At 33.9% G+C, this 134166-nt stretch overlaps 10 protein-coding genes, 5 long non-coding RNA genes and 1 pseudogene across 15 annotated transcripts; 4 read left to right on the top strand and 12 right to left on the bottom strand.

The window, feature by feature from the left end:
• Positions 1–11370: 11370 nt before the first annotated feature.
• Positions 11371–16082, bottom strand: LOC114934914 (uncharacterized). The gene is made up of 3 exons (XM_029307625.2): positions 15936–16082; positions 13061–13317; positions 11371–11988 (listed from the first exon to the last, which is right to left on the bottom strand). Exons 1-3 carry the CDS (start codon positions 15967–15969, stop codon positions 11620–11622), a joined length of 660 nt encoding a protein of 219 aa, XP_029163458.1. The 5' UTR covers positions 15970–16082; the 3' UTR covers positions 11371–11619.
• An 11452-nt stretch (positions 16083–27534) lies between these two features.
• Positions 27535–29095, bottom strand: LOC114941249 (uncharacterized). The gene is made up of 3 exons (XM_029316176.2): positions 29003–29095; positions 28274–28528; positions 27535–27734 (listed from the first exon to the last, which is right to left on the bottom strand). Exons 1-3 carry the CDS (start codon positions 29067–29069, stop codon positions 27535–27537), a joined length of 522 nt encoding a protein of 173 aa, XP_029172009.2. The 5' UTR covers positions 29070–29095.
• Positions 29096–29213: 118 nt separating this feature from the next.
• LOC146722939 (uncharacterized) lies at positions 29214–29870 on the bottom strand. The gene is made up of 2 exons (XR_014924853.1): positions 29658–29870; positions 29214–29477 (listed from the first exon to the last, which is right to left on the bottom strand). It is a non-coding gene; the product is annotated as an uncharacterized LOC146722939 (long non-coding RNA).
• Positions 29871–56303: 26433 nt separating this feature from the next.
• Positions 56304–66177, top strand: LOC114944872 (uncharacterized). The gene is given in 3 exon segments (XM_085483509.1): positions 56304–56647; positions 61771–64495; positions 64497–66177. Coding segments are annotated over 3 exon segments (4023 nt in total). The 5' UTR covers positions 56304–56570; the 3' UTR covers positions 65718–66177.
• A 6284-nt stretch (positions 66178–72461) lies between these two features.
• LOC114934913 (uncharacterized) lies at positions 72462–73103 on the bottom strand (the record flags this gene model as incomplete). The annotated part of the gene is made up of 2 exons (XR_014924855.1): positions 72961–73103; positions 72462–72538 (listed from the first exon to the last, which is right to left on the bottom strand). It is a non-coding gene; the product is annotated as an uncharacterized LOC114934913 (long non-coding RNA).
• A 1272-nt stretch (positions 73104–74375) lies between these two features.
• On the bottom strand, positions 74376–74760 carry LOC146722938 (uncharacterized). Its single transcript, XR_014924854.1, has 2 exons — positions 74634–74760; positions 74376–74480 (listed from the first exon to the last, which is right to left on the bottom strand). It is a non-coding gene; the product is annotated as an uncharacterized LOC146722938 (long non-coding RNA).
• A 4173-nt stretch (positions 74761–78933) lies between these two features.
• LOC114934916 (uncharacterized) lies at positions 78934–89089 on the bottom strand. The gene is made up of 4 exons (XM_085483508.1): positions 88239–89089; positions 87628–88102; positions 79822–80073; positions 78934–79297 (listed from the first exon to the last, which is right to left on the bottom strand). Exons 1-4 carry the CDS (start codon positions 88533–88535, stop codon positions 79080–79082), a joined length of 1242 nt encoding a protein of 413 aa, XP_085339634.1. The 5' UTR covers positions 88536–89089; the 3' UTR covers positions 78934–79079.
• Positions 89090–89173: 84 nt separating this feature from the next.
• LOC146722937 (uncharacterized) lies at positions 89174–89716 on the bottom strand. Its single transcript, XR_014924852.1, has 2 exons — positions 89655–89716; positions 89174–89291 (listed from the first exon to the last, which is right to left on the bottom strand). It is a non-coding gene; the product is annotated as an uncharacterized LOC146722937 (long non-coding RNA).
• A 219-nt stretch (positions 89717–89935) lies between these two features.
• LOC146722936 (uncharacterized) lies at positions 89936–91232 on the bottom strand. Its single transcript, XM_085483513.1, has 2 exons — positions 90166–91232; positions 89936–89944 (listed from the first exon to the last, which is right to left on the bottom strand). The coding sequence occupies exons 1-2, from the start codon at positions 91150–91152 to the stop codon at positions 89936–89938; spliced, it is 996 nt and encodes a 331-aa protein (XP_085339639.1). The 5' UTR covers positions 91153–91232.
• A 13-nt stretch (positions 91233–91245) lies between these two features.
• On the bottom strand, positions 91246–92187 carry LOC146722935 (uncharacterized; the record flags this gene model as incomplete). The annotated part of the gene is made up of 1 exon (XM_085483512.1): positions 91246–92187. A coding segment is annotated over one exon (942 nt), but the record flags the coding sequence as incomplete, so codon positions are not given.
• Positions 92188–92195: 8 nt separating this feature from the next.
• LOC146722934 (uncharacterized) lies at positions 92196–92846 on the bottom strand. Its single transcript, XR_014924851.1, has 3 exons — positions 92679–92846; positions 92322–92420; positions 92196–92237 (listed from the first exon to the last, which is right to left on the bottom strand). It is a non-coding gene; the product is annotated as an uncharacterized LOC146722934 (long non-coding RNA).
• A 951-nt stretch (positions 92847–93797) lies between these two features.
• On the top strand, positions 93798–94447 carry LOC114941300 (ABC transporter C family member 14-like). The gene is made up of 3 exons (XM_029316235.2): positions 93798–93886; positions 93968–94159; positions 94228–94447. Exons 1-3 carry the CDS (start codon positions 93813–93815, stop codon positions 94445–94447), a joined length of 486 nt encoding a protein of 161 aa, XP_029172068.1. The 5' UTR covers positions 93798–93812.
• Positions 94448–98369: 3922 nt separating this feature from the next.
• LOC146722933 (small subunit ribosomal RNA) lies at positions 98370–99548 on the top strand (annotated as a pseudogene).
• Positions 99549–105197: 5649 nt separating this feature from the next.
• Positions 105198–106511, top strand: LOC114941299 (uncharacterized). The gene has a single exon (XM_029316234.2). It carries the CDS (start codon positions 105198–105200, stop codon positions 106509–106511), a length of 1314 nt encoding a protein of 437 aa, XP_029172067.1.
• Positions 106512–113311: 6800 nt separating this feature from the next.
• Positions 113312–114202, bottom strand: LOC146722932 (uncharacterized). Its single transcript, XM_085483511.1, has one exon. The coding sequence runs from the start codon at positions 114200–114202 to the stop codon at positions 113312–113314; it is 891 nt and encodes a 296-aa protein (XP_085339637.1).
• A 165-nt stretch (positions 114203–114367) lies between these two features.
• LOC146722931 (uncharacterized) lies at positions 114368–115225 on the bottom strand. The gene has a single exon (XM_085483510.1). It carries the CDS (start codon positions 115223–115225, stop codon positions 114368–114370), a length of 858 nt encoding a protein of 285 aa, XP_085339636.1.
• Positions 115226–134166: the final 18941 nt, after the last annotated feature.

Genomic DNA, 134166 nt, shown 5'->3' with positions numbered 1-134166 from the left:
CACAAAATATTTATAACTTGATTCATTTTATGATTTAAACGGTACATTCACAAAAAAAATTGAAAAACAAATCATAAAATACAACTGCAAACATTTGAGCTATAATAAAAATTGATAAAATTTCATCTTCGATCAATTGTTTAGCATATAACTTTTAAAAATTGTATAATTACGAACGAAAGAAAAATCATTGCAAATAAAATTTTCAAAAATCAAGAGACCAAACAACCCCTTATGTAAAAACGAGGCACCGTGTATTTTTACGTGAACAATTGAGAGAATCTATATTATAGATTCGGTACTCAATAAACGGTTGAAGTGATCGAGTTTTTACTAGTTAAAGTTAAGATATGCCAGCGAATCTTTTTATCTCAAACTGAATAAATTTTTCTAAATGCTGTATTTTTTATGACTTGAGTTATAAACAAAATTGTTATTACAAATAATTATAAATAAAGAAAATTACGCACTAGACTAAAAGAACATATGAATAATATTAAATTTGATTCCTCCAAGCATTCTGTGGTCTCTGAACATATTATGGATAAAAAACATGCTTTTGATTGGGATAACGTTAAAATACTTGATATTGAATCTAATTATTATAAAAGACTTATCTCGGAAATGATACACATCAAGGAACAAAGGCATGGTATAAATAATAACACAGACACCGAATTGCTTAACAACGCGTATTTCGACATTCTCGAAGAAATATCGAATTTTTAGACTTATGTAAATGTTTATTTTGTGAGATCTGACACCTATTTATTCGACTTTTTAAAAGACTAGACAACAGTCAAGTACTAACAATAAGACCAACAACAATTAGAAGCATCGTCATCTCAAGTTATTCGGAACAATTTGTAAGCATAAAGGTTCAATATTTTAGTAGTTAGTTTAATTTATAATTTTTAATCTTTTTTTCACATACACATTAGTGGAATCCTATTTTACAATTGAATAAATTCTTTAAATTCAGTTAACAAATATCAAATAATTTGGAGAGGATGAACATAATCATTGCCAGATCGAGGGACTTTCGTCAAATAACGATAAGTGGTTCATTTGGAGTAATGTATAAGTGTCACTCCAAGTTTTTATTAATAATTCTAATATATTTTATGAATAACCGGACGAATCATTCTGCTTCTAATTGGGTTCTTACTTTGTTGAACTATTTTAATGGTCTCAATTCATTGTAAATATATTTTGCGTTTTAACTATGACTCAACTATATAACTTATATTGACTATGTATTGCGGATTTTTTATTAGAATTTTATGTATTTATTTATTATCGTTATTTATTATCACTATTTTTTTGCGCACTGAAGAGGAGCAAGTAGAGCTCGAAACGTTTGTATAATTATTATTTCAAATTAAGAATTTTCTTCTCAATAATAAAATAATATCGTATTGCTCGTTACACATGGCCTTAATTTAATAATTTATCATTGTTTTTATTGTCATACGAGCTTGAGCATTGGTATGTGATGTTTTGATTAGGTATTAATTTAGCATTGCTTTTTACGCTGGCCTGAAAATGCGTTATACTAATATTCCGTTTAGATTTCATCGTTTCAATTTTAAGTTCTTATATAATTCATTTGGGGGAGAAATAACATGGAGGTTAAAGCAATGGATTGATTTAAATTATCAAATAATCAAAGCTAGATCAAAGTTGAATTTTTTAAAACATTGTAAAAATTTTGATGTCTTACCTAACCACTTGACGTCGTATTGTAGGAATCAATTTTGTTTGCATCACTTTAGATCGAAAAAAAGGCTTGATAGCTTGCTGTACAGATTCAAAAAACAAATTTTAAATATTGAAATCAGAGATTTATATAGATTAATTAATTTATTACATGGTAAACTTTACAATATTTCAAGATATGTGGCTAACAAACTGCCAGTACACATATGGAACGAAATTTTAAGACATCATTTCATCTCATTTGACATGTTTCATAACAGACTACATAACTAACATAATAACAAATTTAATTGGCTAATTAAAAAGAAACAAGACAAATATCTGAGAAATATCAAACTGATTAAACTTAGTTATTCCATCAACAAAATAGACATTCCACAATCAACAATTTCAGTAAACAATAATATAAACAAAGACATTGTCATATATCCTAATAAATTCAGAGACAAACATATTAATCCTCTAACCAGTACTACGAAAAATGGTTTATTAATTTGACTGACACAATAATTCCTACCAATGTCACTAATCTATTACAATTTGGAAGTAAATTCGGCCTGCCGTTTAAGAATGACAAAAAGTTGGCCATACACGAGTTTATCAAAGATATAGAAGGGAATTCCACTAGTTCTAACATGAAAAATTTAAATACATTACGTAACAATCTGGTTCCACAACTTTCCTATTTTTTACACGGCAAAACTAAGTTTAATTCAACTCATGAAGATTTGATTAGTATGTATAAATATACAAGGAGGTTTTGCCATGATAATCCGGATATTCTTTTTACAAGGGCTGATAAGGGCAACGTAACAGTCGCGATGACAAAAGAATATTACACGAATAAGATGGAAGGTTTACTTGAAGACAATAGCACCTATTCTATCATAAAAAAGAACCCATCCTCCAAAATAGAAAAGGAACTAAACGATATTCTTAAGAAATGGCAAAAAAAAGGGTACATTTCTAATAAAGAATATTACTCACTACGTTCCAGCGACTCCCTTCTTCCAAAATGTTATGGTCTCCCAAAAATACACAAGGAGAATACTCCATTTAGAGTAATTGTGTCATCGATTAATACCACGCTTTACTCGATAGCCACATTTTTACATAAAATCATTTCAAATAGTATTCCTACGGGAAAAAGTAATGTAAATAATAGTTTTGAACTTTACAGCAAGCTAGCGGGTAAGAAAATTGGTGCGGAAGATATTCTAATATCATTAGACGTGGTTTCACTATTCACTAACATTCCGATAGATCTTGCAATAGAAAGTGTGAGTAATAGATGGAATTATATCAATACACATACATTAATTCCAAAAAATGAATTCATTTCCATGGTTAAATTTATATTGTCGTCAACATACTTCACATTCCATGACATTGTATACAAGCAAGTTTATGGCACACCTATGGGTTCCCCGTTATCGCCAATAATTGCTAATATTGTTATGCAAGATCTTGAAGAATCAATAATTAATGAATTGGACATCGGTATTGGAATATATTATAGATATGTAGACGACATTATTATGGTGGCACCAAAGAATAAAATTGATAGCGTATTGAATAAGTTTAATAGTTACAATCAACGACTACAATTTACGATTGAATACGAAATTAATAGAAGCATAAATTTTCTAGATTTAAACATTAAAATAATAGACAACATCATACACTTAGATTGGTTTCAAAAAAAGACATGTTCAGGTAGAGTACTATCTTTTTTATCGAGTCACCCTATGTGCCATAAAATAGGAGTAATTTATAATCTTATTAATAGGGCATTGTTATTATCTCATCCCATATATCATAAGAAAAATTTAGAATTGTGTATTAAAATATTATTGGACAACGGTTACCCTATTCATTTAATCTTTAAAGAAATAAATAAGAGAATAAGAGTTTTAAACAATGGTCAGTTTAACAACAATAGAAAAAAAAGAAATTGCAGAAGATAATAGCAAGAAAAAATTTTTCGTCATTCCATACATTAATAACATTTCTGAGACAATAGCATCGACAATAAAAAAATCAGATTTCAGAGTAGGATACCGTTGTCTAAATAATCTTAACAAATTAATTAAAGTCCACAAGGACAAAAACGTGCATAACAATAATAATAATGTTGTCTACAAAATTAATTGTAAGGATTGTGAAGCTTCGTATGTTGGGCAAACCAAAAGAAAATTACGCACTAGACTAAAAGAGCATATGAATAATATTAAATTTGATTCCTCCAAGCATTCTGTGGTCTCTGAACATATTATGGATAAAAAACATGCTTTTGATTGGGATAACGTTAAAATACTTGATATTGAATCTAATTATTATAAAAGACTTATCTCGGAAATGATACACATCAAGGAACAAAGGCATGGTATAAATAATAACACAGACACCGAATTGCTTAACAACGCGTATTTCGACATTCTCGAAGAAATATCGAATTTTTAGACTTATGTAAATGTTTATTTTGTGAGATCTGACACCTATTTATTCGACTTTTTAAAAGACTAGACAACAGTCAAGTACTAACAATAAGACCAACAACAATTAGAAGCATCGTCATCTCAAGTTATTCGGAACAATTTGTAAGCATAAAGGTTCAATATTTTAGTAGTTAGTTTAATTTATAATTTTTAATCTTTTTTTCACATACACATTAGTGGAATCCTATTTTACAATTGAATAAATTCTTTAAATTCAGTTAACAAATATCAAATAATTTGGAGAGGATGAACATAATCATTGCCAGATCGAGGGACTTTCGTCAAATAACGATAAGTGGTTCATTTGGAGTAATGTATAAGTGTCACTCCAAGTTTTTATTAATAATTCTAATATATTTTATGAATAACCGGACGAATCATTCTGCTTCTAATTGGGTTCTTACTTTGTTGAACTATTTTAATGGTCTCAATTCATTGTAAATATATTTTGCGTTTTAACTATGACTCAACTATATAACTTATATTGACTATGTATTGCGGATTTTTTATTAGAATTTTATGTATTTATTTATTATCGTTATTTATTATCACTATTTTTTTGCGCACTGAAGAGGAGCAAGTAGAGCTCGAAACGTTTGTACAATTATTATTTCAAATTAAGAATTTTCTTCTCAATAATAAAATAATATCGTATTGCTCGTTACACATGGCCTTAATTTAATAATTTATCATTGTTTTTATTGTCATACGAGCTTGAGCATTGGTATGTGATGTTTTGATTAGGTATTAATTTAGAATTATAAATAAACATTATATTTTTTAAATGTCGAATAGTAAATTTATAAAGGCATATCTTTGATTAACATTAATAGGCATTTCATCAATGTTGAATCCGTTTGTATTTTCAAATTAACGATAATAAAAACAAAGAATACAATAAATTTATAATATATGATTTTATAATCAGTATATAAAAAAATTTCTATACCTAAATGCTTTGTTCTTAAATAGAAAAAATAATCATTTACATTTCTATTTCACTATTTCTTTTTCCCTATTTTTTTGTTATATTTAGTGCCATTCTGAAAGAAATATTTACAACTGTAAAGCCCTACATACAATAGAGAAAATATTAAATATTAGGAATAGGAATTATATAAAAATAATAAAATCAAAAAATTCTGATATATAAATAATAACAAAAATTCAGATATAAAGAGTTCTTACTAGTTTATTAGGCCTTACTAGTCCTTTATACCCAATTTTTATATCAGAATTATCGATTGTATTTATTTCAAAATAATTATTATTCTTAAATGTTTAATATTTACTCCAAATACTTCCTTTATTATGCAAGGAATAAGAAGATAAAATTTCAACATATGTCCTTCTTAAATATATACAGGGTGCCTCCATACAATACTTGTACAAACGTGTTTTAAACGTAAAACAGACTTTTTAAAAATCTAATACAAAAATGAAGCAGCAATAATCTTTCAGCGATTGAAAGTAAGGGATTTTTCGCAAACTAAACCTTGTGGAAATGAAATATTAACAAAATCACATTCAGGATGCCCAGCAGACTCAATAAAAAAAATTTCCTAACTTTTTCAGATTTTCCAAGACCAGAAATTAATTTTTTCCCTGACTTTTTAGTATTATTTTTTCCAAATATATAATTTGCATATATCTTTATAATAAATCAATTAAATGTTAAATCATGAAATCCTTGTTATATTTTTTATATTTATTTAATAAAATTATAATTATATATAGTTTATATTTATTTAATAAAAAATTTCTTTTCCCCGCCAATTCCAGATTTATAAAATTCCTTGATAATGCCCGGTTTTCTAGATTTCCCTGACCACTTAGATACCCTGACATTCTTTTATCAATTTCATGTAGAGTTTACTTTAATAGAATTTTAATTTGAGGCTTAATTACAAGCTATAATTACATGATGACAAAAATTGGGCATGGACATGCAAGAAATGATGGCCTCTCGACATTTTCGCTGAGGAAAAATCATATCTAAATGATCCCAGGAATCTGCCATTAAAAGGTTTACTCTCTATTAATTTTGAGACACCCTATATATATATATATATATATATATATATATATATATATTGTTATTCTTTAGAAAGCAAGTCTTCTTCGAAACATAAATAAAATTCTTTAGAGAATATTCTCTTTAGATATATTAGAATAATTGTTCGACTAATAAGAATTATTCTTTCATAACAAAATTAATAATTATATATCTTATTGCTTAATTAATTATCTGCACTGAAAAAAAATTATTACATTAATAAATATTTGTTTTACTGTCGTAAAATAAATTTTTTATATGAGACAAATATTTATTTGTTTTGAAAAAGAATTTTGTTACATAAAATAAATATTTTTCAATTCAAATCAATATTATTAGTTTCAAATAAATGATTTATTCGGCAATATCGAAATAAATACTTATTCAAACTCAATAACTTATTTTTTCAGTGCAGCTTTTCGAAAGCCAAAATCTTCATAAAATATTGATAATTCAATGAGATATAAAATTTTTTAATTTAAAACAAAAAGCAACCTTTTTAGCTTTCCATTTGCAAAATTTCGATGAAATAAATTCTGTCTTCTTCCAAGATTCCTAAATTTTTCAATACATTAAATAATGCAGTTAATTAAATAACTAAATAGAATTGAAATGAATTTTACAATCTAAAATAAACGCTAGTTTTACGTGTTAGCTATACAAGAAATTTCATTTGTAATCCTTTTATTGTAATCAGAATGTATTTTGTCATGGAATATTTTTCTATTTTTTATCAATTATGGTTTTTATTCATATATCATAAAAAAATTTATTACAATAGTTTCGCGGTCAGCCAAAAAGAAATTATAGTTTTCCTATTTTAATTAAAATATCGAAAGTTGTTTATTTTGTAACTATGGAAATGATACGTTAATTCCTTCGCAAGAATAGTTGTATAAATAGATATAAAAATATATAAAAAAATACATTTGCATATTATTATTCGCAACGCGCGTCCTGTTTTTTTTACAACTGCAAAGAGGAAGAAGGGAGATGCTTGTAAAAAACATGGGGCCTCTTTAAGATCATATAGCTTAAGGGCCACAAAACTGTAGATCGACCCTGTATATATGTACCGTATATTGTAAAAAGATTGCAAAAAGAAGAAAGAAACGAATTCGAGAAAAGAATAAATTAGAGAAAAAAAGATCGATTTTAGACAGAAAATACGCACTGTTAACATCTTCTTAAGAAAAAAATATTGAATAGAAAATATTTCTATTTTTATTTTGTTCGACATAATACAATACTGTTTTTTAATCCCTAAAAAGAAAACGAAAAAAGAGGTAAATCAGTGTGGACAAGATGGATCGGTTTTCGCATCTTGTGATCTATCCTTTTCTTAATTAAGTCGTTTTTACAGGACCACGAAGTGTGTCGGCAAACATGCCAAAGAATTCACGCAGAGGGAAACTAATATATATTCAAGCAATTTGCTTCCCTGCCGAGGGAAAAATCATAGATGGGAAAAAAGTTTCACCGTCAAAGATGTGTCTTTATTCTTGTGTGCTTTGAAATCTGATTTTTATATTGCTCTTCTGAATTTGACATAACATGTTTGACATATAGATGTAATTACGAGATTTTCTAACTCTTCAAATATTGTACACTGAAAAAAAAATTATTAAACTAATAAATATTTTTATTTCAATACTGCCTAATAAATTTATTACCAATAAATATTTTTTTGCGTCAAATCAATATTATTAGTTTCAAATAAATGATTTATTTGGCAGTATTGCGAAATAAATACTTATTCGAATTCAATACATTTTTTTCAGAGTAAAATCAAATTACGAGATATAAATTATATATAAAATAATATAAAATAAAAAACTCAAAAAGAGGTATCGGGTGATCGTGCATCCTGCGTCGCCGAAATTCTGCTTACAATATAAAATATTTTTTGTATTACAATTGATGGGACTTCATAGAAAATATAATTAAATTCATATAATAAACGTGAAAAAATTGTTTGAATTTAATTGTCTTTATTGTCACTATTATATTTTAGCATATTACAATATAAGCGCGTTCTTATTTTGCAATTCCCTTCAGTGACCTAATAGAAATTATAATGAATATATTTAAAAACTTGAAAAAATTATTCTAATTTAATTTTCTTATTTGTCGTCTTGTATTAGGTATATGCAACGTAATAAATAAGAGATCGATGACTTAATTTCTAAAAAATATTTATTTATATGTAAAAATTGATACAAAAATATAAAACACTTATAATATATTAAATATATTAATTACATATAATAGTATTATTAATTCTTAATTGTATTAACCCTTAGACTGCTGGGAAAGTCACTTTTGTAACTCGATGCAAATCTTCGAAATTGTGTACAATGTGTATGTTACTTATATAGATAAATTTTGAGGAAAAAAAACCTCAATTTTAATGAAAAAATGCTGACAGTCTAAAAGGGTTAAGAATAATATATAATTTTATTGTTTATATATTTCAAAAGCAATTTTTTTTTTAATTTTTTAACTTGCAAAAATAACATTTTTAGTATGATTATATATGTTTGTGGAATCATTAGCAATGAGTTAAATGCCGCGATCATTAGATAGACCCAAAATGCCCCCCTCTAGTTAAATGGATGAATCTGGTTCGTCAAAATTCTCTGTAAATCAAAAAAAGTGTGGCTATTGTTAAAAACAAATCATACACTTATGGATGCAACTTTCACATCTTTCATGCTGCTGACAAAGTTTACTCTTTGTGTCAGGATCACTTTTGCAGAATTGCCTTTGTCACGGATAAATATAGAGATTATTTTCTTATCTGAGAATTCGATACAAGTTATATCGCAATCGAAAATACCAACAATGTTATTTTTTATACCACAAAAATATTTTTTGTATCACAATTGATGAGACTTCATAGAAAATATAATTAAATTCATATAAAAAACGTGAAAAAATTGTTTGAATTTAATTGTCTTTATTGTCACACTATATCTTAGCATATTACAATATAAGCGTGTTCTTATTTTGCAATTCCCCTCATTGACCTAATAGAAATTATAATGAATATATTTAAAAACTTGAAAAAATTAATCTAATTTAATTATCTTATTTGTCGTCTTGTATTAAATATATGCAACGTAATAAATAAGAGATCGATGACTTAATTTCTAAAAAAATATTTATTTATATGTAAAACTTGATACAAAAATATAAAACATTTATAATATATTAAATATATATTAAATAAATAAATTATATTATAATATAAAAATGTATTATGCAAGAATATATTAATTATATTATAATATATTATAAATATATTAAATATATTATTTACATATAGTTCAGGTTTATTCCGGACTCCCCTTAATTAAGGCTTGCCGGGGCGTTTTTAGAGGACCGCCAAACCCCTTACAACCACCTTCTCTCTTTTCCTATTTACATTATCACATATCATTGATATCAAACATTATCATACATATTGTTACATTGTAATGTACAATATATACAATATGATACGATAACAGAAAATCATAACTCCTCTCCTCCCTTCTCCTCTTCCCCTCTCACATTTCCCTTAAATACAATTCTGCTCCTCTTCTTCCTCACCTGGCCATTTTGCGACCTTACAATATAACTGGGTCCCTTCCCCCCTGTCCCTCTGCCCCTATCCTATCCTTTCCTACTGAATCCTTTTCTCCTCGACCCCCTTTGCCTCTACAATATAAAATATTTTTTGTATCACAATTGATGGGACTTCATAAAAAATATAATTAAATTTATATAATAAACGTGAAAAAATTGTTTGAATTTAATTGTCCCGATTCAGCCGACTTTCGGACCAATATTTTTCTCGCCTATTTCTTTACAGGGGATGTTAAGAGAAGGAACAGGGGGAATTTTTGAGATCCCAACCATAGGATTCAAATTCCTTTCCAAAATGTTCTTTCCTTCATAATTGTCGCAATAACATCGCGTTTGGCTCTATTGGTCGAGAGGAATCAAGTGGAGATTGTGGCTTTAATTGTCTTTATTGTCACTATTATATTTTAGCATATTACAATATAAGCGCGTTCTTATTTTGCAATTCCCTTCAGTGACCTAATAGAAATTATAATGAATATATTTAAAAACTTGAAAAAATTATTTTAATTTAATTTTCTTATTTGTCGTCTTGTATTGTATATATATTGTATTGTATATATATACCTATTGTATATATATATGGATTTTTTACTTTTTACTATATGAATAATATGTAAAATATTACCAATGAGTTATATATGAACTCAAAAATCAGCAATGGTACAGAAAGATTATTCTTACTTACTTTGCATCTGGCATAATATTATTTCTATAAATAATTAAATATAAATTTTCAATTTAAAAAAATTTATTGTGAATATATATAATGAATAGAAAAACTTGCTAATAATTTGTACTTATTAGATCAAGATACAGAAAATCGCGTATTGTTATTGCAAAGGTGTTTTTTGCTACAGAAATATTTTGCAGCATAGCAAACTAGATTATTTAACATTGAAGCCAACAATCTAAATTATTTATTATTGATATATAAGTAGTGATATATTATTATATAATTTCTTACCTTATTATAATACACTCCTGAGATAATTAACAAAATAAATATATTTAGACTAAAAATGAAAAATTCGACATTGTAATGGCTTATGTAAGTTAATATACGTGTCAATAGAAAGAAATAAATCGACCAAATTAACAATATGTACAGTAAAGAAAATCCTGCTTTCCGGCGGACTTGTCGGAAATTCGACCACTTTTATTTAGGACACATAAGTATTGTAATTATCAAAAGTGGTTTTAAAATTGTTTGAATATTATTGCTCATTACATGTCCTATTTCGTTTCCGGACTGAACAGTCGTGTCACACTAAATGATAGCACATATTTATAATGTCAGAATACATAAAATAATCGATCGATTGACGTTTACATACCGTAAAACATTTATATAATTCAGAATATAGATTTGATGTTTCTTTTATAATGAAAGTAGAAATGTTTTTTTTAAATATTCTTTATTATTTTTCCCCAAAGGTTTTGTAATACAATAACATATATTTAGTGATTTTATCAATTAATGAATATTAATATTAAATATTATAATATAATATTTTCTGAAGAATATAAAATAAATAAAAATTTCGTACAAATAAAAATTATATCGAGTCAAACGCATAAAACTAAACTATTGAAAAAATAATTTATAATGAATACATAGTGAGAAAATAATTAATTATGTATAATAAAATCATAATAAAGATTCAGAATTTAAAAAATTATTGTCGCCAAAAAGTTCAAGAGAGTGATTTATATATTCTAAAAACGCCCCGGCGGTGGATACACCGGTGCCAGTGCCGCGTACGCTGCTGGTGCCGGGTATGTGGTTGCTGCCGGATATGTTGTTGGTGGCGCGTACCCTGGTGTAGCGTACCCTGGTGTAGCGTACGCTGGTGGAGCGTACCCTGGTGTAGCGTACGCTGGTGGAGCGTACGCTGGTGGGGCGTACGCTGGTGGAGCGTATACTGGTGGAGCGTGTGCTGGTGGAGCATACACCGCGTACGTCGGTGTAGGTAATGCTGTCAGAGGATATGGTGGAGCCATTGCATACATGTATGCTGGTCGCGCGCGCGTGTTACGTTTTCTTCTTTCTCTATTTACTGCCCGCCGAACCGCTTCGTTTACTTTCTGTAAAAATAAAGATTATAAGCATACTGTGTGTGTGTGTGTGTGTGTGTGTGTGTGTGTGTACATACACGCACACAAATCAAATTTATTTATGTATGAGTGTGTACATATATGTACATACATATATACAGGTTATTGTAATTGTAACAGAGCAAAATAAAAAATGTGATAAGAAAAAAAAGATGTGGACAAAAATCAGTAAATTACAATGCAAATTCTACAGATCGAATAAAAACTGTATATGTGCATGTATATATATAAACACACTGAAATGATTTTATTACAGATGTTTTACTTATTATAAATAAAAAAATATCATTTGTAAAAAACATAAAAAAAGTTAAAAAAATTTTAATATTTGCAAAATCATTATTTCTCCAAAAAATGTAGTACACACCATTTTTCTAAAGAACAATGCAATGAATAAAAGAAAATGCAAATGTTTCAGTTTTATATGAAACAATATTTGTTTCATAAAAGCTGAAACATTTGCATTTTCAATTTTTGTTTCATAAAAAACGGAAACATTTGCATTTTTTTTATGCATTGCATTATTCTTTCAAAAAATGTGTACATTTTTTGGAGAAATAATGATTTTGCAAATATAAAATTCTTTTTCAATTTTATTTATGTATTTTACAAATAATATTTTTTAATTTATAATATTTTTAAAAACTCTGAAATAAAAATTATTTCAGTGTGTTTATATATACATGCACGTATACAGTATTTATTCGATTTGTACAATTTGCATTGTAATTATAATTTACTGATTTTTGTCCATATTTATTTCTTTGCTTATCACATATTTTTTATTGTGCACTGTTACAATAACAATAGCCTGTATATATGTATGTATATATGTGTACACACACATACATAAATAAATTTTATTGTAGACTTGTTATAAAATTAGCCCTTTATACAAAGCGTATATATTCATATATTTATCAACAAAAAATTTAATTTAAAATATATATTTTTTAAAAAGAATTAGAAAAAATTATTTCAATAATTTTATGCAATAAAAATAACTGCGCGGTCAATTTTACTACAAAAATTAATTACCAACCTTTTGCATTAGTCTATTCACCGCGTCGTTCCTCGGTGGGGCTGCGTCAATCCTCGGCGGGGCTGCGTGGGCTGCGTCGTTCCTCGGCGGGGCTGCGTCAATCCTCGGCGGGGCTGCGTTGTTCCTCGGCGGGGCCGCGTCTATTCTTGGCGGGGCCGTGTCTATTCTTGGCGGGGTCGCGTCTATTCTTGGCGGGGCCGCGTCTATTCTTGGCAGGGCCGCGTCGTTTCTCGGCGATGCATTATTAGTCGATCCTCCTGAAAATTTAAAATTATTTTGGTCTAATTTGTTTTCGACAAAATAAATACTAAGACTGCGATCGGGACGAACGATCGGAATATCGTTGTTCTATATTTCACAAGAATAAACATTGAATATTTCGAAGCATTCATAGCGTTTTTTCCGATCATAGCCTAATATATATGTATATATGTATATATGTACATATGTGTGTCTGTGTATGTATTTATATATTTTGTAATATTGTCATGAAACAGGAATAATGTGTGTGAGAGAAAAAGAGAAAGAAAAAAAATAGAGAGAAAGAGAGAGAAAAAGAAAGGAATAGAGAGAAAGAGGGAGAGAGAGAGAGAGAAAGAGAGAGTATATGTGTTACAAAACATGGACACATTCTTTACCCGCGCAAAAAGAAGTCCTTATTTTTCTCTCCTTGTCCTTCTATGCTGTTTGAGACATGTATGCTAATTTAAACTATATAGTTCCATGAGTCTAGTTATGTATATATATCTATGATAATACACTTATACATGTCTATATATCGCATACAATTTGTATAAAATATTGCCGTACACACACGCACTCTCTCTCTCTCTCTCTCTCTCTCTCTTTCCTTCTTCCTTTCTCTTTCTCTCTCACACACATTGCTATTTCGTGACAATATTACAAAATACATAAATATATACAGACACATACAGGCATACATATATATACATATACATATATTAGGCTATGGTCGGACAAGACGCAATAAATGCTTCGAAATATTATGTTTATTCTTGTGAAATAAAGGACAAAGATAAAATAATCCTAAAAAAATCATAAAAATGAAAAAGTCAGGCCATGTTCAAAAGAAGGTACTCAAAAATTTAAACGATCTAATAATAAATTATCACGAAAAGTAACTGATATGTTATTCAAGGTGCCAGTTCAAAGTGAACATACGTAAAGTGTATATTATCTAAATTTAGTAATAATATATTACCATGAAAAGTAACTGTGATATTTTATTCAAGGTGCAAGTTCACATTGAATATACATACATATAAGTAAAACTGATTACAATTTGATTCTAGAAAATAAGTGCGATATGTTATTCTTAGTGCACAAAATATAATAGTCGTTTATAGAGATTTGATTTGAAATTCATACTAGCCCGTACAATGAAAAATAATTGCTCGTAATTCCAGAGTACCAATTTGTTAATGACTCAGAAAAATAACATGGCGGCCTGCTCTCAAAAAACATAATGGTTAATTAAATAACCCTTTTTTCGTTTTTTTAAAAATAAACCCGATGCCAGTTTGACGACGAAAGAGGGTGAAAGAGGACGAAAGAGGGTGAGAGAGAACAAAAGAGGGTGAAAGAGGACGAAAGAGGGTAAGAGAGGACGAAAGAGTGTGAAAGAGGTCGAAAGAGGATGAGAGAGGGCGAAAGAGGGTGAGAAAGAATGAAAGAGGGTGAGAGAGGACGAAAGAGAGTGAAAGAAGGTGAAAGAGGACGAAAGAGGGTGAAAGAGGGTGAGAAAGAATGAAAGAAGGTGAGAGAGGACGAAAGAGAGTGAAAGAGGACGAAAGAGGGTGAAAGAGGACGAAAGAGGGTGAGAGGGAATGAAAGAGGGTGAAAGAAGACGAAACAGGGTGAAAGAAGGTGAGAGAGAATGAAAAAGGGTGAGGAGAGGACGAAAGAGGGTGAGAAAGAATGAAAGAGGGTGAAAGAGGACGAAAGAGGGTAAAAGAGGACGAAAGAGAGTGAAAGAGGACAAAAGAGGGTGAGAGGGAATGAAAGAGGGTGAAAGAGGACGAAAGAGGGTGAAAGAGGGTGAGAAAGGACGAAAGAGGGTGAGGTAGGACGAAAGAGGGTGAAAGAGGACAAAAGAGGGTGAGAGAACGAAAGAAGGTGAAAGAGGACGAAAGGGGGTGAGAGGGAATGAAAGAGGGTGAAAGAGGGTGAGAGAGAATGAAAGAGGGTGAGAGAGGACGAAAGAGGGTGAAAGAGGCGAAAGATGGTGAAAGAAGACAAAAGAGGGTGAAAGAGGGCGAAAGAGGACGAAAGAGGGTGAAAGAGGACAAAAGAGGGTGAAAGAGGACGAAAGAGGGTGAAAGAGGACGAAAGAGGGTGAAAGAGGCGAAAGAGGGGTGGGAGTGGGGGTGGAGTGGGGGTGGGGGTGGGGCGGGAGGCGGGATGTGGGAGGGAAAGGGGTGGGTGGAAGTTGAGGGAGGTGTGAGTGAAAGGTGAGAAGAGATTTATATATATATATAATCCTGATGACGTCAGCGGACAGAGAAGAAGACGACGTTACTTCATTTTTCATGAAAAACGTCACTTTTTGACCACTTGTATCTCCAGAACGGCTTGACCGATTTTATTTTTTCTTGGCTCAAATTACTCGTGGCGATGCCGCCTTTCAGGTTATATTACGTGCAATTCAAAATTTTTTATATTTTAGTAGTTCTACATCCCCAAAAAATGGACTTTGATGGTGCAGGATAAGGAGACTTGTAGTGTCTTTTAAGGTCTTTTAGGGTTTGAACATGGCCGGAGACACTACCGCGTCTCCTAATATTCCGATCGTTCGAAAATTCGAAACATTATTCTATATGCCTGATACGTAATAAAAAAATATATTTCTACTTACTACTTCTTCTTGTAGCGTGCGATGATCTCTGCATCTTTGCTGCACATCTGATCCGACTGATCGACACGAGACACGAGCACGACTCAACACGATTCGCACAAGACAACGACGCGACGCAACTGGACGACCAGGACGACTGCTACAAAAACGAAACTGGACGAAACGACGAAACAAATGAGCGGCGTAAACAGCACACAAGTGCGACTATGTATGTGTACATACGTATATACGTGTGTAGGTTTGCAAGCAGCGACACGAAAACAACAGCGTGCGCGCACGTGCTTCTGGCGTTCGACTTCGATACATTTATTGAAGTTTTGAAGAATACATTTTTTGAAATTTTAAAAATCAAGGGAGAAAGATCGTATCATAATTGGATAGTACCGCTCCTGAGCGGCCGCGCTCGTCCTAGCGGCTGCAGCGCGCGCGGCAAAGGGAGAAAAGGAGGCGTTGACATACGAGAATCGGCTGAAATGCTGAGATAATTCCGAGCACTGATGTATATATATAAATATGTTCTTGTCGAAGATGTGAACTATATTTTAGAAAACGTTTATAAAATAAATAAACGTCTTTTTAATAATATAAAGAAATAAAAATAGTAGGCAGAGTAAAAAATCATTCAATATAAAAGTTTCTGATTGATTCTGTAGAAATTATAATTATGTCAAACATAATAATAATTTGATGAATAATGTTGGGACAAAAATTTTTATTATGTCACGATATAATTTGCATCAATTTTGTTTTATGTCTCGAAGTCATTTTTCAAATGTTTTAGAAAATTATTTTTTCATATTTTTTTATATTGCATGAAATTTTTTTACTCGGCATGCAATTTTTATTCCTTTACTAGAACACAACCAGCGCGCGCTACGCGCGCGCCATTTAATTTATATTTATGTATATATATATTTATATACATATATATATACATAATAAATTATATAATATATATAATAATTTAAATTATAAAATTTTAATTACGCCAAGTAATGTTTTTGACATAATCCAAATTTATGACTCAACTGTGTAAGTTATACATTATTTTCATTTTTAAAAGTGCAAGTAATATTTTTTTTTATATTTTATATATTATATAAAAAAAATCTTTTAAAAAGAGAAAAAGAGAGAAGTATTTTTTAATTATATATTATCTTTTTTCCTCCATTTCTATATACATTAATAATAAACTATTTTTAAAAAATTTTATTTTAAAACAATATACTAATTAAATGCTCTTTAATTCAAATAAAGTATTACACATATAAAAAGCTAATAAAAGCAGAAGTAATATTATGGTTATAAAAACTAATTTGTTTTAAAAATAAAAATAATATTAAAATTTTTTATATATTATCGATATATACAAAACAAGGATGATAACTATATATGTATATGTATATTCATATGCCAAATATTTTTTTATCTACATTTTACAAAATGATATTTTATGTATAAATTTATAAATAATTTATGTCTGAGACATTTTGCTCTAAAATCAAAACTAAAAGAGTTATGTGGAGTGCACGTTTAAAATGACACATCCTGTATATATATATATATATATATATTAAATTTTTAACTTCTTGAATTTGGTAATTTAAACAAAAATTAACGAGATATCAAATGTTTAATGTTTTCAATCTTTGAAATTCTGAAATAAAACTATAAATTAAAATAAGTAAAAAATTATTATAAAACATAAAAATAAAATAATATTTAAAAAATGGGTTCCTCCAGCGAAGATTTGGAAACATTACAATAAGATGTTGAAAATTTATTAAGTGATGAAGATAAATCTAAAGTCGAATTAATTGACAATGAGTAAGTAAATTACGTATTTAAAGATTAAAAAATTTCATATGAAAATTATATATTTTTCTTAAATGTAGTTAAAGCAACAAAAATTGTGTATAATTTTATTATTTATTTAGCTAGAATGCATAAATGTATTCTTGATTCGTTTTAACTACTTGAATCAATGTGGTTACACGTTCTCATGAGTAATTTTTTTATAATTTTTGACATTACGTTTTTTGCGTTCTTTAACAATTATCGTCTAACATAATTCAATTATTTATCTACGATCATAATATTAAAAATTTTTATGTTTTTTTATTAATGATTTATTTCTCTATTCATCTCTGAATTATTATTCTTAATCGTTTCTAACTTTTATAATTTATAAATTATTTAATGTCATATAATATTAAATTTCTTTTAAATAATTTTTTCTATAATTTAATAAAAATAAAACAATAAATTTAATCATATTTTTACAATAATAATATCATTACAATTATAATATAACAAAACATTTATTATACGCTGTAGAATTCTTACGAAAAGTAATTATATGGAAATACAAAGGGAACCACAAAGTATACACGAGGAAATTGAACAATTGATAAGTTCAGTCGAATTATTTACGCCAAGTAATGTTTTTGACACAATTCAAATGTATGACTCAACTGTGTAAGTTATACATTATTTTCATTTTTAAAAGTGCTAGTAATATTTTTTTTTTATATTTTATATATTAAATAAAAGAAATCTTTTAAAAAGAGAAAAAGAGAGAAGTATTTTTTAATTATATATTATCTTTTTTCCTCCATTTCTATATACATTAATAGTTTCCTCATTAAATACTTCTCTATATAATATTGCTTCTTTCTTTCATAAAATTTTAAAAGATAGCCTTCCTAGAGCGGACAGTTTTGTAAATAACAGTTTTGATATATGCAACATTCTATCAGGGAAAACAATACAAGATACCGACATAATAGTTTCATTGGACGTTGTTTCATTATTTACTAATGTTTCCGTAGATCTTGCATTAAACGGTATCAATAATAGATGGCATTTTATAGAGTCACACACAAAGATTCCCAAAAATGAATTCATAGGTATGATAAAATTTATATTAACTTCTACATTTTTCACTTTTAATAACATAACTTACAAACAAATTTATGGGACTCCTATGGGTTCCCCACTTTCTCCGATCATTGCCGATATAGTCATGCAGGACTTGGAAACATTAGTAATTAGTAATTTAAATTGCGAAATGACTTTCTATTTCCGTTATGTAGACGACATTATTTTATGCACTTCCGCTGACAATATTACATATGTTTTGAACGAATTCAACAATTATAACGATAGACTACAATTTACATTGGAAAAAGAGGATAATCGTTGTATAAGCTTTTTAGACATAATGATCAAAGTAATAGATAATAAAATTTATTTAGATTGGTATCACAAAAAGACATTCTCAGGTAGATTACTTTCATTTTTTTCAAATCATCCGACTTGTCATAAAATAGGAACAATTTATAACTTGGTAGATAGAGCTTTATTACTATCACATCCGCAATTTCACAAAAAAAATATAGAGAAAGCTATTAACATTTTGCTATCCAACGGTTATCCTCTTGATCTAATTTTCACAGAAATAAAACGCAGATTAAAAAATCTCTCAACTAAGAAATTTAACAAGCCTAATAATAACAATATAACAGATACCAATAATACTAATACTAACATTAAATATTTTGTCATACCATATATAGAATCAATATCTGAGAAAGTTGCTTCAGCAATAAGAAGACCTGACGTAGTGGTAGGATATCGTTGCATTAAAAAATTGAATGACTTCATAAAAGTTCAAAAGGACAAAAATAATTGCCCCACGAATTCTAATGTTATTTATAAATTGAATTGCAACGATTGTGACGCCACATATGTCGGACAGACAAAAAGACAGTTAGGAACGAGACTTAAAGAACATAAAAATAATATTAAATTAGACTCTGCTAGACATTCGGTTGTCACAGAACACATTCTAAACGAACAACATACATTTGACTGGGACAATATTAAAATTATGGATCACGAAAAGAACTACCATAAAAGACTAATATCTGAAATGATCCACATTAAAGAACAGAAAAATGGAATTAATTTAAATACAGACACCGAATTGTTAGACAGTAGTTATTTTGACATACTTAAAAAATTTGCTGAATTATAATTTAGAAAAAACATTGGTAATAAATAAATACATCACGCTCTCTATTTTGACATTTGGTATTCAGACTTCGCAACACACACTTGAAATATCGGGGAAAAGGACTTGTTAAAACGATAATGTAAGTTGAAAGATTTTTTAATTTTCTCTGACATTGATTTAATTCGCGTATTATATCCGTAGCATGCTCAAATGTCGCATAACTTGGCATCTCAGACCAATCGCCTTGCATATCTATTGGTCAACAGCGAAGAATCGTTTCAATTTTATATTTTAATATTTAACTAACTTTGTATTTTTAACATTTAACTTTGTATTTTACTTTAACTTATCGTCTTATTATATATATTGGAATCCATTCTATCTCTTAAATTTCCTATTCGTTTCTCTACTTTTCTTTTTGTCTTCCTATTTCTTTTTATTCTGCCACTAAGGACGTATAATTTACTATTTTCTTTATTAATGACAGTTTGCAGTCCTCTGAGCACATTTTACCAGTACTTTTTATTCGATTAAGTAATATCACGAAAAATACATTAAAAATAAAATGTACGGTAAATTCTGGCTTTTTCTATAGAATCTTTATGCATAGATAATTAATTTATTTTGGGATCACAGCTCCATTTGGTTAACCAAACGACAGAACGTAGGACGACGAAGCAACGTAATACCACTGAAAGAAGGTCTAAAGAAATGACCACGGCACAGCGGCCAGCGACAAAAAAAGTGCCGGTGTAAAAGAAAACAAGAAGGGCTGGAGGGAATCGAGCCTGGCTCAAATTAAACGTGATCCAAACTATATATCTGGCAGAATTTAAAAGTCGTTCACTAAATTAAAAATATTTTTTTCCAGAAATATTTATTTAGCAAATCGGAAATATTTTAATTTTTAATTTCAAAAATAATATCGTAGATTACTTGTATTTAATGCAAATGCAAAAACTACAGTGAATAACCTACTTTTTATTAATCCTCTTCATTCAATTCAACACAAAACTTAAGTAAGTTTTTTTATATGTAGATTAGCATTCACTGTGCGTAGTTATTTATAGATAATTTTTATTGATAATATGTATTCCATTATACAGTGCACTTGTGAATTATTATATAACACGTTAAGCTTACAGAAGTTACGTTTACACATGTGCGGAGAATGTATAAAAAAGAAGCAAAAGCTACACAAGTTTTTTATTTTGAGTTCTTCATATATTGATATTATATGTATAGAAGCAATACTTGTAAAGTTATTTATTTTAATTCTTTTATTGATAATATGTATGCATGATTACAATGCAACATACTATTATACATATATGTATTAGGGTTTAGTGTTTTTATATATATAATCTACATGTATATGCTCATACGTTCATTGTTCAATTATATTTTAACTAAATAGTTTCAATTGCTTTAAACAAATATATAATAATACTTTTTTGAGACTAATAACATAGAAATATATTTTTACATTCCTACTATCTACATATTTAATGTTTTATAATCCTTCTACTTTTTACATAACATTTATATTCATTCAAATTGTAAAAGAAAAAATAAATCAGTAAAATTAATTTTGATACTAGATTATTTAAATAATTGTCCTAAAACGGACAAATAGGCGTTTTTTTGATTACTTTTAAAAACAATATTTTATACAATTACAACTTCTGTAACATTATTATGTTGCAATTGCATCTAATAATATTATAAAACTGAGTCTGTTGCATTGAAATTTTCGTAATTTTTCAAGATTAATTTCTTGGAATATTACAAAAAGAGGGCCCTCCCGTTTCCCTTAAGAGCTCCACAATATTTTTGTATCTCAAAATGTCTCAAATGTTTACTTATATTCCTGTCTTTTTAATTGAAAAAAATATTAAAATTAATTCTATATAGCAATGACAGATAGTTTGTAAGTAAAATATTAGTGATTTTAAATAATTTATATAATTTTTTTATAAAAGGATTACATATATTATACTTGACACTAGTAATATCTTGTGAATACACATTTCATAAATAACACAAGCGCAGAGAAGTAAATTGCATTAGATGTATCGTTTCAATCTAATAGCTCTTCTATCAGAAATCTTTATCTTAACTACGATTTTATTTAAATAGCATAATTAGATTTTCGCTCTCTCTCTCTCTCTCTCTCTCTTTCTTTCTTTTCAAGAGACGCGGTAGTGTCTCCGGCCATGTTCAAACCCTAAAAGACCTTAAAAAAGACACTACAAGTCTCTTATCCTGCACCATCAAAGTCCATCTTTTGGGGGTGTAGAACTACTAAAATATAAAAAATTTTAAATTGCACGTAATATAACCTAAAAGGCGGCATCGCCAAGAGTAATTTGAGCCAAGAAGAAATAAAATCGTCAAGCCGTTCTGGAGATACAAGCGGTCAAAAAGTGACGTTTTTTATGAAAAATGAAGTAACGTCGTCTTCTTCTTCTCTGTCCGCGTCCGCTGACGTCATCAGGATTATATATATATATAATATGTCTTTCACCCTCTTTCACCCTGTTTCGTCTTCTTTCACCCTCTTTCATTCTCTCTCACCCTCTTTCGTCCTCTTTCACTCTCTTTCGTCCTCTCTAACCCTCTTTCATTCTTTCTCACCCTCTTTCACTCTCTTTTGTCCTCTTTCACCCTCTTTCGTCCTCTTTCACCTTCTTAATGATGAATTCCTAATTGCTTACACAAATTGCTTACATTGTATGTATGTATGTACCATCTCACATAATGCATATCTTAAAATATGATGTTAAAATAATGTAGATTAAATATATTTTTTATAATATTGCATATCGATGTTTCTTGTATGCTGCCTGTAAACAATTAAGAATATATATAAACAATGTTGTACTGTACTATTTTGAAAATTAAATCTCACATATGTCAGAGCATTGTGAAATAAGTGAAATATTTGCTAGAAAGAATTGATGGTGTTTCTCTGCAATAGCAATTCTGCAATAACTATCGTGTAACTACCATATGAATAAATGTTTGCAAGCATTATTTCTTGACTGTTTATGAAACTGTTCAGAGAACCTGAATTATTATATCTTGATTGTTTGCATATTCGATGAATGATAATGGCTATTTAAAAGAAGAATTTCTTTATTTACTTTTGGAGTGTCATAATAATCGTTTTTTGAACATATGGTGTCGTCAAAATAGCTAGGGTATAAATGTACTATACTTAATTTTGTACTGTCGCTGTACTAACCGATCTACACTTAATTGCTTATACATATGTACCAGTGCATTTTACCACAAATCACAAGTAATGTATACATCAGAGTGTCAATGTACTCTTATGTATACAATAAAATTTTTATTCTTTTTTGCTGTCGTCAAAATAGTAGACTGACATATATATATATATATATATATATATAACTTGTATTTATCAGAATTGTTAATAGAAATTCTTTCTTGAAAATATATATTGTGATATTCACGATATATATACGCATCGATAACGAATTAATTTCATAATTTTGTTAACATGTCCTGAAAAGAAACCATTACACAAATATAAATTTTTGTACTTTTATATTAAATAAAAAATTAATTGTAAAAGCTTATAATTTACTACATCGTTACTAGAGATCCTTCTTGAAAATATATATTGTGATTCATGATATATATGCATCGATACAACATATTAATTTCGTAAATTTGTTAACATGTCCTGAAAAGAACCATTATACAAATTAATTTATGTATTTTTAAAGTATATTAAATAAGAAATAATATATAAGCTTAAATTTATTAGAATCTTTATTAGAAATCATTCTTTGAAATATATATATTGTATTTTATATATATATACATTAGTACATATTATTTTCTATATTTTCTTAATATGTCCTGAAAAGAACCAGTATACAAATTAATTTATGTATTTTTAAAATATATTAAATAGGAATTAATATATAAAGCTTATATTAACTAGAATCTTTATTAGAAATCATTCTTTGAAATATATATATTGTATTTTATATATATATTATTAGTACATATTAATTTCTATATTTTCTTAATATGTCCTGAAATGTATCATTATACAAATAAATTTATATATATAAACAATATATATTAAAAGGTACATGTGAGGACAGTTCCTTTATATATCCAAAGACAGTTTTCGGGACGCCCTGAAAACTGCCATTAGATACATAATTTTTTTCAGGACAGTCCTGAAAAGCAACAAAAGTCCTGGAAACTGCCATTGTGTCGCACACAATGTCCCGAAAACTACCTCTGCACATATATATATATATATATATATATATAACTTGTATTTATCAGAATTGTTAATAGAAATTCTTTCTTGAAAATATATATTGTGATATTCACGATATATATACGCATCGATAACGAATTAATGTCATAATTTTGTTAACATGTCCTGAAAAGAACCATTACACAAATATAAATTTTTGTACTTTTATATTAAATAAAAAATTAATTGTAAAGCTTATAAATTTATTACATCGTTACTAGAGATCCTTTCTTGAAAATATATATTGTGATTCATGATATATATGCATCGATACAACATATTAATTTCGTAAATTTGTTAACATGTCCTGAAAAGAACCATTATACAAATTAATTTATGTATTTTTAAAGTATATTAAATAAGAAATAATATATAAAGCTTAAATTTATTAGAATCTTTATTAGAAATCATTCTTTGAAATATATATATTGTATTTTATATATATATACATTAGTACATATTAATTTCTATATTTTCTTAATATGTCCTGAAAAGAACCAGTATACAAATTAATTTATGTATTTTTAAAGTATATTAAATAGGAATCAATATATAAAGCTTATATTAACTAGAATCTTTATTAGAAATCATTCTTTGAAATATATATATTGTATTTTATATATATATTCATTAGTACATATTAATTTCTATATTTTCTTAATATGTCCTGAAATGTACCATTATACAAATAAATTTATATATATAAACAATATATATTAAAAGGTACATTTGAGGACAGTTCCTTTATATGTCCAAAGACAGTTTTCGGGACGCCCTGAAAACTGCCATTAGATACATAATTTTTTTCAGGACAGTCCTGAAAAGCAACAAAAGTCCTGGAAACTGCCATTGTGTCGCACACAATGTCCCGAAAACTACCTCTGCACATATATATATATATATATATATATGTCAGTCTACTATTTTGACGACAGCAAAAAAGAATAAAAATTTTATTGTATACATAAGAGTACATTGACACTCTGATGTATACATTACTTGTGATTTGTGGTAAAATGCACTGGTACATATGTATAAGCAATTAAGTGTAGATCGGTTAGTACAGCGACAGTACAAAATTAAGTATAGTACATTTATACCCTAGCTATTTTGACGACACCATATGTTCAAAAAACGATTATTATGACACTCCAAAAGTAATTAAAGAAATTCTTCTTTTAAATAGCCATTATCATTCATCGAATATGCAAACAATCAAGATATAATAATTCAGGTTTCTCTGAACAGTTTCATAAACAGTCAAGAAATAATGCTTGCAAACATTTATTCATATGGTAGTTACACGATAGTTATTGCAGAATTGCTATTGCAGAGAAACACCATCAATTCTTTCTAGCAAATATTTCACTTATTTCACAATGCTCTGACATATGTGAGATTTAATTTTCAAAATAGTACAGTACAACATTGTTTATATATATTCTTAATTGTTTACAGGCAGCATACAAGAAACATCGATATGCAATATTATAAAAATATATTTTAATCTACATTATTTTAACATAATGTTTTAAGATATGCATTATGTGAGATGGTACATACATACATACAATGTAAGCAATTTGTGTAAGCAATTAGGAATTCATCATTAAGAAGGTGAAAGAGGACGAAAGAGGGTGAAAGAGGACAAAAGAGAGTGAAAGAGGGTGAGAAAGAATGAAAGAGGGTTAGAGAGGACGAAAGAGAGTGAAAGAGGATGAAAGAGGGTGAGAGAGAATGAAAGAGGGTGAAAGAAGACGAAACAGGGTGAAAGAGGGTGAAAGACATATTATATATATATATATAATCCTGATGACGTCAGCGGACGTGGACAGAGAAGAAGAAGACGACGTTACTTCATTTTTCATAAAAAACGTCACTTTTTGACCGCTTGTATCTCCAGAACGGCTTGACCGATTTTATTTCTTCTTGGCTCAAATTACTCTTGGCGATGCCGCCTTTCAGGTTATATTACGTGAAATTTAAAATTTTTTATATTTTAGTAGTTCTACACCCCCAAAAGATGGACTTTGATGGTGCAGGATAAGAGACTTGTAGTGTCTTTTTTAAGGTCTTTTAGGGTTTGAACATGGCCGGAGACACTACCGCGTCTCCTGAAAAGAAAGAAAGAGAGAGAGAGAGAGAGAGAGAGAAAATATAATTATGATATTTAAAATAAAATCGTAGTTAAGATAAAGATTTCTGATAGAAGAGATATTAGATGAAAACGATACATCTAATGCAATTTACTTCTCTGCGCTTGTGTTATTTATGAAATGTGTATTCACAAGATATTACTAGTTGTCAAGTATAATATATGTAATCCTTTTATAAAAAAATTATATAAATTATTTAAAATCACTATATTTTACTTACAAACTATCTGTCATTGCTATATAGAATTAATTTTAATATTTTTTTTCAATTAAAAAGACAGGAATATAAGTAAACATTTGAGACATTTTGAGATACAAAAATATTGTGGAGCTCTTAAGGAAACGGGAGGGCCCTCTTTTTGTAATATTCCAAGAAATTAATCTTGAAAAATTACGAAAATTTCAATGCAACAGACTCAGTTTTATATATATTATAATCATGAAAAAATTAATGTTACCCGAGTTGATTTGTTATTTTTTTGTTCCCCAGCCTATTGCCGTTTTGGCCCCCCCCTTTTTTTGTTCCCCTTTTTTCCCGTTTTTTTTCTCATTGTGTAATGTTATTAAAAAAAGAAGGAAAAACAAAATAGGGATAGGAAGGAAGGGGGGAAAATAATCAGGGGGGAGCCAAAAAAGGGGAACAAAAGGGGGGGGGGAAACAAGGGGGAAAAAAAGTAAAAAAAAGGGGAAAAAGGGAAAGGATGAGCAAACAGGGGGAAAAAAAAAAAAACAAACCAACAGAAGGGGGATAGGATTTGCCTTTATCATAATACATATTATAAAAGAATATAAATACTTACAATATGCTCAAAAATTAATGAAAAAATCCCAAAAACAAACTTGTGTACTTTTTTCTTTCTTTTTTAACATGCTCGCATGTAACAACGGGGGGAAAGGGGGGAGAAAAACACAAGGGGGACTGGGGGTCAGGGAAACAAAACAAAAAAAAAAAAAAAACAAAACGGACGGGGACTCTACAAAAAAAACTAAAAGGGGGAGGGGGGGGAAAAAAAAAAATAGGGACACGATTGGGGGGGGGGCTAAAAAGAACACGGAGGGGGGGGGAAAAAAAAAAATTCCGAATGGGCAAAAACAGGGGGGGGGGAAAAAAAAACATTAGGGACGCATGGGGCCCGATAAAAGGGGGCCACGTTTAATTTGATCAACGGATCGATAAATAAGACTTATTTTTATACAGGAAATTTTTTTGTTAGATGGCAGCTGTGAAGTGGTAATTTCTTTTTGAAATTCTTTCAATATTGTATTACGTTCTTCTTCCGTCCAACGTCTTCGTTTTGTTATACCAAATGGAGATGCTACAAAATAAATTAACTATCTATGAATCAGAATAAATATTTCTATATAAAAAGCAATAATTTACCTAAATTTTATTTAAATGTATTTTTATTTAAATTACTAGTAGAATAAAATTACTTTAAAATTCTCTTCAGAGTACTGACAAACTTTCATTAATAAGAAAATATTAAAATTATAACGTCATAATTATAAGAATAAAAAGAAATAGAAATGCAAAAATAAAATAATATAAATAATATAAAATAATATAAAATAATATAAAAAATACAAATAATATAAATAAATATATAACTAAATTAAGCTAATGTGTGTGGAACCTTTATCAGTTATCATTATTATTTTTTAATTAAATATTGTTATTATGTACATTAAAATTCTATCAAAAAATGCATTATAAATAAAAGCTTAATATATTAATATACTTTGACATAGTCACATGAAAATATAATACTAAATAATATTTAAAAGAAAATCCACTCTGACTTGATAAGTTTATAAAAACTGAATACAATATGTGAAAATGAGAAAATAAACTTACTACTGCCACGTTTCTTTATCTTTGGGGAATAAGTTTCGTCAGAATCATTGTCATTATTCACTATAGTATGGTTTTGATGCACGATTTTCTTTTTTACAGATTTTTGTTGTTCATCTGTTACGCTAAGAAATTTCGGTAATTTCCTTTCTGTTCGTAATAAAGAAGGCTTACGTGAACTTATCATACATGTTTCGGCATCGTTTTCCGATTCTGCACTCAAAGTATCTTTGTTTGTTTCTTGCATCTCTTCCTCTTCTGTTAATAATAACACAATATTATGATAATTATTATATATGTATATATATATGTAACCAATTCTTGAAACTAAGGGCTAATATATGCTACAACCGCGGACGTCGATGCATAAAAATTGAGTAAAGCAGAATGAACACAATAATGAAACGTATTCTCAATTTGAATCCATTTCAATGAATATATCATATTCATACTTTGATTTAATAGGTTCCAAACGTAACGTTTCATTGTTGCATTCATTATTACTACTTTTATTTCTACACAGACATCCATGATCGTGGCACACATTAGCCTTAATTTCATAAGTTTTGGTTTATACGGACTTTTGTCTGATTTTTTCTTCTAATTAAATAGATATATTAAGAATGCAGAAAAGTTTAAAAAAGGAATACAATAATTAATATATTTTATACAAAAATTAATATATAAAAAGTACTTGTGGCATATATATAATAAGATAAATAGTGTATATACCTGAATCACTATTATTAGATAGCTGTTGCTCATTTTCACCTAATGCTGCTTCAAGAAATTTCGTCATACGAACTATCTCTACAGCTGCTATTGACTGTCAATAATGGCGTTTATGAATTTTCTCGTGATGTCCCATAAAGTTCGCCAAATCATCCACTTCATTGTCAGATAAATTTAACGTAATGCATGTTGTAGCAATATGTTTACGTAATTCAGTACCTCTTAAAGAATGTGGTATTTGTGCATCACATTTTTTAGAAAAATATCGCATAAGGATACACGCTCTTAAATATTTGAAATGACGTTTGGTACTACTAGGTATGCCAAACACATACGGATTTTTCTCAGGAACATTTGCATCCTTTCGCTGGTTCAAAATTAGTTCAACACATTAAACTAATACCATGTCTAAAATCACAGGCACTGTACGTCCCAATTTTCCACGAATTAAGAATCTTACGTATTTATCAGCAACCTATATACAAAAGTTATATATGGATTATTATTTTGCATCATATACCATATTGTGTGTAATTTAATTATAATATTTGTAAACAAATAATATTTATACATAATATTTATAAATAAATTTATCATATTTAATACTTTGTGTAACATCATCTTTCCTCAAAACTGGGAATAAAAATTTTCTTACTGTCTCAATTGCACATTCATGAATTCTGCCCATCAAAGCACGTCCTAAAACTTGTACATTTCTGCCTTTCGATTTTCCTACACATTCTTTAAAATGATGCCTGATATTATTTTTAGTGAACCATCCTTTACACTTTGCGCAACTTATAAAATCTTGTACTGTTTTGCAACTATTTTTGGCAGGCCTTCGACAAACAATTAATTCTCCCGTATTTAAGAAAATAATAAAAGAGCTTTATTATTATATAATAAAGAGCGGTATGGATATAGAAGAGGAAACCAATTCGGCGTCTTCTTCGACGGATACCGCACCCTCGGATTATGAAGAGGAAGTGTCTCTCGTAGAACTTTCTATATGTCCAGATCTTCCAGAAAGATTAGTGAACTCGCAGATATATATACCTGCGAGTTCACTAATCTTTCAGGACGATCTGGACGTTATGCAGAATGTCGAGGTCGAAACAAGCGAAAAGCTTGACGAGCCAAGTAAGTCATTTTTATTAAATTTTTTTATTCGGCTCGACAATTTTTGATAAATCTTGTAGCGTAGACTTTGGATTGTTGGTATGATTTCTATCAATTTCTTGAATCCTTCCTCTCCGTTATAAATTTTTTATGAAAATATTGATAAATCGATCTGTAGTACTGTAGTTAGATATTTGTAAAACGAACGACAATTGATCTGACAAAAATTCTTATTATCGCATAATAATTATGTTTAATGAACGGAAATTTCTCATGTCTTATATGCATAATAATTTAATGGATTATTAAAATATATATTTTTTAAATAATATACCTTTATAGAATGAATAAATCTTTAAATAAATCCTTAAATATATAGTAAGTTATATAATATAAAGGAATACGAAGGATAATATCGTGAGAAATGCAAGATTTGAAATCCATGTATTATATTTTTATGCAGAAAAAAATGCTCTTTGTTTTCAAGAATTAATGTCATCGTATCGTCAAAAAATCCATGCTAAAATCTTCATAGACATTATTTTAACAGAAGAATTTTAATAAAATAATATCTTTGCCATATAACAAATTTTTTAATTATTTTGTTTTATTTTATTTTATTAATTATTATTTTTTATTTTATATTTTCGAGTTTGTCAATTAATTTTTTTACATTATATTTTTATTGGTAAGAGCAGTCGCCCGGAAAGTGAAAGACGCGCGTTCGATTCCTGCTTCAGCGACCTTTTCGGACCTATATTTTTCTCGCCTATTATTCTCCAAGTGCAAGTGTTATGCGAGTTCGAGATTAATTTATATATGGAACTTAGTAATTTTAAACCAAGAGATATAGTTCCGAGGAATTAATTTTTCGCGTTTGGGCTCTATTGGCCGATTTAAAAATTCATGTGTTATTATTATTAATAATATTGAGAGCCGATATATATTTCTTATTTATTTCTATACTCATTTGAAAGAATTAATAATGAGTTTCTTCAATTATATTATATTAAAATATAATAATATTGTTTTTTTGTATAAATTATAAATGTATTATTTTTAAATTAAAGTATTATTAATTTTTATGTTAATTTGTCATCAGTTGTAATTACCAAAAAATATATTTTTTTATATGAAAATCAAAATTTCTTTGTTTTTTGTTATTATATATATTAAAAGAATTAGCAAACAAAATTCTAATTTAACTGAGTTAATTTTTTGTTCATAAAACTTTTATAATTTTGTAAGCAACTAACTTTAACTTAACTTAGTTTAAAAAAATCATTAACTTACTCAACCCTGGTATTTTCTAATAAATCTGTTATTACCTAAAATATGATAATTCTATTTCGGACGGTTACGTGTTTTTTATAGCGAAAGGGAGGATCTTAATCACTTTCTCTTATTGGTATTATATACAACGGGACACGGTTGAAACGCGCAGGTTTTGCTCACTTTCGAAACTATCTATGTTATTTTTCGGTTAATTCTTCAATCAAGAGAAGCATGTTTCTGAAAAGCGGCACAATGCAGTTTCGCAGTAATAAAACATTTTATTCGCACGCTATAAACTATCTGGAAAATTATTCTCTTCTATATGCTGCAATAATGTACAAAATATCATGGATAATAATTTTATTTTATATATATATATATATATATAAATATTATAAATTATTGAATATGTTTTTTTAATAGCAGATTCTCTCTGGCTTTAAAGTCGATTTGTCAGCGAAAATTCGAAAAAGATCAGTTTCTACAAATTTTCACATTTTTTCATCATATAAGTATCTTTGGAACTAAACGTCAACTGAAAATCTTATTGAATTAAATTTCCGAAATTGATTGAAAAATATAATTTTGTTATTTTTTAACTTTATAAAGTTTAGTTAATAAAAAGCCCTTTTTGAATCTCAACTCGAAAAATATAGATATACTTTTACATTTTTGTTAAACAAAAATTTGCCCAAATTAACCAGAGAATTTTTTCATTAAAAAGAATATTCAGTAATTTGGAAATACCCTGCATAAATAAGAAATTGCAATTACAATTGCTAATTGGAAGGAATATCTTCCGTATTCTCTATTTATGCAAAACAGGGATATTTATATAGAACGAAATTTTAGAAAATATAGTACAATTTATATTGAAAATACAAATAAAATATTTTTTCGAAGCATTCGTCGAATTACAAAATTATGAAGTATTTTAAATATGTTCGCGAAAAAAAATTCTGCATTATTTTCGTATATCAGAAGTGCGTTTGTATTTAATACAAACACGTGAAATTGAAGAGAAACAGTCCCATTTTAGTGTCGAATTTTCCAAATAACGTGATAATTGCCCAAATGCTCAAACACACATCTTTGACTTACAATTAGATGAAAATAAAAATAGAAATCAAGGATTTTTACCAAGCGATAAAAGGATTTATTTAATTTTTATCGCTTTATTTTTAATTATTATTTTTAATTTATTATTAATTTTACATTTATATTTTTATTTTTCTAAATTTAATAACATTTTTTAATATATTCGCGAGTTTTGGTACGTTTAATGTTAAGATTGAGCAATTAAAAATAGATTCCGATTTATTTGGTTAAAAATATTGGTGGAATATCTCTGTAGCCGGTTTAAAAAGAGCTTTTATAAAAATCCGCGAGTGAGAAGCGCGGCATTGATTTACATATCTGCGTGGCACGTGTATGCTTGTTCATAAAAAGAGATCTTGGACATGAAAAATGCAGTATATGAAATGATTCGAGATTGAGCACGCGGTTGCAACGAACGATATATTCGCACGTGATTAAATAGCCTTATAAACAAGTTTTAATAAACAGACAAAGATGCTAAGAGTGTCTGCATGTCGGCATACTTGTATATAGCTTTGCATGCTCTTATTTTATAAATAATACACAGACAAGGAGCTACTTATTTCGAGATGAAACAACTAACTTTCATTTTAATATATCTATTTATTTTTATTATTTTTATACTTATATATATATATTTTTCGCGCTATGAATATTATTAATGACGTAGCTGATTAATTTTTAATCTAAAAGTGAAAGGATCTTGGCGAATTGAGCGTTAAAGTCCGAATTTAAAATTTAAAGAATTTATATTACAAAAGTAATATGTAAAATTACAATATACATATAAATAATGAAACATTCTATATATTTTCATTATTTATCTTGTAACTTTACATTTATTATTTATGTAATTATACGTGTTTTTATATAATATATTGCATATCCTTTTACGAGAAACGATGATAATTTTGAGAAGCTTCGCGCATCTTAAATATCATCTCCCTCTCTTTTACATGGTTCCTTTTTTATTTTTATCATCAAAAATCAATTATCATTTATGTAATTTTACATAATTTTGTGTAACATATTACATATTTTTTACAGTATACGCACGCTCGATGTATTCAATTGTGTAATGTTTATGAATCTTGTGTTTTCCTTGCAAAACTACATTATTCGCTTGACCAACGAAAATACTCTAATTATTGCATGAATAATTTTTAGTAACAATTATTCAATATTTTAAACTCTCAAGAATTTTCTATCATTAATATTAGGAATTTTTCAATATATGTTATATGCGATTTCCAACATTTTATATAATAAATTTCGTGAATATTACTACAATTTAATGTCCATTACGACAAAAATATTGCAATTTACAATGAAAGCCTTATTCGGCACAAATTTTCTCCGCAAATGTAACAATTTATTATTTTACGATTGTGTGGACAAATAATACGTATTTATTGTTGGTGTTTTCGATTGCGATATAACTTGTATCGAATTCTCAGATAAGAAAAGTCAGCAGCATGAAAGATGTAAAAGTTGCATCCATAAGTGATTTGTTTTTAATATAATAGCCACACTTTTTTTGATTTACAGAGAATTTCGACGGATCAGATCATCCATTGAACTAGAGGGGGCATTTTGGGTCTTTTTAATGATCGGCATTTAACTCGTCATGTAACTCATGGCTAATGATTTCACAAACATATATAATCATACTAAAAATGTTTTTTTTGCAAGTAAAAAAATTAAAAAAAAATTACTTTTGAAATATATAAACAATAAAATTATATATTATTCTTAACCCTTTTAGACTGCCAGCATTTTTTCATTAAAATTGAGGTTTTTTTTCCTCAAAATTTATCTATATAAGTAACATACACATTGTACACAATTTCGAAGATTTGTACCAAGCCACAAAAGTGACTTTGCCAACAGTTTAAGGGTTAATTAATACGATTAAGAATTAATAATACTATTAAATGTAATCAACAAGCGCGCGCAATATCATATAAGATAGGCGCGTAATTGAGCAAATGCTGGCAACGATAGAAAGATTAAACAGAGGAAGAGGCGAGGTAGATGAAGGAGAACGAAGGAGGAAATGTCGAAGAAAAGGTGGTGAAGAAAGAAGAGGAGGAAGAGATGAATATGGGACGAAAGAGGAGCAAAGAATAGAAAAAAAAAAGAGAGAATAGGAATAGGAAAAGGTTAGAAAAGGGATGTAGAGGCAAAGGGGGTCGAGGAGAAAAGGATTCAGTAGGAAAGGATAGGATAGTGGCAGAGGGACAGGGGGGAAGGGACCCAGTTATATTGTAAGGTCGCAAAATGGCCAGGTGAGGAAGAAGAGGAGCAGAATTGTATTTAAGGGAAAGGTGAGAGGGGAAGGGGAGAAGGGAGGAGAGGAGTTATGATTTTCTGTTATTGTATCATATTGTATATATTGTACATTACAATGTAACAATATGTATGATAATGTTTGATATCAATGATATGTGATAATGTAAATAGGAAAAGAGAGAAGGAGGTTGTAAGGGGTTTGGCGGTCCTCTAAAAACGCCCCGGCAAGCCTTAATTAAGGGGAGTCCGGAATAAACCTGAACTATATGTAAATAATATATTTAATATATTTATAATATATTATAATATAATTAATATATTCTTGCATAATACATTTTTATATTATAATATAATTTATTTATTTAATATATATTTAATATATTATAAATGTTTTATATTTTTGTATCAAGTTTTACATATAAATAAATATTTTTTTAGAAATTAAGTCATCGATCTCTTATTTATTACGTTGCATATATTTAATACAAGACGACAAATAAGATAATTAAATTAGATTAATTTTTTCAAGTTTTTAAATATATTCATTATAATTTCTATTAGGTCAATAAGGGGAATTGCAAAATAAGAACACGCTTATATTGTAATATGCTAAGATATAGTGTGACAATAAAGACAATTAAATTCAAACAATTTTTTCACGTTTTTTATATGAATTTAATTATATTTTCTATGATGTCTCATCAATTGTGATACAAAAAATATTTTTGTGGTATAAAAAGTAACATTGTTGGTATTTTCGATTGCGATATAACTTGTATCGAATTCTCAGATAAGAAAATAATCTCTATATTTATCCGTGACAAAGGCAATTCTGCAAAAGTGATCCTGACACAAAGAGTAAACTTTGTCAGCAGCATGAAAGATGTGAAAGTTGCATCCATAAGTGTATGATTTGTTTTTAACAATAGCCACACTTTTTTTGATTTACAGAGAATTTTGACGAACCAGATTCATCCATTTAACTAGAGGGGGGCATTTTGGGTCTATCTAATGATCGCGGCATTTAACTCATTGCTAATGATTCCACAAACATATATAATCATACTAAAAATGTTATTTTTGCAAGTTAAAAAATAAAAAAAAAAATTGCTTTTGAAATATATAAACAATAAAATTATATATTATTCTTAACCCTTTTAGACTGTCAGCATTTTTTCATCAAAATTGAGGTTTTTTTTCCTCAAAATTTATCTATATAAGTAACATACACATTGTACACAATTTCGAAGATTTGCATCGAGTTACAAAAGTGACTTTCCCAGCAGTCTAAGGGTTAATACAATTAAGAATTAATAATACTATTATATGTAATTAATATATTTAATATATTATAAGTGTTTTATATTTTTGTATCAATTTTTACATATAAATAAATATTTTTTAGAAATTAAGTCATCGATCTCTTATTTATTACGTTGCATATACCTAATACAAGACGACAAATAAGAAAATTAAATTAGAATAATTTTTTCAAGTTTTTAAATATATTCATTATAATTTCTATTAGGTCACTGAAGGGAATTGCAAAATAAAAACGCGCTTATATTGTAATATGCTAAAATATAATAGTGACAATAAAGACAATTAAATTCAAACAATTTTTTCACGTTTATTATATGAATTTAATTATATTTTCTATGAAGTCCCATCAATTGTAATACAAAAAATATTTTATATTGTAAGCAGAATTTCGGCGACGCAGGATGCACGATCACCCGATACCTCTTTTTGAGTTTCTTATTTTATATTATTTTATATATAATTTATATCTCGTAATTTGATTTTACTCTGAAAAAAATGTATTGAATTCGAATAAGTATTTATTTCGCAATACTGCCAAATAAATCATTTATTTGAAACTAATAATATTGATTTGACGCGAAAAAATATTTATTGGTAATAAATTTATTAGGCAGTATTGAAATAAAAATATTTATTAGTTTAATAATTTTTTTTTCAGTGTACAATATTTGAAGAGTTAGAAAATCTCGTAATTACATCTATATGTCGAACATGTTATGTCAAATTCAGAAGAGCAATATAAAAATCAGATTTCAAAGCACACAAGAATAAAGACACATCTTTGACGGTGAAACTTTTTTCCCATCTATGATTTTTCCCTCGGCAGGGAAGCAAATTGCTTGAATATATATTAGTTTCCCTCTGCGTGAATTCTTTGGCATGTTTGCCGACACACTTCGTGGTCCTGTAAAAACGACTTAATTAAGAAAAGGATAGATCACAAGATGCGAAAACCGATCCATCTTGTCCACACTGATTTACCTCTTTCTTCGTTTTCTTTTTAGGGATTAAAAAATAGTATTGTATTATGTCGAACAAAATAAAAATAGAAATATTTTCTATTCAATATTTTTTTCTTAAGAAGATGTTAACAGTGCGTATTTTCTGTCTAAAATCGATTTTTTTTCTCTAATTTATTCTTTTCTCGAATTCGTTTCTTTCTTCTTTTTGCAATCTTTTTACAATATACGGTACATATATACAGGGTCGATCTACAGTTTTGTGGCCCTTAAGCTATATGATCTTAAAGAGGCCCCATGTTTTTTACAAGCATCTCCCTTCTTCCTCTTTGCAGTTGTAAAAAAAACAGGACGCGCGTTGCGAATAATAATATGCAAATGTATTTTTTTATATATTTTTATATCTATTTATACAATTATTCTTGCGAAGGAATTAACGTATCATCTCCATAGTTACAAAATAAACAACTTTCGATATTTTAATTAAAATAGGAAAACTATAATTTCTTTTTGGCTGACCGCGAAACTATTGTAATAAATTTTTTTATGATATATGAATAAAAACCATAATTGATAAAAAATAGAAAAATATTCCATGACAAAATACATTCTGATTACAATAAAAGGATTACAAATGAAATTTCTTGTATAGCTAACACGTAAAACTAGCGTTTATTTTAGATTGTAAAATTCATTTCAATTCTATTTAGTTATTTAATTAACTGCATTATTTAATGTATTGAAAAATTTAGGAATCTTGGAAGAAGACAGAATTTATTTCATCGAAATTTTGCAAATGGAAAGCTAAAAAAGTTGCTTTTCGTTTTAAATTAAAAAATTTTATATCTCATTAAATTATCAATATTTTATGAAGATTTTGGCTTTCGAAAAGCTGCACTGAAAAAATAAGTTATTGAGTTTGAATAAGTATTTATTTCGATATTGCCGAATAAATCATTTATTTGAAACTAATAATATTGATTTGAATTGAAAAATATTTATTTTATGTAACAAAATTCTTTTCTCAAAACAAATAAATATTTGTCTCATATAAAAAATTTATTTTACGACAGTAAAACAAATATTTATTAATGTAATAATTTTTTTTCAGTGCAGATAATTAATTAAGCAATAAGATATATAATTATTAATTTTGTTAAGAAAGAATAATTCTTATTAGTCGAACAATTATTCTAATATATCTAAAGAGAATATTCTCTAAAGAATTTTATTTATGTTTCGAAGAAGACTTACTTTCTAAAGAATAACAATATATATATATATATATTTAGGGTGTCTCAAAATTAATAGAGAGTAAACCTTTTAATGGCAGATTCCTGGGATCATTTAGATATGATTTTTCCTCAGCGAAAATGTCGAGAGGCCATCATTTCTTGCATGTCCATGCCCAATTTTTGTCATCATGTAATTATAGCTTGTAATTAAGCCTCAAATTAAAATTCTATTAAAGTAAACTCTACATGAAATTGATAAAAGAATGTCAGGGTATCTAAGTGGTCAGGGAAATCTAGAAAACCGGGCATTATCAAGGAATTTTATAAATCTGGAATTGGCGGGGAAAAGAAATTTTTTATTAAATAAATATAAACTATATATAATTATAATTTTATTAAATAAATATAAAAAATATAACAAGGATTTCATGATTTAACATTTAATTGATTTATTATAAAGATATATGCAAATTATATATTTGGAAAAAATAATACTAAAAAGTCAGGGAAAAAATTAATTTCTGGTCTTGGAAAATCTGAAAAAGTTAGGAAATTTTTTTTATTGAGTCTGCTGGGCATCCTGAATGTGATTTTGTTAATATTTCATTTCCACAAGGTTTAGTTTGCGAAAAATCCCTTACTTTCAATCGCTGAAAGATTATTGCTGCTTCATTTTTGTATTAGATTTTTAAAAAGTCTGTTTTACGTTTAAAACACGTTTGTACAAGTATTGTATGGAGGCACCCTGTATATATTTAAGAAGGACATATGTTGAAATTTTATCTTCTTATTCCTTGCATAATAAAGGAAGTATTTGGAGTAAATATTAAACATTTAAGAATAATAATTATTTTGAAATAAATACAATCGATAATTCTGATATAAAAATTGGGTATAAAGGACTAGTAAGGCCTAATAAACTAGTAAGAACTCTTTATATCTGAATTTTTGTTATTATTTATATATCAGAATTTTTTGATTTTATTATTTTTATATAATTCCTATTCCTAATATTTAATATTTTCTCTATTGTATGTAGGGCTTTACAGTTGTAAATATTTCTTTCAGAATGGCACTAAATATAACAAAAAAATAGGGAAAAAGAAATAGTGAAATAGAAATGTAAATGATTATTTTTTCTATTTAAGAACAAAGCATTTAGGTATAGAAATTTTTTTATATACTGATTATAAAATCATATATTATAAATTTATTGTATTCTTTGTTTTTATTATCGTTATTTTGAAAATACAAACGGATTCAACATTGATAAAATGCCTATTAATGTTAATCAAAGATATGCCTTTATAAATTTACTATTCGACATTTAAAAAATATAATGTTTATTTATAATTATTTGTAATAACAATTTTGTTTATAACTCAAGTCATAAAAAATACAGCATTTAGAAAAATTTATTCAGTTTGAGATAAAAAGATTCGCTGGCATATCTTAACTTTAACTAGTAAAAACTCGATCACTTCAGCCGTTTATTGAGTACCGAATCTATAATATAGATTCTCTCAATTGTTCACGTAAAAATACACGGTGCCTCGTTTTTACATAAGGGGTTGTTTGGTCTCTTAATTTTTGAAAATTTTATTTGCTATGATTTTTCTTTCGTTCGTAATTATACAATTTTTAAAAGTTACTAGAACACAACCAGCGCGCGCTACGCGCGCGCCATTTAATTTATATTTATGTATATATATATATATATACATATATATATATATATAATACATTATATAATATATATAATAATTTAAATTATAAAATTTTAATTACGCCAAGTAATGTTTTTGACTTAATCCAAATTTATGACTCAACTGTGTAAGTTATACATTATTTTCATTTTTAAAAGTGCAAGTAATATTTTTTTTTATATTTTATATATTATATAAAAAAAATCTTTTAAAAAGAGAAAAAAAGAGAAGTATTTTTTAATTATATATTATCTTTTTTCCTCCATTTCTATATACATTAATAATAAACTATTTTTAAAAAATTTTATTTTAAAACAATATACTAATTAAATGCTCTTTAATTCAAATAAAGTATTACACAAATAAAAAGCTAATAAAAGCAGAAGTAATATTATGGTTATAAAAACTAATTTGTTTTAAAAATAAAAATAATATTAAAATTTTTTATTTATTATCGATATATACAAAACAAGGATGATAACTATATATGTATATGTATATTTATATGCCAAATATTTTTTCATCTACATTTTACAAAATGATATTTTATGTATAAATTTATAAATAATTTATATCTGAGACATTTTGCTCTAAAATCAAAACTAAAAGAGTTATGTGGAGTGCACGTTTAAAATGACACATCCTGTATATATATATATATATATATATATATATATTAAATTTTTAACTTCTTGAATTTGGTAATTTAAACAAAAATTAACGAGATATCAAATGTTTAATGTGTTCAATCTTTGAAATTCTGAAATAAAACTATAAATTAAAATAAGTAAAATATTATTATAAAAAATAAAAATAAAATAATATTTAAAAAATGGGTTCTTCCAGCGAAGATTTGGAAACATTACAATAAGATGTTGAAAATTTATTAAGTGATGAAGATAAATCTAAAGTCGAATCAACGTTGAGTTAACGAATTCTAATGTTATTTATAAATTGAATTGCAACGATTGTGACGCCACATATGTCGGACAGACAAAAAGACAGTTAGGAACGAGACTTAAAGAACATAAAAATAATATTAAATTAGACTCTGCTAGACATTCGGTTGTCACAGAACACATTCTAAACGAACAACATACATTTGACTGGGACAATATTAAAATTATGGATCACGAAAAGAACTACCATAAAAGACTAATATCTGAAATGATCCACATTAAAGAACAGAAAAATGGAATTAATTTAAATACAGACACCGAATTGTTAGACAGTAGTTATTTTGACATACTTAAAAAATTTGCTGAATCATAATTTAGAAAAAACATTGGTAATAAATAAATACATCACGCTCTCTATTTTGACATTTGGTATTCAGACTTCGCAACACACACTTGAAATATCGGGGAAAAGGACTTGTTAAAACGATAATGTAAGTTGAAAGATTTTTTAATTTTCTCTGACATTGATTTAATTCGCGTATTATATCCGTAGCATGCTCAAATGTCGCATAACTTGGCATCTCAGACCAATCGCCTTGCATATCTATTGGTCAACAGCGAAGAATCGTTTCAATTTTATATTTTAATATTTAACTAACTTTGTATTTTTAACATTTAACTTTGTATTTTAATATTTAACTTTTATGTATTGATAAAGACTGTAGTGCAGTCGAAACGTTTACAATTTATATCGATTCTGTAACGGAATGTTAATTTAATTATTTAACTATTAATAAAAATTTTTACACCTTATTTATTTGCTCGTTCAGTTGGCCTACTATATATGATTTGTTTAATTTTGTTAAATTATACGAGCCTTTCATTAATTAATTTTAAAAAAATTTTGTTTTAAAACAATATACTAATTAAATGCTTTTTAATTCAAATAAAGTATTACACACATATAAAAAGCTAATAAGAGTAGAAATAATATTACGGTTATAAAACTAATTTGTTTTAAATAATTTTTTTGTATGAACAGAGTTAATTTATAAAGATTTTATATAAAAAATAAATATATATATGTAATATATAATTAAATTTTAATATATATTAAATTTTAAATATATTTATTAAACATTTAATAAACATTTTTGTATAAAATATAATTACATAAAAAAATTATTTTTTATATTTAAAATAAATAAACGTAGGAAACTAAAAAAAATAAAAACAAATAAAATAATAAATAATAAAATCTGATATTTATTGAATCACTTATTTATTTGGATGGTGTTCAGGCTAGGACCACAAACGTAGCCAGTTTAATTTAATTTTGTAATTAAATTGTTGACAATAATAAAAAAGCAAGTAAATTTTTTATTATTTGATTTCTTTTATTTCTTTTTTATTTTTTTAATCTTTTGGTATATTTTTTAAGTGTATTTTATTTTTTCATAATAATATGTAATTAAGTTTAATATTTAAATATAATATTATATTAATATAATTTTTATTACAGAATACCGCAAAAAAAGACTTACAATTTAAAATAATGAGTTCTCGTTCAAGTACAAAATTCTTTATTCTTTCTTGTCTGAAGTAATCTCAATTTACCGTGCCCGGATGATGATGGATGTATCATGCGACTTGTTAGCTTAATTATCACATGAAAAATGAATAAATTTAATTAAATAGGAATTATTATATTATATAATATTATAATATAATATAATATTATACAATATAATATAATATTATATAATGTAATATATAATATAATTAAATATAAATATATAATATTCTTTACGTTCCATTAATATTTTATTTAATTAATATTACTTACATTATATTTTATTTAATTAATTGAAAAAATATAAAATTATATTATGTTCAAAATTTAGAATTTTTTCTTAATAAAATTTAAATTAGAAAAATAATTAATTATCTTTCCTTTTTTTCACACACTTTTGATATTATAGAATATATTTAATTATTTTATAATCAGTTTAAAAATTACAAATTAAATTACAAATTAAATTACTATAATCATTTTAACACATAAATTATTTTTATTATATATATATATATATATTAAAAAACAATAAAGCTAGTCATATATTTCTTTATATACATAATTTTTAACGTATCTATTATCTCGTTGATTCCCAATGTAAACTTTTAATGCTTGCCAAGAACGAACTCGTGAAAAGGCAACATAAAGTTGTCCATGATTAAATACATCTTTACGAAGATCTAATAAAATTTTTTCAAATGTCTGTCCTTGTGATTTATTAATTGTCATAGCAAAAGCTAATTTTATCGGAAATTGTCTTCTAGAAAAAGTAAAAGGATATACATTTTCACAATATAATGTTATACGATTTAAAAAAATAATATCTCCTGCTTTGTCACCTGTTAAAATCTTACATTTTAATAAATGGTCTGCAAGCTCTATAACCATTAATCTAGTGCCATTACAAAGACCTTCATTGATACTAAGATTTCTAATCAACATAATGATACAATTTGGTTTCAAACGTAATTCATGAGGAGGAAGAGATGGTGGAGATAAACTATTTAAATATTCTGGTAACAAAGCTTCACCAATGTCATCATTGTCACCATTTACAGTACAGTCTATACTTGTATAAATTCGTTCACCAGTTACACCTAATAGTTCTACAACTCTTTTATTAATTTCGTCTACATCAACATTTCTTGCAGAAAGTATCGCACATTTAGTTATTTTAACAAATTCTTGTTTTCGTATTAAATCACCATATATATCTTCCACAATATCAACATTTGTAGATACTATACAACATTTAGGAATTTCTATATTATCATTTAAATCATTTAATAATCCATCTCCCATATCTAATAGAAATTTAGAAAAATCAATTTCCTCTGGAAGAACTCGCATATTTTGTATTAAAGAGAATTTTTTAAAATATTTCCAAGTATAACTAAATTTAATAGAAAGATTTACAATTTCACTTCGAGTAGCATGTTGTTTAACAGGCAAAAGTTGTCTGAAATCACCACCTAATAAAACAATTTTTCCGCCAAAAGGAAAGTCATTATTCATAATATCACGCAATGTTCGATCCATAATTTCTAAAGCATATCGTGGTGCCATTGGTGCTTCATCCCAAATAAAAATATCAGTTTCTTTTAAATATTGAGCTGCTTTTGATTGGATTTTAATGGAAGATGATGAATCAACAAATAATGGAACGGGCAATCCAAATATCTTATGAACTGTCCTTCCATTAGGAAGTAAAGTCGCTGCAATACCAGGTAAAAGCCATTGTACACACGCGTTTATTTTTAATTCTAGCTAAATGATAGATAGTTGTATATACAAATGTTTTACCTGATCCTCCAGGACCATCAATATAAAAACAGTTATTATTATTATTATTATTGTTAAATCTATTTAATATAATATCGATTATCTCTTTTTGTTTATCATTTAATTGTTTGTATTGGTTATTACCTACTTCCATAATTTTTTCAAATGTCATATAATCCTCTTCTTCTTCATATTCATTTAATTGTTCCATTTGTGGAAAATCAGCAAGACTTTTACCTTCAGTCTGAAGCATACTATTGATTTGGATATATGTTTTATTTTGTCCTTGTAATATACCAAAATGTCGAACGTAATCTTCAGACATTGCTACTTTAAAATTTTCCCATAATTCTTCAGGATGTAATGGCTGACAATGTAATAATATACGTACAAATAATCTACGAAGTTGTCGTGGCATCATCCATTCAACAGCTTCATTCATAGCTCGTATCCATTCATCATCATCTTTGATCAGACCTAAAGCCAAACATGCTGTTGAAAATGATTGACACAATTCTCCATTTACAGTTTTTAAGTCGTTAAAACTTGTAACTCCCTTTACTGTGAGTAATAATAATCGTAAATGAAATAATTCTGTTTGTGTTGGACTAACGGAATACATTCGTCCTACACAATTATAATGACTTTTACGTTTAGCCCAACGCGATACATTTATGCCATTAATTTTCTCCTTTTTAAATGTATAATGTTGTGGAATTTCTATGTATAGATATTGTCTTGCTTCCTCATCGCGTATGTTCAATGAGAAATAATCTATCAACATAGTAACCTGATTTAAAGCAGAAATCATAACGTCATCAATATTTTCATTTTCAATTATAATATTTTGTTCATTAGGAAGATGGACTGGCAATCGCATTATAGCGTGACTTTTATCTTGTAACTTCTTACCAAGAATACGCCAACTGGCTTCCACAGGTCCAACATAACGAGCTTCGATATAATTATGTATTTCATCATGATCAATAATTACATTTTCTGTTATTGGTTCAATAGTTACGGCAGCAACATCATGTCCTTTATATATATATTTATACAGATATTTAACTGATTTTATACTTGAAACTACTTCAACGTTAATATGACTATTAAATATAATCGATAAAGTAGGACAATATGGAACAACATAACGATTATCGACTATATATCCGCCAGGACGTTCGAAATTTTTACCATTATCTCGACGACGATAATAAGGATAAGCATTTTCATCCATTCTAGTTTCTTCAAGAAAAGGTTTTGGATAATGTTTCGAACAACATCCATCTACCAAACACCAATCACCACAAGGTCCATGAATCATATGTCTCATAACTATATCATGTAAAATACGATTCTCGCATGGATTCGGAATTTCAGCAGAAATATATTTATCAACAATTTGTGGAGTTGTTATGTTAAAGTAATTAACATATAAATATGTGGTAAACCACGTTTTTAAAATTCAATAACATACACAAACGCTGCTACTTCACCAAAAAATTTTTGTTTAACGATTAAATCAATTAAATAGTCCTTTTTTATATTGAATACACGAGCACAAATATCAGGTCTATCAGAAGCTTGTTGACCAGGTAAAAGGTTTTCCTCGATTTCTCGTCATTTTGGATTACAAGTCATGGTAATGAAAAGGTCTGGTTTACCAAATTTACTAACTATTGCCATTGCATCTTGATAATTTTGTAACATATTACGCGGCGATCCAATAAATGTTGAAGGAAGAATAATCATTTTTCCAATACGACCATTCAAGTTATTCGCCGTAGTTTGTAAGTAGTCTTTTAATCCTTGATATGTTTCACTGCGTAATTCTTTTTGATGATTTTTACAATAATCAATTCTATCTTTTTCCATTTTAACATAACTATCTACAAGCCACTGCTGAAATAAGCGACGTCCTAGTAAAAAAACGTTAAATTCATCACGAATAGCCATACGATATTTAATATATTGTCCTCTAGTTATTCGTCTATCACTATTTAATTTTTTTAAATCACGATGCCATCCTTGAGTACCATATGGATAAAACAATGGATATACCCATAGTTCAACATTTGGATCCATAATACTAACTTTTTGTAAAGTTTTAGTATTTCTATTACGTATTGTAACGTACGATTCTGGAATTTCCCCAACAGCAGTTATACAAAAAATAGCAGCAACTTCATTAGTTCTTCGAGCATTATATCGACGTCGATCCATACCTGGTCTTAAAATAAATGATAATTGTAATTCCGGTAACAATTTACCAGATTCCATTTCTAAACGTCGTTGATTTTCTAATTCCTCACCCATCATTTGATAAGACTGAGAAAATACATTAATTTCTCGCATTATATATTCAAGATTTTGTAAAATTTTAAAATCTAAATATGAATTTTTATTAAGACGATGCTCTATTGCTTCATTTGCATCCACAATAAAAAGTTGACCATAAGTAGGACTTTCATTTTGTGCAGCGTATAATGTTGTATTAACTTGATAATATATCTGTCCCTGTATCTTGAAACAATATGGACCAGGTCGTCTATTTTGAAAATTCTTTAAATTAGCGTTAAATGATGCAAACGAAAATGAACTATTATAACTACGAATATGTTGAAAAAAATCATTAGATTTTACATGAGTCCCATCAAATAAATCACGAATTAATTGTGGAAATTCAGGTAATGGTTGTAAATATACTGCACCATGATTACAACAGTCATGAAAGGAGCTTCCTCTATTAGATATTTTTTCAGACGCAAAATGTTTTGCATTGCAATGAATACAAGATACATCCATAGAACCAATATAACAATATTATTAATTAATATTATATCATCATTATTTAAACAAGGTTGATTTTTTTGCCGTGATCGATAATAAGATTGACGTTCTGCAAAAGATTGTTGACACACTGATTTAAGATTTTTAAAATTTTGTTCTTCATCTAAATCTATTATTATATGATTATCACGTGATGTACCAGCAACACAAATATTACGATTAACTGATTTTGTTACATTATTTAATGCTTTTATAATTTGATTACGACGATATTGATTTTCTGCTTTTTTTTTTAGAACGTTGTTGTAACTCCTCTTCTTCTTCTAAACTATGCTGTATTTTGCGTTTCGGCATTTTATAAAAGTAATAATATATAAATATATATATATATATATATATATATAAATATATATATATACACGTATGTTTTCCGTGAAAAGTATATATATTATTGAAATCTAAACAAAATTATTAATTTATAAATTGATCGTAAACTTATTAAAATTTAATTATTTTATAAAGTTTAAAAATATAAATATATATATATACCGAACACACAGATTAATATATTATATGCTAATTAAAATAAGAAAATACATTTACTTAAATATTTAATAATAATTAAAGAGAAATTAATAATAAAATTTATAAGTTAGGTATTTAAAAAAGTTTAATTTTTGAAATTTTTAATGCAAAAATAAACAAAAATTTATTAAATATATTAAATATATTAAAATAATATTATAGATTGATTATTAAAATTTGAATAAGCTATTAAAATTCAATCTTTTAAATTATTAAATATTAATTTGTGAACTTTAAAGTTTTTATACAAAAATTAAAATCAATATTATAATCAAGATTATCATTATCATCATTATTGTCATCATTATTATCATCATAATCATAATCATCATCATCATTATCATTATTATCATTGTCATCATTGTTATCATCATCATCATCATTATCATCATTGTCATCATTGTCATCATTATTTATTTATAAATAATTATAAATACAAATTTATATTAATGTACAGTATAAATATATTATATTATAATATAATTATATATTAATAGGCGATATTAATTAATAAATATTAATTAGTTTATATGTTTTAAGTTAAATTAAATAAAAATAAATTAATCAAATTAAATTAAATTAAATTAAAATTAATTAATCAAATTAAATTAAATTAAATTAAATTAATTAATAAATAAATTAAATTAAATTAAATTGTTAATAAATAAATTAAATTAAATTAAGTTAAGTTAAATAATATTAAATAACATGTTAAATAATTAATTAAATAACATATATTAAACTATTAAGTAACTATTAAATAACAGTAAATCATGAAATAATTTATACTAAAAATATATATATAGGTATAATATTATTAATAATATTTATTAATTATAATTATAATATTTTTTTATTTTTCTTTTAGTTCCTTTTTATTTATATATTCTTTTTTTTCTTTCTTCTTCTCTATTTTTCTTTCCTTCTCTTTCTTATATTTTTCTTATATTTCGTTCGTTTTAACTGTAAATAAAAACGTTTACATATTATACATATTAATTTTATATATACAGGTTATTATTTTAGATCTATTATTTTTAACAATGCAATTGCTTATCTTAAAAATAAAACATTTTAAGAAAAAATATTTTGTATAAGTTTTATCTTTGAGGGGGACGTAAGACAATGTGATTAATTCATTTAAAGATTACAGGGTTTGTCCGGAAAGTAATGCGTCGCATTTTTTTGTGACGCGACTATACATCGCAGAGCGATGGGACCGGTTGGGGAGGAAGGGGGGTACCCTTAGCTTTCCAACGGTAGGTCGCTCAATTGTTTCCATGCGCTTGGAGGGTTAGGACGGCTTATTCTGTGAACCTCTGCTTAGTGGTCGCGTCGAACTTGTGATGGAGAGAACGATAGAGCAACGCTATACGATAAAGTTTTGCGTGAAGCTGGACAAGACGCCGCTGGAAACTTTTGAAATGCTCAAGAAAGTTTTCGGGGACGATTGCCTTTCCAAATCGCAGTCAAACAGATGGCACAAGATGTTTAGAGAAGGTCGGAAGGAGGTCGCCGACGAGGCCCGCGCAGGACGCCCGTCAACATCGCGAACGGACGACAATGTGACTCGTGTGCGCCAATTATTGAATTCAGACCGTCGAATGAATGTTCGCTTAATGTCGGAATTATTGAACTTGCCGAAAACGATTGTTCACGAGATTGTATCGGAAGACTTGGCCATGCGGAAGATTTGCGCAAAACTTGTGCCCAGAGTGTTGACCGATGCGCAAAAGCAACACCGAGTGGAAGTTTGTGAAGAACTCAAGCAACTCTGTGCAGATAATCCCAATTTCCGGCGGACTTTTTTTTATTTCCTCGGCTGAAAAGGGAGCTCAAAGGACAACAGCTCGAGTCGGTTGACAACGTACAAGCTACTTCGACGGCCTCCCTGAACAGCATCCCAGTCAAGGAGTTCCAGAAATCTTATGACGCATGGAAATCGCGTTGGCAAAAATGTATTGACGCAGAAGGGTCATACTTCGAACAATTTTAAGTTGTTTTACCTATGCGATCAATAAATTCTTTTTTAAAAAAATGCGACGCATTACTTTCCGGACAAACCCTGTATATAAAAATTACTTTCAATTTTTTAAATGAAACATTATTTTTCATTAAATTATAGTTTACCTAGAAAGTTTTCATATACACTAATCTTCTTTTTCCTTTCTCTCTTTCTTTTAATTATTCTCCGTCACTTTTTTTCTTTCTCTGTTATATATATAATTTATAAACTATAAATTAACATATATACATATATGTATACAATATATATATATATGTATATATATGTATATATATGTATATGGGGCATTCCATACCACACAAATAGACCACTTTTTTCCATAAACATTTTTTATTTGCTTCATTTTTTAAATATTTTTGCACTTATTAAAAGTAGTTTCCAAAATTAATTTCCATGATTTTTTTTTAGATTTTTTTTTCTATTCATACTTGAATTATGTATTTCAAAACAATTTTATTATTTTTTTTCCCTTAATGAGATCCTTTCGATTTTTTTTTTAAATTGATAACATTTAAGACTTAAATACAAAATTTTTAAGTCATAAGTAAAAAGGGGATTTAAATAACTTTGATTTTTTAACACCATTTTTTGCAATTTTTTTCCTAAAATCACATTCTTTAATTTTTTACATTACTAAAACAAAAAAGAAAGAGTTTACAAAAATAATAATTACTTATTTTAAAGTATTAATAATCGAGAAAAAATTCTAATATTATTTAAAACTATTTTTTTGCTATTTTGCTAAAAAATAATGTTTATTAATTTCTTAGACGACTGGTATCGAAAAAAAAACTTTGCAAATAAAAGACATTAATTAAATAAAACATAAATTTAAAGTGTAAGACAGGCAATAAGAGTCAAATCGCGGATGACAGTACGTTATCCCAACGAAACTAAATTTTTTCGTTAGAATTAAATACTTGTGCACAAAGCACCAAATTTTACTTGGTCACGGCCAAGATTTAAAATTGGAATCAAGAGACACGGTAGTGTCTCGCGACCAGTTAAGGGCGTAGCGGAGACACCGTGTATCTTAACGCGAGTCGGACATTTGAGTCTTTATAATATTTCGAATCCTCAATAATGGCTGAAGCAATCAAGTTTATACTAGACTTAATCGATAGATTGAGTTCGAATTATATAATAAAAGTGTCTTTATTTCTGCTCTACGTGATTTGTAAGCAGAGATATATAAATGCAAAGTCGAAATATGAAAAATTTCTATTAAGAAACGTCCCCGTCATCATTATCATCATTATCATCATTATCATCATCATTATCATCATCGACCACGCATACATAGTAGTATCGTGCTACACGTATTCACACGTATACAACACATGCGCACACATATATCACACGTACACAACACATGCAAGATGCATGTAGTGGTAATTTTGTCCATCTCGCACGTTTTACAACAGATGGCGATAGTGGCGCTCCGCCATATCGGCAGCGTGCGGGGTTATGTTGGCTAACTCTCTCTCTCTCTCTCTCTCTCTCTCTCTCTCTCTCTCTCTCTCTCTCTCTCTCTCTCTCTCTTTCTCACACACACACGCACACACACACACTCTCTCTCATTCTCACTCACTCACTCACTGTTCGTCTTGTGTACTTATTTAGTACATTCATGATTAAACATCTATATGCATTAATGTGAAATTTACTTACAATTAGTTTACTTGAAATATTCAATCTCTAAAGTGTTTATCTTATAAGATAGACAAAAAAATCTGAGTAAATAATAAGAAAAAAAAACAAGGATTATTATTGTCATAATTTTTTATCAATTAAGTACTCTCAACTATCCAATAATTAAATAAATACGTACAAATGTGCGCGCGTGTACACACATACACCTATTGATATTAAAGAGAATGAAGGAGAGGAAGGAGAAGATAAAAATTTAAATATTCACATATATTTTCAAATATTATATATGAATTTATAGTTTACATATCTAATTAATAATGAATTTCTAATTATATTAAACATATCAAAATAAAGACATACATGTATTTATCAAATGAATAAAATTATTGAATACAGACTTAAAAAATTTATTAAACATAGACTTAAAAAATTAATTAATTAAACATATTCCAAATTTAGAAAAAATAAACTTTATTTATATATGCAACAGCTTTTTAAACTAAATTTTTAAATTCTATTTTATATTAGACAATTATCTCAATCAACATCTACGTCCACATTAGCTGCACTGCAGACTACCTCTACAGCCACATTATCTGCTCCGCGGATATAGCGTTATGCCAATACGATACATTACATGTACTTACTTACTTGCCTTTACTGTACCAACTCTTGTTCTTTCCACGTAATCATGTTTTTACAGTTATCGTTTGCTGTATATCTTCCAGCAAACTTTATTTCGTGTGAAGTGTATTTAATTAATTAAATCTCTGCGAAAGATTGAGAAGATGAAGGGATAATTCAAACTATGAAGACATGGTTACATGGAAAAGACAAGAGTTGATACAATAATAAAGACATACATGTATTTGTATCCTGCTGGCATAAGGTTATAGAAGTTGATTGAGATTGAAAAATAATAATGAAAATAATAAAAAAAATAAAGACACATGTATTTGTATCGTGCTGGCATAAAGTTATAAAAGTTGATTGAGATTGAAAAATAATAATAAAAATAATTAAAAAAAGGAAATATTCAATCATCATTTAAAAGCATATTTGAAATCTGTAAAATAAACAGTTTTTGCAAAAAATGTGGAGCATTTGAGCTCTAGTAAGTCTAAAAATAAATGTAAACATCAATTAATAATAACTGATGTTATATATATATTATATATATAAACCAATTTGTTGCAATATTCACTATAAAAGGTTGTAAGGGTAAGATGGCTAAAAGTGAATAATTTAAAAGATAGTTAACATAATTTTACATAAACTGAAATATTTCATAAAATAAAATATTTGTAATATTTCGAAGTTTATGTAAGATTATGTAAAAATTATACCTTTACAACTTTTTATAGTAAATATTGCGAGGAATCGATTTATATGAGAAAAATTAAGGTAATTCTATTTTGAAAATATAAGTGACTTTTAAATAACCTTGAAAATCGCCGTTTAGGAAAAAGTCTGTGTCAACTTTTTCTTTTTTGAAATCCTGCAACTTTTATCTAAATTTAATAGAAAATGTATAAAAAATGCTCGACATTAGTACACACACACACACACACACACATATGAGTAAATTTATATAAATAGGGTGCTTTAGGAGGAATGATCAGGATTCTAGGATATGATTGTACACATTATTTTAAGCAAAGAAGTTTAGATAAACATGTTTAATAATTGTTCTATTCCGGTCATAAAAATATACAAAAATGAATGATATAATCTCTAAAAATTCACCTTTAAAAAAAGGTAAAAAAAGGCGACCAGTTAAGGGCACGCCATTAACAAAAATTATCCATTGCAAACCCATGTAGAATCCTATCCTATTGCGAACCCATGTAGAATCCTATGAAAAATTAATCATTGCAAACCCATGTAGAATCCTAGGCAAAATTAACCATTGCAAACCCATGTAGAATCGTACCCATTGCAAACCTATGTAGAATCCTATGAAAAATTAACCATTGCAAACTCATGTAGAATCCTATGAAAAATTAACCATTGCAAACCCATGTAGAATTGTATTAAAAATTATCCATTGCAAACTTATGTAGAATCCTACATTGCAAACCCATGTACAATAGAATTGTATGAAAAATTATCGATTATAAACCCATGTACAATCGTAACAAAAGTAATGAAATAAAAAAAAAATTGCGCCAAGTGAAAGTAGAAACTTGTACCAGTGGAAAATTAAAGTTGCAGACATATATAGAGTCGTATAATGAATCAGTAAAAATTTAAATTTGCAAATGTAGAATCGTACCATAAAAAAACTTATCTTTTAAAAAAAAAGATAAACAAGATGCCAAGTCCATGCGCCATGTGAAAAAGAAATAAAAAAATTTTAGTTAAAAAAACTGGGAGCGCTGCTAAATAATATTCTAACAATATTAAAATTAAATTGTTACTTTTAAACTCATTACAGTTAAAATATGTTTTGTGTTTAAATTAATTAATGTTACTTTAAGGTGCATTGTAATTTTGAAACTTAGCAGCGCGCCCAGTTTTTTTAACTAAAATTTTTTTATTTCTTTTTCACATGGCGCATGGACTTGGCATCTTGTTTATCTTTTTTTTTAAAAGATAAGTTTTTTTATGGTACGATTCTACATTTGCAAATTTAAATTTTTACTGATTCATTATACGACTCTATATATGTCTGCAACTTTAATTTTCCACTGGTACAAGTTTCTACTTTCACTTGGCGCAATTTTTTTTTTATTTCATTACTTTTGTTACGATTGTACATGGGTTTATAATCGATAATTTTTCATACAATTCTATTGTACATGGGTTTGCAATGTAGGATTCTACATAAGTTTGCAATGGATAATTTTTAATACAATTCTACATGGGTTTGCAATGGTTAATTTTTCATAGGATTCTACATGAGTTTGCAATGGTTAATTTTTCATAGGATTCTACATAGGTTTGCAATGGGTACGATTCTACATGGGTTTGCAATGGTTAATTTTGCCTAGGATTCTACATGGGTTTGCAATGATTAATTTTTCATAGGATTCTACATGGGTTTGCAATAGGATAGGATTCTACATGGGTTTGCAATGGATAATTTTTGTTAATGGCGTGCCCTTAACTGGTCGCCTTTTTTTACCTTTTTTTAAAGGTGAGTTTTTAGAGATTATAATCTCTACAAGAGATTTAATTCAATACATCCTCTGTTCCCCCCTAAGGAAATAAATGCACTATCATCCGCGATTTGGCTCTTATTTTATTAAAAATTATAACATAACATTTATTTTTTAATAATTTAAATAATTTATTAAAATAATTTATTTTTTAATTATTTTCTTTTTCTTTGTTATAATTTTTAATAAAATGTATTATATTTAATTAAAGTCTTTTATTTGCAAAGTTTTTCTTTCGATACGAGTCGTCTAATAAATTAACAAACATTATTTCGAGCAAAATAGCAAAAAAATAGTTATAAATAATATTAAAATTATTTTTCGACTACTAACATTTTAAACTATATAATTATTATCTTTGTAAACTTTTTCTGTTTTATTGGAGTAATATAAAAAATTAAAGAATGTAATTGTCGAAAAAAAAAATTTCAAAAAATGGTGTTAAAAAGTTGAAATTATTTGAATCCCCTCTTTGTTTATGGCTCAAAAATTTTGTATTTAAGTCGCAAATGTTATCAATTTTTTAGAAAATAATCGAAGGGGTCTCATTGAGGGAAAAAAATAAATTAGATTAAAATTGATATGATCGTTACGGTGGTATGAAATTGCAAAATACTATTCAAGAATGTCTAAATATTTTCAAATCATGGAAACAACTTTCAATAAATGCAAAAACATAAAAAAAATAAAGCAAATAAAAAAGTGATTGATTTATGTGTGATATGCCCTATATAAATATATGTATATATATATATATATGTATATATTTATATTTATATATATATATATACACTTATTAAATTTATAAAAAATAAATTTATTTATATAATATTATATATTTCTTTCTTCCTTCTTTGTGTTTTTATCTTTCTTTATTTTTTACAAATTCTCTTTTCTCTTCTTTCTCTTTTTTTTTCTTTTCTATGGTCCTTTTTCCTTTCTCTATTTCTCTCGATTAATCTCCGTCACTTTCTTTCTTTCTATTATATACAATATAATTTATAACACATGATCGTTACAATGGTAAGAAATTAAATTAATATTAATATATATATATATATATATATTAATATATATTTTTATATGAATATTAATTTAAAAAATTATTATAATTTAAATAGGTTACTATATTATAAATAGGTTACTATATTATATTTATATTATATTATATTATATTTAATTATACTTGCATTGCTACAATTACCTTACCTTTGTTACAATAGAAAATTGTAATAGAATTGTTCAGCGCGCGCTTGTGTTATTTAATTTCTTTCATATTAATTATCAGTATGACAGTTTATCAGTATGACAGTTTGACAGTCATATCGTATAACCAACATACGAGGATACGAGTGAATCAAGTCATAGCGCACGAAATGCTCGACAACCAACAACCAATCGGCATCACGATAAAAAGGCAACAATACATTCGAGATATTGCGAGAATACATAACATGCACTTTTTGGAAAGGGATATTCATCATAAAAAAGATGTTTACTTATAGACAAATATACATGTACATACAGTTTGCAGTTTTTTAGGTATAAATGTGTTGTAATTCAAAACGTTCTTCTAAATATTTAGTTCACCTTTGACAATATTATTATATCTATGTGATAAGTATTTAGCTAAAATTAAATACCACTAATCACTTTATGTATATACAAACGGTTTAAAAAAAACGTGAATCAAATAAAAATACATATGATAATTATATGTATAAATAATTATGTCTAATAGCGAGTTTACGTATAAACATTTCTTACAAATCAATGTCTTTTTCGTCGTGAATATATAAACAGATCTACATATATACGAAAAATAAAATAAGTTATTTTGCTTACGCGCCAAAAACGTCTATTGCGCGTATGACCGGGCTGGTACATACCTACACTTGCGCGCATTGTGTACTGCTATCTGTACGCGGCTTGCAGTAATAGCGCGAGATAACAGCTGACTTACACACGTTGAGTCTAGACAGACTGTGTATATACGTGTAGTGAAAGCTGTATAGTGTTTATAGTAGTAAGTGTATAGAAGTGTTTAGAAGAGTGTATACAAGTAAAAGAAGAATATATTATAAAAGTGATGGGAAGAAAATACGACAAAACACATTTGCCTCTCACTCGCCGCAGGATGTCGCGAAAGAAAGGATGGATGAAAAGGTTAGTAACACCATTTTAAATTTAGGTGTCCGAAAATTCGCAGAACACCCTGGGAAGGTAGAGAGTGTTATCTGAACAGAAAAGTTCTGTATCATTCTCTACCTTCTCGAGTGTTCCGCGAATTTTCAGACATTCTGTATAGAACTTGGGTTCGGCGAAGCAATCTGAAACGTCTGGATGCTCTTTTGACTTATTCTGTTATTTATTATATATAAATTTATTAGTGATGTAAAAAATACTTTAAAAAAAAAAATATTTTTAATAATTTTTTTCTTACATTAGATTTATACAGAGTGACCAGAAGTCCAAAAAAGGTGGAATATTTCATGAATAATGCGATTTTGAAAAAAATATTTTAAACTAAATTCGTAAAACAAGGCGTATCATAATTTTATAACCCAATTATATTGTACCTTACAGTTTTTTAAATTTTAATGAAAATAAATTAAACTTACAATATAATTATATATAATTATAGATAAATAGACTAAAAGTAGAATTACACTTAAAAATACTGTGGCCTGAAATTTTCCAATCAGTGTATTGTAATAGAACAAAAATAGAGTAAAGAAAGAGACGTCTGCAACGTCTTAGATTTACTTTGCCGAACCCAAACAGAGTATCCCAACGTATTCCAAGCTTTGAGTGCATAAAGAATAAAAAAAAATTTTATAATTGTTGCAAAAGATATAGCCGGGCAAGCATAGTGCCCCCAACTAGTTTATAAATGACATTTGGCCTGTCATTTTCTAACTATAAAAAACAATTTTTCCTAGTTTTGCTCCCTAACTCTATAATGTCCAGAGAAAAGGTTATTTTTATTTCTTTTCTCTATCGCAAATATTTTACATTATCACACATCAATTTTTTGCTAAATTCTAATAAACCAAAGACACCAAAAAAATTTTTTTTATTCTCGAATAAAAACTCAATTAAAAATTTTAAATAAAATAAAGAAATGGCCTTTTCAGTACGTTCCTTTCGAGGTTCAATCACAAAACTTTTACAGAATATTTTGTCTTTGTCTCAATACTCTCAAATTGTTTCAAATTTTTCGAGTTGGTGCATCATTTAAAAAAAAATAAAAATTACTTTTTTTGCATTATTTCCAAACATTATTTATTTTTCTTATAACAATTATAGTTTTGATCATACATAAAAAATATAAAATTATGTTTATACAAAAATTACAGCAACTTTTACAAAGATGTAATCGAAAAGTAAATTTCTATATGCGAAGAAATTAGCTCTTTTAAATTTTTGAATATAATGCTAAAAAATAATTTTTATTTTTTTTAAGATATTCCAACAACTTGAAAAAAATTGAAAACTTTGAAAGTATTCAGACATAAAAAAAAGAATATTCTGTAAAAGTTTGGTTATTGAACCTCGAAAGAAACATTCTGAAAAGGCCATTTCTTTATTTTATTTAAATTTATCGAGTTTTTATTCGAGAAACCAAAAAAAATTTTTTTTAGTGTCTTTGGTTGATTCTGCAAAAAATTTATGTGATGATGTAAAATATTTGCGATAGAAAAAAGAATTAAAATAAAAATAACCTTCTCTCAGGAAATTATAGAGTTAGGGAGCAAAACTTTTGGAAAAATTGTGTTTTTTACAGTTAGAAAAAGACAGGCCAAATGTCATTACGAAACTCGTTGGGGACACTTTTATAATAGCATGCTTACCCAGCTATGAACTTTGCTCATTTTTGCTTTATTTTAAAGAAAATAAAGCCATGTTGGTAAATTCATTCAAATATGTACATATTGTTACATGTATTATTAATTTACTTGTACACTTCTAATGAGTAACAGACTAATTTTAAATAAAAAGAGAATAAAATAAACGCAAACAAAAAAAACCATACAATAATTTTGTTATCACGGCTCTATCTTATTTTACTTCAAAGATTTTTAATTTGCTCTAATTTTATATTTTGCAATGTTTATTTTATGATATTTTTTGATATATTTTATTACTGCTTTAAATTTCTGTACCATATTTTTTGTTTGCATTATTATTAAATAAAATACGTTATAGAAAAAAAGAAAGTTTCCTAAAATAAAATTATAAAATTATAAATAAATGCAAGATAGTAACCTGCTTACTTTTATTTGTTTATATTTACATCTCTGTTGTTTTCTTACAAATTATATTACAGTTATTACTCTTCAAAAATGTACATGTGAATTCATTAGACTGGTGACAATATATCGCGTACATTCAAATGTTGAATAAACTAATATTTTTTTGGTGATTTTCTACAACACAGCATAAATGAGTAAATCTGAAATATAATATTTTCTCCATTTTCTTTACACACCCAAAGTTTTGATATTTTGAGATACGCTGTATAAAAATTGTGGAAATTTTTTTGTTCTGTTTTACAATAATTTTATATATAATAACAATTAAATAATATTTTATATATTATTTGTTAACATTTTTTAATTACAAATTTGTTAAATTAATTTTAAAAATTATTATAAATTATTATTAGAAATTATATTTAAATTGTTTTTTACTTACATTTTTTAAACATTTTTATTTCAAATAAAAATAAATAAAAAATAATAAAATAATAAATTTTATTTAAAAAAATGTTTTCATATTTTTAATTTTTATATACTTTACTAGTACGAACTGTACTAATTTTTTTACCAAAGTATAAAAAATACTTTTTGTATAATTTTTAGATACAGAGTAATTGACAACTTGTTCTTGAAATGTTATATCCATGAGTGAATTCTGAGACAATTTAAAATGTTGCTAAAAGCCTATTTTTAATATTGTAAATATTGCTATTTTGTTATATTGAGAAGGATATACTACAAAATATTTTTATTTTAATACTTGTAAAGAAATTAGTTATTACCAAGAAAAAAATAATATAATAATACCGTAAAAGTATAAATAAAAAAATCTGTTTATTTTTATTTTGTTATCTATCTTGAAAACAAAATCTTTGAAAATAAATTACTTTATACAATATATATACTAAATTTACAGAGTAGTGGTGGTAGTGGTGGTAGTGGTGGTAGTGGTGGTAGTGGTGGTAGTGGTGGTAGTGGTGGTAGTGGTGGTAGTGGTGGTAGTGGTGGTAGTGGTGGTAGTGGTAGGTAGTAGTAGTAGTAGTAGTAGTAGTAGTAGTAGTAGTAATATAAAGAGTATTATACTTTTATTATTACAGTTGTTAGCACCAGAGGCGATCTTTTCGTGGGCTGGTTATATAAAATCCAGAGGCGGTCTATTCGTGTGCTGGTTATATTAAATCCAGAGGCGATCAATTCGTGTGCTGGTTATATTAAATCCAGAGGCGATCAATTCGTGTGCTGGTTATATTAAATCCAGAGGCGATTAATTCGTGTGCTGGTTATATTAAATCCAGAGGCGATCTATACGTGTGCTGGTAACTTTCTAGATTAGAAACGATTTGCATGTGTGTTCTGGTTATACAAAATTTGATCTAGAGGCGATCTTTTCGTGGGCTGAATTATATAAAATCCAGAGGCGGTCTATTCGTGTGCTGGTTATATTAAATCCAGAGGCGATCTATTCGTGTGCTGATAATTAAAAAAAATATTACACAATTACAATTACAATTTTACATTAGATGTGGTTTGCATGTGCGCTACAGTAGTAGTATTTATATTGTTAGCTATCTATTTTTTCAGTAATACATAATTTTATAATTAATAATTTATTTTTAATTGTACATTAAAATAAAGTTAATAGTAGATATCTTGTATCGCCAGTGATGAATAAAATTAAAAATAAATGTGAGACGACCCAACTGGCTTAAATTAATTCTTATTATTATTAATTTGATGCCATGTACAAGAAAAGACAACGTTTCGACCTTAGGTTTAGGTCCTTATCAAGTCTAAAATTAACATTAAAAAATACAATAGATGTACATACAAGAATTTTGATTTTTAAGAAAGTAAAGCGCAAACCAAGATTATAATAACAATTTAAACGTACCTTACAAATTCTTTAGTGCAATATATAATTAATTTTTTCATTTTACATATTTCAATATAAATACTGTGTCACGTAAACGTTCAGTATGGATGGTAAAAACAAACTAAATTAAACAGCTTTGATTATTCTATCATAGATCGGATTCAAATTCTCTGTGTCTTTCTGTAGGTTGATCGTGTTATTAAATTTTTTTATAAAAAACATTTCAGCAATCTCTCTCTTCCTAGTGTTTGTTTCTCGATGTAAAATATTTAAGTTTGTCCATTTAAAGTCATGCGAAAAATCATTTCTATGTTTGCTTATAACATTTTGATTGCTGACATGCATTTTTATATTAAACCCCGAAAAGACAAATTACCTAAAGCCGATATGACCGAGATAGTTTATAAAGTTGACTGCAATGACTGTGACGCCACATACATCGGACAAACTAAAAGACACCTTAATACTCGGATTAAAGAACATATGAATAATATAAAAATGCATGTCAGCAATCAAAATGTTATAAGCAAACATAGAAATGATTTTTCGCATGACTTTAAATGGACAAACTTAAATATTTTACATCGAGAAACAAACACTAGGAAAAGAGAGATTGCTGAAATGTTTTTTATAAAAAAATTTAATAACACGATCAACCTACAGAAAGACACAGAGAATTTGAATCCGATCTATGATAGAATAATCAAAGCTGTTTAATTAGTTCGTCTTTACCATCCATACTGAACGTTTACGTGACACAGTATTTATATTGAAATATGTAAAATGAAAAAAATTAATTATATATTGCACTAAAGAATTTGTAAGGTACGTTTAAATTGTTATTATAATCTTGGTTTGCGCTTTACTTCTTAAAAATCAAAATTCTTGTATGTACATCTATTGTATTTTTTAATATTAATTTTAGACTTGATAAGGACCTAAACCTAAGGTCGAAACGTTGTCTTTTCTTGTACATGGCATCAAACTAATAATAATAAGAATTAATTTAAGCCAGTTGGGTCGTCTCACATTTATTTTTAATTAAATAAAATTTATTTTTAAAAGATTTTGTTTTCAAAAATATTTATAAATATTTTTTATAATTTTTATAATAATATTTAACAAAATACTTATCAATAAATGTTTTCTTGCAGGCGACAGTTACTTATCAGTGAGAAGACAAAGCAAGACGTAAAAAACTTGTCGGAGATGTGTCAAATTGTAAGTGATACAGGTATGTATAATGTCGAACAAGATGTTCGATTAGCTAATAAATTAGACTCGAGAAGCATTGAAGATGTTAGTATGGAATCCGTCGACTTTAAAACATCGGATGAATTATTTCCCGATATGACGTATTCAAATATCAAAACAATGCAGTGTCTCGAGTCAAATACATGCATGTATGTCGAACAAGATATTCGTCTTTTCGACGATAACGAAAAGTTAATTGACTCGAGAAGCGTTGAGGATACTAGCAAATCCGTCGATTTAAACAAATCGGAAGAATTATTTCCCGATACGACGGATTCAAATATCAAAACAATGCAGTGTCTCGAGTCAAATACATGCATGTATGTCGAACAAGATATTTGTCTTTTCGACGATAACGAAAAGTTAATTGACTCGAGAAGCGTTGAGGATACTAGCGAATCCGTCGAATCGGAAGAATTATTTCCCGATACGACGGATTCGAAAATCCAATCAATGCTGTATCAGAAGTCAAATACAGCTATGTATTCTGTAAAGCAAAATGTTAAACTTGGCATAGATAAATGTTTCGAAAGCATGTATATTGATGATTCCAATGACTCCAAAAGCATGCATTATGATAAATCCATTGATTTTGAAAAATCGGTAGAATCATTTACCGATACAATGGATTCTAATATTCAAGTAATGCGATGTCTAGAGTCAAATACAGATATATGCAATGTAGAAAATGGTGTCGAAGATGACAAATATTATGTTATAGAAAAAATTAAAAAGAGCTCTATTGATAAAGATGATATCAAAGAAAATTTGCCTGCAGGCCGTCGCATTATGGACTTCTTTTTTATATGGACTGAGCTGCACAGAATCTTTGACAGACATAATAAAGCACTGGACTGCTCGTCAATTGAAAATTTGTTACTTATAAAGTCTGAAAAATGTGGGTTGAAAACCCAGCTGTTCTTCCAATGTAAAATGTGCAAAACAAAAGCCAGCATTTGGTCAGAACCCACAAAACCGGAAATAATGGACATTAATACGGCTGCTGTAGCAGGAACACTTACTGTGGGAACTGGTTATGCCCAGCTGGAAAAGCAGCTTGCAGTCATGAATGTTCCTAGCATGTCCGAGCCAATGTACATCAAGAGTAGAGACAAATTAGTCGACGAGTTTGTAAACACATCTATAGAAAATATGAAAACGGCTGGTGAAATTGAAAAAAAAATCGCTCTTGATAACAACGAAGTTATAAACGGTATTCCGTATATAACAGTTGTAGCGGATGGTAGTTGGATGAAAAGATCGTATGGTACCACGTACGACTCTCCTGCCGGTATTGGAGCCATAATTGGTTACCGCACGAGAAAGGTTCTCTACGTCGGTGTTAAAAATAAATATTGCATAATATGCGATATGGCAGAGCGAAGAGGTATCGAGCCGAAAACTCACAATTGCTATAAAAATTTTGATCGCAACGTAAGCTCCACAAAAATGGAGAGCGATGCCATTGCAGAAGGTTTTAATTGTAGCCTCGAAATGCATGGTCTAATTTTTAAAACGTTTGTTGCTGACGGTGACAGTAGCGTATACCAAAGTATTAAAAATAATAATCCATACGGAGAACATATGATAACAGTTACCAAAATAGAATGCACGAATCATCTGCTACGTAATTTATGTAAAAAAATTAAAACTGTAGCAGAGAAAACTCGGCCAAAAACATCCAGACGGCCTGGCTTAATACAAGTGCGAAATGTAATAAAAAACAAAATTTTAGAAATACGAAAGGAAATAACTGAGGCAGCCGCTCTACGAAGACAAGAACGGCAACCTCAACATCGTCAGGCTATGGAATTACAAACAGATATTTTAAACATTCCTAGGCATGTTTTTGGCGATCACAAGCAATGCAAAGAACGTGGCAAAGAGACTTGCGATAGAGAAGAAAATTATATAGATTCTTTAAAATCACATGGTCTCTATTTAGAAATAGAAGAAGCTGTCGAGTATATAAGTGGTTACTCTGACAGCTTATTGTTAAATTATACGAATAACATTACAGAGTCATTTAATTCGTCGATCTGCGCACAAATTGGCGGCAAACGTATTCTTGTTAATAAAAAAGGTGGTTACAATGCTAGAGTTGCGGGGGCAGTTTTGCAATTTAATACGCAACAAGTAATTACAGAAGTACATAAAAGCATGAATAAGACTGTTCCGCCTATTGTCGAGAAGTTGGAGAAGCGCCGAAGAAAAAAATTAGAAAAAAATAAAGAGTATCGACAAATAGAAGGAAGATCAAAAAAATTCAAACAAAAATCGGGAACAGACTCTTATTATGGTCCACACTCGCAAAAACCGGATCTACCGTCCGATGTAATCGAGCAATTTCGACAAAATCATTTTAAAAAATTGTCCGAAAATGCAAAAAATTGGCAAAAAATTGAACGCGACACTACAAAACAAAATGAATCACAACAATGGCTACAATTGAGACGTAAAATGTTAACGGCATCTAATTTTGGAACCGTATGTTGTAAAAGAATGAAAACGTCTTGCGCATTGCCTGTGAAAAATATTTTATATCCTTCTGCTATTGAAACCGAGGCAATAAAATATGGTCGCGAAAAAGAACCAATTGCGAGAAAAGAATTAGTCGAAATACTAAAAAAAAGAGATTAAACCTTGTGGATTATTCATTGATATTGAACATCCATACTTGGGTGCTTCTCCAGATGGACTTATAGATGAAGACGGTCTGGTAGAAATAAAATGTCCGCACTCAGCTAAGAACTTAACAGCTGAAGAAGCTATAAAGATGACTCCACTAAAGAACATCTTTGATAAGAAAAATTCAGAACAAATAAATAAAAATCATAAATATTTCTATCAAATTCAAGGCCAGTTAAATATAACGCGGCGAGAATATTGTGTTTTTACTATGAGGACGCCAAAAAGCTTAAAAATAATACGTGTTATAAAGGATAATGATTTTTGGAGTAATAAAATGCTACCCTTTTTAACAAATTTCTATTATAATTGCATGCTGCCAGAAATCTTGGATAGTCGGCATAATAGACATATGCCTATTAGAAATCCAGATTATATAATAGAAGCTCAAAAAGGGGTAAAAAAATTAAATAGTTGTCGACAATGTAATACAGAAAACAAAAATATTATCAAAGAAAGTCAATGTTGCGAATATAATAGTTTATCTATGAAAGCAACTGTCACTCCTGTTACTGTTATAAGTGCGGAACAAGATGACGATTGCGCTATTGTAAATAGTTACTCACAAAATAAAAAAGAACTAACTGAAAACGATATGGCACGACAAAAAAATTTTCTCGATAATCATCCTATATCTGATAGTGAAATAGAGAAAAATGTATTACCTGTGGATAGTCTAATAAACGACGATTCATTGGACAAATTCTTGCGCGTCGTAAAAAATACATGTCCTTTTGAAACACAAAGTGTGTTATATTTAGAATATTCTCATTTAATTGAAGCAAGTCGTAGCGACAAAAGCTTACAAATTATTGGAGGAAATTGCAGTAATCATTGGCGATGTATATTTTTTGACGGCACCAAGCTTCGAGTGTATGACAGTCTACCCGATTGTACATACAATAAATTGGTGCCTAAAGAAAAAAATTACATTCATCGTCGTTATCCACAAATAAGTGCAAATGATATTATATTTGAAAAGGTTCAAAAACAACCTGATGGCACATGTTGTGGAATTTATGCTGCAGCTTTCGCTACAACTATAGCTTTAGGAGAAAATCCTTGTAATATGACATATTCGAATCGTATTGATAATATGAGGCAACATTTTCTTTACATTATCGAAGAAAATAAACTGTCGCCTTTTCCAAAATTCTAAAAAAAGAATCTTTAGGAAAAGATGCCTCAAATAAATATAACACAAATTTTATGTATTTATATCTAACGATATATACATAAAGAGGTGCATGTTTTTGTATATATCGAAATTATATATATATCGATTTTGCAAATAATACATAAATGTCAATATTGCTATAAATATCAGCACTTGTCTCTTCTCCCTGTAAAATGAAACAAAAATTCTTTCTCGATTTACACCTACCTTGTCGTGGTGAAAAAGCTTTATACTAAAAGGTGTAAATAAGAGAGCAACAAAAAATTAAATTAGAAGTACATTTTATATCATGTTTTTTAGTGTCTAAAAGAAATTGTACAGACACTTGTACCTTTTCATCATATAAATATAAATATAGAAACACATATACATATTATGTATGTCAAAGTGAACAATAAATTGTGTTCAAATAAAGTAAAAAAAAACACATTTATATTTATATTCTTATCATCGACATTATACGCAAATATATGCGTATAAGATGATGTGTAACAATGTGTATATATAATTATTTTTTATAAAATTACAAGTTATATAAAATGGGACATTCTATTTAAATATATATCCTATATATACATATATATATATATATATATATATATAGGATATATATATATATATATGTATATATAGGATATATATATATATATATATATATATATATATAGGATATTTAAATAGGATGTCCCATTTTATATAACTTGTAATTTTATAAAAAATAATTATATATACACATTGTTATATATATACACATATATATACACATTGTTATATATATATATATATATATATATATATATGTGCAGAGGTAGTTTTCGGGACATTGTGTGCGACACAATGGCAGTTTCCAGGACTTTTGTTGCTTTTCAGGACTGTCCTGAAAAAAATTATGTATCTAATGGCAGTTTTCAGGGCGTCCCGAAAACTGTCTTTGGACATATAAAGGAACTGTCCTCAAATGTACCTTTTAATATATATTGTTTATATATATAAATTTATTTGTATAATGGTACATTTCAGGACATATTAAGAAAATATAGAAATTAATATGTACTAATGAATATATATATAAAATACAATATATATATTTCAAAGAATGATTTCTAATAAAGATTCTAGTTAATATAAGCTTTATATATTAATTCCTATTTAATATACTTTAAAAATACATAAATTAATTTGTATACTGGTTCTTTTCAGGACATATTAAGAAAATATAGAAATTAATATGTACTAATGTATATATATATAAAATACAATATATATATTTCAAAGAATGATTTCTAATAAAGATTCTAATAAATTTAAGCTTTATATATTATTTCTTATTTAATATACTTTAAAAATACATAAATTAATTTGTATAATGGTTCTTTTCAGGACATGTTAACAAATTTACGAAATTAATATGTTGTATCGATGCATATATATCATGAATCACAATATATATTTTCAAGAAAGGATCTCTAGTAACGATGTAGTAAATTTATAAGCTTTACAATTAATTTTTTATTTAATATAAAAGTACAAAAATTTATATTTGTGTAATGGTTCTTTTCAGGACATGTTAACAAAATTATGAAATTAATTCGTTATCGATGCGTATATATATCGTGAATATCACAATATATATTTTCAAGAAAGAATTTCTATTAACAATTCTGATAAATACAAGTTATATATATATATATATATATATATATATATATATATGTCAGTCTACTATTTTGACGACAGCAAAAAAGAATAAAAATTTTATTGTATACATAAGAGTACATTGACATTCTGATGTATACATTACTTGTGATTTGTGGTAAAATGCACTGGTACATATGTATAAGCAATTAAGTGTAGATCGGTTAGTACAGCGACAGTACAAAATTAAGTATAGTACATTTATACCCTAGCTATTTTGACGACACCATATGTTCAAAAAACGATTATTATGACACTCCAAAAGTAAATAAAGAAATTCTTCTTTTAAATAGCCATTATCATTCATCGAATATGCAAACAATCAAGATATAATAATTCAGGTTTCTCTGAACAGTTTCATAAACAGTCAAGAAATAATGCTTGCAAACATTTATTCATATGGTAGTTACACGATAGTTATTGCAGAATTGCTATTGCAGAGAAACACCATCAATTCTTTCTAGCAAATATTTCACTTATTTCACAATGCTCTGACATATGTGAGATTTAATTTTCAAAATAGTACAGTACAACATTGTTTATATATATTCTTAATTGTTTACAGGCAGCATACAAGAAACATCGATATGCAATATTATAAAAATATATTTTAATCTACATTATTTTAACATCATATTTTAAGATATGCATTATGTGAGATGGTACATACATACATACAATGTAAGCAATTTGTGTAAGCAATTAGGAATTCATCATTAAGAAGGTGAAAGAGGACGAAAGAGGGTGAAAGAGAACAAAAGAGAGTGAAAGAGGGTGAGAAAGAATGAAAGAGGGTTAGAGAGGACGAAAGAGAGTGAAAGAGGACGAAAGAGGGTGAGAGAGAATGAAAGAGGGTGAAAGAAGACGAAACAGGGTGAAAGAGGGTGAAAGACATATTATATATATATATAATCCTGATGACGTCAGCGGACGCGGACAGAGAAGAAGAAGACGACGTTACTTCATTTTTCATAAAAAACGTCACTTTTTGACCGCTTGTATCTCCAGAACGGCTTGACCGATTTTATTTCTTCTTGGCTCAAATTACTCTTGGCGATGCCGCCTTTCAGGTTATATTACGTGCAATTTAAAATTTTTTATATTTTAGTAGTTCTACACCCCCAAAAGATGGACTTTGATGGTGCAGGATAAGAGACTTGTAGTGTCTTTTTTAAGGTCTTTTAGGGTTTGAACATGGCCGGAGACACTACCGCGTCTCCTGAAAAGAAAGAAAGAGAGAGAGAGAGAGAGAGAGAAAATATAATTATGATATTTAAAATAAAATCGTAGTTAAGATAAAGATTTCTGATAGAAGAGATATTAGATGAAAACGATACATCTAATGCAATTTACTTCTCTGCGCTTGTGTTATTTATGAAATGTATATTCACAAGATATTACTAGTTGTCAAGTATAATATATGTAATCCTTTTATAAAAAAATTATATAAATTATTTAAAATCACTATATTTTACTTACAAACTATCTGTCATTGCTATATAGAATTAATTTTAATATTTTTTTCAATTAAAAAGACAGGAATATAAGTAAACATTTGAGACATTTTGAGATACAAAAATATTGTGGAGCTCTTAAGGAAACGGGAGGGCCCTCTTTTTGTAATATTCCAAGAAATTAATCTTGAAAAATTACGAAAATTTCAATGCAACAGACTCAGTTTTATATATATTATTAGATCAATGCAAAATAATAATGTTACAGAAGTTGTAATTGTATAAAATATTGTTTTAAAAGTTAATCAAAAAAAGCATAATTGTCCGTTTTAGGACAATTATTTAAATAATTAGTATCAAAATTAATTTTACTGATTTATTTTTTTTTACAATTTGATGAATATAAATGTTATGTAAAAAGTAGAAGGATAAAACATTAAATATGTAGATAGTAGGAATTGTAAAAATATATTTCTATGTATAGTCTCAAAAAAGTATTTTTATATATTTGTTTAAAGCAATTTGAAATATATTTAGTAAAATAATAATTGAACAATGAACGTATGAGCATATACATGTATATTATATATATAAAAACACAAACATAATACATATATGTATAATAGTATGTTGCACTTGTAATCATGAATACATATTATCAATAAAAGAATTAAAATAAATAATATAAGAGTTTTTAACAAGGCTCTGTAATATAAATATAAATTTAACGTATAAGACGGGCAACAAGAGCCAAATCGCGGATGACAATGCGTTATCCTAACGAAACTAAATAATTTTTCGTTAGAATTAAATACCGGTGCACAAGGCACCAAATTTTTACTTGGACACGGCCAAGATTTTAAATATGAAATAATCTCATATTTTGAGATTTAATTTCAATACCCCTTTTAACCCCCCTACGGAAAATAAATAAATGAATGCAAGAGAAAAATATAGATCCGAAAATCGCTGAATCGGGAATCGAACCCGAGACCTTTCGCTTGCCGGGCGACTGCTCTTCCAGCTGAGCTATTCAGATCCTTTCGATTCTATACTTTTCTCTGTTATATATATTAATGTTGGTAAACAAACGCATTTTTTAAGCCAGCGTGTATCAAATATAAGAGTTTTTAACAAGGCTCTGTAATATAAATATAAATTTAACGTATAAGACGGGCAACAAGAGCCAAATCGCGGATGACAATGCGTTATCCTAACGAAACTAAATAATTTTTCGTTAGAATTAAATACCGGTGCACAAGGCACCAAATTTTTACTTGGACACGGCCAAGATTTTAAATATGAAATAATCTCATATTTTGAGATTTAATTTCAATACCCCTTTTAACCCCCCTACGGAAAATAAACAAATGAATGCAAGAGAAAAATATAGATCCGAAAATCGCTGAATCGGGAATCGAACCCGAGACCTTTCGCTTGCCGGGCGACTGCTCTTCCAGCTGAGCTATTCAGGTCCTTTCGATTCTATACTTTTCTCTGTTATATATATTAATGTTGGTAAACAAACGCATTTTTTAAGCCAGCGTGTATCAAATATAAGAGTTTTTAACAAGGCTCTGTAATATAAATATAAATTTAACGTAGGGGGGTTAAAAGGGGTATTGAAATTAAATCTCAAAATATGAGATTATTTCATATTTAAAATCTTGGCCGTGTCCAAGTAAAAATTTGGTGCCTTGTGCACCGGTATTTAATTCTAACGAAAAATTATTTAGTTTCGTTAGGATAACGCATTGTCATCCGCGATTTGGCTCTTGTTGCCCGTCTTATACGTTAAATTTATATTTATATTACAGAGCCTTGTTAAAAACTCTTATATTTGATACACGCTGGCTTAAAAAATGCGTTTGTTTACCAACATTAATATATATAACAGAGAAAAGTATAGAATCGAAAGGATCTGAATAGCTCAGCTGGAAGAGCAGTCGCCCGGCAAGCGAAAGGTCTCGGGTTCGATTCCCGATTCAGCGATTTTCGGATCTATATTTTTCTCTTGCATTCATTTATTTATTTTCCGTAGGGGGGTTAAAAGGGGTATTGAAATTAAATCTCAAAATATGAGATTATTTCATATTTAAAATCTTGGCCGTGTCCAAGTAAAAATTTGGTGCCTTGTGCACCGGTATTTAATTCTAACGAAAAATTATTTAGTTTCGTTAGGATAACGCATTGTCATCCGCGATTTGGCTCTTGTTGCCCGTCTTATACGTTAAATTTAAAATAAATAACTTTACAAGTATTGCTTCTATACATATAATATAAATATATGAAGAAATCAAAATAAAAAACTTGTGTAGCTTTTGCTTTCTTTTTTATAAAATTCTCGCAATGTAACTTAACTTTTAGCTTAACGTGTTATATAATTAATTTCACATATTGCACTTGTAATCATGAATACATATTATCAATAAAAATTATAATATATAACTACACAGTACTGCTACTCTACATATACATAACTTAACTTTAAGTTTTATGTGTTGAAATAATAAAAATTAGGTATTCTACTTATTTTTTGCATTTGCTTAAATACAAGTAATCTACGTATTATTTTTGAATAAAAAATTAAAATATTTCCGATTTGACTAAATAAATATTTTCTGAAAAAATATTTATTCATTTAGTGACGCTTAAATTTGCCAGATATATAGTTATGGATCCACGTTTTAATTTGAGCAACGGATCGATTAAATAAGCACTTATTTTTTTCTTTTATACAGGAAATTTTTTTGTTAGATGGCAGCTGTGAAGTGGTAATTTCTTTTTGAAATTCTTTCAATATTGTATTACGTTCTTCTTCCGTCCAACGTCTTCGTTTTGTTATACCAAATGGAGATGCTACAAAATAAATTAATTATCTATGAATCAGAATAAATATTTCTATATAAAAAGCAATAATTTACCTAAATTTTATTTAAATGTATTTTTATTTAAATTACTAGTAGAATAAAATTACTTTAAAATTCTCTTCAGAGTACTGACAAACTTTCATTAATAAGAAAATATTAAAATTATAACGTCATAATTATAAGAATAAAAAGAAATAGAAATGCAAAAATAAAATAATATAAAATAATATAAAATAATATAAAATAATATAAAAAATACAAATAATATAAATAAATATATAACTTAATTAAGCTAATGTGTGTGGAACCTTTATCATTTATCATTATTATTTTTTAATTAAATATTGTTATTATGTACATTAAAATTCTATCAAAAAATGCATTATAAATAAACGCTTAATATATTAATATACTTTGACATAGTCACATGAAAATATAATACTAAATAATATTTAAAAGAAAATCCACTCTGACTTGATAAGTTTATAAAAACTGAATACAATATGTGAAAATGAGAAAATAAACTTACTACTGCCACGTTTCTTTATCTTTGGGGAATAAGTTTCGTCAGAATCATTGTCATTATTCACTATAGTATGGTTTTGATGCACGATTTTCTTTTTTACAGATTTTTGTTGTTCATCTGTTACGCTAAGAAATTTCGGTAATTTCCTTTCTGTTCGTAATAAAGAAGGCTTAAGTGAACTTATCATACATGTTTCGGCATCGTTTTCCGATTCTGCACTCGAAGTATCTTTGTTTGTTTCTTGCATCTCTTCCTCTTCTGTTAATAATAACACAATATTATGATAATTATTATATATGTATATATATATGTAACCAATTCTTGAAACTAAGGGCTAATATATGCTACAACCGCGGACGTCGATGCATAAAAATTGAGTAAAGCAGAATGAACACAATAATGAAACGTATTCTCAATTTGAATCCATTTCAATGAATATATCATATTCATACTTTGATTTAATAGGTTCCAAACGTAACGTTTCATTGTTGCTTTAGCCTTAATATCATAAATTTTGGTTAATAAGGACTTTTGTCTGATTTTTTCTTCTAATTAAATAGATATATTAAAAATGCAGAAAAGTTGAAAAAAGGCATACAATAATTAATATATTTTATACAAAAATTAATATATAAAAAGAACTTGTGGCATATATATAATAAGATAAATAGTGTATATACCTGAATCACTATTATTAGATTGCTGTTGCTCATTTTCATCTAATGCTGCTTCAAGAAATTTTGTCATACGAACTATCTCTATAGTTGCTATTGACTGCCGATAATGGCGTTTATGAATTTTCTCGTGATGTCCCATAATCTAATAATAGTAATTCAGGTATATACACTATTTATCTTATTATATATATGCCACAAGTTCTTTTTATATATTAATTTTTGTATAAAATATATTAATTATTGTATGCCTTTTTTCAACTTTTGTGCATTTTTAATATATCTATTTAATTAGAAGAAGAAAGTCCTTATAAACCAAAACTTATGAAATTAAGGCTAATGCAACAATGAAACGTTACGTTTGGAAATTATTAAATCAAAGTATGAATATGATATAACCATAAAGTTCGCCAAATCATCCACTTCATTGTCAGATAAATTTAACGTAATGCATGTGGTAGCAATATGTTTACGTAATTCAGTACCTCTTAAAGAATGTAGTATTTGTGCATCACATTTTTTAGAAAAATATCGCATAAGGATACACGCTCTTAAATATTTGAAATGGCGTTTGGTACTACTAGGTATGCCAAACAGATACGGATTTTTTTCAAAAACATTTGCATCTTTCGCTAGTTCAATATAAGTTCAATACATTGAACTAATTCCATGTCTAAAATCACAGGCACTGTACGTCCCAATTTCCTACGAATTAAGAATCTTACGTATTTATCAGCAACTATACAAAAGTTATATGTGGGTAATTATTTTGCATGTATATACCATATATATAATTTAATTACACGCACAAATAAAATTTATAAATAAATAATAGTAATAATAATTTTTAGCTGCTGTAATTTTGTGCCTAACTGATTTATATAAATTTAAATGGGTCTTTTTCGTTATACCTTCGCGAGTATTAAAATCTTCAATAGTAACCCGTTCTATTTTTCCTGCTCTTCTATTAAAAACTTGCATTGATATAACTGTTGCAAGTTCTAGCCATGTTTCGTATTTAAATTTCTTCTGAAGTTTTGCATACAATAATTTTCTTTCGTTATTTAGATATGAGTGTAATTTTTTTATGTCTTCCATAGATGGAAAGACTTTTAGCTTACTTTTAGCTTAACTTTTCTAATAATTTTTAGCAATTGCCAGACAATCATTTTTATTTTCTGTAACAATAAATATAGTAATTTCAATTATTTGGATATAAATAATCAGAAATTAACGCGCTGATGTAAGAATTTAACTGAAAAGAAAATTAAAAAGCAGTGCTGAGTAAAAACTTCAGATTTTTACGACTCAAGTTAATATTAACCTGTTAAAAATCAAATAAAAAGGTTACGTGCTGTTGTGCTCAATATTAACAATATTATTGCAATGAAAACATTTTTTGCAACTATTTTTGGCAGGCCTTCGACAAACAATTAATTCTCCCGTATTTAAGGAAGGATCCGTATTGTGTATGAAATTCCCTTTCTTTCTAATAGACTCTATAATTTGTTTTCTTTCTAAATTACCTGCAATGAGAATATTAAATAATGTATGTATATAATGTAAATGTATTAATAAAAATTATAACATATTAATATTATATTTAAAAAATAATCAATATTTATAAAAAAATATACTATAAACTTAAATAATTATACAGAATTGAAAAATATGATCACCTTTTGGTAATAATACAAATTTCTTTACTTCAGGTTCCAATTTATGCACGTTTTCTAAATGACGTGCAATTTTACTCTAAAACTTTTTGCAATAGTAGCAAAAATTTTTTTTTGATGTCCCTTAGGTTGAGAAAATGAAACATATAAATTGTCTTCTCTACAACCAAATGTATTGATAGAAGAAAGATCTATCAGTGATTCTGAAGAATTTTTATCATTAATTGTAGATACGTTATTGCGGAAGCTTTCATGTTCCGTAGTTTCTTTGTCAATTGTAATTTCCGATGCTGAAGGTAGATATTCTAAAGTACTTGATGTGTTTGCAGAAGCAATATTGTCATTAATATCATCACGGGAAATCATATTATTATCACTATCATTACTTAATGTGTTTGCACAAGCAATGTTGTCATTAATATTTTTATCATCACAGGAAATTATATTATTATCACTATCATTACTTGATGTGTTTGCACAAGCAATGTCATTAATATTTTTATCATCACAGGAAATCATATTATTATCACTATCATTATAATTTATAGAAGTTTTGGCGTTAGTGAGATCATTTAAGATATTAGAATTATTATCATCGTTAAAAGGAAGTATCATGACATCTTTGAGAAGAATACCCGTTTCAGACACATTGAAATTGTCATTATCACAGGAAAATGTCAGATTATTATTATGAGAGAATTATTACTGTTCATAAAATTAATATCAATATCAGTATTTACATGACAGTTATTATCATCATCACAAGAAAGTATCACATTATTATCAAACTCATAGTTATTCTTAGAATTATTAGCATTAATGTTATTATTATTGCACAAAAGTGATATATCAATATTGGGATCATTATCATTCGTAGAATTGTCCCCAAAACTGCCATTGTATGATAATGTAGCAGTTTTGAAGTCTTTTGATAAATCATAGTTAATGTCCTAAAAGAATAATACTAAGACAATTAAATGATCGAAATTAATGTTTGGCAATCTTACAACTTTCATTTTCACTAACTTTATAATCTCTAGCCAAATAGACTCAAGTTCCGCAATAAGCTCAAGTTACGCAATTGGCTATTATAGAGATATGTAACAAATATATAACAACTACATGAAGAAAAATTCCTTAAGAAATAAAATACTACAGAAATGTATATTTACTTATGATATGTATAATATACTGCATACATATAATACAATATGCTGCATTTAGGTTTGACATGGTAAAGCACTGTTTTTCCTGACATATTTACTGCAGTAGCAGTACAAATGGTTTCTCAATATTCTAGCATCAATAATATGAAACCGTTAATATTTCGTATATAATCGGTTGACACATGTGAGTGTGTATATATTTCTTATTTAATATATTCTCAAATAAATCAGTTGCAATATTAAAGACCGTTATTTTTTTCTGTAATAAAATATACATAAAACATACATAATACATAATATAATGTTACATAGGGTGACTCATTTTAATTTGTAAATTAAATAGCTCGGAAATGACTTTGAGTTAAAAAATTAAACACATGGGTGAATACAGCTATATGTGTTCAATTTTTTAATTCAAAATGATTTGCAAGATATATTGATTTATAAATTAAAATAGGTTACTTTGTATAAAGTGTAATAATATTCTTTTTCACGTAGGATAACAAATATATATAAAGTTAAATTCTTTATGCTATATATATAAAAGATGCACATTTCTTATTTGAGCAAATTGTTCAATTTTTATTTTTGATTGTTATCGGTGGATGAGTGTCTCTGGGAGCAACCTTAATTATAAAGTTTCAAAATAAGATAAAAAGAAAGAGAGAGAGAGAGAGAGAGAGAGAGAAAATATAATTATATTTAAGATAAAATCGTAGTTAAGATAAAGATTTCTGATAGAAGAGATATTAGATGAAAACGATACATCTAATGCAATTTACTTCTCTGCGCTTGTGTTATTTATAAAATGTGTATTCACAAGATATATTACTAGTTGTCAAGTATAATATATGTAATCCCTTTATATATAAAAAAATTATATAAATTAATTAAACTGATAAATTCACTATATTTTACTTACAAACTATTTGTCATTGCTATATAGAATTAATCTTAATATCTTTTTTAATTAAAAAGACAGGAATAAGTAAACATTTGAGACATTTTGAGATACAAAAATATTGTGGAGCTCTTAAGGAAACGGGAGGGCCCTCTTTTTGTAATATTCCAAGAAATTAATCTTGAAAAATTACGAAAATTTCAATGCAACAGACTCAGTTTTATATATATTATTAGATCAATGGAAAATAATAATGTTACAGAAGTTGCAATTGTATAAAATATTGTTTTAAAAGTTAATCAGAAAAAGCATATAATTGTCTGTTTTAGGACAATTATTTAAATAATTAGTATCAAAATTAATTTTACTGATTTATTTTTTTTTTACAATTTGATGAATATAAATGTTATGTAAAAAGTAGAAGGATAAAACATTAAATATGTAGATAATAGGAATTGTAAAAATATATTTCTATGTATAGTCACAAAAAAGTATTCTTTTATATTTGTTTAAAGCAATTTGAAATATATTTAGTAAAATAATAATTGAACAATGAACATATGAGCATATACATGTATATTATATATATAAAAACACAAACCTAATACATATATGTATAATAGTATGTTGCACTTGTAATCATGAATACATATTATCAATAAAAGAATTAAAATAAATAACTTTACAAGTATTGCTTCTATACATATAATATAAATATATGAAGAAATCAAAATAAAAAACTTGTGTAGCTTTTGCTTTCTTTTTTATAAAATTCTCGCAATGTAACTTAACTTTTAGCTTAATGTGTTATATAATTAATTTCACAAATTGCACTTGTAATCATGAATACATATTATCAATAAAAATTGTAATAAATAACTACACAGTACTGCTACTCTACATATAATATAAATATGTGAAAAAATCAAAATAAATAGCTTGCGCAGTGCAGCTTTTCTAACTTTCTTTTTTATAAAATTCTCGCAATGTAACTTAACTTTTAGCTTAATGTGTCATATAATTAATTTCACATATTGCACTTGTAATTATGAATATATATTATCAATAAAAGAATTGTAATAACTACACAGTACTGCTACTGTACATACAATATAAATATATGAAGAAATCAAAATAAATGACTTTGCGCAGTGCAACTTCTCTAACTTTCTTTTTTATAAAATTCTCGCAATGTAACTTAACTTTTAGCTTAATGTGTCATATAATTAATTTCACATATTCCACTTGTAATCATGAATATATATTATCAATAAAAAAATTGTAATAACTACACAGTACTGCTACTCTACATATAATATAAATATATGAAAAAATCAAAATAAATAGCTTGCGCAGTGCAGCTTTTCTAACTTTCTTTTTTATAAAATTCTCGCAATGTAACTTAACTTTTAGCTTAATGTGTCATATAATTAATTTCACATATTGCACTTGTAATTATGAATATATATTATCAATAAAAGAATTGTAATAACTACACAGTACTGCTACTCTACATACAATATAAATATATGAAGAAATCAAAATAAATGACTTTGCGCAGTGCAACTTCTCTAACTTTCTTTTTTATAAAATTCTCGCAATGTAACTTAACTTTTAGCTTAATGTGTCATATAATTAATTTCACATATTGCACTTGTAATCATGAATATATATTATCAATAAAAGAATTGTAATATTTACACAGTACTGCTACTCTACATATAATATAAATATATAAAGAAATCAAAATAAATGACTTTGCGCAGTGCAACTTCTCTAACTTCTTTTTTTATAAAATTCTCACAACGTAACTTAACTTTTAGCTTAATGTGTCATATAATTAATTTCACATATTGCACTTGTAATCATGAATATATATTATCAATAAAAGAATTGTAATAACTACACAGTACTGCTACTCTACATATAATATAAATATATGAAGAAATCAAAATAAATGACTTTGCGCAGTGCAACTTCTCTAACTTTCTTTTTTATAAAATTCTCGCAATGTAACTTAACTTTTAGCTTAATGCGTCATATAATTAATTTCACATATTGCACTTGTAATCATGAATATATATTATCAATAAAAGAATTGTAATAACTACACAGTACTGCTACTCTACATATAATATATATATATGAAGAAATCAAAATAAATGACTTTGCGCAGTGCAACTTCTCTAACTTCTTTTTTTATAAAATTCTCACAACGTAATTTAACTTTAAGTTTTATGTGTTGAAATAATAAAAATTAGGTATTCTACTTATTTTTTGCAATTTCTTAAATACAAGTAATCTACGTATTATTTTTGAATAAAAAATTAAAATATTTCCGATTTGACTAAATAAATATTTTCTGAAAAAATATTTATTCATTTAATGACGCTTAATTTTGCCAGATATATAGTTATGGATCCACGTTTTAATTTGAGCAACGGATCGATTAAATAAGCACTTATTTTTTTCTTTTACACAGGAAATTTTTTTGTTAGATGGCAGCTGTGAAGTGGTAATTTCTTTTTGAAATTCTTTCAATATTGTATTACGTTCTTCTTCCGTCCAACGTCTTCGTTTTGTTATACCAAATGGAGATGCTACAAAATAAATTAATTATCTATGAATAAATATTTCTATATAAAAAGCAATAATTTACTTAAATTTTATTTTAATGTATTTTTATTTATATTACTAATAGAATAAAATTACTTTAAAATTTTTCTCAGAGTACTGACAAACTTTCATTAATAAAAAAATATCAAAATTATAACGTCATAAGTAAAAGAATAAAAAGAAATAGGAATACAAAAATAAAATAATATAAAATAATATAAAATAATATATAAAATACAAATAATATAAATAAATATATAATTAAATTAAGCTAATGTGTGTGGAACCTTTATCATTTATCATTATTATTTTTTAATTAAATATTGTTATTATGTACATTAAAATTCTATCAAAAAATGCATTTTAAATAAAAGCTTAATATACTAATATACTTTGACATAGTCACATGAAAATATAATACTAAATAATATTTAAAAGAAAATCCACTCTGACTTGATAAATTTATAAAAACTGAATACAATATGTAAAAATGAGAAAATAAACTTACTACTGCGACGTTTCTTTATCTTTGGGGAATAAGTTTCGTCAGAATCATTGTCATTATTTACTATTGTATGGTTTTGATGCACGATTTTCTTTTTTACAGATTTTTGTTGTCCATCTGTTACGCTAAGAAATTTCGGTAATTTCCTTTCTGTTCGTAATAAAGAAGGCTTACGTGAACTTATCATACATGTTTCGGCATCGTTTTCCGATTCTGCACTCGAAGTATCTTTGTTTGTTTCTTGCATCTCTTCCTCTTCTGTTAATAATAATACAATATTATGATAATTATTATATATGTATATATATGTGTAAACCAATTCTTGAAACTAAGGGTTAATATATGCTACAACCGCGGACGTCGATGCATAAAAATTGAGTAAAGGAGAATGAACACAATAATGAAACGTATTCTCAATTTGAATCCATTTCAATGAATATATCATATTCATACTTTGATTTAATAGGTTCCAAACGTAACGTTTCATTGTTGCTGTTTGAGATTGCAAATAAATCCGAGTTATTTCATGCAATTTCAAGTAAGTAAGCCTATCCATTCTAATCTATTTCAGTTGTTATTATCATGCGTCGCGGTAAAATAAACAATAGAAAAAAAATTCACCCAGATCAAAATATCTACGTACATAAATCATTAGGGCAATTAAAATGTCATAATAAATAACAATCCCGCAACGGGTACCGCACGGAGATATAACTGCCGATGTCGCAAAACACATGCGCAAAGCGATCACGTGGCTCTGGAAGGCCAATCAATAAAATAATCGATCCGCTCGCGCATGTCAGGCCCGTGCCTACTCCGCGCGAGAACCGGGCAGCCAATAACGTTCGGCGCCCTTGCGTCACATCACCACTTTTGAAGTGATCGAAATCAATTGGTGCGTGATGACGTGACGGGCCCTAGCACCGCGTTGATAAAAGGGGCGTCGACGAAACTTTTCATCTTATCGCCTTTCCGCCGTGAAACACATATCACAAACCGCTTATTAGATAAACCGCAAAACCACGTTGACGACCGCCGCTTACTTCGCACTCTGATTTGATTCCGATTTTTCTGTAAATAATTACTATTGTGAAAAGTTTGTTAAAGTGTTGTTTTTTTAATTGTGGATAATATTAAAGTCTTTTTTTCAAATATAAAAGTGACTCATCCTTTGGTGCCGCGCGATCCTTTCTCTCGCATCGCGTTCGTGAACATATATTTTTGGTCCTTCGAGCCGGATCTCTCGTTGAGCCGGCACCCGCAAGTTCGCGAACGTGAGTTCCATCGGTGCGTGAAGTGAGTGTCCGCCAGCATCCAGCAAACTATCGAAGATGGATCTGCCCACGCTGATTGACTGTCAGCGTGAAGTCCAAGTTCGCATCGCACGCTCAGTAGAGTATCTCAGAAAGCTGGGGAACGCCAACATCACCGCCAGCGCCGTCACCACTCGCACCAGGATCATTGACCAGTTGTGGTCGAAATTTGAGACGCAGCATGATCTCATCCGCTCAGGTCTGAAAGATAAATTCAATGAAAGCGATTATGTCAAATCAGGATTGCATGAGGATACCGAAAACCTCTATGTGGCACAACGGAGCTTGCTGGATGGCTACGCCGAGCAATTCCAGGAGTCTCCTCCGTCGCCCGTTCGCCGGAATACCGAGGGCGCTTCAAGGTCCTCGTTGCCGCGTATCAAGGTGCCGCTGTTCTCTGGCAACTACGCAGATTGGCCATCCTTCCGAGACCTTTTCCTCTCCGTCATCGGAGACAACACGTCGATCTCAAACATCGAGCGTCTTCACCATCTTCGTTCGAGCGTGACCGGACAAGCTAAAAAATTAATACGATCATTACCTGTCACCGGCGACAATTACGATCGCGCTTGGGCAATCTTGAGCAAACATTATGAGAACAAGAGAGAACTTATCCGTTCCAACTTTGCCACATTCGTCAACGTGTCAAAGATGAAGGGAGATACCGCCGATGAGTTGAGTCGCATCCATAACGCCGCCACCACCGTCGTCAACGCGCAGGAGAGCATCGGTCGTCCGATCGACACGCACGGGATGGACCTCTTCAATTACCTCGTCACGGAGCTCTTCGACGCAACCACTCGCCTCGAATGGGAGTCATCCACATCAGGATCCGCCGAACCACCATCGCTCGAAACACTTCTCGATTTCATTAGCCGACGGATCCTGACACTCAACGCTGTACGACCGAAAGCGATCAACAAACACTCAGGCGAAGCACGAGCGGCCAAATCTCACGTCACCAAGCACGGACCGGCATCTCCACAATGTGCACTGTGCCGGGAGAAACACACGCTCATGGCCTGCCGTGAGTTCAAGGCCAAGTCCTCTGCGGAACGAAAGACATTCGTGGAGACGAACAAGCTATGTTACAATTGCCTGGGGAACCACTTTCTCTCACGATGTCAATCGAAGAAAAACTGCTTCACTTGCAACGCACGTCACCACACAATGTTGCACGAGGCACACACCGCGTCTCCGGCCTCCGAGGTCAACAGGTCTGCCGCCGCATCAGCTTCCTCACTTGCCACGACACTAGCCACTACCCATCAGAGCGAGGATCGAAAGGCCATCCTCCTAGCAACGGCACGCGTCAACATAGCTGACAGGTATGGATCTCCTCACGCAGTGCGAGCTCTACTCGATCAGGGTTCTGAGCTGTCCATCATCTCCGAAACGGTGGCTCAACGATTACGACTACCTCGAGTTCACACAGGACTGTCCATCTTCGGGGTTGGAGGAGCCCGTCCAGGGCCAACCCGCGGCAAGGTCACGCTGAATATATCTTCAGACGTGACCAACGCCAAGCTCTCCGTGGTGGCATACGTTCTGCCGCGCCTCCTGCTGACGCAAGGTCCCGCATCAAGGACCAACCAACGTTGGCCTCACATTCAAGGCCTCCAGCTGGCCGACCCAACCTTCCAGGACGACGACCCCGCGGAGTTACTCCTGGGAGCGGAGGTCTGCTCGTTTATTATCGAGGAGGGCGTACGCAAGGGCGGTCCAGAGATGCCGATCGCCCAGAAGACCATGCTTGGTTGGATTCTCTCCGGGGGGTCAGATGCAACAGCAACCGAGGATCACCGCCGCACGTTCCGCTGCACCGCTGATTATGACCTCGCTGATCTGGTGCGTCGATTCTGGGAACAGGAACAGGAGCCCACCGCTGTCGCATCCCTCACTCCCGACGAACAAAGATGTGAGGAGCTCTTTGTGCGCAGTCACACCCGCACTGCCGCTGGGAGATATGTGGTGAGGTTGCCATTTTCCTCACCGCCAACAGCACTGGAGGAGACTCGCAGACCAGCGGAACGTCTCCTGACAGCCATGGAGCGACGCTGCGTCCAGGATCCTCGCTTCGGTGACCTCTACCGCAGCTTCATGCGGGAATACGAAGACCTGCGACACATGACGATGCTAAACACTGCGGTAATTGATCGTCAAGACAAGTGTTACTTACCACATCATGGGGTCTTCAAGGAATCCAGCACCACCACCAAGTTGAGGGTCGTCTTCAACGGATCGCAGCAAACGCGAGCAGGGGAAGCGCTGAACACGCATCTCCTCACTGGTGCAAACCTGCTTCCGACACTCGCCGACGTGCTGCTCCGATGGCGTCAACACCGCTACGTCCTCGTCGCCGACATAGAAAAGATGTACCGGCAGATTCTCGTGCATCCAGACGATTGTCGCTTCCAGACGATCCTGTGGCGGCATTCTCCGGACGATGAAGTGCAGGAATACCAGTTGAGAACGGTCACTTACGGTCTCGGTTGCGCTCCATTCCTCGCCATACGGACTCTTCACCAACTAGCTGAGGATGAAGAGGAGCATTTTCCTCGAGGCGCTGTGGCCTTGCGACGGGATTGCTACGTCGATGACGTCGTCACCGGAGCAACCACCCTCGAGGGAGCAATCGTCCTCCAGACGGAACTACGCAACCTCTGTAAGGCGGGTGGATTTCCGTTGAAAAAGTGGGCAGCCAACAATGAGGAGATACTGACAGGCGTCCCGCAGGATCATCGCATGCAACAATCGCAGCACTCATGGAATGGGGAGAGCCACTCAACGCTAGGACTTCGATGGCATCCTCAAGACGATCAGTTCTCCTTCGTGCTGCGTCCACCGTCTATAAAGGAATACACGAAGAGACATGTCCTCTCTGAAACCGCACGTCTCTTCGATCCAATGGGTTGGCTCGCTCCAGTCGTCATCCGCGCAAAGATCCTCATCCAGACTACGTGGCTTCAGGGATTGGATTGGGATGCCCCACTGCCGACAGCCGACGCTCATCGTTGGCAGCAACTGTTGGGTGACCTCCATCTCCTCGACCGCCTGAGAATACCTCGCTGGCTAGGCACTGGACGTGGAGACTCATCGCTGCAACTCCATGGTTTCGCCGATGCATCCGAACGAGGGTACGCCGCAGCCGTATACCTCCGCATCGCTGAAAAAGAGGGAACGTCAGTGAAGCTGCTAATGGCCAAGAGCAAGGTGGCACCTGTCAAGCAAGTGACCTTGCCAAGACTCGAGCTTTGCGCCGCCGCCTTACTCACCACGTTGACACAGCATGTTCAAACCACGCTCGACTTGACAGACACACCAACTCATCTGTGGTCTGACTCGAAGGTCACGCTTCAGTGGATCCAAGGACACGCCTTGCGGTGGAAGACCTTCGTTGCCAATCGGGTGTCCCACATCCAAACCCTGTTGCCAAATGCACTCTGGAGACACGTGGCGGGTCAAGACAACCCTGCGGATTGTGCATCAAGGGGCGTTACTCCGTCGGAACTTACAAATCACACATTATGGTGGACGGGACCTACCTGGTTGCTGGAGGAAGAGACTGCATGGCCAATCGCCGAGGTGAACACCCAGGAGGACGACCTTTCTGAGAGACGAGCCGTTAGCCTACTGACCAAGAGCCTGGTCGTCATGGAACCTGAGCTCCTTCTTCGCTTCTCGTCGTTGCACCGCTTGTTACGAGTCACAGCATGGTGTCGTCGCTGGCTTCGCACGGCAGAACCAACTAACACACCTGGACGGCCACTGACCTCGGACGAGTTGGAAGTAGCTCTGTCGCACTGGTTACGAGGAGTACAAGCACTTCACTTCCCTGACGAGGTCACCGCCATCTCCGCAGGTCGCACTGTTGCAACACGCAGTCCGTTGGCCAAATTGACTCCATACATTGATGCACAAGGCGTGTTAAGAGTGGGAGGACGTCTGAAGAATTCACTCTTGCCACAGGACGAGAGACACCCAATGATCGTCCCAGCAACCTCATGGCTGACTCGACTGCTGATCGATTCTTGTCATCGCCGGACCTTGCACGGAGGAGTGCAACTGACTCTGGGATTGCTTCGACAGCGGTTCTGGGTGCTTCGAGGACGTTCAGCGGTGAAGCAGCGATTACATCGCTGTGTCACCTGCACAAGGTGGCGAGCGACAACACCACAACCACCTATGGGCAATCTGCCCCACAGCCGGGTCACTCCAACACGGCCATTCCTCCGCACTGGACTGGACTACGCGGGGCCAATCCTCATCCGGACCAGCAAGGGCCGCGGTCACCGGGCCTACAAGGGCTATATTGCGGTCTTCATCTGCTTCTGGTCGAAGGCCATCCATCTAGAGCTCGTCTCAGATTACTCGTCGGAAGCCTTCATCGCCGCTCTTCGCCGATTTGTCTCCCGACGGGGTCTCTGCACCGACATCTTCAGCGACTGCGGCACGACCTTCGTTGGAGCTGACCGCACCCTACGAGAGCTCTTCATTGCGGCATCTCCGGAGGGTCGAGGCGTCGCACGCGCAGCTGCCAAGGAGGGTATCCGCTGGCACTTCAATCCGCCGGCGGCCCCGCACTTCGGTGGATTATGGGAGGCCGCTGTAAAATCTGCCAAGTATCACCTGCGGAGGGTGATAGGCGAAACCACCCTCACCTTCGAGGAATTAAATACACTCCTCACTCAAATTGAAGCATGTCTCAATTCTCGACCGTTGCAGGCACTCTCCGACGATCCAGACGATGTTTCAGCGCTCACTCCCGGACACTTCCTGATCGGGGCACCTCTTCTCGCCATCCCTGAGCCGCTGCAGGAAGACGAACCTGGTTCCTCGAGATCACGATGGCAACATCTACAACAAATGAGAGATCACTTCTGGGGGAGGTGGTCGAAGGAGTACATCCACGGACTCACCTCTCGTTCAAAGTGGCTGAAGAATGAGACGGCACCCCACATCGGAGCTCTCTGCCTGGTGCGCTCCGAGATCTCTCCTCCAAGTCGATGGCCGCTTGCCCGGATCACGAAGCTGCATCACGGAGACGACGGCGTGGTGCGCGTGGTCACCATCAAGACCGCGTCTTCCGAGCTCATGCGTCCGCTCGTCAAGATCGTCCTGCTTCCCGGTGTTGAAGCAGACACGACGATTACCGATGCGTGAAAGATACGCGACGCACACCACACACGATACACACAATTATACACACTTCCGGTCACATCTTTCACACTTTACACAATACACAATTCACACACGATTCAAACACTACACGCCATTTGTACACCTAACGGAGCATTAATTATGCCATCATAATGCATCATTGTCTTACGCGACCACTCTCACTCGCGGTATTCACCAAACACGTGGCGGATATTTCACAGCTGATCGAGTCTAGCGCGACACGCGATCACCACGTGCGTCGTGACGCGCAGCCGCACCGCCACAATCACCGACCAATAAAGCGCGGCCCGCGGCCAGCAATCATCAACGAATTGTTTCGTCACAACGTAACAAGGCGGGCGGGATGTTTGAGATTGCAAATAAATCCGAGTTATTTCATGCAATTTCAAGTAAGTAAGCCTATCCATTCTAATCTATTTCAGTTGTTATTATCATGCGTCGCGGTAAAATAAACAATAGAAAAAAAATTCACCCAGATCAAAATATCTACGTACATAAATCATTAGGGCAATTAAAATGTCATAATAAATAACAATCCCGCAACGGGTACCGCACGGAGATATAACTGCCGATGTCGCAAAACACATGCGCAAAGCGATCACGTGGCTCTGGAAGGCCAATCAATAAAATAATCGATCCGCTCGCGCATGTCAGGCCCGTGCCTACTCCGCGCGAGAACCGGGCAGCCAATAACGTTCGGCGCCCTTGCGTCACATCACCACTTTTGAAGTGATCGAAATCAATTGGTGCGTGATGACGTGACGGGCCCTAGCACCGCATTGATAAAAGGGGCGTCGACGAAACTTTTCATCTTATCGCCTTTCCGCCGTGAAACACATATCACAAACCGCTTATTAGATAAACCGCAAAACCACGTTGACGACCGCCGCTTACTCCGCACTCTGATTTGATTCCGATTTTTCTGTAAATAATTACTATTGTGAAAAGTTTGTTAAAGTGTTGTTTTTTTAATTGTGGATAATATTAAAGTCTTTTTTTCAAATATAAAAGTGACTCATCCTTTGGTGCCGCGCGATCCTTTCTCTCGCATCGCGTTCGTGAACAGTTGCATTCATTATTACTACTTTTATTTCTACACAGACATCCATGATCGTGGCACACATTAGCCTTAATTTCATAAGTTTTGGTTTATACGGACTTTTGTCTGATTTTTTCTTCTAATTAAATAGATATATTAAGAATGCAGAAAAGTTTAAAAAAGGAATACAATAATTAATATATTATATTTTATACAAAAATTAATATATAAAAAGTACTTGTGGCATATATATAATAAGATAAATAGTGTATATACCTGAATCACTATTATTAGATTGCTGTTGCTCATTTTCACCTAATGCTGCTTCAAGAAATTTCGTCATACGAACTATCTCTACAGCTGCTATTGACTGTCGATAATGGCGTTTATGAATTTTCTCGTGATGTCCCATAAAGTTCGCCAAATCATCCACTTCATTGTCAGATAAATTTAACGTAATGCATGTTGTAGCAATATGTTTACGTAATTCAGTACCTCTTAAAGAATGTGGTATTTGTGCATCACATTTTTTAGAAAAATATCGCATAAGGATACACGCTCTTAAATATTTGAAATGGCGTTTGGTACTACTAGGTATGCCAAACACATACGGATTTTTTTCAGGAACATTTGCATCCTTTCGCTGGTTCAAAATTAGTTCAACACATTGTACTAATTCCATGTCTAAAATCACAGGCACTGTACGTCCCAATTTTCCACGAATTAAGAATCTTACGTATTTATCAGCAACCTATATACAAAAGTTATATGTAGATTATTATTTTGCATCATATACCATATTGTGCGTAATTTAATTATAATACTTGTAAATAAATAATATTTATACATAATATTTATAAATAAATAATAGTAATAATAATTTTTACCTGCTGTAATTTTGTGCCTAATGATTTGTATAAATCTAAATGAGTTTCTTTCGTTATACCTTCGCGAGTAATAAAATCGTCAATAGTAACCCGTTCTATTTCTCCTGCTCTTCTTCTATTAAAAACTTGCATTGATGTAAGTGTAACTTTTGCAAGTTCTAGCAATGTTTCGTATTTAAATTTCTTCTGAAGTTTTGCATACAATGATTTTCTTTCGTTATTTAGATATGAGTGTAATTTTTTTATATCTTCCATAGATGGAAGCATAACTTTTTTCTGTCTTTTATTTTGTGTCATATTTTCTTCTACTGTTTTGTTTATAGATATACCATAATCTTCTTGTAATAATTTTAAAAAGTTTTCTGTAGCATTTTGCTTTTCTATATCATTAGCTTTTATGCATTCAGTTATTAACAAATTACCAATTTGTTTTAAATATGTCCCAATATTTGACGCAACTGATGGTGCACCATATTTTTTATTAATATCATCAAAATGAGCTACTTTATTTACTGCTTTCAGACAATCATCATATATGGAAGGATTATATATATCAGAAAAACTCTGTTATGTTAGAGTTATATTCTTTCATTGCGATAAGAAACCTTCCTAATAATCGAAGTTTAGCACGTATCATATCTTGTTGGTGTTGATGATTGTACTTGATACATAATTTGTTCGCAAATGTTATTATTAATTTATCATATTTAATACTTTGTGTAACATCATCTTCCCTCAAAACTGGGAATAAAACTTTTCTTACTGTCTCACTTGCACATTCATGAATTCTGCCCATCACAGCACGTCCTAAAACTTGTACATTTCTGCCTTTGGATTCTCCTACACATTCTTTAAAATGATGCCTGATATTATTTTTAGTGAACCATCCTTTACACTTTGCGCAACTTATAAAATCTTGTACTGTTTTGCAACTATTTTTGGCAGGCCTTCGACAAACAATTAATTCTCCCGTATTTAAGGAAGGATCCGTATTGTGTATGAAATTCCCTTTCTTTCTAATAGACTCTATAATTTGTTTTCTTTCTAAATTACCTGCAATGAGAATATTAAATAATGTATATATAATGTAAATAATGTATATATAATGTAAATAATGTATATGTAATGTAAATAATGTATATATAATGTAAATATATTAATAAAAATTATAACACATTAATATTATATTAAAAAAATATTTATATTAAATATTTATATTACGTATTTATCAGCAACCTATATACAAAAGTTATATATGGATTATTATTTTGCATCATATACCATATTGTGTGTAATTTAATTATAATATTTGTAAACAAATAATATTTATACATAATATTTATAAATAAATTTATCATATTTAATACTTTGTGTAACATCATCTTTCCTCAAAACTGGGAATAAAAATTTTCTTACTGTCTCAATTGCACATTCATGAATTCTGCCCATCAAAGCACGTCCTAAAACTTGTACATTTCTGCCTTTCGATTTTCCTACACATTCTTTAAAATGATGCCTGATATTATTTTTAGTGAACCATCCTTTACACTTTGCGCAACTTATAAAATCTTGTACTGTTTTGCAACTATTTTTGGCAGGCCTTCGACAAACAATTAATTCTCCCGTATTTAAGAAAGGATCCGTATTATGTATGAAATTCCTTTTTTTTCTAATAGACTCTATAATTTGTTTTCTTTCTAAATTACCTGCAATGAGAATATTAAGTAATGTATATATAATGTAAATAATGTATATATAATGTAAATAATGTATATATAATGTAAATATATTAATAAAAATTATAACATATTAATATATTATATTTAACAAATAATCAATATTTATAAAAAAATATACTATAAACTTAAATAATTATACAGAATTGAAAAATATGATCACCTTTTGGTAATAATACAAATTTCTTTACTTCAGGTTCCAATTTATGCACGTTTTCTAAATGACGTGCAATTTTACTCTGAAACTTTTTGCAATAGTAGCAAAAATTTTTTTTTTGATGTCCCTTAGGTTGAGAAAATGGAACATATAAATTGTCTTCTCTACAACCAAATGTATTGATAGAAGAAAGATTTATCAGTGATTCTGAAGAATTTTTATCATTAGTTGCAGAAACATTATTGCGGAAGCTTTCATGTTCCGTAATTTCTTTTTCAATTGTAATTTCCGATGCTGAAGGTAGATATTCCGAAGTACTTGATGTGTTTGCAGAAGCAATATTGTCATTAATATCATCACGGGAAATCATATTATTATAACTATCATTACTTAATGTGTTTGCACAAGCAATGTTGTCGTTAATATTTTCATCATCACAGGAAATCATATTGTTATCACTATTATTATAATTTATAGAAGCTTTGGCGTTAGTGAGATCATTTAAGATACTAGAATTATAATCATCGTTAAAAGGAAATATCATGACATCTTTGAGAACAATACCCGTTTCAGACACATTGAAATTGTCATTATCACTGGAAAATGTCAGATTATTATTATGATAATTATTACTGTTCATAAAATTAATATCAATATCAGTATTTACATGACAGTTATTGTCATCATCACAAGAAAATATCACATTATTATCAAACTCACAGTTATTCTTAGAATTATTAGCATTAATGTTATTATTATTGCACAAAAGTGATATATCAATATTAGAATCATTATCATTCGTAGAATTATTGATACTGATATTACTATCTACCGTTTTACAACCATTACTATTATCACAAAAAGATATCACATTATTAAAATCAATATCATTTGCAGAATTGTTAGCATTAATAGTACTATCTACTACATTATGATTTCTATCATTACAGGAAAATGTAATGTTAAGTTTAGTAGCCTTTACTCTATTCTGCTCATTATTAGACTCATTAGAAATTATCATAGCATTATCACAACCAACAATTTTGTTAGAATTATTAGTGACGCAACCTTCATCATTTATTGCATTGTGATCATGTTCATTAGAACATAATGTATCAATATTAGGATCATTATCATTTGTAGAATTATTGATATCACTATGTACTGTTTTGCAACCATTATTGTTCTCATAAGAAAGTATCACATTATCAAAATCAGTATCATTTGCTGAACTGTTAGCATTAATAGTGCTATCTACTACATTATGATTTCTGTCATTACAGGAAAATGTAATGTTAAGTTTAGTAGCCTTTACTCTATTCTGCTCATTATTAGACTCACTAGAAATTATCATAGCATTATCACAACCAACAATTTTGTTAGAATTATTAGTGATGCAACCTTCATCATTTATTGCATTGTGATCATGTTCATTAGAACATGATGTATCAATATTAGGATCATTATCATTCGTAGAATTATTGATATCACTATGTACTGTTTTGCAACCATTATTGTTCTCATAAGAAAGTATCACATTATCAAAATCAGTATCATTTGCAGAACTGTTAGCATTAATAGTGCTATCTACTACATTATGATTTCTGTCATTACAGGAAAATGTAATGTTAAGTTTAGTAGCCTTTACTCTATTCTGCTCATTATTAGACTCACTAGAAATTATCATAGCATTATCACAACCAACAATTTTGTTAGAATTATTAGTTACACAATTTTCATCATTTATTGCAGTGTGATCATGTTCATTAGAAAATGTCCCGTTGTTATCAAAATCAGTACTATTCGCAGAATTATTGTCATTAATATTATCTACAATGCTATCATTTCCATTATTATCGGCATTATTATTTGTAAAATTATCAGTATTACCAATAATTTTCGTTTTAAATCCGTTATTAGAATCAACGTGTTTTATAAGATAATTGATGTTACTTTGATCATTTGCATTGTGGCCTTGTCCATTATAAAGAAATGATACTACATTATTGTCAAAATCAATAGCATTATATAAATTGTTAGTATTAGTATTCTTTTTAGTATAGTTCATATTGATAATGCAAGCATCTTGTGGTATTTCTGTAGTTTCTACAAAAAAAGTATAATTACTGTAAAAAATAGAAATGCAATATATTGCATGTAGTTTTAGAATTATAATACTGTAATACTTACTATTATTATTATTGACAATTAATTTTATGTTTTTCAGAGCAATACGTGGATTATTTGTATTTAAACTTTTAGCAATTGCAAGAAGATCATTTTTATTTTCTGTAACAATAAATATAGTAATTTCAATTATTTATATATAAATAACCAGAAATTAACGCGTTGATGCAAGAATTTAACTGAAAAGAAAATTAAAAAGCAGTGCTAAGTAAAAACTTTAGATTTTTACGACTTAAGTTAATATTAACCTGTTAAAAATCGAATAAAAAGGTTACGTGCTGTTGTGCTCAATATTAACAATATTATTGCAATGAAAACATTTTATATTATTTTAAATAAATATAGAATGGTGATACTTACTATTCTGTGCAATTGTACGTATAATACATGTTTTTTTACGATTCCTAACTGGACATTTTACGCGTCTTCTCTTGTGTTTTATATTTACATGATATTTATGATAATTACAAAAAAATAATATATATCGTGACATTTTTCACTTAATGTGATGCAATCGCGTACAAACGAAACGAAAAGATTTTCATTAAATGTAAACCGAAATCTTATATATATTACGCAATTTCTTATGCAATATTGCTAATAAATATGGAAGGTGCCGGTCCCGCCAAATTATAAGTTTGTTCGCATAGCAGGCTCCCCCCCAACATACTTCTCGCTCCAATGCGATCCTATTGGATTATTTGGATATAAAGATGCTTTTATATGATAGCATCAAACGTGTCGGCGCAAAAACTCATTGCGCAAATGTTAAATAAAATAGATTTCAGCTTCTTGCTGCTAATAATAAGATGAATCATACGAGATCATACAATGAATAAGTCGAGATCAAATGAATATTAGCACATATTAGTACTGAAAATTAATATAATATTAATTATAATCATTATATTTATTATATTTATTAATATTATTAGCCACAAGAAGCTATTTTCTTTCTTATGTGACATCTGCGCAAACGTAGATGCTTGACGCTTGATGCTACCATGTAAAGGCACCTTTATGGCTCCTGCACACCAACGCGATGACGCGACACGCGATGCGCGATATCCAATGAGCGTACAGCTTTTTCGCACGTTATATCCGTCGCACTATAGAGTGCGACATCGCAAAAAAGTTGACCAAGTTTGAAGATTTGTAGCGCGCGACGAGCGATTTACTGCGATCCTATCTATAGATGCGATGTCGTTATAAACAAAGAGGATCTCTGTGGTCATAAATAAACGTGCAACGACATTGATCCGAGAGTGATATTGTCATTAAATTATAGAATTGCAATAAATGGTAAATATGCAATAAATGATGTTAGGTTTCGTAATCGCGCATCGCGTTTATATGAATAGGTAGAAAATCCTATTCTCGCGATTCGTCGCATATCGCGTGTCGCGTCATCGCGCTGGTGTTACTGAGACAGATAGAGAGATTACGGTGGAACGAGTTAAACAGTATTTAGATCAAGTGCCGACTGAAAATACAATGGACACTAATCAACCTTACGCGTGGCCTAGTCAAAGTGTTGTGGAATTTAAAGAAGTTGTTTTGATGTACAGGTAATATTTTCAAATTTTTTGATAAAGATAATGCACGATTGTAACATTTGGTAAAAGAAATTTTTGTAATTATATTTGCAGGAACCATTTAGTGCCATCGTTGAAAGAGATAACATTCGTTACTCGACCAGCGGAAAAAATAGGCGTCGTTGGTCGCACCGGTGCTGGAAAAAGTTTGTTCCTATCTTCGTTGTTTAGACTGACAGAGATCAGTTCTGGGAGTATATTAATCGACAACGTGAATATTCAAACGTTACAACTGAACACATTAAGGTATTCATAAACTTGCAAAAAATAATTATTGTATGTTAACAGTTGTAAAGAAAAGAAAAACATTCCAGATCCCATTTAGCAATTATACCTCAGAATCCGTTTCTTATCTTGGGTACTAATCGAGAGAATGTGGATCCGTTGGATCAGTATACCTATATGCACATATATACAAAACCTTTGAGAAATGTAAAGTGCATTCTTTGTTTCATCGATTGGATGGTTTGGATGCAGTCTTGGATGAAGGTGGTAGTAATCTCAGCACTGGGCAGAGACAATTGTTCTGCTTAGTCAGAGCTGTGCTACACAATGCGAAGGTACTTCTTATCTGTAATATTAGAGAAAGCAATTGTTCGTGTATTAATAACTTGATATTTATTTATCTCTGTGAAATTAGTCTCTTTTTCTTATTTTCTCATTTGCTTTGCTTTTGAATAAAAAATTTTTAAGTACCTCAAATTGAAAAATTATCTTCGTAAATCCAATGTTTAATTATGGGTTCTATGTAACCCCTCATGGATTCTAACAATTATTATTAAGAAACTAGAACTAAGAGTGTAAACATTTTCTGCATTTCTTCTGAAGATAAATATTTCAAAATTAATTTAAATAATTTTTTTTAATTTGCATTTTTTTTACATAATGGGAAATGTCGTTAAGTTATAATCTTTTAGGTATTCAAATTTTTAAAAATTTTTGTAATTATCATGTGATAAATATAAAACACAAGACGATACACATTAATTGTTCAGTTAATAGGAATTTTAAGAAAAACATGTATTATATGTATAATTGTACAGAATAGTATTATTATTATATATTTATTTAAAGTAATATAAAATGTTTTCATTGCAATAATATTGTACGTATTAAGTGCATACAACAGCACATAACATATTAATTTGATTTTTGACAGGTTAATATTAATATAAATCGTAAAAAATCTAAAGTTATTACACAGCGCTTTTTAATTTTTTTGTCAGTTAAATTCTTGCATCAATGCGTTAATTTCTGATTACTTATATCTAAATAATTAAAATTACTTTATTTTTATAGAAAGTAAAGACGATTTTTTGGCAATTGTTAATAGTTTAAATAGAAATAATCCACGCATTGTTCTGAGAGATCTGATCACAAAAATTAATATATTAATATACTTTGACATAGTGACAAATATAATAGTAAAATATAATACTAAATATAATACTAAAATATAATACTAAATATAATACTAAAATATTATACTAAATATAATACTAAATAATATTAAAGAGAGAATTCACTCTGATTTGATAAATTTATAAAAACTGAAAATATATGAAAAAATCAAAATAAATAGCTTTGCGTAGTGCAGCTTTTCCAACTTTCTTTTTTATAAAATTCTCGCAATGTAACTTAACTTTTAGCTTAATGTGTCATATAATTAATTTCACATATTGCACTTGTAATCATGAATATATATTATCAATAAAAGAATTGTAATAACTACACAGTATTGCTACTCTACATATAATATAAATATATGAAGAAATCAAAATAAATGACTTTGCGCAGTGCAATTTCTCTAACTTCTTTTTTTATAAAATTCTCACAACGTAACTTAACTTTAAGTTTTATGTGTTGAAATAATAAAAATTAGGTATTCTACTTATTTTTTGCAATTTCTTAAATACAAGTAATCTACGTATTATTTTTGAATAAAAAATTAAAATATTTCCGATTTGACTAAATAAATATTTTCTGAAAAAATATTTATTTATTTAATGACGTTTAATTTTGCGCCTGTTCCCGAGTTCTCGCTTGTACCGCTAACGAGCGAGCTAAATGAGATTAATTAAATGAGGACGCATCGGAAAGTTTATTCGTGCAAACACTCCGGCTTCGCTTATCGGCATCCTGCCTGCATTCGTCCACGTATCGGTCGTAGAATCTCGAAGATTGTGCATCCGACGAGTGTAAGCCGGGAATTAGCAGATATCGTAATAATCGTGTCGCGCGGTCGTGCGGAGCGTCGAAAAGTACGAAACCTTTGTCCGAAACGTATTTCCGTATCGTAGCATTATCTCCTCGTAGCGGCGCTACTCGCCGTCAAGTGCCCCGGAGGTACCGCCGGCGGGCGACGGACTTGGTGAAATCATTCGGTCGTCCGGAGGTGTCGCCCGTCCCGGAGGTGCCGTCCGTCCCCAAGTTGACGCCGGCCGTTATGTGGTGCCGCACGTATAATCACGCCCGTAACGAGCCGTCTCGGTTGCCGCGCGCGTGATTTCGCATCGGGCGAGTGTTCCGTACCGTAATCGCGGTCACCGCAGCTTGCGTGTTGCGTATCATCCGTAATAATTCGAAATATATGTCTCCGACACGTGGGTTTGAGAGACACGTTTCGAGTTAGTAATCGGACAGCGCCCTTATGTCGAGCGAGCGCCGAATAGTAAGTAACTTTCGTCCGAAACGTTTTTACGTAGCTCTCCTCGTTGCGGCGCCGTAAATCGTCGTTAAGTGTTCCGGAGGTACCGCCGGCGGTCGTCTGACTTCGAGAGATCATTCGGTCGTCCGGAGGTGCCGCCCGTCCCGGAGGTGTCGCCGGTCGGCCGTGGTTCCCGGAGGTGTCGCCCGGCCCGGAGGTGTCGCCGGTCGGCCGTGGTTCCCGGAGGTGTCGCCCGGCCCGGAGGTGTCGCCCGGCCCGGAGGTGTCGCCGGTCGGCTGTGGTTCCCGGAGGTGCCGCCCGGCCCGGAGGTGCCGCCGGTCGGCCGTGGTTCCCGGAGGTGTCGCCTGGCCCGGAGGTGCCGCCCGACCCGGAGGTGCCGCCCGGCCCGGAGGTACCGTCGGTGCTTATACCTTATTGTCCCGGCATTTCGTTTGTTTCCTTCTTAATTAATGCTAATTATCGTTGTTTGACATTCGCCATACGGCTATCGTGATATTATTTTATCGTACAATAGGACTTTTCGATCGTTCGCTCTCCGCGACAATGTCTCGATTGAACGCGCCTTTCGGCGCTCGCGCTCGCATACGGCCGTGCGTAGGACCGTGCGTCGCCGACCGCCTGGCCGGCCGGTTGGGTACTATAAGAGATACGTCGCGCTCGGCGCGTCGAACGAGTCGAGCGAGTCCGGACGAGTCGTAAACGTACTTTCTCGAGTCTCTCGCCACTCCGGCGTGTTTCGACCGCTCTCCGTACCGTCGCCGACCGCTTGGCCGGTCGGTTGGGTACTATAAGAGGTAGGAGAAATTAATATTGTACGTGTCGCGCTCTCGACGTTGACAAACGAAGAATCGCCCGAACGGGTCGAAAACGGATTTTGTCGAGTCGCGACTCTGACACGGAGAGAACATTTATATAAAATGTTTGATTTGGAAACCACGAATATATAAAATAATATACGATCGTCGCAGAACGCGCCGCCGCCAAGTCTTCTCATGCTTGGAGGTTGCGTGTCTCGCGAGAACGTACGTTCGACTCTCGCGTCGTCTCGTATTCCTCTTCGCCGGGGATTACGGTGCGGCTCTTCTCGTTCGTCGCCGAACGCGCGCAAAATTAACGCATACTTATTTATTACGAGCACAGCATTGCCACGAGTCGGTGTCGCAAGACCGAATGGCTCTTATGTGGCGCGCACGCCTCTAGTGTGTTGGCCGCGCGGTTCCCTCTCGTTTCGTACGCAGCAGCGGAATCGTCGCGCTTACCGAGCATCTACTCCACGGATACGAGTTTGCGGGAAGAGTTGCTTCTTCCCGCTCGCTTTGTACGCCGTAGCGAAATCTTATTGCTGGTCGTGTGCGGTTAAACGCGTACGAACCAGACAGAACAGTCCTCGACGTCTAAGCATCGCCATCGTCGATCTAGCGTCAGGGTGAATCGCGCGGTCTCTCGAGACCGCGCATCATAACATTTGGGAGAATAAGAACACGAGTATTTTGATCTTGTGGATTTTTGAACGGAGAGAAGGAGGAAGAAAAGGAGAGGCGGCGGCGTCGGGGGTTTACTCTCGCCTCCGTCGTTCTCTCGTACGCTTTACATAATAGCGTTAAACACAGCAGAGTGTCGCCGACCGGCTGAGCAAGACCGGCGGCAAATAAAATGGCACATACGAGCGTGTCGCGCGCGCGTCGGTGTTTCGGCATCGAACGCGCGCGCGCGCGAAAAAGAGCTAGCGACGAGTCTTCGGGCTCGCTCGCGAGTTACTCCCTTGCGAGTAACCGAACCCGAAGCTCCCTGGTTGATCCTGCCAGTAGTCATATGCTTGTCTCAAAGATTAAGCCATGCATGTCTCAGTGCATGCCGAATTAAGGTGAAACCGCGAATGGCTCATTAAATCAGTTATGGTTCATTAGATTGTACCCACATTTACTTGGATAACTGTGGTAATTCTAGAGCTAATACATGCAAAACAGAGTCCCGACCAGTGATGGAAGGGACGCTTTCATTAGATCAAAACCAATCGGTGGCGGGCGGCTCGCCGTTCGTCCACCGTTTATTTTGGTGACTCTGAATAACTTTGTGCTGATCGCACGGTCCTAGCACCGGCGACATCTTTCAAATGTCTGCCTTATCAACTGTCGATGGTAGGTTCTGCGCCTACCATGGTTGTAACGGGTAACGGGGAATCAGGGTTCGATTCCGGAGAGGGAGCCTGAGAAACGGCTACCACATCCAAGGAAGGCAGCAGGCGCGCAAATTACCCACTCCCGGCACGGGGAGGTAGTGACGAAAAATAACGATACGGGACTCATCCGAGGCCCCGTAATCGGAATGAGTACACTTTAAATCCTTTAACGAGGATCCATTGGAGGGCAAGTCTGGTGCCAGCAGCCGCGGTAATTCCAGCTCCAATAGCGTATATTAAAGTTGTTGCGGTTAAAAAGCTCGTAGTTGAATCTGTGTCGCACACCGTCGGTTCACCGCTCGCGGTGTTTAACTGGCGTGATGTGGGACGTCCTACCGGTGGGCTTAGCCTCGCGAGGGGCGGCCCAACTAATATCCCGTCGCGGTGCTCTTTACTGAGTGTCGAGTCGGGCCGGTACGTTTACTTTGAACAAATTAGAGTGCTTAAAGCAGGCTACCTTCGCCTGAATACTGCGTGCATGGAATAATGGAATAGGACCTCGATTCTATTTTGTTGGTTTTCGGAACCCCGAGGTAATGATTAATAGGGACAGATGAGGGCATTCGTATTGCGACGTTAGAGGTGAAATTCTTGGATCGTCGCAAGACGGACAGAAGCGAAAGCATTTGCCAAAAATGTTTTCATTAATCAAGAACGAAAGTTAGAGATTCGAAGGCGATCAGATACCGCCCTAGTTCTAACCATAAACGATGCCAGCTAGCGATCCGCCGAAGTTCCTCCGATGACTCGGCGAGCAGCTTTCGGGAAACCAAAGCTTTTGGGTTCCGGGGAAAGTATGGTTGCAAAGCTGAAACTTAAAGGAATTGACGGAAGGGCACCACCAGGAGTGGAGCCTGCGGCTTAATTTGACTCAACACGGGAAACCTCACCAGGCCCAGACGAGACCCCCGAGTTTCGTCTCTATCTTCTTAACGCTTAGTGACTAAGATTCTTGTGAACAGTTAACATCTATTTAATATGTGCTTACTTCTGTCAGTCTTGCATTGTTCATCAAAACAAGCGTTAACATTGTCGGTAGTTTGCATAGAAGTTGATTTACTGTTTTAAATTTGATGTACTTGAAAAGGGCTGCAATGACAGCCGAAACGTTGTTGTATTTCAAATAATTATTTATAATAAATTATTGCCAGTCTGGTCGACTTTAAACATTGAGGAGTGGTTTTTTAAAAACCTTTATTATTTCCCAAATTTATATTCTTATTTATTTAAAAAAAATTTTGTCTGCTTTTTTTAAAGAATGATGTTCTATGTCAGCTTCTGTGATGCATCTTGATGATTTATATTGTTATTTTTAGTATTTTTTAATATGTGAAACGTTTTGTCTAGGTTCGATATCTTTTCTAAAATATGTATTTAAATATGTAAAAATATGGGTTTAAGTTATTTGATTAAACAAGAAAAGAGAGAGAGAGGAGAGAGAGAGAGAGAGAGAGAGAGCACTCATTCTTATTTGTCACTCGTATTTATTCTGACTCCTAACTTATTAAAATATTCACAAAAAAGGTGGCTTACACTTTTTTCGTTTTCGCATAATTCGACACTCTGCCTCTGCCGGACCTTTCAAAGAGAATTACTTTTTCTGTACATATTACATGAGCCAATCAGTGGACATCACACTTAACAACTATATAAATAAAGAAAAATACGCGATTAACCGTCACACGCGACAACAAAAGCATGAATACAATTCCTCGTCTCGTTTTAATAGATGCAATATAAATATAAATATAAATAAATATTAAAATACTATAATAAAAAATCTAACTCTGACAGGAACGCAAATACGATAATACAAAGTCATTACAAATAAAATTCCTACAGATATTAGATTATATTAATAATATTATATTTATTTATCATAATTTAATGTGTCACAATTTTTCAATTTTGCGATATATGAAAAAGAAAAAAATATATTTTAATATATTATTACGCTCACGGGACTGACTTTGCAATAACTCGAGACGCACCGGGACACGAAATCACTCACACACACTCGCGCCGGGAAATTATTAAACAAATGTTAAAAGAAACACAAAAAGAATTTTAATAAGTAAGTTAAAATATGCATAACATTATAATAATTATATCGAAATCGTCGGCTGTACGCCCGCTCACAATGACAACGAATTTCGGACTCCAAATGACAACTGTTAAACAACAACATCATCACAATCTTTTGATAACCAGATCTTCAATTCCTAAGAAGACTCAATGAGCGATCGCAATTAAACCAGGGACGTAACAATATTTATAATTTCTTAAATATATTTCATAGATATAATCATAGAAATAATTATACAATATTTTTTTCTAATTTCCTGAAAACTAATAAAATTAGAGTGTCATAACATGACCATCTTCCATGAAGTTCTTTTTTCGTTATTCAATGGGAATATTTCAGAAGATAATTGAAGATAAATCATAATTTTCTAATAGAAAACTATCATAATCTAAATATTTGATTCACTCAATATCTCCTTTTGCTTAGATTATCAATAAATAATATGTTATAAATATATGTTATCAATAAATAACATGTGTTACGTCCAGACCCAATTAAAGGAAGAGTCGAAGGAAGGACGAAACAATACTTATTCATCAAACAACGCTTGGCGGTGCGTTTGTTCAAGCCGAGCAAACGTACGAAGGCCCAAATAGGTCAGTGACCGGGAGTGTCACTTTACGCTATTTAGAGGCTGTTCTCTCGGTGGTCCCTTTTTGGCAAGAGAATTAAATCTTTTTTGCTCAGGATGGGACTTAGTGCGATTATTGGGAAGAGAAGAATGAGAGAGCAGAGGGGTTAATTAATTAAAAGTAAAAGGTTCATGAGATAATAAATTTATTTATTCGTTAAATAAAAAAATTGTTCTTAAATTATATACGCTAATTCTAGTGGATGCATGTGTGGATGTGTGTGTGTGTGTGTGTGTGTGTGTGATTCGCGGGTGATACATGAGTACGGAGGCCTTCAATCGAGACTAGTGGGAGAGAGAGTTAGTGTTAAAAATATATTAGGGTTCCGATTGGATATTACAAAGATAGATACACTAAATAGCTACTTATTTATGTGTATGTGTGTGTGTGTTTGTGTGCGTCGAAGTCATTGGCTGTTGGTGATTCTGGTGGAGGGGGGAGGAAGGAAAGCTTGAAGGATTTCCACAGGGAATCCTACCGGGTGTTCGTAGCCAGGAAGGAACATAGGGATAAGGGTGCCCGGGGAACTTCCCTTTACAATTCTTATGAATTGTTCTTCATCGAAATCGGAGTCACTGCACCAATAAGCACCTGTGGGGAGAGGAAAGCTTAGGAGAGGGAAAGTGGAGTACATCCAATGTGCGAATTGCGCATTATCGTCATCCTTCGGAAAAGAATTTCTCTCACAAGCTGTTTCGTACTTACAACGACGATCAGAAGATAGCCAATCGTAAAATATAAGTATTAGTCGAAAATATGGTCTTACGCGATTCGCGGATAAAAATACGTGGGGATAGCCCCAAAATATAAATAGAGAAGCAAACGCTTCTCCGACACACTTCTCTGTACTTACTTCTCGGCGAAAATATACATAAACCTGCGCGTGTATCGACAACAACCTTTTGTACTCAGACGAGCGGTATACTTGGACGCCGCAATAATAAATCCTGTACTACAAGGAGCGGAACATAATAATTATTCCGTGTGGATATTCCACACGGGTTTATCTATCCTTCGTTGCATCCTGCAATCAGAGGAACGGCCTCACGGCTGGAACATCATCTCGCAATATAAAAAACGTTGGGTAGAGAACGCGCCGGCTTACAACCGGCGCATCAGTTCTCAAATTATTATTAAACATTTTGGTCCTTCGAGCCGGATTAATTTCCGGAGGCGTCGGGCGTCTCGGAGGAGACGAAACCGACTCAAGTCTGAGTACGGATACACGGCGAGGGTGTCGGCCACGTACCAGGACGACAGCCAGTTTGGAGGACGGTGACCGGGCCTGCCGAGCTGCACGCAGGGAGAGACGACATTCGTCGGAGCGGCACCTCGAGGGGCGGCGTGACGCCAGGCAGAGATGGAGGACACGTAACTGGGTAAGCGGTACTTGGGCCTGCACTAATCGTATTTTTTGCGCTGCGTAAGTGACCTAATTATTTATTTATTTGCAAATACTTGATTCGCGTCGGTCATTATTAATTGTTTGTAAACCGAAAAAAGAAAAAAAAATGCCGATCGACCGTAGCCCGGGTACAAGTAGCGCGAGTGCGTCGACGTCAAATGTGACGGCATCAGAGATAGCGGCGCTGAAAAGAAAGCGCGGAATAATAAAGGGTTCGTGCACGCGGATAAAAACGTTTGTGAATAGCGTGAACGCGGTAGATGACGATGCACGAGCGCAATTGGAAGTGAGGCGCGCGCGCTTAGACCCAATATGGAAAGATTACTGCAAGGTGCAGTCGCAATTAGAGGCAACAGACGAGGTCGAAATAGAGGACAGAGTCGCGTTTGAAGACAACGTATATTCGTTGTGCGCGAAAATGCGGCGATTATTGCAAAATGACAGCGGTCAAAATAGTCCGCGGGCCTCCACGCCAGTATCAGCGCGATCCGAGAGCGAAGCCGCAACATACGTCCGTTTACCAAAATTAAATTTACCGTCTTTTTCCGGAAAGTACGAGGAATGGTTCCCGTTCCATGACACTTTTATTTCGGTCATACATAATAACAAAACATTATCTGACATACAAAAATTTCAATATTTACGGGCGTCGTTGACGGGTACAGCTCTCGACATCGTCAAAACATTAGAGATATCAAATAACAATTACGACCTTGCGTGGAATATTTTAAAAGGGCGTTATAACAATAAGCGTGTAATCGTGCAGACACACATAAAAGCGATATTCGATTTAACGGCGATTACGAAAGAAAGCGCGAGTGGCATTCGGCAGCTGGCGGACGGTGCGGCGGCACACGTGCGCGCGTTAACTGCATTGGACTGCAACGCCGACAAATGGGACACGTTGTTAATACATATAATTACGTCCAAATTAGATCACGTAACATCTAGGGAGTGGCATTCCTCCCTGGGGGGCTCGGAGTTGCCCGCATTTAAAGAATTAATTGATTTTCTCGCCCATCGCAGTCAGATTTTAGAGGAGTCGGCTGGGGGGGGGGGGGATCAAGCGCTTCCGAGCGCTCCGACATTTGTTCGCGGGCGCAATCGACTTCGAGACGGCGCGCGCTGCATGCGACGGTCGAGGGGGGAAGATGCACTTATTGCGGGGGTGCGCATTTGATATACTTTTGCAAGGAATTCCTAACGCTTCCGGTTAATCGGCGCATAGGTGAGGTGCGCGGTCGAAAACTCTGTCTAAATTGCTTGCGTAGCCGTGATCACGTGGCGGCCGAGTGCTCGTCGAGCGGCTGCAGGACATGCAAGTTGAAGCATAACACTCTGCTACATCTCTCGAACCAGGGAAGAGGAATTGAGAATTCGCGGGCCGCCGGCTCAGCGGCGGACGGTTCGACTCCGATTACGGGCGATCCTGCCGTCGTGGTCGCGCACAGCGCGGTCGGGGGTGACGGCGCGGAGCCCTTACTGTCAACAGCGGTTGTTTACGTTTACGGCGCGGACGGTTCGCGGATGTCATGCCGTGCCTTGCTGGATGCAGGAGCGCAGGCAAATTTTATTTCAGATAAATTCGTGGCGAAGTTGAGATTAAAGACATTGCCTACGGAAATGTCAATATCGGGCATATTCGGATCGACGTCCGTCTTAAATCGGATGGCGCGAGTCAGATTCCGGTCGCGACTGAGTTCGTTCGAGGCCGAGCTGGACTGCGTTGTCACCGATCGAATCGCGGATAGAGTTCCGGCGAGCACACTGAGACGTCAGGCCTTCAGGCTGCCGCCCGGCATCGATCTAGCGGACCCGAAAATTAACGTATTTTCCGACATCGATTTATTGATCGGGATCGACTTATTTTGGCGGCTGGCGTGCGTGGGCCAAATTCATGCGACATCCGAGCACCCTCTTTTACAAAAAACACGTCTAGGCTGGATTTTGGCCGGGCGTACGGGTGGGGCACTTCACGATCGAGCGCCAAATTGCGTGCGTTACACGCGACAATTAATAACGCGCAGCTCCACGAACGAGTTGATCAATTTTGGAGGATCGAGGAATTAGCAGATTCTAACGGTTATACCCGCGACGAGCAGGCTTGCGAAAGTCACTTCATGACGAACGTGTCGACGAACGATGAAGGCCGATATATCGTGAAATTGCCGCTAAAAGAGGACATATTTCAACGGCTCGGCGAATCGCGCGAAACAGCGATAAAGCGTTTGCGCTCGAGAAGCGGCTCAACCGCGACCCGGGTTTGAAGCGCTCCTACGCAAATTTCTTACGCAAATATCAATCGTTGGGGCACATGAGAGTCGCACCTGCAAGGTCGATCGGGGGTAAACCTGTATATCTGCCGCATCACGGAGTAATAAAGGGGACCGGTCCATGCGCGAAGTTACGCGTGGTTTTCGATGCCTCGTGCAAAACCAGCACGGGAGTTTCGCTTAATGAGGCTTTGCGAATAGGTCCGGTGATTCAACAAGAATTGATAACAATATTAATGCGTTTTCGAACATTCGTATATGTCTTCGTGGCGGACATAATCAAAATGTATCGCCAAATACTGCTGCACGAATCGCAGACGCATCTGCACAGGATAGTGTGGCGAGAGGACTCGGGGGCGCCGATCGGCGAATACGAATTGCTGACGGTCACGTACGGTACGAGTTCGGCGTCGTTCCTGGCCACCAGGTGCCTTCAGCACCTGGCACAAAAACATGCGGACGAATTCGCGATCAGGTCGGGATGCGTGCTCCGGGATTTTTACGTCGACGACCTGCTCACCGGCGCTAACACCCTGTCGGAGGTGAGGCGCGTACGCAAGGAGACGGTTGCGCTACTGAAGCGCGGAAAGTTCGAGCTCGGCAGGTGGGCATCAAACTGCCGAGAATTATTGAAGGACGTGGAGGGCGCGACGGATGCGAGCGTGTCTCTGGGCGGGGACTCGAGCTCTAAGATCCTGGGAATTGCGTGGGATCCCGTTATCGATAGTTTTAAATTCGATTATGAGAGCGGATCGCCTGCCAATTGCATAACCAAGCGAACAATTTTATCTGAGATCGCGAGCCTTTTCGATCCGTTGGGGCTGCTGGGGCCATTGACGGTAGTAGCAAAATTAATTCTGCAAGACACATGGCAGACGCAGGTCGGATGGGATGAGTCGCTGCCGCAGGACATACATACGCGTTGGCTGGGAGTAAAACAGCAATTGACGAATCTCGGTGAGTTACGCGTGCCGCGTTTCGTGGGCCGCGTGATCGATGCCGGGGGTGTGCAGCTGCACGGCTTTTGCGACGCGAGCGAGCGTGCTTATGGTGCGTGCGTGTACGTGAGAGCGTACAACTCCGGAGAATGCCGAGTGCGGTTATTGGTCTCAAAATCGCGAGTCGCGCCTATGAGGGCAATATCATTACCGCGCTTAGAGCTGAGCGCGGCGCTACTGTTGGCCAAATTGATAGAAAAGGTTCGAGAGTCGGTCGGACTTCCCGCCGCGGGGGTGGTTCTGTGGTCGGACTCCACCATTACATTACAATGGATTCAGTCTTTGTCGCGAAAATGGAGCGCGTTCGTCGCGAATCGAGTCGGGGAGATACAGCGCTTGACCGAGGGCGCGGATTGACGACACGTGCCGTCCGCGGACAACCCGGCCGATATATTATCGCGTGGCGCGGACTTGGCGGCTCTGGCTGTGTCTGGTCTATGGTGGGAAGGACCGGCGTACCTTCGACTTAACGAGGGACATTGGCCGATTAGAAACATCGAGATATCGGGAGAACTGCACGAGCAGAAAAGAGTGATCGCTGCCGTGGCGGTCGGAGATCGACCGATAGTCTCGGGTTTATTGGAGAGATTTTCGAGCCTGGAGAAAATATTGCGAATAATATCATATTGTTTGAGATTCGGTCGTACGCGACGGGCTGAGGAGATCGGGTCATCGATATCTTATCGGGAGATGACCGCGGCCATGCAAGTCGTGGTGCGTTGTGTGCAGCGCGGGTCGTTTCCGGGGGAATATCGCAGTTTGGGCGAGGGCCGGAGCATCGGCGGCGGGAGTCGCATATTATCATTGTCACCGTTTATGGACGAGTGTGGCGTCATTCGCGTTGGAGGTAGAATAAGCTGGGCGGCGTTGCCGCTGGATGCGGTGCACCCCATGCTGCTGCCGAAAAGCCACGCTCTTACAACGCTAATTATTCGAGGAGAGCACGTTAGGAGCTTGCACGCGGGACTGCAGGCCACAATATGCGCGGTGCGTCAGCGCTATTGGCCCTTGGCGGCACGTTCAGCGGTTCGCAGGGTGTTACGCGAATGCGTAGCGTGCTTCAGGTGTAGGCCGGCAGCATCTCAGGCGGTGATGGCGGATTTGCCTGGGCCGCGGGTAAACGTATCAAGGTTAGGTTAGGGTTATGGGTGTATTACATACTTTTTGAAATTTTCCAAATTTTTTTTTTTTCATAATCGAGTGAGCTTTTTCGCGAATCGAATTTTGGCCCAGGTGGCGCTTCGATATCTCGAATTTTTTTTTTCGAAATTTTTTTTTTTTATAATCGAGTGAACTTTTTCACGAATCAAATTTTGGCCCAGGTGGCGCTTCGATATCTCAATTTTTACTTTTCGTCTAAATTTTTCCAAGTTCCAGTAGGCTATGCGGACTCGAAAATCGACCTCGACAGATGTACTCCAGTCGATAGAGAATGGCGAGAAAAGCGTTTTGGACCTCACCTTTTTTGTTTCATCAACTTTTTTTCAATTTATATTTAAAATTTTTTGGTCCATTTTGTTTCAATTGTAATACTTTATTTTTTTTCAATGTTTTTTGATTTTTAATTGTTTTCCCCATTTTCTTTGAAATTCTTAAAATTTATGTTCAAAATGTACTGTTTATGGAGCGTGAAAAAGTGACTGAAAACGGGAGTGTTGAAAAAAATCGAAGTATTACCAGAGAAGTAGATAAAGGGGGGGGGCTTGGCCCCCCTGATGGGGGGTGAAGCCCTCCATAACCCGCCCTAGGTCAGCCCGTACCTACAAGGGGGGTCTGGGGGGCGAAGCCCCCCAGCCAAAAGAAAACTCGGGGGGTTTCGGGGGGGCGAAGCCCCCCAGGTTAAAGGAGCAGTCGGGGAGGGGGGTGCAGGGGGGAGGGGCTCCGCCCCTCCCCCCGCCTATGATGTAACGAATTCTTATTTAAGCAATATCTAGCAATATATATGTAATTGTACATATCTATAATGTTGACGCACAGGAATTCTAAGTCTACAAGTTGAATCCTATGATCCTATGGTTGGGATCTGAGATATTCCTCCTTGTTCCTTCTCCTAACTTCCCCTGTAAAGAAATAAGCGAGAAAAATATTGTTCCGAAATTCAGCTGAATCGAACCCGAGACCTTCCGCTTGCCGGGCGACTGCTCTTCCAGCTGAGCTATTCAGACACTTACAAATCAATATTTTTCTCTATGTTTATACTCCCAAAGCGTATGATTAGGATACATATTCCTTAGTTTCCAAAATTTTCTGTCTTTCTTAATTGTCGTAATTACATCGCGTGTGGCTCTATTGGCTGAGAGGAATGGAATATATTGTGTTAAAAATTAAAGAGCCCTTGTTATTGTTATTCTTATTATTAAAAAAATTATGTTTAATTACATCGTTATTACTTATGTTACATATGTACATCGCTATTACGATTTATATCGTTAGCCGTCTTTTCATTTGCGCGCGGACCAATTTTCGTAGCATGTCCAGTTCTTCTTTATAGGTAAAGCCGAAATCCGCGTCGTGTAATCCCGCAGCTATCTGCATTACTCTGTACCGCATGCAGGACGGAGTGTATCGCGGTTTTGTAAAAATGAGAGGCTTTATACTTTTCAGGCATAACCACGAATGGAGATTAACAATCTTGCCCGTGGTTATGGCGTGTTTCAATAACACGGTGTCCTGCTGCCTATTAAAATAGCGCAACCTCATTTTTATTTTGGTCTCCGGAATCTCTTCCGCGTTCGGAACACTTTCGTTGCTTGAATCGCCCGACGATATCCGTCGCGACACTCGTCTCGTCGATTTTGGTGGATTCGGCATATCGGAGTTTGTCGACGAAGCGGAGAGTTCCGTCGTCCCCACGATTGGCGCGTCTCGTGCGGACGAGTCGTCGGAGGACGACAACCTCGGACGATTCATCGGTCTTTTGGTCGGAGACCACGACGACGACGTTGATCGACTCGACCGAAATACAGTTCCGGTACGAGTTACCGAGATCTGAGACGGTGGCGAGGACGGCCCGGCCGAGTCCACGTGACGAGAAGCAAGGGACGACGACGACGACGACGACGACGACGACGCTTCTTGGACGTTCTCGTCCAATAGGATCTCTCGATCCTGACGTATTCTCCTTAGTTGATGTTTTATCGAATCTATCTTCTCTCTCACTTCCCGCGGCGTATCGGTACGTTTCTTCACAACCTTCCACAGATAATAATGAGATTTTTGCGTCACTAGATACATCGGAAACAGTTGTACGTTTTCCTCGACGAACGTACGCAGCGACTCTTGATATTCTCGCTCGTTACCGGCCGTTTTTAGTGCCATGCGGGCAATGATGGCAAAAGTTGTTACTCGGCGATAGAGAACTTTGTACAACTGTTTCCGAGTCGATGGTGGTATCCGCCACTCTTACTGCTAGGCTGCTGTGTTCCACCCAAATCTCGCGGCAACGTCGGAGGAACGTCCGAACGGAGAACGCTTCTATATAATTGCCGTACAATTCGGCGCTTGTACGTCGAATCTCTTCGTCGCTTCTCGGCACGGTGGACACCAAATGCGTGAATGACCATTCGGCGAATATGGTGCACCAAAATTTCACGCATCGGAGGACTTCGTCGGCGTACTCCATCTCAAACTCGTCCTCCGTGGTGTCTTCTATGGCCTGCTCGATGCCCATTATGCAGGACCATACGTGCCATATCGGGACTAAAAAGTGAGAGGGTATTGATTTTGCGTATATCGGATACGGAAACTAGTCCGTATCGTCTAAATGCGGTCTCACCTTTATTATTCCGCGATCTGCCGACGATTGTTCAAGTTGGTTGGCGAACATGTTTTTTGTGGCGTAATTATATTTATATGATATGCCGTGTGCAAAATAGTACGTCCGAAATTGCGCTCGTATAAAACGGCGTATCAACGACGACGTCGGCCATCCGTCGTCGTTGGAGGTGTTGTAATTATCGCGAGCCAATCCTAAAAGGAGGAGATCGTTTTGCCATCTTTTGGCTTCTATTTTGTAAAGGGTGCGATGGCGCGTGAGGAGATTTGTCATTAAACATGGAGTCGCGTCGTCGAAAACCCCGAGACGCGTAAAATTTTCCGACATTGGTGTCGCTAGGCGTTTGTTGTCCAATGTCAAAACCTCCTCGATCCGGAGTCTGTGACCCGTGCGAACGTGGTTCCACACGTAGGACACCAGATCGAAAAGGTTTTGTCGCGTTTCGTTTCGAAAATTCTTGAATCTTCTCGCACCGTCTTCGTACGCGTGACATATTATATGGGCCGCGGTTTCGCCAAAGTCCTGCGGACGAGCCATTTTAGCGGCGGAGGAGTACACCTGGCAGTACGTGACGGTGTTATATTCCGTTGTCGGGGAAGCGTGATAATCAAAATATCCATAATCCGCTGTGAAACCGGTGCGGTAACGGTTTAATCGTCCGGTTGTAATGGCGTTCCTGAATACGTCGCCGAGCGTGCCCTCTTTCCTGTTGGTCAATTTGACCAGGATCACACTCCCATCCTCGATGCGGAGAGTGTCGGCTCTATGGACTTGTATCAGGTCCACGTCGGCATGATCGACGTCCAATTGACGATCCATCTTTCGTCTCGCGTTTAGTTTATTAAGTCTTAAGCCGTGCTCGCACACGTAGAAACGGACGAAACGCATGCCGCAGTTGCGCCGTAAGTCGTATCCTGTCATACGATCGGACACGAGAGCGGCGAATCGATCGTAGTCTTCTCGCATTATATTGTATGTCCGGTCTACCTCGAACCTGATGTATGTAAAACCGGCGCGAGTAGTCTCGCAATCGGTCGGTAGACGTCGAGCCGCGTGCGCTATAATACGATCGACGAATGCGTTGACGGCGACACGCAAACGTCCGTCCTCGTTTTTGGTCGTCGTGTTGGGTGCGTTCGCCAACAGCGGACTGTCTCTGTCGATTTGGAAGATGATGTAGACCGGACGGCAATCGAGGAGTCCTATTTGTGTCTCGTACCAGTTGGAGCGGGGATCTATGTCGTCGTCGTCGTCGTCGTCGTCCTCGTCACGCATCTGCGGAAATAGCGCCCTTTTGTTGAGGTACGCCGTAAGTTTGCGGTTAAAAACCGAGAGTATCGGCGTCGGTACGGTTCTCAACTTTAGGATTTCGTGACATTTTAGAGGTAATAGCGAGCGACATAAATACAGAATGGAATCTATGTCGCTGTCCACCTGTACATCACTATCCAACACTCGCGGGTTCAATTCCGCGAGTTGAGGGTGAACGATTGTCCCTTCGCTCATGTCGTCGTCGTCGTCCTCCTCCTCGTTGTCCTCCTCCTCGTAGTCCTCGTCGCCGTCGTCCTCCTCCTCGTTGTCCTCCTCCTCGTAGTCCTCGTCGCCGTCGTCCTCCTCCTCGTCGTCTTCCTCCTCGTAGTCCTCGTCGCCGTCGTCCTCCTCCTCGTCGTCCTCCTCCTCGTAGTCCTCGTCGCCGTCGTCGTCGCAGACTGGGATGGAGCGATCCGTTATCGGCGGCGCCGCCTCCGCCGTCGCTACTTCTCTCTCTTCCTCCTCCTCCTCCTCCTCGATGGATCGCTGGACATTTGATATGTAAGCGCGCATGTCGAGTCGCTCCAAAACTACCTCCGACCATCTGATATGCGTGATCCGCGGATCCAATCGCCGCAGAGAGACCCTCAATTCTCTCTGCTGTACGGGCCGATGGAGAGCACGTTCCTCTTCTGTCGTCGTCTTGTTGTTTGTTAAAAATGGAGATATCATTTTGGTTTGATCCCATTGTCCCGCTGCGGCTCCGTCCCCCAGGGTATACCCCCACCGGCCAAGGGATGCCCCGAAACATGACCGGCCACATCCCAAGGCCGGGCCCCAAGTTCCCCCGGGGAGAGGACATATGTCTTAGGCCGGGGGGATACCGCACCCCGGCCAGACTCCGAGCCCCTTACACACCCGTGTGAGATTTGACGCCCACACGGGCTTTCAGGGGTCCCACACCTCCGACTGTGTGGGCACCGCAGCGGGTGGCGCCACCCGGGGAGCCCCACGGACGCTTTGGACAGGGTCGCCGCTCCCCGGCCCTGCCCTACACGCCGTGGCGACCAGCATTATGTGGGCGCCCCTCGTCGAAGGCTTTCGACGAGGGGCAGGCGCCTCTCCGGTCGATCGGTTCGGAAGAGGAAACGGTCCCGACCGACCGGGGATATCCACTCTCGCCCCAGGCCCCGCCTCGGAAATGTCCAAGCGGCCCTGGGGCAGGGCGGCCGCGGCACCCTCCGGGCTATGCCCCTAGGGTAACCCCTCCGGGCTATGCCCCTTGGGTAACCCCTCCGGGCTATGCCCCTTGGGTAACCGCAGCGCGCCTTCACCGCCATCCTCGGCCCGGATCCGGAAACGTCTGAGCGGCCCGAGGATGGCAGGTCGCAGGGACGCTGGGACGAGAGCAAGCTCTCCGACCAACACCCTGCGGTCTCCCTCTCGCCGTCAAGCCCCGCCTCGGAATATGTCCGAGCGGCCTCGACGGCCGACCCGCGTGGTCCCCTCCGGGCAGTGCTCCTTGGGTAAACCCTCCGGGCTATGCCCCTCGGGTGACCACGCGTGGCCGTCTGCGCCGACCCAGCCCTGCCTCGGAATACGTCCGAGCGGTCTGGGTGCGGCCTACCCCAGAAACGCTGGGACGGAGACCCAGGCTACCCAGCCTGGGGACCCCCAACCAGCACCCTGAGGCACCTCCCTGTCCTCGGGAACCGTTCCACGAACGGGCCCCGAGGACCGATCAGCATTGCCCCCTCCGGGCAAAGCCCCTTGGGACAACCCTCCGGGCAAAGCCCCTCGGGTGACCATGCTGACCCCTCCGCCGACGCGACCCCCTCCGGGCAAAGCCCCTCGGGAAACCCTCCGGGCAGAGCCCCTCGGGTAGTCGCGCGCGGCACCCTCCACTGCGGCCCCCGCCGCCGACGCCCACCCCCCAATTCCCCAGAGGTAACTCCGAAACGAGCCCCCCCCAGGACGGAGGGGGGAGAAGACCCCGGACGGCAAAAGCCGCCTACCCGACAGGCGTGTCGGGCCACAAAGCATTGTGGGAAGGGAAGCGCCGAAGCGCCGTGCAGTCCCTTCTCCTAACGGTGCCATGCCACCGGGCGTTTGAATTCCGGGTCGCCGTCCCTTACCACATACGAGCCGAAGCTCTAACGGGGAAATGGGCCCCGTCTCCCCAGGGGGGCGGAAATCTTCCACCCGCCGAAGGAGAGCCCCCAGAGACGGAGGGCATGCCCCCCGGACCGGGGGCAGTGTACCTCGGGAGGTACAGGTCGCTGTTGGCACCCCTTGCAAGACTATCCTCTTGCAAAGGGTGAGCCCCTTCGCCACGGCAAGGCCGCGACCCACGAAGAGGCGCGCCTTCGTCTTGCCCTAATTGTTTAAGAACACGAAGCGCGAGGTACGGCGCGGAAGCTGTCCCATACGTGACAGTTAACAAGCGATAGTCGTCGACCGGTTTGTCAGGTAAATCGCGCCATAGAATGCGTTGAAAATCAATATCGCGATGATCGACTAGGATTTGCCGATACATTTTCGCAATGTCGGCAGTAAGCACATATCGGTGTAAACGCCATTGCAAAATAACGGTGGCAATGTCGATTTGCAATTTTGGGCCGACCAATAGCTGGTCGTTTAACGACAAGCCGTTGGTTGTCTTGCTTGAGGCGTTAAATACGACGCGTAAGCGTGTCGTCTCGCTCGTTGCTCGCCTTACAGCGTGGTGCGGTATATAATATCGCGGGGACTTGATGTCCACCGTCGAGGGCTCGGCTACCTTGACCATGTGACCGAGGTTAACATATTCGAATAGGAACTCGCGGTATTCTGAAGCCGTACTCGGCTCACGGTGGAGGCGTTTTTCCAGGCGTTGTAAACTTGCTAAGGCCGTAGGGCGTGAATCACCCAACGCGACGGGAAGATCACCTCGAAACGGTAGTCTGACGACGTAGCGTCCTTGATTTGTACGGGTGTAAGTCTCAACAAAATGAGCCTTGCAACGGCTTTCCTCAGGACTCATGTGTGATTTCTGAGGGATCTCTTCAATCTCCCAGAAATTGCGGAGCGCGGAGTCGAGATCCTCTGCGACTCCGTTATGAACGTGAACGGAAGCTCGAGAATGGGTGGATGAGCTAGTGATTGGACCAAATAGAATCCAGCCCAGCGCGGTATTTTGTGCAACGGGTTAATTTGCGGGAACCTGACGAATGCCCTCTCGAAGTAATCTTTTGTAGAGATCCGCTCCAATGATTAAGTTAATCGGTTCGCGACTCATGGGATTGCTATCGGCGAAGTTGAGCCCGGAAACATGCCTCCAGTGCCTCGTCGACGGGTATTGGCACGGTAAGTATTTGGTTAATTTTTTGAGAATGAGCGCGTTCGTCGCGTAGGCAGGTCCGTCGCCAGACGTAGGAGTAATCGTAACCTTTGTCGCGTGACGCACAATCGAATCGGCTTCGCCAACGCCGGTGACACGTACAAAGGTTTTAACTTTCGGAAGTTTGAGGCATTGAACGACAGACTCGGTAATGAGAGTCGCGACGGATCCCGGGTCAATAAGAGCGCGCACTGTAACAACGCGGTCATGTTGCGAATGTATCCGTACTCGGGCGACGGCGAGGAGAATTGTCGAGGACGACGGTAGGGATTCGGAAACTAAATGAATTGCGACTTCGCTTTCGCTATTATCGCGGGCTGTCTCTGGCGCAACGGTTTGGTCCGAACTTGACGGTTTGGTAGCGGCATTAAAGTGTAATAACGTATGATGCCTTTTATGGCACTGTTTGCATACGCGCGAGCTTGTACATTCTTTTATGTTATGCTTTGAACTGAAGCAATTAAGGCAACGGTTATTTTTCCGAATAAAGTCGAAACGCTGAGACGGTGTTTGGTTTAAGAAGGTCGAACATTGGTACAACAGGTGATTGCCCTTACACACAGGACAAGCGAATGTAAAGGTCGAAGCCGCATGTGATGCGAGAGTGTTATTTTTCGTTGATTTAGTCGCGTCTGTTAACTTTTCTTTTGGCTTTACCGGGAGCATTGTCTCTAATGCTCGAATTCGATTGTTCAAGAATTTATTGAGCTCGTAAAACGTGGGATACGGAACTGTAATGCCGTGCTTTAATTCCCAGGCTTCTCGCGAATGTTTATCGAGTTTTTGCGTAACCAAAAACACTAAAATGTCACCCCAATGTTCGACTGGTCGCTCGAGATTTTTGAGAGCGTGTACTGCCGCGTTGGTTTGGTCGCGGAGTGCGCAAAGGTCCTTGGAAGTGTTCGCGGAGGCTGACGGTAAATTTAATAAGGATTGTAAATGGCAATTAATTAATCGGCGTTTGTTATCATACCGCGCGATCAAAATATCCCAAGCTACGGGAAAATTAGCATCCGTTACCGCGAGATTGCTTAGCGCGTTACTTGCTTCCCCCTTAACACAAGAGATAAGGTAATGCAGCGATCTACATTTGATAGCGTTTGATCGTAACGAATAAGCGATGTAAATCGGTCGCGGAAGTTCTCCCACTTGTCGATACTCCCGTCGAACGTAGGTAGATTCAGCTTCGGTAAACGAGTTGACGGACGAGAAGAATCAGAAAAACCGCTTAGGTCTGCTGCTGTGGCTTGGTGAAATGGTATCTCAAATCCGGCTAATACTTCCACGATGTAGTCCGCGGTTTGGTTGTAGACGACCTCACACGCCAAAAATTGCTCGGTTTGGAAATATTCGTGCTCCGACTTCATCTTGGCACTGGCTAGGCGCGTAATCTTCGCGTGGAGGCTCTGGCACTTTGCGAAGTACTCCTTGAGACCGGCAAGTCGTTCCTGAGATACAGCGCGGGTCATCTTGGCTTGTCCAAGTTTTTTAAAATTCGGCAGAACTCTCGAGATGGAATATATCGTTTGGATTTGTTCGACTAGCAGATCCTCGATGGTAGCCATGGAAGTTATTGGAGATCCGTGAAGCCGACAGCGAAGGTGAACGTTGAATAGTTTGCACAATACGAGTTTGCCACCGATCCGGCTCGAAGGACCAAATGTGTGCTTGTGAGCACGGCGGCTGATACAGCCTTGGCGGGAAGGCTCGGTGGTCAAGGAATTGTAAGGCAAACTCCAAATTTTACTAACACTCAAAATTTAATTTCCTTAATAACTATGATCAACAACAATCCCCTTTCGCTCAATCTGCGGGGATTTGAACGCTTTATCTTGCAATAACTCTCGCTGCCGTTTTTGTTTCACCTGATACGGAACTGAACAATTGGTTTGTGTACCTCGAACGAATTCTCGAAGCGATCTGAGCTCTTTTCCCCAAACGCGCTACTGAGAAGGTCAACGGTCGCGATGGCGGGGAAATAATACCACTTCTTATTATTGTTGACATGTGACCGCTGGATTATCGTCGCGTTCGCGAAGCGTGTACATATTGAGTTAACGAGCAGCCAACGGGTGGTTCGAAACAAGTATTTACAAATTTAAACTCTCATTACTGTCTAATTTTATTGAGGAATTGTCTTCGTCCATAGTAGGTATACTATGAGGGTTCTAACTTAAGGGCAATGAGGGGGGGTGAAAGGCGGGGGGAAATCGGGGGTGAGGGGAGTGACGTCACGCAGGGGAGAGAGCCTTATTAGCTGATAAGATTATCTTATCAGCTCAGGTTACCTGATAAGGGCCTTTTATCGGTTCATGTTATCTGATATGTTTATAAATAAGATAAGCGGATATCTATTACAAGATAAGATATTTATTACAGCGATATCTATTACAAGATAAGATAAGGTAAAAATTCTGGTTAATCAAATTCTAAGAATTATTAAAAACAATAGAGCTGCCGCCATTTCTTTGGCGAGCGCCGACAATCAGATATCTATTATTAAGGGAGTTGCGTTTCTTCCTCCCCATACGTGGCTGCAAGCGCGGTTGCTGCTGATCTATACTTTATCTGTTTATTTCTAAGAAATATCAGCAAGGATATTTTGCGTCATCGGGGGCGAACACGTCGCCGCTTGCGACTTTGCGACATGTCTTCGCCGCTTGCGACGGGGTGAAATTTACACCAGGGATGTAACGATAATCTGCCGAGCGGCGGCTTTATAATTGTTATCAATTTTGGAGAATTATCAGCGGGGAGATATCGCAATTATTTCTTGCGAATTAACAATTACATCATTGCACGTTGAAGAACAAAGGGTTGATCGGGATATATAATCAGGGCTGATGCTGCTGCCGGGTTATAGTACGGTGACCACGAAAGTGCACGCTCTCCTCATTCGGTGTGCAAGATGTTTGTGATGCTATCAAGTGCTTCCGACATTCTCAGTTTAAGTGCTAAACAGCTGCAATATATTCCGAAGATTGTTTTACTGTAAAAGTGGCTATTTCATAGAACATTTGTGGGACAAGCTTCCGGAGCACATCAAGGCGGATCCGGAGGTTCAGACATATCGTCGCTGTCTTGAGCATTACAATCGACCATGGATGTGAACGCACATTGACGGTCCAGCACCGATGATTAGGGATTGCAGCGAATGTCAGCGAAAATAGACTGAGGTTAGTGATCACAAGTGTAATACGTGTGAAAAGTAACAGACAATAAATATGCAGCCAACGAGTCGTCGCAAAGGGGTGCCGTTGCATGAGATGCCATTTGAATTATTGAAAGTTGATGTGATAGTCAATGCCAATCTAATGGAACAATATGTGTCCAAGTGTCTCGATAAAATGGAAGAAAATGATAGTGCAATGTATAGAAAGGAAAGGGTTAAAAAGTAGGAAAAAAAAATAAATATACCTATTACAATTGATTGAAAGACTGTGATAAATGTATCGACATTTTAAAAGACCAATGTCCACCACCAGATAGATATTATGGGAATTTAAGACCTGGAAAATTATTTCTCTTTTATGAAAAATCACGGAAAGCTCGCATCGCCGAACTTGAAGAAAAAAGAAAAGTGATACGCAGAATATGCTTAAGCAAAGATACCAGTATGCCCGTGCTTACAAGCAAAACTCATGTAAACTCAATCGTGCAGGCAATACATGCGCGTGAAATAGGTTTCAAAAAACGTAACACGAAAGAGCTGTACAGAAGCCTCTTTGAGAATACTTTATATAATTCTTCATGTAAAATGAGTTATTGGCGAGAGCCATGGAAACAACACATAACAGAACTCGATAATCCCAATGATTACATTAATGTTAATTAGAAAAGTGATTACTGAACATATGCAAAAAATATATCAACGTTTCTGAGAAACGTTGTATCATATTTGTAAGAGACATGTCTTTGCGGGAAATGTAAACATAACTGTTCAAAGATGCAAAGGAAAATCATTATAATTAATTCAAGTTAATTATTTCGGTCGTGTAAAAATCGACATTTGCGTATATAAATATACAAAAAAAAACCGATTAAAAAAGGTTCACCTAAGACAAACAAGTAGGCAATAAATTAAGATTAGTATAAAAAATATGTCAACTATCACAACATAGTTTAACTGAACATATCTGATACCGTCTTAATCAGCATCGTAAGAGACATGCGCCGCGCAATCACGTGGCTTCCGAAAGCCAATCAATCACGTTATCGAACGTTTCGCGCATGCCAGAAACGTACTTATTTTGCGCAGATCACGGGCACCCAATTACGACAGACGCCCTCGCATCACCTTTGCCTTTTTTAAATTCACAGAAATTAATTGGTACATTAAAATTAGTGGGGTTCCAGCACCGCAATGATAAAAGAAGCACCCAAAAATTGCGCATCAAAGTCTTTCGAGTTCTTACACGCAAACTGCTGTCAATCCGCTTGTGAAAACCGCTAACGACCGTCCTTGATTCGCTTATCCATTGTTAAACGATTTTGGATATCTAATTTGAACTTTTTGTTGATTAATGTATTGTAAATTGTGTCAGTAATTAAACTTTTGTGTTATTCAAATAAAGTGGCTTAGCTTTTTTGGCTCTCCAGTTCACGCTCTCCTTCACGCGTTCGCACACAATAACAATGGTCAGCTACTGAGCAGCCGCTATTTTTATTTCGGCGAAGATCATCTTTCTGAGATAATTGCAATCATACATGAAGAACAAAGGGCTGAGTGGAATATATAATAAGGACCTATGCACTCTCAAATCATAGTACAATGACCGCGAGAGCACACTGACCGGTCTGCAAAAGTTTAGTGGCTATACGTTAACGAAAGTGCAGAAGTAAGAACATTGACTTATTTCGTGTTCTAAAATTGTGTGTCAAAATTGTGGAAACATGTGCCCCATACCAGTGGATGAAGACATTGTGATCAACATCTCTAATGACGTCTCTGATGACAAGATGGAAGTGGAGGTCATCACGATCTCTGATGACGAGGAAAAAGAAGAAGACGACGAATATGACATATACGACCCTGTGTACTACAGGCAGGTGAATATCGTCCTGGACGATATAGAAGAAATGGAAATCGTGCCGGACATTATCCGACAAGAAGAAGAAGAAGAAGAACATCAGCAAATAGTAGACGATGGCTACAAAAGTGATCGCGTGATTGAGTCGTCTCGCGAAAATACATTGGAGAATCGAGCCATTGTATCCCTCGATGAGAACACGAAAGTGTGCGTAATGTATTCGTACGTCGCACCGTGGTCCATCAAAATCTGCATTCCCTGTTTCATGAGAAACAGGGAGAGATTCGCAATCATTTCCGTCATTCACAGGCACGAGACGATGCGGTACAGGGATGTGCCGCATCACCATTGCCAAGAACGATTGTTCACAATCTTCTTGGCCAACATGTGTCCGGCATGTCATGTCGAACCCGCGTCTTTCACTTTCCGGGCGACTGCTCTTACCGCTTCAGCGACTTTTTGGACCTATATTTTTCTTGCCTATTTTTTCCATATGTAAGTTCGAAATTAATTTATATATGGAACTTAGTAATCTCAAACCAAGAGATACAGTTCCGAAGAATTAATTTTTCGCGCTTGGGCTCTATTAGCCGATTTAAAATATCATATATTATTTATAATATAATTATATTCATTTAATGTTAATTTTTCCAGCTCATCGATATTATGCTCGAGGAATCGGAAGTACTGCCGGTTCCTGAGCCGGAGATAGAGCGGAGGGAAGGGGCCACTTCGTGGGAATGAGTCAGGTGGTAGAGGGCGCGAAAGCGGGAGGAATTAGACCACCTATAGGGCGACGTCCAGTGGCTCCACAATTTAGAGGACCACTGCCCGGAGGTAATGGCCAATACGTTCGACCTAGTGGAACTGTTCGAACCACCAGAGCCGTTCGATTGGGGCCCGATTCTACGAGAACTCGAGGGCGAGGACTGGAACGGTAAGAATAAATTAAAAAAAAATTTTTTTTAATATAATAAATTATTATAATGTAAAATTGATAAATTATTTGTTCTGTTTACAGACCCACCGTTCGACGTTCCAGTAACAAGACCTCAGCCGACGCCGTCGCCCCACCACCGCCGTCGCCGCCGCCGCCGTCACTGCCACAACCCTTGTCTCCGTAATCACTCCTTTTATCATTAAGGTTTTATTTTTTATTTTTTTATATCTTTATTTTTATATTTTTTATATTTTTATATTTTTTTATTTTACATATTTTATTTTTTACTTTTTATATTTACATACACACAAAAGAGAGGGTTTGCAGTCTATAAATACCGCGGAAGTGACGAACCGTGGGATCCTTATCTCCACTGTGACACACACACACACACACACACACACACACACACACACAGACACACACACCAGAGGTGTAAATTCGACCGGCAACCTCCACGTGGTACACTTCGGGTAACGCTAAGGCCGGCGGTATTGTAAAAATAAAAATGAATAAAACATATATTTTATTATAAAAATAAGATTTAGAAAGACAAGGCCAACCATAACGAGCATATTAAATTAGTTAGAGATGTAATGTCAACACACAATTACTTTATTTGTTAGTATATACAATGATATTAATAAAAAATAAACGTTTCGGCTGTTACCTCAGCCTTCTTCAGTAAATATATAAAAAAAATAAAATTAAGAAATATTACGCATTAGAGTCTATTTTGTAATGAACCTTTGGTTTGATGAGTCATTAAATTTATATTGGGTGACGCTTATATCATTTATTAAAAATAGATATTGTTTTTGATCGGCTAACCATTTTTTAACTGAGATGGTAACTTTTAAATATGTCAAAAAACATGCAAACGAGTTCACTGTTGTTATTAGATCAAGTTGACAATCCATTCCACGTCATCAATCCTTTTGCACATTATTAGTTGAGAATATTAAATATACTAAAAACTTAACCACTAAGAGTTCTAACGAAACAATCATAGACATCCATATTGATCCCAAGTCCTCTATTATTAATGATATTGACCCATTAAACAAGACTAATAATAAATGATTCATTAATTTAGCCAACACAGAAATCCCACCAAAAATATCTAATCTTCTACAAATGGGTAGTAATTTCAACCTTCCTATCTCTAATAAAAAAACTGTCATACATGAATTTATCAAAGATTTGGAAGCTAATAGGAAAAAAAATAATATACAGAACCTTAGAACTATTAGGAATATTGCAATCCCTCAATTTAATTATTATCTACATAATTTTCATAAAAAGAATTTAATAAATGAAAAAATTATTGATATGTACAATACCACATTAAAATTTTGCAGAAAAAACAATAATATAATAATATAAATTTAACATATATAAGATAGGCAATAAGAGCCAAATCGCGGATGACAGTGCGTTATTCTAAACGAAACTAAATTTTTTCGTTAGAATTAAATACCTGTGCACAAGGCACCAAATTTTTACTTGGACACGGCCAAGATATAAAATTGGAATAATCTCTACAAGAGATTTTTAATTCCATGTATCCCCTATTCCCCCTAAAGAAATAAAGTGCGAGAGAAAAATATAGATCCGAAAGTCGCAGAATCGGGAATCGAACCCGAGACCTTCGCTTGCCGGGCGACTGCTCTTCCAACTGAGCTATTCAGATCCTTTCGATTCTATACTTTTCTCTGTTATATATATTAATGTTGGTAAATAAACGCCTTTAAGCCAGCGTGTATAAATTAAGAGTTTAACTAGGCTCTGTAATATATAAATATAAATTTAACATATATAAGATAGGCAATAAGGGCCAAATCGCGGATGACAGTGCGTTATTCTAAACGAAACTAAATTTTTTCGTTAGAATTAAATACCTGTGCACAAGGCACCAAATTTTTACTTGGACACGGCCAAGATATAAAATTGGAATAATCTCTACAAGAAATTTTTAATTCCATGTATCCCCTATTCCCCCTAAAGAAATAAAGTGCGAGAGAAAAATATAGATCCGAAAGTCGCAGAATCGGGAATCGAACCCGAGACCTTTCGCTTGCCGGGCGACTGCTCTTCCAACTGAGCTATTCAGATCCTTTCGATTCTATACTTTTCTCTGTTATATATATTAATGTTGGTAAATAAACGCCTTTAAGCCAGCGTGTATAAATTAAGAGTTTAACTAGGCTCTGTAATATATAAATATAAATTTAACATATATAAGATAGGCAATAAGAGCCAAATCGCGGATGACAGTGCGTTATTCTAAACGAAACTAAATTTTTTCGTTAGAATTAAATACCTGTGCACAAGGCACCAAATTTTTACTTGGACACGGCCAAGATATAAAATTGGAATAATCTCTACAAGAGATTTTTAATTCCATGTATCCCCTATTCCCCCTAAAGAAATAAAGTGCGAGAGAAAAATATAGATCCGAAAGTCGCAGAATCGGGAATCGAACCCGAGACCTTTCGCTTGCCGGGCGACTGCTCTTCCAACTGAGCTCTTCCAATAATATAATATTTACGCGATCTGACAAAGGGAATGTGACAGTTGCAATGGAGAGGGATTTTTATAATAATAAAGTAACTGAACTTCTTACAGATGTTAACACTTACTGCGTGGTCAATAAGAATCCCATCTTAAAAATTGAAAGAGAACTTAATTACATTATCAAAAATTTGCTAACAAAAAGATACATTTCAAAAAAAGAATATTATTTCATGCACTCTAGTGATTCCATATATTGTAATATTAGCATTGTATCGAGTCATTGATTAACAATCCTTGAGAATAAGTTACGCTGGATTAGAGTATGATCTATTCGATTCCGAGCCGGATACAAAGGGAGGAGAGCAATGATAACTAAAGATTTCGAGAAAACCCAGCGATCTCCCTACGGCTCGATAATAGTGTTATAGTTATTTTCATTCACTCTATTTATATGCTACTAATTGAAAATATATTCTTATCTTATTTTATTTCTGAGTACAATCAATATCGAGATTTCCTCTCTCTCTCCGGGACTGCGATTCCGAATCTCCTTACGGAAAGAACCACGACACTCTACCCCCTGTTGATACCGAGCTACCGAGGCCGAGCCGTCGTGTCCGCTGATTATTTACCGAGATATTGTTGAGTGGTGCGGCCTGATTGCACCTGGCGCCCAAAAGATACGATACCGAGCAATTAGTGATACCGAGCAAGTATTGAGAGAACGGAGAGCGGCACGACGAGGTTGCGCAGCAGTCTCTCTCGCACTCTCTCTCTCGTTTGACGAGAGAGGACGGAGAGACGGTCGCAATATATGTCAAAAATATATATAAAATATTAAATTATTATATTTCTATGCACAGATGTCGAGTCTGATGACAGCGATGGGTGATGCGACCCCCCTTCTCTCTCACTGTCCCGTCAGGGCTGTAAGTATATTAAAATACCAAAAAAAAAAAAAAAAAATCTATAAAATATTAAATTATTATTATTATATTTCTATGTGTAGATGCCACTACCTCGAGCCGCCACATCTATCTCTCTCTTGCTGCTCACTCGCCGTCACCGTATATTTTTTATATTTTATATTTTATATTTTTTTATTTTTTATGTTTTTATATTTTTATATTTTTTTATATTTTATATTTTTATATTTTTATATTTTTATATTTTTTTATTTTACATATATTATTTTTTATTTTTTATTTACACACACAGTAGAGAGGGTTTGGAGTCGTTAAATACCGCGGAAGTGACGAACCGCGGGGTCCTCATCTCTACTGCAACACATGTACAAGTACACACACGCATACACACATGCACATACTCTGACATATGAGGTGTAAATCCGACGGGCAACCTCCACGCGGTACACCTCGGGTAATGCCAATGCCGGCGGTAATATATTAAATAAAAAAAATATTAATAATATAATAAAATGTTTATTAATTTAAAAAATGTTTTCCTTCTTCTTTCCTTATAGAAAAAATATGTATAAAAAATAATGTATAAAATTATGTAAAAACTAATATAAAAAATTTTAAATTAATACAATTGTCGCTCGTATATTGAAAACAAAGTGATAAATATAAGGCCAACTTATCGAGCTGAATATTCGAGATGTTCAGTCAACTACCATTTATTACATGTATAAATTATAAAACTACAGTCATTATATTAAAACTAACGCAAATTACAATCATTCTATAAACGTTTCGACCGCACGCGGTCTTCTTCAGTATAATTATTGAAATATAAATTCTTACAATTCACATAATATCGAAATTTAATTATAGTTATTCAGAATCAAGAGTTTTTGAGCAATTAACGCGTGTTTCAATCCGTCCTGTCCAACAATGTTCGCCTCGATATGATCCCTGATTTTGTTCAGATCTCGGATAGTTTCATCGTTAATATGCGAGAAATTAACCCGTTCCGTAGGCGCTGCGATTAATAAACAATTACCGATCAACGTATGTCCAAATTATAATATGTATCCCCTACAATTGGTAGTATGCTTACCTATCATCGTTCTTCTTGACAATTTTGCTACTTATTAACAGTTATTAAGGATGACACATAACAAACCAACAATACAGAAAGACAGCTCATTTTAAACTCTACTTGATCGGAGAGCGTGCGTGTTTATATATGATCTAATATCTATGTTTTACTCGTTAATGTCCTATTTGTCCTATTATTATTTCTTGTTCGCTAATATATCCAAAATATCAAAATACGACTCGCTAAGTAACTCAGTATCTTTGTTTAAATTTAGTCCATTTTTTTGTTCCTTAATATGTAGCATCTCAGAAATGAGTCTTTTATAATAATTATTTTCGTTGTCCATGATCTTAACATTGTCCCAATTAAAAGTATGATGTTCATTTATTATGTGTTCAGAAATTACTGAATGTTTCGTTGAGTCCAATCTAATATTATTTTTATGTTCTTTCATTCGCGTCTGCAATTGCCTCTTTGTTTGGCCTACATAAGATGCATTACAATTATTGCAACTGATCTTATAAACCACATTCGAATTGCATGGATGTTTAGTTTTATCTTTCTGCGCTTTAATAATATTATCCAGTTTGTTGAGACATCTATACCCTACCATACAATTTTTATTTTTTACCGAGGAAACAATCATTTCTGAGATCCCATCTATATACGGAATGACAAAGAATTTTTTATTGACCGAGTCATTTCCTATACTTTTTGTTCTTTCTATGTTGGCCTGTCTCTCTATAATGCTCCCCTTAGATATGATGTGTTCTATCCGATGATTAATTTTGTTTTGTTAAAAATCAGATCAAGAGGGTAACCATTGCTTCTGAGTATATTGATAATTAACTCCAAATTTTTATTAAAAAATAGTGGATGTGATAGCAATAGACATCTGTCTACAAGGTTATATATTATTCCAATTTTGTGGCATAATGGGTGGTTTGAATAAAATGATAACGTCCTTCCTGAGAAGGTTTCTTTTTGATACCAGTCTATATATATTTTGTTATTAATAATTTTAAGTGATAAATCTAAGAAATTCAAGCTATGGTTAACCTCTTGTTCGACCGTGAATTTAAGTCTTTCATGATAGTTGTTAAAATTATTCACAATCTGAGTCATATTAGTCATAGAGGTGGCCACTATTATGTCATCCACATAACGAAAATAAAACAAACATTCCAAATTCAACGCTTTGAGAACTGTATCCTCAAGATCTTGCATAACCAGGTCTGCAATAATTGGTGATAACGGTGACCCCATAGGGGTCCCAAAAAACGTCTGTTTATAAATTATGTCATCAAATGTAAAATATGTAGAAGTCAATATGAATTTTATACCCCCCAAAAATTCGTTTTTCGGTATTTTAGTATTTATTCCAATGTAATCCCATCTATCGTTAATACCGTCAATCGCAAGATCCAGAGGAACGTTCGTAAACAAAGACACCACATCCAAGGAAAACATCCTATCATTCTCATCAATCTTTTTACCAGACAATATGCTGTACAAATCAAAACTATTATTAATATGACTTTTCTCTTTGGGTAGGCTAGTTCGTAAGGTGTTTTGTAAAAACGAAGCCAGCGAGTATAGAGCTGTATCAACCGATGAAACTATGATTCTAACTGGATAGTTTTCCTTATGGATTTTAGGTAATCCATACGCTTTTGGAAGGAGAGAATCACTACAACGTAATTTATAATATTTGTTTTTTGAAATATAATCTTCCTTAAGCCAAGCCATCTCTTCAACAAATCATTCAAATCGTTCTCTATTTTTTTGCACGGATTTTTTTTAACAATAGTGTAAGTGTTGACATCTTTTAAAACGTTTTCCATTTTGTTAATATAATGAGATAAAAAATATTATTATTATTTCCAGGGGTTAACTTTTTAACTTTAATTTTTAATTTTTTAACTTAACTTTTAACTGAGTTAGTTCTTGTTTCGACTTTTAACGTTAACATATTTAATTTATGGTCTATTAATTTTCAACTTAACTTAGTTAACAAAATTAATTAACCTACCTAATCCTGAGCTCAACTAAATGATACAAGACTTTTGTGATGTTAACAAAATAAAGTATGCACAACACAAATATATATAAAAAAAAATAGGAGAGCTGACTGACAATATTCTTATTAATGTTTGTTTGCGTTTAGACCAGGTACGACGCCTTGGTGGGGGGTGGGGGGTTATAAACATTGAGAGAAATATTGATTTGTAAGTGTCTGAATAGCTCAGCTGGAAGAGCAGTCGCCCGGCAAGCGGAAGGTCTCGGGTTCGATTCCCGATTCAGCCGACTTTCGGACCAATATTTTTCTCGTCTTTTTCTTACAGGGGATGTTAAGAGAAGGAACAAGGGGAATTTCTGAGATCCCAACCATAGGATTCAAATTCCTCAGTTTCCAAAAATCTCTAAATATTAATTTGTCGCATTAACATCGCGTTTGGCTCTTAGTCGAGATGAAGATGGAGTTTTTTAAAACAAATATATATACTTACTAACAAGTAAAGCTACCCAACTTTCACTCACCGATTTCTTTGTAACTTTTTATACATATACTACATTGAAAAATATTTGACACGTATTTTTTTATATCGGCCCAAACTGATGTTTAGACATTTAAAAAAAATTTTTAAGTTTAAGACCAAATTACCAAAAAAACAGGTCGAGTCGGAGTAAAAAAATAATATCTCTGCTTCTGCTTAATATTTTTTGATGCGGTAAACAGTTTTCGAAAGGTAATTAACTATTCTTTCTAATGAAAATTAACAATTTATTATTCCGTATTTCTGAATTAGAGGTATTTTGGATCAAAGATGAAATTTAATAGAACACCCGTTTTCTGAGCCTCGCTATTTATTCCAAGATAGGGTGGTCAATGGTTTATATTTTTTGTTTAAAGCTAGATCCATTACCTACAATCCAATGCTTACAGAATGCAAAAATTCCAAACCGTTTACCCACAAGCGCAATTTCAGTGAAGCCATAATCCTTTTTTCCCCCGAAAGCGGATCTTTGTACCTAAATGTATTGAACACTTCTTTCAAGCACAAGCAGAGAAAACAAACCGAATTGATGAAAAATAGCAGGTAAATCTTTATTTCTTACGTAAGCAACAGCGCTTAAAAATAATTTATTTTTTAACGATTAATTCTTATCCAACTATTTTTGAGATCGCTCTTTTCAAAGCCGTGATTAAATACCGATATTACCGATAAGACACAGCTATCTACCTATCCACAGCTGTCATTCATCAACACAAGCCTTCATTCGCCAATCAGAGTCATTTGCTAGTTCTCATTCTCACTAACTCACTACCACAATAAACAAAATACCGATTATTGGGGATTTACCAATTTTTTGTGACGCGATTCTGTGGCTACTTTGGTTTAAATGCTATTTTTACTTTGATACCAGTTTTATGCTATACACACTATAATACTAGATTCAAATTCTCCAAATTCACTCTACAGAATTTCACTATAATTTACTTCAATATCTGTTGGAATTTCATTATTAACGTATCCTTTTTAACATGGGAAAGGGAGGCTTTCCCGAGCGCCAAAATTCAACGGCTCTTTTTTTATATTCGATGTCAATATCGGAACACATTTTAGGTCTCTTGCTGTTGGGCTTGTAATCTTCAGAACTATAATCAATTTCTTCATCAACCATTTTTGCAATTGGATACACACTCGTATCATTGTAGTGTAAACATTCAAAGCTTTCAACAAAAAAATTGGTGTCAATGGAGTCTTTAATTAACCCTTCCAGATAAGAAGCGAGACATCTTTCTTCTTTTGTAATCACTGATTGCACTTCATATTCTGGACAGTCAAAACTCTGCTTCAACAGACTAATAACGTTTCTGGGATTCAGCGACATTATGTTAAAAAGGATACGTTAATAATGAAATTCCAACAGATATTGAAGTAAATTATAGTGAAATTCTGTAGAGTGAATTTGGAGAATTTGAATCTAGTATTATAGTGTGTATAGCATAAAACTGGTATCAAAGTAAAAATAGCATTTAAACCAAAGTAGCCACAGAATCGCGTCACAAAAAATTGGTAAATCCCCAATAATCGGTATTTTGTTTATTGTGGTAGTGAGTTAGTGAGAATGAGAACTAGCAAATGACTCTGATTGGCGAATGAAGGCTTGTGTTGATGAATGACAGCTGTGGATAGGTAGATAGCTGTGTCTTATCGGTAATATCGGTATTTAATCACGGCTTTGAAAAGAGCGATCTCAAAAATAGTTGGATAAGAATTAATCGTTAAAAAATAAATTATTTTTAAGCGCTGTTGCTTACGTAAGAAATAAAGATTTACCTGCTATTTTTCATCAATTCGGTTTGTTTTCTCTGCTTGTGCTTGAAAGAAGTGTTCAATACATTTAGGTACAAAGATCCGCTTTCGGGGGAAAAAAGGATTATGGCTTCACTGAAATTGCGCTTGTGGGTAAACGGTTTGGAATTTTTGCATTCTGTAAGCATTGGATTGTAGGTAATGGATCTAGCTTTAAACAAAAAATATAAACCATTGACCACCCTATCTTGGAATAAATAGCGAGGCTCAGAAAACGGGTGTTCTATTAAATTTCATCTTTGATCCAAAATACCTCTAATTCAGAAATACGGAATAATAAATTGTTAATTTTCATTAGAAAGAATAGTTAATTACCTTTCGAAAACTGTTTACCGCATCAAAAAATATTAAGCAGAAGCAGAGATATTATTTTTTTACTCCGACTCGACCTGTTTTTTTGGTAATTTGGTCTTAAACTTAAAAATTTTTTTTAAATGTCTAAACATCAGTTTGGGCCGATATAAAAAAATACGTGTCAAATATTTTTCAATGTAGTATATGTATAAAAAGTTACAAAGAAATCGGTGAGTGAAAGTTGGGTAGCTTTACTTGTGAGTTAAGGGTCCCCAGTCCAGTGGCGGGTCCGTCGGGGATTTCGGGGGGGGGCGGCGGAGCGTGTCGAGGGGTGCGTCTGTTGCGTCCTCTTGTGCCCCGACGGAGTTAATGTCGGATTAATATGTTGTCTAATGTTGTTATGAGGGCTGCGGCCTTACTGCTCCCCAGTAAAATAGGGACCTTTGGCCCGGTTACGCCCTCTGTCCTTAGTCTGTTTTTATGTTTAGTAGGTAGCGGTGGGTTGCGGGGGGTTCCGGGGAGGTTGCCGAGAGGCGCCTCTGTGGCCCCCTCGCTCCCGCCAAGTAAATGTCCGTGTTGTGTATTCGTATACATGTGAGGTGGACGTCCGTCTGTCCACCCCCCTCCCTCTATTCGTCGTCGGCCATAGTGCCTTTACTGTGGATGGCCTTTGGCCTCAATGTGGGCTCTTTAGGAGCTGGGCCTGTGGCCCCTAGTTGGTTTTCAATGTGGTTGTGTATATGTACACGTCGAATTTGTGATGTCCTGTGACGTCATTTCATGTTGGGTGGATGACTGCGGTCATCTCGCCACCCTGGTTGGCAGGAAGAGGAGTGGGGGCTCCAATTCCATTGCACGTCGACCACGGGATGGTCGGGAGTGGGCTGATAGCCCGGCTCACTCCTCTTTACCCTCTCGGGGTGAGGGCATTGGACGGGTCAACTCTTCCGGTTGCCCGGGGATGTGTCCTTAACAGGACCAGGTCATGGGTGTCTACCGTGAAGTAATGCGATCGCGGTTCCGCGGTGGACAATACCCGTCAACGACCAGGGGCTATAGTCAGGTTTTAGGCTGGTACCCCGTCCGCTAGTCCTTCGGGATACTACGGGCGGGAATCCGCCACGAAGCCTCCTGGCCCTCCCTCAAGGGTCAGGACGCGAAGTTTGGTTGGCAAATTTCCTGACTTAAAAAAAAAAAAAAAAAAAATATAAAAAATATGAATAAAAAAGTAATGAATAAAATATGTATTTTATTAAAATAAAAAAAAATGTTTCCCTTCCTCTCCTTCACATCCCTCGCCACCCGAGCCGCCGAAATCTCTCGTTCACCGTCGCATCTCTCGCTGCAACATCTCTCGCTGCAACACCTCTCTCTCGCCGCAGGCCCGAGCCGCAGCATCTCTCGCCGCCCGAGCCGCCGACTCTCTCTCGCAAAATCCAGGCTTGGATCTCTCTCGTTCACCGTCGCATCTCTCGCCGCCGAATCTCTCGCCGCCCGAGCCGCCGAATCTCTCGCCGCCCGAGTCGCCGAATCTCTCTCGCCGCCGCAGGCCCGAGCCGCCCCCCCGTTGATCGCCACCTTGTCGTGGTGGGGGGGCTCACCCTTCGCAGGGGAATAACCTTGCGAAGGGTGCCAAGAGCGATCGGTACCTCTTGTAGAGGTACAAGAGGCCTGGTGGGGCCTTAGGGTTTCGGCCCACCACCCCTGGACGGCCACCAGGCTAAAAGAGGCCAAACAAATATCAACATGGGGAGGAAAAACAAAAAGAAAAACGTTACCGGTCCAGGGGAATCGAATGCCCCATGGCCCGGCGGAGAGGGGGGTATCATCCCGGCCTCCACTCCGTCGTCAACGAGCGACGGGTGCGAGAGTGAGGATGGGTGGTCGACGGATTCGTCGACCGTGTCGAATGGGAGGGTTACAGACCCCAGGGCGGTGAGGCCGAAGTACTTACTTCCAGGCCTCACATGGGAAAAAGACCTGGCCCCATGGTGGATCAAGGGAGACGTTGATGTCCCCACGACGAGCCTCTTCCGGAGGTCTATGCGCATCTGGAAGATGGCAAAAAGGGAGATTGATGGATTCAACGAATCCATCATGGAGGAGGTCCGGTCGGATGGGAAGATGAGCCCCATCCTGAGAGAAGCTACGGGCTTCGCCGGACGCATGTGGCGCATGACGCGCGAACTGACGGAGGTCGCTGCAGAGCTCACGCGTAGAGAGTGCATCCGCTTCGGGCAGGATGAGGAGGAGAACGCAAGGCTCTGCAGAGACCAAGGGACCCAAACCCAGGAGGAGAAGGGGGTTCCAGTTGGAACCCAGACCGAGGAGACGCCTGCAACAGTGGCCCCTTTACCGGGGGAGTTGGCGGACAGACTCGAGGAGATATCCTCGGGGCTGGCCGCCAACTCGGACCGGCTGGGACTGCTCGAGGGGCGCCTCGCGAGGATGGGGGTCGGTCGTGTTAGGAGGAAGACTCGGGTGGCCCGGGAGATCTCCGGAGAGGAGAGCGTGATGGAGATTGGCACCGGGACCGAGACCGAAGCCGAGACGGTGACGACGGGGACGGCTACGGACGACACGACGACGACGACAAAGACGGACAAGGGGAAGACGACGAAGGGGGTTGGGGAGGCCACAGGGGTGTGGGCGAGAGTGGTGGGGAGGAGAGCAAGGAGGAGAGAGAGAGGGGAGATGAAAGGGGAGGAGAAGGAGAAGGTGACCGCTGGTGGAGGCGGTCGGCGGGAAAGGAGAGTTGGCGGCGGGGTAACCGTCGCCAACATTATGGGAGCGCCGAGGTGTTACCGGTGTCTGTGTGTGGGGCACACGTGGCGCCGGTGCACTTCGGCGGTGGACAGGGGTAGCCGCTGCTACCGCTGCGGCTCCCCTGGCCACAAGGAGGTTGGGTGCCTGTCCGGCCTTAGATGTCCACTTTGCGTGGACTTTCGACGGCCGGCCAGGCACCGAATCGGAGGCCCGGGATGCCTAACAGCACCCCTGGCAGAGTCGAGAGGAGGGGGCGCGGCCCTCTGTCCCCCGTCGTCGGCGGTCGTGCTCACGGGTGCGGCTGTCCGCGGTGAAGGTCGGGGGGCCCGCCTGATACCGGCATCATTAGTTGACGCCAAATGAGGGTGTCGGGGGGGACATGGGGGCGCTTAGGCGCTCCCCTCCCTTCCACACCCTCCGGGAGGGAGGGGCCCCACCGGTTGCGGGTGAACTCTGACCCTTAGGGGCGGAGGGAGGTCGCAACCGGGGGGGTCAGGAGGGGGGGCCACGTGTCCCTGGCGGGCGGGCATTGCCCTCCCGTCCGGGGTGCCTGGGTCCCTCTCGAGAACGGAGACGTGACGTGTGGGGCCCTCTCACCGGGAGCCGTAGGCACCGGTGGGAGGGCAACACCGTCCACGGAGGGGGTTCCACTCCTTCTGAGACCCTCTGGAGAGGGCCTTCGGGACGAATGCCGAATCCCCACCCCCTTCGGGAGGGGGAGGGAGCACCGCTTCGGAGGCGGGGGGTGGCGGCTCGAGCGGGATACTCGAGTGGATCCACGAGTGGATCGGTCAAGGGGAACAAGAAGTCCCACATAACCATCCGCTCTCTTCCCGGAGAGCGGTGGTATCCATGAGGATTCCCACTGCGTCAAAAAAAAAAAAAAAAAGGCCCGAGCCGCCGAATCTCTCTCGCCGCCGCAGGCCCAAGCCGCCCGAGCCGCCGACTCTATCGCCACAGCATCTCTCTCTCTCTCGCTCCGACGGGAGAGCCCGTATACCGCCGCGCGCTACCTCTCTCTTGCTCTGACTGCGCGCTACCTCCTTCTCTCTCAAATGTGTGCATCTCTCTTACTCTCGCGCGCTGCGTCTTTTCTCTCGAATGCGTGCTGAATCCAAGCTTGGATCTCTTTCTCTCTGTCTCTTAATGTCGCGTGCGCCTCGTAAGATAAAATTATTAATTTTTTTTCGCTGAATGCAATGTCCTTGACACAATAATTATATCTCGCAAAGTATGTAACGGGTGGCGCGCAAATAAAGTACACCATGATATATACATATAAGTATTTATTCGTCTTATATTTAATACATAATTATATATAAAGTTTTATTACATATTAAAAACTAAAACCACCAGCTCGCAATCGACAAGTTGGTGCATGTTGAAGGCATTGCTAGCGCGTATTGCATTCGACAATTCTCTCGCATTCGTTACAGTGGATGCAATATTGGAGAATTGAGTATATTTGATATCAACCGTTGTGACGAGCCTCGTCAAACGATTGAACATTATTTCGATACATGAATCGAGCTCGAACATACGATGTAACGTCGATTCGACCATCATCATGCGCACGTCTGCTGATTCGAGACTTATGAGCTTGGTGCCGTTTATCTTGTGAAATCGCACACTGTTAGCGGCCCGACACTTAGGCAATTTACACATTCGTTGTTG

Source organism: Nylanderia fulva, unplaced genomic scaffold (assembly GCF_048542155.1).
Source record: "Nylanderia fulva isolate GAGA-0341 unplaced genomic scaffold, ASM4854215v1 Scaffold252, whole genome shotgun sequence".
Classification (NCBI taxonomy): Eukaryota; Metazoa; Arthropoda; class Insecta; order Hymenoptera; family Formicidae; genus Nylanderia; species Nylanderia fulva.
The sequence above is the reverse complement of the archived record's forward strand: the minus strand, read 5'-3'. Positions and strand labels throughout refer to the sequence as shown.

What these genes read in the sequence shown, in the direction of transcription:
- LOC146722931 (XM_085483510.1), bottom strand. Translation starts at nt 115,225, where the DNA reads ATGCTCCCGGTAAAGCCAAAAGAAAAGTTAACAGACGCGACTAAATCA.
- LOC114941249 (XM_029316176.2), bottom strand. Translation starts at nt 29,069, where the DNA reads ATGACGAAATTTCTTGAAGCAGCATTAGGTGAAAATGAGCAACAGCTA. An exon ending in ATCTAATAATAGTGATTCAG is followed by an intron (nt 28,529 to 29,002) that starts GTATATACACTA and finishes TATTATTAACAG; the next exon opens with AAGAGGAAGAGATGCAAGAA. An exon ending in GATAAAGAAACGTGGCAGTA is followed by an intron (nt 27,735 to 28,273) that starts GTAAGTTTATTT and finishes TTTATTTTGTAG; the next exon opens with CATCTCCATTTGGTATAACA.
- LOC146722932 (XM_085483511.1), bottom strand. Translation starts at nt 114,202, where the DNA reads ATGAGTCCTGAGGAAAGCCGTTGCAAGGCTCATTTTGTTGAGACTTAC.
- LOC114934914 (XM_029307625.2), bottom strand. Translation starts at nt 15,969, where the DNA reads ATGCAGAGATCATCGCACGCTACAAGAAGAAGTA. An exon ending in GCACGCTACAAGAAGAAGTA is followed by an intron (nt 13,318 to 15,935) that starts GTAAGTAGAAAT and finishes TTAAATTTTCAG; the next exon opens with GAGGATCGACTAATAATGCA. An exon ending in TGAATAGACTAATGCAAAAG is followed by an intron (nt 11,989 to 13,060) that starts GTTGGTAATTAA and finishes TTATTTTTACAG; the next exon opens with AAAGTAAACGAAGCGGTTCG.
- LOC114941300 (XM_029316235.2), top strand. Translation starts at nt 93,813, where the DNA reads ATGGACACTAATCAACCTTACGCGTGGCCTAGTCAAAGTGTTGTGGAA. An exon ending in GAAGTTGTTTTGATGTACAG is followed by an intron (nt 93,887 to 93,967) that starts GTAATATTTTCA and finishes TTATATTTGCAG; the next exon opens with GAACCATTTAGTGCCATCGT. An exon ending in TTACAACTGAACACATTAAG is followed by an intron (nt 94,160 to 94,227) that starts GTATTCATAAAC and finishes AAAACATTCCAG; the next exon opens with ATCCCATTTAGCAATTATAC.
- LOC114941299 (XM_029316234.2), top strand. Translation starts at nt 105,198, where the DNA reads ATGAGAGTCGCACCTGCAAGGTCGATCGGGGGTAAACCTGTATATCTG.
- LOC114934916 (XM_085483508.1), bottom strand. Translation starts at nt 88,535, where the DNA reads ATGACACAAAATAAAAGACAGAAAAAAGTTATGCTTCCATCTATGGAA. An exon ending in TAGGCACAAAATTACAGCAG is followed by an intron (nt 88,103 to 88,238) that starts GTAAAAATTATT and finishes TTTTGTATATAG; the next exon opens with GTTGCTGATAAATACGTAAG. An exon ending in ATCTAATAATAGTGATTCAG is followed by an intron (nt 80,074 to 87,627) that starts GTATATACACTA and finishes TATTAACAGAAG; the next exon opens with AGGAAGAGATGCAAGAAACA.
- LOC146722936 (XM_085483513.1), bottom strand. Translation starts at nt 91,152, where the DNA reads ATGATAATTTCTAATGAGTCTAATAATGAGCAGAATAGAGTAAAGGCT.